Below are 101,798 nucleotides of genomic sequence, written 5' to 3' on the forward strand. Positions count from 1 at the left end.
ACGGATATAAGGAGCTGTTTCAACAACAAGGTGGAGGGAGAGTCCTCTGCTGTCAGACTCAGAGGCTGATAACTACAGCTCAGGTGAGGTAAATTACTCTCTGAGTGTTTAGATAGTTAACTTAGTCTAAGACTCTAAGTTATCTCAGTGGGTCTCAAATGGTTCGGTCACCATTTATGTAAACACATATTTCCATTTGAGGGGGTAGTGATTAGTAAAATATGCATGAATAATACAAATAAAATGTTAACTAGGTGAAAAAAGGTAAGATACAATTGTTGAGAGCTAAAACTAGTATTTCCTGCTACCTCAAAGAGGAGCAGGGGGAGAGGAGGAAGACAGGAGAGGCTGATGCAGGAGCACAGACACACTCACAACTATAAATGAACCAAAAACAAATAAATAAACAAGTTTCAATGTTTTTTCATATTGGATATGGTATGTTATTGGTTATGGCCATGTACTTGTGATTTTATGATTATTTAAATGTAACAGTTATGTTTCATATGGGTGTAGTCTCTTTATTTCCCCCTCAAAATGCACCAGATTGATGCATTTAAGTTCAACATTTAAGAAAAAATCTTACCGGGGGAGCATGCCCCTATAGGATTTGAGGTCCACCCCCACTTAAAATATGTTCACATGGACAGGTTCCTAAATAGATTTGCACATTTTTTAAAATAGTAACCCATCTCCATATGTTTATTTTGGGGTAGTAGATTTAAACTAGAGGGCTATCACTATGGGCAGCAACGCTGTAAATATTGACAAATAAATCCAGCAAAATTGCACAAAAAACTGGTAGTGGCCTGGCTGGGTGTATAATTCCCGGCCTGACTTATTTTCCCAGTCCGGCCCTGATTGACGCATGACAACAAATATGCCCAGCGTACCTATGATGCGCCGCAGCAATAGACTAGAGCAGAAAAGACATCACATAACGTTAGCATTTCGAAAATGTTAGCGTGGCTTAATAATAGTGCGAAAAGACAGCGATTGTCGCCGGACAAGGATTCCCTCTCTCCTTTCCTGGTGAAAGATCGTGAGTGTACTCAGGGACGAGGAGTCATTTAACCAGCCAGTAGTCAGGCTTTACTTTCTTTTATATCCATAAAGAAAAAGTAAATCTGTTTACAGTTGTTTCATAATGGATGTTGAGAGGTATACATATATCTCTTCATTTTGCTCTCAAAGTGCACCAGATTGATGCATCTAACTTCAATATTTAAAAAAAAATCTTCCCTGGGGAGCATGCCCCGGGACCCCCCTAGGGTGTCAGGTCCACTCCCCACTTATAAAAATAGCACTTTACCACTGCACCCCCTCTAATCTCAGATGTACGCTGAGTCATTTTGTTTAAGTACAGTGAGCCTTTCTAAAATATACTGTAAAGAGACGAACCCACCAGCATTATAGGATATATATAGGCCTACTATGACTTTGAGCCAAATACTTGTTTTTGGGCTGTATAAATAAATTGACTTGAAACAGTTGCTGATTTAGAGTACTGGCACCTTTTTTTATTCCAATTCAAGCACTGGTGAAAACTAACCTTGGATGATGGGTTAGTAGACTAAAAGCTTTAGGAATCCAAAGTACAACAGATAATAAGTATCCTGTATCAAGATTGATGCAAAACAAGTGATATTTGACCTTTTTAGACAGATTTAGCAAACCTCTTCTGGGGCCATTTGGGTGGATTTTCCATATCTCTGGCCCCCCTTGTTCGATTTTGACATGTGACATCTCTTCCGGACCGTTAGAGCCAATAGAATCGAAGGGAAATCGTCCCTTAGACTCTCATGTTAAAAAAAGGTTGCTTTTTTTGCTCATGCAAGCTTTCTGCAGAGGTAGGAATATCCCTGCTCTGATATCTTGAAACGGAAAAGCTGTTTTATTGCTTATGGATTATCAGAACATTTCAAAGGGGACACAGACACATTGGATTAACCTATGGATTAACTACACCATCGTTTGTATCGTTGTAATGCCATTGAAGACCAGTTTTGACCAGACAAAGACCATGGTAAGCCATGTTAGCGTTTTTGGCTACCTAGCGCGACATGTTTTGATGAAGGTTTTTGTTATTTTCTCCACGAATTTGTAATCTTTGAGTGTTGAGGTGGGTACCAATAGATTCTGTGTCTCCTTACGATCATAAACGATGTGTTGGATGTGCAGCTAGGATAAGTAATAAGGGTGCTAGGAGTGATTTGCGGTGCAGTAATAGTTTAGCATTTTTCACTCTGGGCTAATTCAGAAGGTCAGTGAAAAAAAATGAAAAAGATCAGTTAAATTACTTTGTTTCCGTTATATGGATATAAAACATTCATAGTTTATTAAATATGAAGGTTCCTTAGACGTTGTTTCCTGCAAATGACGCAATTTCGGCCCCGGATACGGGTCCGTGGGGCTTAAGAGGACATGAGAAAAGCAGTAATTCATTCAATTCTGAATGTGACTTTCTATTATCATAAACCAACAGACTACCATCCACACTGAGGCAAGGCTGCTTAACTGTTACATATCTGACTTACTTGCTAACTTTTTAGACATTCCTAAGTAAATGGTTGTTACGTGCTCCCCTCCTTGTTGTATTTCCTGTCTCCCTGCTGCGCAGGTGCACCTGGTCTGCCCCTGGCTCCGCCTCTGCCCAGGTGTTCCTAAGTCCACTCAGCCAGGTTATAAGGAGAGACTGGAGGAGAAGGATCCATCGCCTATCCTATCCTAATGCCGGAAGACACTCTTCTTTTGAGGATCTCTCTGCTGCTTTTGAGCTATAGACCCCATTGCTACTGATGTTTGATGTGTAGCCTGGAGGACCTGGTAGTCTAGTTTTTTTCCCATAGGGTTTTGTTTGATTTCTGGTTAGGGGAGGCAAGCTCTGGGTCCTACGGCCCGTGGTGTGGCTGGCTTGGGCCCCCTCCTTCTTTTTGTTTCTTTTGGCCAGACCTCGTTCGTTTGCCGGATGGCTTGTGTGAGTAAACTACTGTACATCAAATAAATGATCGCTATCAAGTACTGGTTTTTGGTGTGTTTTCTTTTATGTTGCGGGTCTCCCCACAAGCCACTACCACGTAGGGGGCGTGTCGTAACCATATTTGCCATATTGCTGGTAGCTAGATAACGTCACCATGGCACTGGTTTAATTCAGCATTATATTACTAATGTACACAGTATTTCAAGAATCTAAACGTGTTCCACATTGACAATGACTACAATACTAAAATGTTCTTACATGTATAAAGACAAGATAATATAATATCCACAATAATATAATACCTTGAAAAAGAAATCCATTCATCATGATAAGTACTTTTACTATTGATACTTGAAGAACATGTCTCTGATAATACTTCTGTACGTTATATTATCCTGAAATGGGTCATTGTAAAGCATTAATGCTTTAACTGTTTTTACCTTAAGTATATTTCATTTTTTAAGTAAATAAACTGATCTGATCATGGTCAGGAGTTAGCAGGGTTTTTTTTCACACACGACGTGTTGTAATTTATATTTAAACATGAGAAAAGCAGTAATTCATTCAATTCTGAATGTAACTTTCTATTATCATAAACCAACAGACTACCATCCACACTGAGGCAAGGCTGCTTAACTGTTACATATCTGACTTACTTGCTAACTTTTTAGACCTTTCTAAGTAAATGGTAAAAAATGTATTTTCAGCTGTGAACAAAAATTGAACCTCGAGGATATGTTGCAGAGAAAAAGAAGCCTGCACACTCTACTAGCTGATATATATTCACACATATCTACTGTATGATCTTTGTACTCCAGGAAGATTCATGTGTTGGCTTTACTCCGGCTCTATTGTGTATACAATATGCCCACAGACATACAGTATATAGGCAACATTTAATTAAAATGTGTACACATGCAGTCAGTCCAGCACACATACAAACACACACATACACAGACACAAACACACACACACACACACACAAATACACACACACAAATACACACACACACACACACACACACACACACACACACACATCAACAAGGTTTTCTTCCCCAGGCATCAGGTAGGCAATCTATCCTTTGATAATAATAATAATTCCTTACATTTATTATAGCGCTTTTCCAGATGCTCAAAGCGCATTACAAATACACATTACACATATTTTTTATACATGCAATGGTCATTGATGGGTAATTTTTATTTTTCTTATTAAAAGAACAGGTGGCCATGAGATAGCAGTCTCATTTTTCACCGTTGCTGCACTCCATGAGTCCAAACTAATGATCAAAACATTGAGCTCCTCCAAATAATCTCTCAACCCCAGACTGATAGATATGGGAACTGATGGGAGTGTGTGGGTGCAAATGCATTTTTGTGTGACTGTACTGTCAGTGCCTGAATGTCTTAGTGTGTTTGAATGTATGCTTCCACCTCCATTCCCTGATTTCCAGTGTTTCCACGTCAAAGGCGTTTCAAGTCATCAAAAGTCATTTTAATTAAAAGTCATTTGTATTTTGGGTCATACTGCCAGGACTAAGAATAAACAACATATCAGATAATTACTAGTACATACATTTATTGACATGTTAAACAGTTCATAGGAGAATAAATAAGAGCAATGAATATATCATAGTTCTCTTGACCCTGCTGAGCAAAGCTGATTCAATTCCAATGACCCTTTTGATTATTTGCAGTTAATGTAAAGCAGAGCACTTGTTAAACCTTCAAAGACTTATAAAATAGGATTTAACCTTATGCAGACCTACATTTCAGACAATTAAAACGTTGTAAGGTCCAGTAGAAAACACAGTTCTGTTTGGTTATTTGTTTGTTTAGTTGATGGTTTCTTTGCGTGCAATTGCACATGCTGTTATGCATGGGTGCCTTCATGTGTTTGTGTGGGGGCAAATGTGGGAAATCTAGACCTTCATTCAAGTATTTGAACAAGGTTGCTGGGACAGCAGCTTTGACAGATGGCTCGCTTATTTTTCACACTGCTGCCATTCTGCAAGGACCTTCCTCTCAAACACTCACATTCAAACAAAGAGAGAAACCTAATGTTTTATTTTTTAATCCAGTTGTGGCTCATTTTTGCTGCACCATGCTTATCGCTTTCAAAGGGAAACCAGCGTGCATCTCAAAAAGAAGAGATGAAAGCAGGTTAATTATCTTTTATGCATGGAGGGAATTCATTGGTGCTGTACCAAAGGTTTAGGTGTTGGAGGAGAAAATGTAGACTGTTTTAGGCTACATTTAGATTTTTTAAAACACAAGCTATTCAGTTAGGACAAACTAACTGGAATACAAAATTAAAAAACATTCAGGGTTGTGTGAGGCGTGTAATGTTATTTGCATTTTTTCTTCCCTCCCTGTCACAAAACCTGTGATGAGTAATGACGCCCTGCCACACACATCCACTCAGGAGATTTGGCAGATGATTTCAGTGATTTGTGTCTGATAGCACAGTGATGACACCATTGGAGGCGGCACGATGTAGCACTTTGGTGTGAAATAAAAATATTTTCAGTCCTGCACACTGTCAAACCTCCCATCTCTCCTGCTCTCCCTTAGCTTTTGATCATTTGTGCTTCGTTCTGCCACTTTATTCAGCCCGATGAGATTAGTCCTCGCCTGTCCCATCTGTTGTGTTTACGACTCATTTGTTTACTCGCTGGTTCACATCGGAGCATGTCAAAGCCAGGGGGATTCCTTCAGAGGAGGATTGGGTACGGGCTCTGAGGTCAACTCAGCTCAATGATCCATCACATTTCTCACTAAGTAACTGGGATGTACAACACAGATTATTTTCATTTCAGGTCATAATTAGAGGCAAAGTAATCCAAAAATGTAACCTGACAGTACGAAAAGGAGCAAAAATCAACTTTTGATGGTGCTTTTTTGGACATATCAATTAACTACTTCCCTTCTTGTTCTTCATTGTAAACCATGGCTAACTAATTTACCAGACGTGGTAGACCAGTGGTTGCTGTCTACAGGGAAATGTAGCTGCAAACATGGCCTTGCCAGGACAGGTGGTGATGTGAAAAAAGCTTGCAATAGTTTCACATTATGTTGATGAGTAGTACAAACACAGCTGGAGTAATTTGCGGTAAAATAAACCCTGCCAAGACCCAAAGTTGATCAAGACTCTTGATGCTTTCATGAATGCCATACGGTTAATTGGCTCTTTGTCCAAGCTGTTTATAATGGACTCATCATTTGTCCATCCATCTCTGAATCCATTTGTCATTGCCCACTTGTGTATTGAAATGATTTGGTTAGTATCTAGCTGTCTGTATTTATGTTTCCCATAATGAAGGAATAGCTCAAAAAGGCTAACGAGGAAGCTTCCAGTTTTTGGTTTGCTTAGCTAAAACTTGAAATAGGGAAACAGCTCACTTAACTCTTGGCTCTGTTAAACCCCGAGCCTGTTTTTCAGGTTTCAGGCTCGAAAATGACATTCCCAGAACAAATGACCATATATTCCCTTCTAAAAGGGTTAAATTAATAATATTTTTTCTCAAAGTAATGATAAACCTGTGAGTTGGATGTAGAAAAGTCAGAATAAATATAGATGTTTTTTATTGTAAAGAAAATTCAGATTGAACATGGTGGTAAACTGTAAATTATAGTGTCCGTCCAAAAAATATGTTGTACTTATAGTGAAAACTAACCTTGGATGATGGGTTAGTAGACTAAAAGCTTTATGAATCCAAAGTACAATATATAATAAGTACCGTGTATCAAGATTGATGCAAAACAAGTGATATTTAATCTTTTTAGACAGATTTAGCAAAATAAACCCTCTTCTGGGGTCATTTGGGTGGATTTTCCTTATCTCTGGCCCCCCTTCCTGGATTTTGACATGTGACATATCTTTCTAACCGTCAGAGCCAATGGAATCGAGGGGAACTCCCACCTAGTCCTTATTTGGTAATGTGTTTGGGTTAGACTGCCGCAGCGCCATATAGAGAGAAGAGTTACGACAGCGGAGGACCAAAATGCTTGATCGTCACGTGGTTCAGGGAGACTCAATAGTTCCCCGGAAGTTCGTGGTGGGACATTTGAATGCATGATTACCGGAGATAGAACTACGATTTTTGGTAATAAGTAGTGAATAAAGGTTTTGATTTGCAATATTTATACAACATATCGATGTATATGTAGTTACATCAATATTTGAAAAAGTTAAATTTGCTAATATTTGAGAATTAAGATAAAATAAGAAGTACTTTATTGATACCAATTTGGGACATGTTTGCTTTGCAGCAGCAAAAGACAAGGCATTGTACATAAGACAGTTAAAAGACTAGAATTAAACAATCGAAAATATAAACATCTCAAATAGAAATAAAATAGCAGAAAATATACATAGTGTGAACAGCTATCTTACCTGTTAACATATACATGTTAGGCTAACGTTGACTTGGTTAAAGAGCCTGTTGCTGTTGTTTATTGCTTTGAATTGTTTAAAACAAATATTATCTTCTTAAACTTGAATGGTAGTCAGGAGCATCACTTCCTAATGTTTGATATATTTAGAGGGATGGAAGGAAGGTTTCAAAATTCAGATTAGATTCATTTCTACAATTTCTTTAATTCATGGTGGTTTCAGTAATCCCATGGTAATTGAGGACATAAGTAATCTAAATGAGTAATGTCTTCTTTATGACTTTCAGAAAGGACAGGAGACCGACAGGTGCCATCAATGATTGTCAACTGACAGTAAATAAATGGAATTCAATAAACATTGAATAGCATGTCATGCAGGTTGTCTGTGCCTTTTCCTCCGTGTTGTCCTGACGTATAGTCTCCCCCATGGTTTGCTGTGCTGCCGGGGGATGCTCCAAGCACTCAGAGAAAGGAGTATGACTGTAAAGTTTCTCCACTGACACAGAGAGGAGGAAAGAATGTCTGGCTCAAGTCAGCAGGAGCAATTTAACTATCACAAAAGACAACAACAGCAACAACATATGTGAGGTAATCATATTTTTCACAAAACGAAGACCACACCATTGGGAAGATTAACGTCTGTTTAATAAAAATAAGAAACAGGGAGAGGCGTGCAGAACTCTGGGAGTTGAGACTCAGGTGCAGGGTGAGGGTGAGAAACATCGAGCAACCTATAGGATGGGAAATTGCTGACCTATTTTAAACGTACCTTGTGTTTTCACTCTCACTTAAGTCCCTCTCCCTTTGCCATCAATCCAAAATCAGCTGAGCTGCAACATAATACAGACAGGTAATAATCAACAGAATCACAAAGACATAATATGACTCTGCTAAAAAAACAAAAAAAAACTGTTTAGAAGTCTCAAATATGCACTCTAAATCCATATCAATAGCGATGTATCACACAAATAGCTCTCTTCCTTATTAATGTGTAACTTTAACTATATTATACTAGCTTGAACTCCAAGATGGATATCCTCATTTCACCACCTCCACCCACTACAATCACATGCCCCAATGTTATATTTAACTGAATATGTAACTCCCTCCACCCCGGATAAAAGCACGTTAAGAAGCCCCTTTTCTCTAATTGCCCAACGTTGGATGAAATAACATTAGGAGAACGGATTAATAGGCTGTTCGTGGTTAACGTGTGTTGCTAACTTTATCCGGTATCCTAGCCTAATCTGTTATCTGTAAACGTTAAATATACTGATTGAAGGAATAATCCACTAACATCATTTAATACACATGTGTAGTTAATTTGATTCAGATGTTCTGATAATATCCGCAATATAAATCTTTAAACGTCTTCTTACCTTCAAAAGTCCATCAAGAACGGTCTATTATGCTGCAACCATAGACTGCTAGCCCCAGATCCTCTCAATAGTTCCCCGGAAGTTAGCGGCAAACTAACTTCCGGGGAACTATTGAGAGGCTCCACGATCCGCCATTGCTGTAAAAAATGGGTCCATTGGAGTGAACGGAGATGTCGTAACTCTTCTATTACATGGCTCTGGACTGCCGCATAGCCAAGACCGGAAGCAGCAGCCACTCTGGTGGCTACCATTAGCAGCTAACTTTTGCTCTGCCATTTTTACATAAAAATGGAATTATGGATTATAAATGAAATATTATTTATTTTTTCATTTAAAAACCTATGGATCAACCGATTCAGCCGCGTTTCTCGTTTTAATGGCATTGAACACGTCTTTTGATCAGATTGACAGCTACGGTGAGACGATCTCCCTAGAAGCTCTGTAAAGGTCCGTGTTGTGATGTCTGTGTTTGCTTCCCCTGTCGCGAGTTCAGATCACTCAGTGATGATACTATATACCTAAATAATCTGTGGAACCTCAGCTTTAATCGGATATCTTGTATGTGCAGCTACGATAAGTAATAAGGGTACTTTTATCTTGAGTTCTGTGCCAATGTCCGTTAGCATTTTTCGCTAAGGGGTCATTTAGATGCTTCTTATGAGACTTGTGTTTTGTTTTGGTAAAAATGGTTTATATCGTCAGTTAGCTGAGATTATTTCCGTTAATCTGGTATATAACACATTAATAGGTTCTTAAATATTAAGATCCCCTGAGACCATAGGCGGCGCGTGAGGCTCAGGTTTGGGAAGGCTAAATAACTTTTTTTACCTGACGCTGCCCGCCTCCGGCATCTATAGAAAAGAGATCAACTCAGTGAAAGCACCACCTGCTGACCAATCAGAGCTCAGTGTGCGGAGTTTAAATCTATCGAGTCATATTACAGGATAAAGGAAATACAGTTTAAACTACCGTATGCAGAGAAGACGCCGACGTGTCGCACTTATCATACATATCACATCATCGATCAGATCATCGATCATATAATATCATAATATATCATATATTTCCCAGTGGTAGTGGTATTCAGAGAATACCCAGGAACACTCAGATAAAACAAACAAAAAATTGATTTCATTATATAAATAAGATGTAATAAAATGTATATAAAATGAATAAATGAGAATCGTATCTGTGTTGTTGATCTGTAATATTACAGTGTTACGTTGATTTGTTTGTCCTTCTCGGACCATGCACTACGCATTTCAGTGGTTTTGTGTTAGAAAAGAAAGCAACCAATCAGATCTTGTTCTGGGTATCTGGGTAGAATCTCCTTCAACCAAGGTATTCTACATCCTTGATCGAATGCCCTGGCCGTTGCACTGAATGAGAGCATACGTTTGGACTGACAGTTTGATCAACCAATCATATATTGATTTGAAGCCAATGGGCGTGTTCTTTCAGAGTTTCCCTCGGTTCCAGGGTATTCTAGAAGGCCCGCTAGTTAACTGGCTCGAGACAGAGGATCTAGAACGAATGCAACGAAGCAATTCATGCCGTTTTATTGTTTTTAACGTTGAAATGACAAGTGCAACAGGTGAAGATGAAGTTGTTGCGGAATTGTTGTGAGTACCCTTTTCAAGACGACAATTCAGTGAAAAGACGGATATTATAATGCCGCGGGGGGGGGGGGGGGGGGCTGGGGGTGGGTGTGTCTACAGAAGGTCCAGTTGTGATAGACACGGTTCGCCACTGATATTTCCTTATCTGAGTCAGCTTCTCGAGCCGCATCTGGCCTTGCAACACTTACATTGTCACATAGGCTACTGTATGCTGAAGTATTATTTTAAGCAACACATTAGGTTGACGAAACACTCAACTCAAATGTAATTAAAGTCAGATCCACTCATGTGTGTCTTAGACGGGGTAGTATCATAAACCTGTTGTATGCTTTCAAACACTCTGTAATTTATTTATTTTTTAACCAGTTGTTCTGTATTCACCTTGCAGGTGCAACTACAGTATGTGGCTTGTATCCTGGATTATATGTTTAAGTCATGGACGTTTAAAGTTCATATTTGTCTAATATTAGTTTACTTTTCATTAATGAAGTATCAAATCAAATCAAATCAAGTTTTATTTATATAGCACATTTATAAACGATTTTTGGTCGAGCCAAAGTGCTGTACATATAATAAAAATAGCCTACAGTAGAGACACTTTACAGCAAATACAACAGCACAGATTGTTCAGAATATCCAACCCAGTCTCATAAAAAAACGTGTAATAACTACGTTGGTCCACAACGTAGGACGTAGTATTTCTACAAAAACGCCTCTGCAATTGTAAGATCCCTAAGTTTTTTTTCACCATTCATTCCAATGGCTGGCGTCTATGTCATGTGATCTTCAAATTTCTCCCTGCAGAAAAAAAAAACATGGCCGAACTTCGTTTTATTCTCGGTGTAAAATGCCTATTTTAAAGTTAGTTTGGCCATTAAAATGCGTTTTGATGTCATTTGATGCGAGAAATATGAGTTGTTATTTCAGATTATGTGTGCAGTGGATGTACATGATCTTTAGTTTGCTAGTTATTACGAAGATTACTTCAGGAAATTGTGTCGATACAACGTTTTCATTGTTACCAAGGTGGTTGCTAGGGACGCTGCTATCGATATTATTTCTGTTATGTTGTGTAACAGTTTAATGGTGTAATCTTTATTGCTACCCCCTTCCCCATCAATGTACTGTATAGTGTTGGTCCACAGCGCAAACGTATTAGTTAACAAAATACGCATCTAAAATTGTGGCATATACGTTATTTTCCCCTGTGCAATTCCAGTCTCACATCTCACATCACATCGTCATAAACAAATACCGGAAACAGACCGAAAACACTTTATTCCGAGTGTGCTTGCTTTTCTCTTTGGAGGTCATCACATAAAGGCATTGTAATACACGGTTCGGCTGCATTACATATTACATATCTGCCGTAGTTCTCTATTTATAGAGCCCTGATGAGAAGACTTCTAGACAAACATGAGGAACTGCCGCCAACACTGAAAACGTCTCCTTGCAGTATCAACACTAATTCGGCTGACTTTTATATTTGATCCAATTGGTAGATAGGCTGTATTTACACCATAACGGTGCACAGCTGATATAAAGGGACACCTAGTGGTTAAAGCATGTTATTGAATTTCATTATTTGTATTATTAGATATTAATAGGATCCCTATAGTATATTCATTACTCGTTATTCTCTACTAATAGTTAATTAAAGACTGTATATAATGACTATTTTGCACATCCCTTTCAAGATTTCAAGGTTTTCTAAGGTTTATTGACATATCATATACACAAACGGTGTAGTTATGCAATTAATGAAAAACTTTGTGTATACCTCCAGCAATGTTAACTATGTTAAAGCACTTATTTTAACTGATATTATACATAATGTATTATACTCTTATATAAGATGTATGTAGATAAGCCTGACAAAGTACTTAACGTCTAATATATTGCTTTCCTGCAATGTTAACTATGTTGAAGCACTTATTTTAACTGATATTATACATATGAATTATACTCGTATGTATGTAGATAGTATAATAAATGTGCAGAATACGACAGTTTAATGGTGGAGGTATACACTAATAGATGACTTGTTGAGGAACCTGCGACCAAAGTTTTTCATCTCCGGCCTTGTCAGGTATTGAACAATCAATAAATAAAGAACACAGAATTATTAAATATAAAACACAGAATTTGTGTGATTATACTAAATGATTTACAAATAAACACCACTGCATATTTACAACTGTTACACATGCTGATGTAACGCAAATGTGACCTGCTCCATCGAAATCAGTCGCATTGACCCGAAGACACATTTTGAGTTGTATACACTGTTGGAAAGAGGATATTCCTAGCTTTCTAATGATATCAGGATTGTTTTTGTACTCCAAATATTAAGCGAAATATGTCACATTATATAATGACTGTCACCGAGTCATCATTTTGAGAAAAAGGCCTTTAAAGTTTCCTCTTCTCTGGAATCCATCGATCTGATTGATTATTAGCGGAGCAAATGATCAAAATACTACGGAGGGAAGATATTTTCATTTGGAGAGGAAGCTCGCGAGTGTGTGTGTATACGTGTGTGTGTGTGTTTGTGTAATTTTGCGTTTGTGTGTATTGTGTTTGTTTCCCGGGGAAAACACTCACGAGAAACACCGGCTGTTGTTATGCCTGCTGTGACGTTAAGTTACTCCGTTCTCCGCTTGTAATTATGCCGAAGCTTCAAACTTGTATTTATCACCTGAATTTGCCGAAACAAGTTTAATATTCTGAAAGCCAAGACTTTGTTTAATTGAAATCAGATGAAAACAAACTGTAACGGACCCTGCCGTGTTATCTATGATTACTATACTCTTACATTCATAATTTTAGCCGGAGGGAGGGGGGCGGCGCTGCGGAAGAGCAGATTGCGAGGGAGAGGTGCCTGTCTTCGTCCCTTTACAAGCTTCAAAAATGTATTTATCGTGTGATTTTGGAAATAAAAGTTTCATATTCTGAAAGCCAAGACTTTGTTTGTTTAAAATCAAACAAAACACCCGAACCCCGAAAAAATAGTTTTTTACGTAAATCCACGTTTATTTTGAAATGAGCCGTTGCGACTTCCGACTGATTTCGATAGAGCGGGTCACAAATGTTTCCAACTTGGGATCAATAAAGTATATCTTATCTTAAGATGATCGATGGCTACTGCCATATTCGCAAAATGTGTCTCTGAACCCTGACAAGTGCATGTTTCAGGCTCATCAATTAACAACAGGAGGGGTCACAGACATAAGACCAGCTGTTAAATAAAGCTCTTCTGACCTTAGCTGGTATGTGGGTAATGCTGCCCATTATGGGCACAAGCAATTTTCACCCATTTATTAATTATATGTTTTACATTTGAGTGTTTCCACAGTTTAATACTGGCCACTTCTTATTATGGGAAATACGAAAACGTCTTTTAAAACTACAACTCCCAGTAGAGACGTGCCATAGAACATGTTGCGAAACACAATAGCCAGCATGTGTAGTTCTGGGGACGGGGTGGGGGAGGGGGGGGACGGGGTGGACCCGTTGAAATCCAGTTTTGGACAGTCTGCCGTGGTTCCATCCCATTTCAAGTGCTGTTCGACGCTCGGCGTAACCCTCGGAGCACACTCTCCAATCACAGAGCTTGAGGACTATCACGGGGTTTGTCAAGCGAAGCGGAGAGAATACTTACTTCCGGGTGTAATATTCTGTAAAGCAAATGAGCTGCTCCGACCCTTGGTCCTGACGGACTCCAACGTGTGTTTATTAATCAACCAAATAAATAAACACAAGGATAATTATGTGTTATTGTTGAGTAAATGGAGAATTGCACAGGGGAAAATAACGTATATGCCACAATTTTAGATGCAAATTTTGTTAAACTAATACGTTTGCGCTGTGGACCAACACTATACATTGACGGGGAAGGGGGTAGCAATAAAGATAACACCATTAAATAGTTACACAACATAACATAAATAATATCGATAGCAGCATCCCTAGCAACCACCTTGGTGACAATGAAAACGTTGTATAGACACAATTTCCTGAAGTAATATTCGTAATAACTAGCAAACTAAAGATCATGTGCATCCACTGCACACATAATCTGAAATAACAACTCATATGTCTCGCATCAAATGACATCAAAACGCATTTTAATGGCCAAACTAACTTTAAAATAGGCATTTTACACCGAGAATAAAACGAAGTTCGGCCATGTTTTTTTTTCTGCAGGGAGAAATTTGAAGATCACGTGACATAGACACCAGCAATTGGAATGAATAGTGAAAAAAAAACGTAGGGATCTTACAATTTCAGAGACGTTTTTGTAGAAATACTACGGCCTACGTTGTGGACCAACGTAGTTATTACACGTTTTTTTGTGAGACTGGGTTGGAATATCAGTATGAGAAAAATGACACCCTCTATCCTTAGACCCTCACATCGTACAAGGAAAGACTTCCAGAGAAAACCCACAGTTTAAGGGGAAAAAATGGGAGAAACCTCAGGGAGAGCAACAGAGGAGGGATCCCTCTCCCAGGACGGACAGACGTGCAATAGATGCCGTGTGTAAATCGAAGAGATAATACATTTTTCAAGTATGACAGTACACTTGTCCCAGATACGGCTCTGACTTGTCCCTGTCTGTGATTGGTCAAATGTTGCTAACCCCGCCCCTTTCACGTGAACGCTTTCAGCTGGAGAGAGAAACCCTGGCTTGATTTACCGAGTTGATAACCAGCGTCGTAGGACCGCTTAGCGAGATCTCGTTTGTTAGGGTTAGTTAAGATAACTCAAACATATCCAGGGTCTGTTGAAATGGCTTCGTAGTACAGGGCACAGGTGGCTGCATAGCAGCGCTAATGTCAAAGACACAAACATTATAGGCTACATTATATTTTTATTTTACCAGGATGCAGTGACAAAAATATTTGGGAAGGCTTAGCCTTCCCTAGCCTACAGTACCCGCCGTGAAAAACCATGAAAAAGTCTTCATATTAATTATTAATATGAAGACTTTTTTTGTTTTTTTTTGTTGAATATACAAATATTACCATGAATGTGGACAAATACTGTATTATAACAATACGGTATTCTGTTTTTCACATTTGTTATTTTGTATTTGTTATTTTTTAATCTGTTCGAAATAAAGACTGAAATAAAGAAATAAATAAATTACAGTTGAAAAATATAGGAATGGATAAAGTATATTTTTTGAATTCTTTCATTTATTCAGAGATTATTTGCAGGATATTACATGGCACCAAGTTTCAGTTTTGGTGCTTGGTTTCTCCTTGGTAGCTATTGGATTTTTGTTCTTGAAAAAAATTAACAACCTCCTTTCTCCTGATTTCTCCTTGTTAGACCTTTGTGCCAAGTTAGCCTCGGATGTTGCTATATAATATTGACAACATGTCTTGCAGCATTTTCACTGCTGCCAATATACTGAGTACTGAGCTTGTCATTTTTTACTGGCCATGTAAAAATGATGTTGCGATTATGTTGCAATGTCAGGAAATAGTTTTCTGTTTCTATTGTTGAAGGTCTTTCTGCATTTCACCATCACCTCTTCCTTATTGAAATTCTATATGCAAAGAAGAATGATGAACTAAAGGAGCAGGATACTCCTCGATACAACTGATAACTTAAAAAGCCTGTTGTGGATTAAATGGGTTGGTTACTTTTTTTTAAATCAAAAACAACATTTGAACATTTCATTTCTACACCACCTTACATTTTAGATTTGTCCTCTACCACATCCCAAATAATACATTCAACAGAGTTACAAAATATGAAACGATATACTTCAAAGCCACATTTTAAGTTAGCTCCCTCAGCTAGCTAGTGAATGTGGGGTTTCTGGAAATATTAGCTCACGTTGACTCGCAAATCAATTGTGCTTTTAGCTAAGTTAAGGTTTGACTGGGCAAAGCAGGTTAATTAACATACGATAGGCTCTATTTTCATGCTGTGACTACCATTTAGCTTCTATTTTGCCTGAATCAACACGTTGGTCAAAAATGTGAACATTATGGAATCAACCCATGTTTTTGCTAGGATCTGAAAATAGTAAAATCATCATTGATATGCTATAGGCTGCTTAAGTATAATCACTTATTTGTGTAAACTGTAGGATGATAATTCAATTAGAAAAAGTGGTGTAGCTGCACAATACAGTAAGTTTGCTCTCCCTGATTGTATAAGTGGGTGCATTTGCTCCTCTTGATGCTGATTGTGGTTGAAGCTGTGTCTGAAAAGGCAACAAACAGTAAGTGTGTGAGTATAACTACCATTGCTACAGTTTACACTGATGGACCCTCCCTGATGGTTTGTCCATACTCCAACTAAAGTGTTGTTGAGTGAGAGGATGAAATCACTGGTGGTAATGTTTGGATGGGGTTACCGCAGGGTAAGCATTGTGCTTACAGATAAAACTCCCTTTCCATTTTTACAAGAGATTGATGGTTTTTACATTAGCTTTGCACTAAATATTGCAAAAATGATTTCTAAAGTCTCTCTCAGCACTCCAGGAGTGAACATTTTACCATCATCTAATGTCTAAGGGTATGATTACAGCTCTTGTATTAAATGAGTATAGGCCCAGTGTTTTGTACACTGTGAGCCAGTAATCTCTCAGTTTGCTGTCAGTCGATATAATACACAATACTCCTGGGAGGCTCAAAACCATAGCACTCCTTTCTGTCAATTCATCTTTTGGAAATAAAATGCTGATTAACGTTTGAACTCAGCAGCAAGCAAATACATTCATTGTGCTACAGAAAAGCAATATATTCTCACAGTTCTTGACTGGGAAAAAAATGTATGTTTTCAAATCAGGGCCTATCACAGCATGTTAAGAGGTGCTTTTAAATCAATCAATCAATTATTATTCATATTGCCCAATATTAGAAATATCACTTTTGTCTTATAACCCTCGCTTTTGTCCTTATCCCCTCGCAAGGCAAAACTCCCCAAAGCAACCCTAAAATGATTCTGAAAAATATGGAAGAAACAAAGGAGGGATCCCTCTGCTAGAATGTGTCAAATATGTTGAGTGGAAAGATAAAAAAAAAAGATAATAACATTAAAACATTGAAAGCATCGGAAGCCAAAAGGCAGCCAAACCCTTTCAAGAATGCCAATGCCATCCTTTACATCTCGCATAATAAATTGTCAACATTTAATAAGTAAAGTAAATTAGCTCCAACTGACTCTATTACATCCCTGTTTGCTTTAAAGCAGGGCATTGTGTTGATAAGACCCAAAGAAAATATGCTGAGCTTTCAAGTTCAACTTGGAACTGATGTTGAATCCAGTACAATGTGTCCTTCTTAGTGTTTTTTGCAAATGTAGCTAACCAGGAGAGCACCAGTGCCCTGTTAGATCGAGTTTGTTGGGAAGTGTATACCCAAAGGCATATCTTACATCAAAAGTCGACTTGATTCTTAATTGAACCGATAGAATACAGCGGCAGTGACAGCTCTGTGGCGCTTTGCCTCAGTAAAACTTAACAGCCACTACAGTTTCTTCTGTGTAATGATTAATGAATCCAATTTCTGTGATCTGTATTGAGCGTGGCATCATGGGTAATTAAATGATGGTCTATAGAGCACTGACTGTTCTCATAAAATGACAAGGCCATAATTATCATGAAGCTTGGTTACCCCCTGACTCAAATACTAATTGTGTATCAATAACCAAGTGGACAATGTCACAGAATTAAAACCCAAAACAACCAAGCTGTGCAAATAGCTCACAGCCACTGTAGTCAATAACACCCAGTCCCCCTTTTGACAAAAAATGAAATTTAGATTTGGGTTATTCATTACAGTTCATATTTATTCATTGGGCCATTTCACAGGTTAAATAAAGTGAGACATGTAAAACCAAGAAGAAATATGCTTTAAACATATTCACATTTTGAAAGATAAAAAACTGCAGTGTTAATCCATTGGAGAAGAATAAAAAGCAGCTCCCAAACGTATTGTTCCCAGTATGTTGTGTCATGAAAAAATAACCTGCCAGACTTGCAGGCCTTTGTAATAAAATAATTCTCCCTCACTGAATTCTGAACACTGCATGTAACACCTCAGTAACCAAGAATATGGCTTCCACCAGTAAATACAATAACAAAAGCAGTGAGAAGCGCACTGTGCTCAGAGGATCCGTTTACACTTTGTCATTAATTAATTAAAAAGCATAATTTTCAAATGAGCAATACGAGCTCTAACGCAGCACGCAAATAAGCAGTGCAGAGAAGTCTCCCTGCAGGAACTGCGCGGCTGTCCACGAGTATAAAAAAAATAGTAAAATTGATGTTTCCTTTACTACCATTTAAATCAAGCTTGTTATTTTTATTATTGTTGTCCCCCTTTGAGATGAATAGGGTGATAAAAACAAATGCCCGCCCTTGTCTCGCTGACATTTTAGGGAGTCCTTTTGGAGCAGTAAAGATGCCCACTTGATGGATACCAGAGCTCTTCCGACAACGGGAAAAGACAAAATGAGGAATGCTTATGGGTGCAGGGCAGATAAGGAAAATAAATAGAGAGAACATGGGGTGAAGGTGGGTAACATCAGTGACGAATGGAGAAAAACAACGAGGCTAAGACAAAATAAGAGAGTGACATGCTGAAAAAGTCCATCAGCATGAGACTTTAGGACAGGGTAGAACAGGAGATCCAGGGAGAGCCGGGAGGGAGAGACAGAACAGACAGCCCCAGCAGGAGCCGTCAACTAGAGAAGATGAAAACAAAAGTGCTGGACACATTGACACACTCATTGTCTGTTCTTCTGTGTTTGTATGCCGGTCTGTAGAGAAGCTCCCCGGAGGCTAGTCTTCGTTTCAGCTCCTTCCACAGCAGATCCCGCTCCTTCTGGGCTCCCTTCATGAAGCCCCGGTTCTCCTGGGCTCTCCGAGACAGGTAGGGCATCACCTCGCTCACCGGCCCATAGGGGACGTACTTATAGACGGGGAAGCCTGCCTGGCCTGGGATCAAAGTGGATGTGATGGGAGGGAAACAGAAGACACAAATAGGCTTTGTGACATATGTATAAAGATGACAAAGGTAAAGTAAATATATTTTCAGAGAGATTGTTAGAATGTGATTGACAATTGAGTATTTGGTAACACCGTTTTCACAGGTTCTTTTTGACAGTATCCAGAGAACACATCATGACTGGCCAACTTGTGGCCCCACGCAAAGTTATATGATGAGGCCCTCTGTGTCGCGAGCGTCAACGGGGGGCGGGTGCTAATGGAGCCTCGCAGCGGCGAAACTGTGGCGCGCTTACTGTAGGTGCGCCGCATTTGCGCTTCAGATGAGGCTCCCTCCGCAAAATGAAGCACCATCTGCAAGATGAGGCCCCCTCCGCGAGGTGAGGCCAAGCCCCCAGGAAGTGCGTCGGACTCTGAGGAAAATATTTGTTGTGGCCAAACGGCGGTACTACACTTCCGTATAGGTTGCTGGGCCCGGAAACACTTTTTCCCATTGACTTACATTGGGAAAGAGTGGTCTGTAAATCGTTGGATATATTTTTTTAAACTAAATAAACTACCCTGTATGAACATTTGTATAGCCCTTATTGAAAATATTCGGTCCTCAAGTTGTAAAATGTGCTAATAACGTTATTCTGAGAGTTATTTTCCTCTGCATTATGAACGCGCATCAAACGCACGGGGCCGCGCCGCCCGGCATGTTCATGTTACGTGTTCAGCACTACATGAGTGTTACCTATACCCATGGATGCACAATAACAACGGACCCATATTGCCTTACGGAGCCCACGGAGCTGTAATAATGAATATACAGTATTGCACATGTTTGCTGTAATTCATCATTTGTAAAATATTATACTACATGGGCTGTATGATGTAAATCTTGTACCGTACATTTTGTATTAAATAAAGTTTACGAATTTTTGTTCTCAAAAAACAGTGCATTGTGTGTAATACAACTGTGATTTTTATTAAATTAGTTAATAACTCTTAAGCCCCACGGACCCGGTTCCGGGGCCGACATCGCGTCATTTGCAGGAAACAACGTCGAAGGAACCTTAATATTTAATAAACTATGAATATTTTTATTTTTTATAATTATATCCATATAACGGGGAAAAACTCATTTGACTGATCTTTTTCATTTTTTCAAAAAACAAACACAATGCTAACAGTGAGCCTCTGAATTAGCCCCGAGCGAAAAATGCTAACCTATTACTGCACCGAAAATCACTCCTAGCTCCCTTATTACTTATCCTAGCTGCACATCCAACACAACGTTTATGATCGTAAAGACACAGAATCTAACGGTGCCCACCTCAACACTGAAAGATACAAACTTGCGACGTTATCAACAAAAACGTACATCAAAACAAGTGGCGCTAGGTAGCCCACAACGCTAACATGGCTTACCTTCGTCTTTGTCTGGTCTAAACTGGTCTTCAATGGCATTAAAACGATAACAACGATGATGTAGTTAATCCTTAGGTGTTCTACCCCAAAAAGCCCTGAGTGGGAGGGTAGTTTATTCACCAGTGTTGTGGCTATGTTTGTGAAGAAAATGTTTAAGTAATTGGCCACATCCAGCTTGTCTGTGATGAGCATGTTATCTGTCTTTATGTTTTTGTTTGAAAATCTGGTTTTAAGTTTTTTACTGCAGCCTAGTTGATTATTGAGTAATTTCCAAAGTTCACGGGTTTATTTTTGTTTTCCTCAGTTTTGTTATTGATGAAATTCTTTTTTGCAGTTTTGATCATGGAGTTTACGTCATTTCTTAGTCTGTTTCTTTGCAGTTTGAGTTCAGTCACGTGGGCTTGGTCACTGCTCAAGCTTTTGGTAAGCTTTGACTGACTTTTACGAAACTCAGAGCATTTTTTGTCTCTGATTTTCATAGCGGTCAATATTTCGGAGTGCATCCACGGCTCAGCGCGATTTTTTACCCTGGTGGTTCTTAGGGGGGTCATGTCGTTTAGTAATGTTGAGAATTTGGTTTTGAAACCAAGCCATGTTTCTTCAACCAGTGTACCACTGAGCTCATCTGACCAGTCCAGGCTCTCCAGTTCTAGGTTAAAGGCCTCGCGAGAGTAGGTTTTGAGGTCTCTAGATGTGACTGTTTTGTGACAGCCGGCCTTTTGTTTTAGCTTTTTGCGGGTACAGAATATCATATAATGATCGCTTAACCCGCATGCTAAAACCCCTTTACTGGAGATCCCGGACCTGTCAGAGGTCAGAATGAGATCAATGGTAGTTTGTGTTGTTTCACATACCCGGGTGGGTTGGGTGATTAGCTGGCTGAAGCCGTGCAGATCACAAAACCTACTGAAGGACTTGAAGACGGGTGCATCTTTTCGTTGCATATCCGTGTTCCAGTCTCCAATAAGAATTGTTTCTACATCCCCAACTCCAGCCAAACACCCATCCAGTGTATCATAAAAGCCACTCTGTTCTGGCGGTCTGTAGATTGTGCCGACTAATACTGATTTAGCCCGTTCAAAAATAATTTCAAATCATACAGTTTCAAAGGTCTCGTGATTCAGGTCAGTACGGATAATGAATTTGGTGTCTTTATGTATGTACAGTGGCGTTTTTATATGTACAAAAGTGGTGGGGCACAAAAAACGTAGATGTCTATATATAAGCTTCTGCAGTGAGGTTCATGGCTGGTGAGGCACTGGCTCTTCAGGTTTACAAATATTATATTTTGACCTAAATCAAAATATAATATTATTTTCAAAAGCTTTTTTTGTCTGATGCTTCGATTAATTTGAAACAGACAGTTCAACAAAAGGATACCCAAAAAATGTAATTTTATCATTTAAATATTGAATTGTTCTCTCTTAGTAAGATCTCATTTTCAATAAAATTGCGGTATTACCTTGACTTGAAGATGAAGTCCATTTGCCTATCCTTCTGGACAAAAATCTCTATTACTTTTTTGTAAAAGTCCTCCTTATCTTCTTGTAGTTTCAAAAGTCTATCATAAATCTAATACATAGATTTATGATTAGAAAATGATAAAAGTAGGGTAGACATGTGGATATTATCCGGCTGAACAAAACGAGCATTTATCTAACAGGTACGTTTCCCACAGATCTTATTTTGAGCTATTTTCTAAAATCCCATGGAGAAATATCATTGCTTTTTTGTCGAGGGAAGCCATGCGCAGCTTACTTCCTGGTTTTAGGACGCGTCTCTCTCCTCCTCTTCACACACCACACTTTTCGCGGCACACGTACTTACAGCCAATCAGCTCTGAATTCAACACACTCTCACTCCATAATCGTCCAGGAGCGACGTTTGGTCAGTGTCCGTGGCGTGCAGTTGTGACGCTCCTAGGCTCCTTCAGCGTCATAAAGGGACGCAAATAGCTTTTAACTGATTGCAATGTATTCCCATCTGCGGCGGGATTTGACGCTCATGGAAGCACGGCATTCGTTTGTGTCGGCTGCCCTTAAAGGCAATGTGAGCGTCCATTCTCATTGGATAATGGAGAATTGTACACCCGGAAGTAAGTATTCTCCTTACTGTCGATTGATTTTACAGTGATATCTGCACTACTCATCGACTAAAAAACACCAGATTATCCTTGTTAATTACACAACATTGATTGGTTTAAATTGTGTGCAATGCTTTTGTATTTTTCCCCTTCGATTCGGAGAAACAAATATTTTTTCGGAGTAAAGGATGGCAGAAGACACTACACTACCCAGAATCCCCAGCTATCGTTTGGACTACACCATGTGTAATACACAGTTCAGACGCATTAAATATTACATATCTGCCGTAGTTCTCTATTTATAGAGCCCTGCTGAGAAGACTTCTAGACAAACAGGAGAACTGCCGCCAAAACTGAAAACGTGACTTGGATCATAAATATATAAGCAATTAAACAACATCTTACATTTAGTTTCACACAATACGTCTCCTTGCAGTATCAACACTAAATCGGTTGACTTTCATATTTGATACAATTGGTAGATAGGCTGTATTTACACCATAACGGTGCACAGTTGATAGAAAGGGACACCTGGTGGTTAAAGCACGTTATTTTATTTTATTATTTTATTATTAGATATTAATAGGAGGATGTGCAAAACAGACAAACTAATAAGGCTTAATTTAAACCTTAAAGAAGTTTTTTAATATAACTACGGTTGTAGTTGAAGCGTTTGTAAATTAACATGAACCGAAGCTGTTGCCTGGCAACGCAATCGCACAACGTCACGTCCGTTAATTCCACATCCACACGCATGGATTAACATCGATTTAATACATTAATGGGGCAACAAGAAAATCGGCGTAATCGAGTGTGACTATTAACAAATAAATCATTATTATATTAATATTGACAATAACAACCGACCGTCAGGGTAGCATTTGCTTGGCATTTCCGGGTATTTCCCCACTGGTTAACATGGTTTAACAATACCGTGTAACTGTCACGTTTGAAGGGTGACGAAATCGTGACATCTTCACATCTCCCAGCATGGTAAATCGTCACATGTTCACGTCTTGCCGTGATACCGGGTTGCTCAGTTCATATGTTACGCTATGGGCTGCAGACTGACTCCATGTGCACTGCATGCAGTCCGAGCTCTCGTAGAGACACAGCGGGGAGAGTTACAGAGGAGGGCTGTGGACACACATCCTGCAGAGGCTGAATTTAAAACACTAACATCATCCTAAAAGGCCTTGACACACCAAAAGTCTGTCCGTTTTTGCGAAGGTCCCGCAGTGTCAGCACTTTTCCTCTTGTCTGCAAGATAAATCACTCTGATTGGCTGTTCAGCGTAAGCCAATCAGTGAAAAGGAAGAAAAAACGTGAGGAAAATAAACAAAACAGAAAAGAGTGTCAAGAGGGCACACAAAGTTCACTCTTCATCTTCATTTCATCTAATCATTCAAAATCATCTATAATGAAGCTAAGTGATGAAGCTAATAGATACAAATAAAATGTTGTTGTTTTGTAATGCATGTATAGTAACAACGGCTTGTATATCTACAGTCTTAGGTTTTTCGGATTCTATTTTCGAATGACAAATACAGACTACAGCCCCCTGTTGTCATGGAGAGTTAATTTCTCTCAGGCAGTGGCAGAATGAGGTGATAGTTGGCTGTTTACTGTGGTTTTTGCTGAGTGTTCAAATTTGGTTCAAATGTGACTTTTTGGCCAAGATGGATGCAACGTGAGGTGGCACAACAGTCGGCTCAATCGCAACTAGTTCTTTGATGAATGTTTGGTGTGAAAGAGCTTTAAGTAGAGCAGGAAATACAGGGCCTGGTTATTGTTGGCTTTGTGAGAGAGAGAGTATTCGTGCATGTATTTCTCACCCAGTGGTAAGCACTCTAGTGCCGGCATGGACATTCTTCCGATTGGGATAAAACACTCGTGATCTGATCGCACATGCCCAGGAGTTGACCGAAGTACACCTTGTTCTCTGTCGGTGAGAGACCCAGCTCATTCATTCTGAATGAGGCAGAGACACAGAGAGACTTAAAAATAACTTCTTCGTTCACATGCAACGCTGTATACAAAAATATTTTGAAGTGGATTGTTCAGCCGTACCTCCTCAAGGTGTGTTTTACCGTGTCCTCATTATGGGCAGCTACCATAACGTTGGCATTTCTGTTGAGTGCAATCTACCACCAGCATGTAGTCCAGGCACCTGGACAAATAAAAATGAACACATGAAAGATCATTTATCTTTATATATCTACTTTTGTTTGTAAGAACCTGTTTTCTACAAAAACTAAAATGCTGCAAAATATGAGAAAAGTTAATGATTTGTTGAATATCACAACAACAATAATAATACAAGATGGCTGATGGTGTGTGTCGTGGCTCGGTAGCTCCCGATTCAAACCACCGGCCTCGACTAAAACCTACAATATACAAGACTGTTGACGGCCTAGTTATTGTAGAGGATGAGTTACTCAACTTCCTGGTGGTTAAAATTAAAACTATGACCCAGGACGAGCTAGTCCTTGTAACCTCTAACACCTTTGATTCCGAATGGATCGAGACTTCTAAAAAGACGTTGTTTGAACTCTGTCCTGAAACCAAGCAGCGGTGTGTGGCCTTTAAAGGCAACCAGAAGGATGCAAACAATATCAAAAGCTGCCTAAAAGTGCTAAATGAGTGCGGTGAAAACATCCCCCCTTTTGTCTCCCACTACTGTACCTGGATGAGCTGCCGCCTGTTACCTTTAACAACCTGGATGTGTCCAACCTGCTGAGCAAGATGGAGCGACTGCACAGCGAGGTTTGCGCATTAAGACACGTAGTGGAAGTTCAGGCAGATATCGGTGAGGACCTGCGTGCTGTGGCTGCGACCATGGACAGCAGAGTTGCTGCCGTAGAACGCCAGTTGGAGCCGAGTCATGGTGGAGGACTGGCTGTACCAAGTGACGCTGAAACTGCCTGTGGGAGCGCTCAGGGTGATGGCCAGGATGGTGCGGTATCGGTGAAGGATGCGAGCCCCCCCGGCTCTTCTACTGATGTACATCCCAACTGTGTTGACCCGGTTGCTGCGTCAGGGACCGTGAGTGCCTGTGTGAGCCCTGGAGGAACTGCGGTAAATTCGCAGGTATGGAGTCAAGTTGTGAAACAGGGCCGAGGTCGGAGGAATAGGGCCTAGGGCCAGTCTGCCTGATCTAAACAGCTTGTTGGGAAACCTGAACGGAGGATGCCTAAGCCTATTGTTGGCACTGCTGCACAAGGGAATATAAAAGCGATCCGTACGAAGTTGGTGAGTGTTTTTGCAACCAAATTCTCGCCAGACCTTGATGCTGAGACACTGTCCGAATATCTAATACCTCATTCACACCAACGCAACTCCGGTTCAAGCTCCGTGCTAGAGCTTTTCAGGTTCAGAACCAGTTCTTCGGTTTAGCTCTGGCTCTTTTCACACCGCCCAGAGTCCGACTGGTAATGCGTCGTTGCGTCATCGTTTGCGTCATGACGTAACCGTTTGCGTGCCTGCTTCATAAAGCCAAACCGCGCGGATGAAATCAGTTGCATTAATTTCTTATGGCTCTATCTGCAGCTTTTCCGGAGTAATTTCTGTGGTTTAGTTATATTCTTATAAAAAAGTGTACTCGTGTCAATAAAGGTTTTTTTAAAACACAACTGCTTCCGATGTCTGTCTTATTTCTTAAGGTGGACTGAACCATGAGTGTGGAGTAACGTTGTATCTTTCATTTCAATGAACTGTAACCTTCACCCAGGTATGTAACAGCTGTTCTCAAATGAACACGTGAAGTAAAGTTTAATATGTATAGTTTTATAGATTTATAATGAGTTATAATGAGAGGTGATCAACGTGAATGCTCAGGTTCCACCTTAACACGCAGACACGTTGCTTCACCATGAGCAGAAACCTTTATATATACAGTCTATGGCAGAAACACTGAAACTCTTGTTAAGTTTCTCCATCGTTGTGTACAAACTGGATAAAACGCGGGCTTTTTGTTGTTGTTCAGGAGTTGATCTGTCTCTGCCCCCGCCTCGACGTAAGCGTGACGTATGTGGTGCTTTTGCTCTGGCCGGACCATTTTTTGGTGTTGAAACGAACCGGATTCCGGAGCTAAGAGGCTGCTCCGCTGCGGTGTGAAGAGGAAAACCCGGTGCTTTTCAAGCTCCAGCTCCGAACCGGCCCTGAAACACTGTTGGTGTGAATGAGGTATATCTGAACAACTCGGCCGTGATGTTAACTGTCACCGTATTGACACTGCGAGCAACAGATATAGCTCGTTTAAAGTGTGTGCTGAGTGCAATGAAGTTGCGGAGATGTTTAACCCAGAACTGATTGATTGATTGATTGAAAAGTTTATTAACAGCTTGTATATTGGGTACAGTACAGTACAGCTCAAAACATACAATTGTTAAAGAGCCTGTGACAGCATCCCAACAACTGTTGTGCAATGAAATATTGGGCTACTAGTAATCTCAAACCGTCAGTTTAAAAAAGGAAAAGCGATACCGTTCCGTTAAATATCAATAATTTCGAACATCGCGGGGAAATTCCTTCGACTCATTTTTAAGTTTTGGGGGAAGCCGGAAGTGACGTCAATGCGGGAACGCTTCACTGTGCGGCGAGAGAGCCAAACACGGACAAAGTGTGTTGTCATGCGTAGAAATGGTGAATTACTGAGTTTAGGCACGTTAATAACGTTGTAATGAAGTTGACTACAGTATATTCATATTTGTCAGTGCTTTCATGTCAATTCGGCGAACATAAACATAAATGATCGTGGTGAAGATGATGATTACATTAGGATTACAAATCGGTAGTGAGAGCTGCTGAATTTCCTCCCGTAGGATGTGATATAAAAACAAATCCATTATTTTTGTAGTTGTAAACTCAAGTGGATGAAACTGTATTAGTGCTTTCATGTCAATTCGGCGAACATATGATACATTAAATGATCGTGAGGATGATGATTACAAATCGTTTGTTTGAGCCGGTCTGCATTTCCTGATGAGAAAACAAACCGATGCTTTTTGTAGTTGTAGTACACCAACATGGATTAAACGTGTGGTTTTTTTCACCACAATGTTGGGGAAATTAATGGATAAAATGCACGGATTATTATTATTATTATTCCCACTCCGATCGGGACACTAGGTCCACCGTTTCCCCGCAGCGAGGCTCCCCCCGTTGACAGTTTCCGTGGGCTGGGTGCAGTCGCGGACTGGCCATCGGGACGAATCCCGATGGGCCGGTACCGAAGTGGGCGTGAGGCTCAGGTTTGGGAAGGCTAAATAACTTTTTTTACCTGACGCTGCCCGCCTCCGGCGTCTATAGAAAAGAGATCAACTCAGTGAAAGCACCGCCTGCTGACCGATCAGAGCTCAGTGTGCAGAGTTTAAATCTCTCAAGTCATATTACAGGATAAAGGAAATACAGTTTAAACTGCCGTATGCAGAGAAGACGCCGACGTGTCGCACTTATCATTCATATTACATCATCAATCAGATCATCGATCATATAATATCATAATATATCATATATCTCCTTATCTGCCGTATCTGGCCGTGCAACACTCACAGTGTCACACATACTGTATGCAGAAGTATTATTTTAAGCAACACATTATGTTGACGAAACACTCGAGTCAAATGTAATTAAAGTCAGATCCACTCATGTCTTAGACGGGAACGCGCTCTCAGCTGGAGAGAGAAACCCTGGCTTGATTTACCGAGTTGATAACCAGCGTCGTAGGACCGCTTAGCGAGATCTCGTTTGTTAGTTTGTTATTGTTAGTTAGTTTGTTACTCAAACATATCCAGGGTCTGTTGAACTGGCTTCGTAGTACAGGGCACAGGTGGCTAGCAGCCAGGGTCGGCTCTAGAACAAATCAAATGGGGGGGCAATCATTTACCAAGGGGGGGCACACACTGCCGTCAACAACCAACACACAAACACCAACGCAACTTCAATTAAAAAAAACATGCTGTAAAGCTATTGTCTCTCACACACATTGCAGGGGTGTAGTGCTATTTTATAGCACACCTATGACCTGTGCATGCAGGGTTGTGGCACGATCACCAAAACAGAAACATATGGACATAGGCCACCATATGAAAAGTGTGCAAATGTATTTAGTATCCTATCCATGTGAACATGTTTTAGGTGGGGGGTGGACCTAACCTCCTCTAGGAGGGTCTGGAGGCATGCTCCCCCGGGAAGATTATTTTTAAAATATTGAAGTTAAAAGCATCAATCTGGTGCACTTTGAGAGCAAAATGAAGAGATCTAGGGATACATCTCTCAACATCCATATGAAACAGAACTGTAAACAGATTTACTTTTTCTTTATGGATATTTTACTAATCACTCCCCTTTTAAATGGTATTCTTGTGTTATTGTCCTATAGTATTTCATACCCGTTTTTCATTTATTCTCTTATTCTTTAATAGGCTAACTATAATGATCATAAGATCCTCTCAGTCTGACAGGAGAGGACTCTCCTCCACCTTGGTGTAGAAACAGCTCTTTATATCCGTTAGCATAGCTAGCTAACCAGATGCTAACAACAATATTCCACGTTACTGCTCGCGCACTGACAAAATGCGCTCGTGCCACACACAGAGAGCCGAGCTTGAATGAAACACAGAGACCCATGTACTTGTACTGTACTGTATATCATATTATTTTCGATGGCTTTACTGTATAATCAGTGTAACAGATGGACAGATCGCCACTGGGCTTTCATCTAAACACACAGCCACGTAATGATAACAAAACAAAAGTCGGGGTCATTGGTCAAGCAACACACCAATCAGAGAGCAGCAGTGAGCACACCTCAGGCTGTGTTTCATATAAAGAATAAATAAAGAATACAAATGTGTATTCTTTATTTCTGATGTATTTCACACAAAAAACTTTTGGTGGAAACGTTTTAACTTATATGATTAAAAAAAAAAACGGTAAAGCGGCAATAAGGCTTGCCCACCCTGCGTTGGGGGGGCACAATGACTCATTTGGGGGGGGCATGGCCCGCGAATGACCCCCCATGACGCCGACCCTGCTAGCAGCGCTAATGTCAAAGACACAGACATTGCATTATATTTGTATTTTACCAGGATGCAGTGACACAAATATTTACATATTTACATTTACTATCTACAGCACCCGCCGCCCCTGACATCCCCCACTCCCCCCGTTGACAATTTACTAGCGGTACCGAAGTGGGCCGGTCGAGAGTCCCGGGATGATTTTTAGTCCCATTCCACCGTATTGACGCACCTAATTCCTAAACTTCTAACAGATGCAACATAAACCGATCCTTCAGCCTCATGAGCTCTCAGACACGTTCAAAATTAAACTGTCATCGCTGTCTGAGCTTGCTGCTGTGTGCACCATCGTGCGTTTACATGCAGATGCTGGGATCCTGAACGGTGCAGCTGGAGCGCTGTGCTCGCAATGACGTCACACATAATTTGGCGGGACTTGAAGAATCCCCGAGCAGATCCAGGAAATGGTCAACATTGAAGGGCAGATTAATGGTTATCAAAGTACAAATATCCAAAATCAGTTCAGTAACGGTTTTCAAGGGGACAATATTTACTCAAATTGATGGGTTTGGATGATGGGGGAAACTCGTGTCACAGGCTCTTTAAGGGGATGCAGACCAGAGAAAGACTTTCGTCTTGTTTACATCAGGGTCCCCCATTTCCAATTCATCATGTCATTTAAGACATATAAGACATATTTGACATACAGATGGCTTATTTACAATTTACATACAGCTGGTTTTTTTACATACAGATTGCTTGTTTACAATTTTCATTTTAGATTTCGTTCTAATACATCCTAACCGGACATTTAAGACATACCAAGTCTACAGATATACAGTTAGTAACAGAGTCTAAAATGCGAGTATATACATAGATGGGGGGGGGGGGGGGGGGGGGGAAGCTGTCCATTGAATGACAGGTTGAGATTTGTACCATTACCGGGGCCAGTTTTGCAATGCTCTCCCCCCGAAGGTGCTCTTTAAGAGAGGTTTTGAAGGTAAGTATAGTTTTACTTTCCTTTACAGTTGTGGGAAGAGCGTTCCACCTTGATGTGGCATAATTGCGAAACGTGTATTCCCCCTTTTTTGTGCCAAATCTGGGTTTCACATGATTTGTGGAGCTCCCTCTGGTGTTATGATCATGGTATTCCTTGACCTTTGGGAAGAATTTTGACATGTACATGGGTACCATAGAGGTGTAGTGGATCTTGTAGACCAGGCCCATTGCAAGTATCTGTACTCTGTCGTCTACTCTAAGCCATCCTAGGTTGTCAAAGTGGGCAGAGGTGAGGTGGGTTCTAGATGAAAGGTCAAGCAGTAGTCTGACCAGTTTATTTTGCGATGTTTGAAGTTTTATTCTCTGGCCTGAAGGCTCAGTTGTGAGGCGATACTATGAACCACGTAAAGCGGAGGTGATAGGGGCTAGCAGAGCTAGACCTTTTGCTGGTGCGAGGGTACTGAATGGGGCTACGGCTGAGCTGCTTAGCTAAACGTTATGCGGGTTGGATAATTTACCTGTCGCGGGCTGCGCCTGGGCAACAGCGCTGCTGATAGGATCCGACGTGTAGTGGTGGACAACTTACTACAAAAATGTGACATTTTATGCTTGCAAGAAACTTTCTTACCAAAGCAGGACTTGGGAAAGTTGAACTCTCTTAATGACAATTTTCACGGGGCTGGTGAGTCCACTACGGACCTTTCTCTGGGAATAGTGAGAGGAAGGATAGCAGGGGGCGTGGCTATCATGTGGCACAAAAAGCTGGACGCTGTCATTAATGTCATCAGGCTTGAAGTTGACTGGTGTATTGCTGTACAGATCTAAATGAATAACAAGGAGTTTAGCATTCTCAATGTATACACCATATGAGTCACAGCATAATGAAGATGAATACCTAAACAGACTTGCTTTTATACATTATTTTATTGTTGGTAATCATTCCACCAGTGTTGATGTAGTGGGTGATATGAATGCTGACATATCAGACAAAAGGTCCTTGTTTGCTAAACATATGCTACAGTTTTGTGATGATAACAATCTTATATTATCAAGCCAAATACTTCTGCCTAAAGATAGCTATTCATATATAAGCGAGGCCTGGCATACAACTTCATGGCTTGACCATTGCATAAGCACATAATGCCCATGACACTGTAAGATCAATTGAGATTGTGTATGAGCCATCAATGTCAGATCACATTCCTTTTGTAATGTCACTAGATTGTGATAGTCTCCCTGAGATGTCTCAGGAGGTTAAAAAGGCCTGTACCACTAAAGTGGATTGGTCCAAGCTCACAAATGAGGATAGGCTATTGTACTATGGGAGAACTGATGTCCTATTGAGTGATGTATATCTACCCAAAGTGGCAACTCTGTGTGTTGATGTGGGTTGTAATGAAAGCTCTCACCGTGAAGACCTCTGTAACATGTATGATTGTATTGTGGGAGCTGTATGGAAGGCCAGTAGACCGTGCTATACCTACTCTAGGAAGAGACACAACGTCAAGCCAGGGTGGAATAAACATGTGGCTGATCAATACGCTGAAGCCAAGAATGCTTTTGGGGCCTGGGTCCAGGCAGGAAGGCCCAGAGAGGGGCCTGTCCTGGATCTCAAAAAGCGTACAAATGCTAGATATAAATATGCAGTTCGTTATATCAACAAACATACAGAAACATTGAGAGCGGATTCTATGGGTGAAAAGCTCCTTCATAATGATGTTACTGGCTTCTGGAAGGAGGTGAGAGCTCTGAACAGGGCCAGTACGTCATTACCGTGTACCATAGAGGGAGTATCTGGAGCCGATAACATAGCTGAGTTGTGGAGGCAACATTACTCTACTATACTTAATTGTGTTAAAAGTGACCCCTACAAAGTTGGTAATGTTGGGAAAAGTGACACAGTGGGAATCACAGCTAAAGAGGTTTATCGAGCAATTGCACAGCTATCTGATAACACAGCATGCGGCTCTGACCGAATCACTGCAGAGCACCTTAAACTGGCAAGCCCGAAGGTTGCAGTTCTTCTTGCCATTTGTTTTACCGGCCTCATGACTCATGGTATGTTGCCAGACTCCATGTTGTCTGTTACCTTGGTGCCTGTCATTAAGGACAAAGCGGGCAAGGTAGGGAGCTTGGATAACTATAGACCAATTGCTCTAGCCAGTGTGTTATCCAAAGTCCTGGAAATAATTTTGTTAGATAGACTATGTTCTTATTGATGTACCTCAGATAGTTTGGCTTCAAGGCTAAGCATGGTACTGAGCTATGCATCTATGCTTTGAAGGAAATGGTAGAAACATATAGAAGACAGAATTCCACTGTTCTGATTGGTTTCATTGATGCCTCTAAGGCTTTTGACCGAGTTAACCACCATAAACTGTTTTTAAAATTGAGACAAAGGGGTGTGCCTAACAGTATAATTAGGATCCTGGCTTATTGGTATGCCAACCAGAGCATGCGGATAAAATGGGGGAATGCAGTCTCGGTGCCATTTGGTGTTGGTAATGGAGTCCGCCAGGGGGGGCTCCTCTCACCATGCCTTTTTAATATCTATATGAATGATCAGATGATTTAAGTGTCTGTAAAACAGGGTGTGTGATTGGTAATATGATTGTAAACCATCTTATGTACTGTATGCTGATGATTTGGCAATTGTTTCTCCTAGCAGTGCTGGTTTTCAACAGTTGCTAAATGTTTGTTCTGATTACGGAGTCAAATTTGACGTTAAATACAATGCTAAGAAGAGCGCTGTAATGATCTGCAGAGCAAAAGGGGATAAGAACCTTTGTTTTCCAACATTCTACCTGTCAGGACAGGTGCTGTCATGTCATCATCATCAGCCATTTCATCTGTGATGATGTGTCCCAGATACTTAGTGTTACAGCATAGACAGCGGCGTGTCTTATATATGCAAGCCAACATGTTGGCTAGAAAATTATCTTGGTGTTCAGATAAGGTTAAGGCGAACCTCTTTAGAGCTTATTGCACTCCTCTCTATACTGCCCCCTTGTGGGTCAAGTATAAGGCAAGCCTCCGGAAGCTCCAGGTTGCATATAATGACTGTTTGTGTATACTGCTTAGAAAACCAAGGTGGTGCAGTGCAAGTGAAATGTTCTGTAATGCACGAGTCAACACGTTCCATGCTCTTTTAAGAAATGTACAAATTCATCTGTCGATTGAATGTTTCTCATAATTCTGTCATTATGCTGCTTTCAAATCCGTGTTTCAGTGCTGTACGATACCAGTCACCTCTGTGGAAACATTGGTATAACTGCCTTTTTTTATTTATATTTGAGTGTTGTATGTTTTGTAATAATGGACCAAGAGTCTCTTTAAATAAAGATGATGATGATGATGAATACAAATGCGATAAATAAATATTAAAGTGTACTTATTTTTGCCCTTCTGCTGCTTTTGTTAGACTGCTACAATGAAACAAATTGTGAGTTGAATAAAAAAAACAAAATAATGATTTGTTTTGTGAACAAATTGAACTGAACAAAAAAGGCATGAATAAAAAAAGAATGATAGTTAAAATGTCAAGATTTTTAATGAAACTCAAAAGATTCTCTGATTGCGTAAACAATTGAAAGAACTACAAACTATTATTCAAGATGATACATATAGTATATATATATATATATATATATATTCTTTGAACTTGCTCTCATTTAGGAGTGTCAGAAATTGGTTACAACCCTGCACCCTGGAGCTGGGTGGTATTCAGCAACTTGCACTTGGACAACTCAACAGGATGGATACTTGCTGACACAAGATGTTAAACTCAGAAACTCCACTTGAATTTAAATTAAAGGACCACTTCCCTGAGCTGTCCATAGCAGTGGATTTGTGCCTAGAAAGTGGACGGCTTAAATCTGTGAACCACATGGGAAAATTGGTTTGGCAAAATAAAATAAAAAAGGTTTTTCTAGGACACCTCACAGGAACTGTGTGCTTTCCAATGGTAATGGATGTAGCAGCAGGCAGCAGCTTTAATATTCAGGAATAAGAGATTAGCCTGGCTAAAGCAGATCATTTATTTATGTTATTTATTTATTTTAACAAGGATTCAAAAACATTTGAGGATTACAAATCAAATGTTTGAATAGGTGCTGGCACAGACATCAGGAGCACAATAACAAACAAGTAAACAACTAGAAATTGCAGAATTACAAAATATCAAAAATAATTCTTCATTATACAAAACATCTCAATTCTGATGTGCGTGCTGTAGTTAGACAAAAAACAATCATACTTTGCGGATGCAGATATGGGCAGCTACCAACAATTCCAAAACAAAGAAACAGGATTTTTGCCTGGTACATTATATTGGTAGACTCATAATCAGGGTTAATGGGGTCTTCATAATCGAGGTTTCCAGCCCACTCTCGTTCCTGATACATACTGTATAAGCCCCGCGCACCAGCTTGGCAGCAAAATGCCAGCCCTCACGTCGAGACAATTCTACGTCCATGGTTACGTTGTCATAGGCCTCCTGCAGAGCAAAAGAGGACAATGATTCACTTCATGGCAAAGACGGATATAAATCAAGTTCCAAGATTAGATACAAGATTGTGAAAGCAGTGTAATCTTTGCTGTCAATGTAACTTTTACAGAGCTTTATGATGTTTTGCGGTCCAATACATTTAGACTACATGATTTATGGGTCTACCTGTTCTACCTGACCTATAGGCCCCCATACCATTAACAACCACACAACACGACTGCTACTCCAACAGGGTTATACTCATGTATTTGTATGGCTCCATGTCAATAACTCGTGGAATAAACCAACCAATTTTGAGAACAAGAATGCCTTATCCTGGTTTTAGCAAGTTCAGCAACAAAGCAGTGGTGTAGTATACGCACAGCAACCCATTGTGACAAAATGGGACCCTCAATAATCTATGGTCTTAATTTTATCCAACAGGCAAAATGTGTTATATTTATTTTACAGTATGTGGCAAGCTTATAATAATCACGTAAAAAAAGGATGATAATCATATGAATGTCAACTGTGACTTACACATTTTGTTTTCATTTCAAATGGTGTGTTTAAGAAATACAAAATGAATCACCACATAACTGTTGAGTCGGCATTTTGTGTGTGCAGCGACATCATTAACATTGGTAGGTGTTGAAGATGACAGGTTTCTCTTTGTTGTAGATGCTCTGCATCTCTAATGTCTGTCTGCTGATAGCCGGCTGCAGGTACGTCTGCTCTGCATCCACCATCAAGCGAACCCCATTCTCTATACAGTATGCTGGGATAAAAAAGGATATAATTCATTTTGAATAATTTCATGTATTTATTCTATAACATAATTAAAATATTGAAATACAAAACATCCCATTATCAAATCAAGGTGATCACTGTTCCTTTCAAGAAAGAGGTTTAAAAATGCATGCACATCCAGATGATGAATACTAGGAGATGAGAATATGTAAAATATGAAATAATATAGTCTAAAAAAGGCTCCCATTAACACATTTATGCACCACCGGGTAACATGTATCTTCCTTTCTTACTAATCTGCTGGGTATACCATCATTACATTGTCTTCACTTATGTAATATAACATTTATATGTTTTTATTCATCCCTTATATTGTTGAAATGTCCTTTTTGTGTTGTTGGAGATGCCTGATGCTCTAGTCATGTCATATTCAAGATGTTCTTATTAAGCTCGAGGCACTTCAAGGTCTTTTGACTTGAGAGACAAGTGTATGACTTTGAAGTGCCCCGTGGAGCTTTGCATATATCTTTTTTATATCTGGTGTATTTTTACCATGCATTACATGTTCATATACGCTGTGACACAGTTACAACATTCATTTAGGATGCTTGGACAGGAATTAGATTGTGTGCAATAATGTGTCAATGTGTTATGATTATGGATCTATCCAACATGTATAGCCTACATTTATACAATTTGTTTTATGCATGCGATCCTGGGCAGCTGTTTAAGACAATTTGAACTGTCAGGTGAACTTGCTGGTGTGTATGTATTATTTTCTTTACGTGAAGAAAGGCTTGATGTTTCAAAACATAACCTTGTGGTAAATAAAAACATGGGAGCATTATCAAGTGTGTACATATTTTCTATCACTTTTTTCGCTCTATACATACATTGTTGAATTCCAAGTTTCGCGGCTGGAGAAAAATAAAAGTGTATCTTAACCTTGTATTCGTTATTATTCTCATATTTATGTTAAGCTGTACGGCTTTTACACAATAGCTAGCAACACATTTGTGCACATTGAAAAAGATCTGTACATATAAGTGCACTTTTATTGATAAGCAAGTTAATTGTCAGATGCTACAAAAAAAGATGTCATGGCAACAAAAGCACAGCTTGCTTTAATGATTACATTGTTGGGGCATGTTCAAACAATAAACAAGTTGACTCAATGAACATACCACCATGTGCATCAACACACAGTATTTAGGTAAACTAGCTATTACTCAGTTGATGTATTTTTGATTATTGCTTGTTCTTTGTAGTTTCTGTGAGTTTACCTTGACTAAGGTGTCCATGCGCTGCAACATCCTCTCCATTTGTTTCTCCTCCTCGTTGTTGAACTTCTGTAGCAGAGGCTCCAGCTCACCTAGCTGCACAGACAGGAGTGTGTGCACTGTGAGAGTCAAATATCACACAGCATACCACTGATTACCCTTCAGCTGTCTTATGTCCAGGGTCAGAAAATATGTTGAGGGAAACTTGCACACATTTTGTAAAAATGCTATAAAACCAGGCCGTTAATATGCTATGTGTGGAAGTTGTGTTCACAGATTTTGTGTTTTTAGTATCTTTTAAATGCAATTTTGATGCTTTAAAAAGGCTTATGCTTAGTGTATTTATATGCCCCTGTCACGATCTGTCAGCGTTTTTCTGTGTTTTATTTTGGAGTGTCACGATCTGTCTGTTTTCCTGTTTTATTGTGAAGTCTGTCTTTTGTCTGTGTTGCTTCCTGTCTCTCTGTGTTTTCCCTCCTGTCTGATTACTGATTCTCTTCACCTGGTGCCCTTGTGTTTTTCCTGCCCTGCCCTGAATAGGGTTACGGTTTTCCTGCCCTGTGTCTCGTCCTCTGATTAGTTCTGCATGTATTTAAGTTCTGGTTTTATGTTGGTGGTTGTGGGATTCTTGAGTCTTTCACAAAGGAGAGAGCGCTGGTTGTTGTTTGTGTCCCTGTGAGTTTACAAGGGAGTGAGTACTGGTGCAATGTAATCAGTAGTGATGGCAAAATGAAGCTTTGAATGAAGCATCAAACCACTTGGACAATTGTGTCGGAAATAGGTTCATTTCTCGAAGCTTCAGTTACAGCGACCTCTCCTGGCGAAGTGCAAGGCTGCAGTGGGTTTAACGTATCTTTGCCTTGAAAAATATTCGATGCACACACACACTAAGACTGAATATCATGTTCTATTTGCAATTAAAGATTGATAATTGTGTGTATTGGGTTATTGAGAAGAGACTAGAGAGTGCTGGAAAAAATTTTGGGGCGGAGAGGGCCTTTTATCAGTTATTAAAGTATTAAAGTTGAAAAGCAATGATTAAAAGTTCATCCATTCCGGGCTTTGAACCAGCTGCGCGGAAGACATCTCCGCAATCGGGCCGCCGGCTCTACCCACTGGGCTAATTGTTTTTATATTACTCATAATTGTCTTTTTGTTCACAACTTCTCCACATTTCGAAGTGTTTCACGAGCCAGAACGACCTATTTTTCTTCCTTGCTTGCCCTATAATGATTGTGAGTGAAACTTCTTTGCAACAATGCAGAGCCAAGGCTCAGGAAAGGATGGAAGCTGGAGCGGCTTTAGTCAAACACTGTTATTTATTGAGAGTAGAATACGGCCGGAGAGATCACAAAGTATATCACACTTTCATGTGAGCCACCTAGCAACACTCTAAAGACAAAGGGTAGAAACACAGATAGATATATCCTTAAAGGAGGGTCCTAAAAAGCCCGCCTTTCCTATCTTAATCATTACCAGACATTGGAACAAAGACCCGTTGTGCCAAACTTCTCACCCAGAGGAAGGCAGAGGACCTCTTGACCTGTGTCCTTCTCACATTACAGGCAGGAGCATATGCGACTTAACGAAAAGCATATGTTTGTAAATTAACAGTTTCTCAGAATAGCTGAGAAACTCAAGACACAAAGAGATCGGATTAAAATATTCTCTGACAGTTTCATTCTTTTTATCAATCTATGACAGTGCTTCTCAAAGTGTGATCCGCGGACCACTGGTGGTCCGTGAGCGCCCCCTAGTGGTCCGTGAGTATATTGGTACAATTTCACATTTTAAATAAATTCATAAATTAAAGTTTTACGCACTCACACATGTTGCCACTTGTTTGTACCATTTTCAGGCGATTTGTAATCTGTTCTAGAAAAACGATGTGATTTTGGATATTTGTGGGGTTAGGTGGTCCGCGAGTGTTTTTTTATTGGTTAAGTGGTCCTTGGTATGAAAAAGTTTGAGAAACACTGATCTATGATAACCAATTAAACATTAGTCTAAGAATATTTCAGTCAATACTTAAATCAATAAGCATCTTCAGAGTTGTGTGGGCTCACATACATCAATTACATCAAAAAGTAAAACAAGATTGAAAACACTTCAATCACCATGATTGAACACAGTCAATCATAATAGAAAAATCATCTCTCTTCAGTGTTTGGCATCATTTGTCAAAAGCACAATAATGAACACACATGAAATACAAAAATATAATAGCAAAATATATGTTTCAAAAATAAGATCTTTTATAATTTATCACTCAGTTAATCTCATTCATCAAACACAAATTCAAAATCAGCTTACATCTCAAAGATTTACTTTAAGGCAATGACTTATTAAAACACAATTAGAATTTAGGATTATAAGAAATCCAATTGAGGTATAAAATCAGAATCATGAGAGATCCAGCTAAAATTCCCAGTTAAGGTATAAATTCACAGTGATGAATCGATCAATCTGTAATCTGTAAAGTTACAGTGTCCTCAATCTTTAACATTACTTTACGTTTACTTCATTACGCTTTATTCAAGAGTAAGGCACTTAGTAGTACATATATTTCATTCAAATACATTTGTTCAAAATCTGAAAAGGAAGAATCAGACATTTATTGTATAACAACCTGAAAAGGAAAAATCAAAACATGTGTTCTTTATTCTGAGTGTCAAATCAAAACATCTGTTCTTTATTCTGAGTGTCAACTGTAATCAATTTGTCAATCGCTGAATGGGGGTACCCATCGTGCAGAAACCGCGATGGAGACCCATGGATCTTGAAGCTCTGCGTCATACATCAACATTGTGTCATCTACAGTTGAATACCCCACTAGCCTCTGTGGGGCCTGGAGGGCGGTCTTGGCAACCCTGCGTATGGCTAATTTAACTACAGTGATCAAACAGATCACTAAGATTAACACAACCAAGATAAACACTGAAACAGTAACAACAAATGTAACCAACCCCGCTCCCCAGGATCCAAAGGTTCCACTTAAATCCCCAAATGTAAACCCATGAGTTTCATGCAATTATTTTATTCCCCTGGCAGTATCATGAGCCATGTCCATAACTTCAGGTGTAGCATCAGAGATGAAAAAACAACACTCAGATCCAATCACCTTGCATGTGCCCCCCTGAGCAGCTAGGAGAAGATCCAGTGCCATACGATTCTGTAGTGCTACTGTCCTAACTTCCTGCAATTATTTGTGTTCAGCTAACATCGCTGTGTTAGATACATTTAGGTGGTGTTCCACTACTTTGGACAGTGTCACAATTTCCTGCTGAGTAACATAAATACCGTACCAAGGCAAAAATAGGCTAGCTATCTGTTGTCCTTGTGTAATGGACCTGCTGTTCCTGTGTAGAGAGGGAAGTATCGCTGCAATCTCATTAGCCTCTACTTTACGGATTAAAGGGATTAGGTAGGCTAGATAACAGGTGCCATAAAAAATGTCATAGGGCACACAGCCATACGCTCGGTCCCCACAAACTAAATAAACTCTCTGTGGGAGGGTAATTCTGTCTAATTTTACCCTCACTATGGTATTACAGTCGCTGTGTCCCACATCAGGAGAGGTGTGAGATCCTACTTCATTCTGGAAACAGATGGACACATTCTTCCATTCATGCACCACAATTGGGGGAACATATACTGAACAGTCACGTGTAGGGGGCTTGCCTAAGGGTATTGGCTGCGTACAGTCATGTATTTTAACCTCAACGGAGTCTACTGTTCTAGAGCCAAACCAGGGCACAACTGTTACCAAAGCTTCAACCAACAAAGATGGTGTGTGTGGTTGCAATGTACATGTTGGACTTGTAAAGTTAGCCGAACAATTAGTCTGGGCTAGAGCTAACTGGAATCTGTATTCAAAAGCTAGGTTAACGTATTTCTTCACATATATTAGTTTTAAAAACATCAACCGTTTGAAACCGTCAGGCAGGTAATTTTTATTTACTGTATCAACAATGAGAGAGACTAAGCCCTTGTACTGTAAAGGTTGCTCAGAGTCTATGGGGTAGGAAGGAGTGTAACAATCCTCAGCCTCATCGCTAATTCTGGATGCTATGTCATTCCAGCTCACTAGACCGTAGTCATCTTTCGTGAAAGGAATTGGGCTAAACATGGGAGAATGCATGGATTCTGGCATATTTTGGCACAGCCAACAGTTGCTAACATTGCGTTCATGCGCGTAGTCTAACATTAAACTTACTGCAGAATTAGTTTTAGTTCGTTTAAAAGGAGTGATTAAGGCATTTTTTGAAGAATCTACATCACCTCCTGATTGTTTAAGTGGAGTGGATAGAAAATCAGTTTTGCTATCTGGTCCAGTAAATGTGCATGCAGTGACACCTGAATTGGGAGCCTTGTAATCTGGTTTCCTCGTTGTACATTTTACCTCATTCCTTATCAGTGTCTTTAACTGTTCTATAGTGCTACACCACAGTTCTGGGGGCATTTCTTCAATGGTGTTGAGAGCCATTCTTACCACCTCTGATGAGACCCCAAACCGCTGGTACTGGTTCTTTGGATACGTCACCCACGTCGGGTAACTGTCACCGCTGATTGAAGGCAGTAGCACAGGAAACACAATAACACAGTTGGATGAGTCACTAGGGGTGTAACGGTACACGTACCCGTACCGAAATTATTCGGTACGGGCCCTTCGGTTCGGTACACGTGTGTACCGAAGTGTACCGAACGAATATAACGTTAAACGTAAAAAAATTGAGAACGTGAACAACTTCTTGGAAGTAATCTCAGGTGCTGCGTCGCAGCATTCAGAAAAATTTGCTCACATTGGGTTCAACGCGTCATAGAGCGAGCAAGTCATTTCATTGGACGAGAGGCATACTATGAGAGCTGGTCAGAGGGATGCGTTCAAATTTAGTCAGTAATTTGAGGAACTTTCGAAAATTAATGGCGAACGCAGATAAAGTTGAGCTCGAAAATCCTCCAGCATCATTGAAGTCTCCGGTTTGGGAACATTTTGGTTTCGCAGTTACGTTCAAGGATGACGGACAAAGACAGGTGGACCGAACCAAAGCTGTTTGTCGGCATTGTTCAACTAAAATTGGTTACGTGGCTGGCAATACATCAAACTTGCACTCTTGAAAAGGCATCACCCGAACGTGAATATCACCGGTACCAAAAGAAAAATGACTGAAGTGCAAACCCAACTCCCGCTAGCATTTAAGCCTCCACCAATCGCAAAAAGTTCAGACCTAGCCAAAGCTATTACAAACGCCAAATATCCTTATGTTGCCATGTTAGCAAAGCGCTACCTGGCTGTTTCTGCTACCTCTGTCCCTAGAGAGGGTGTTCTCCACAGCAGGAGACATTGTTAGTGCCAGCAGATCTGCCCTTTCGGCAAGCAATAGGCGCATTCACACCGCGGTACTTTTCCCACAAAGGTTCATGCGATCTTAGTTCATGAGAACCTTTTTACCCCCTCGAAAGTCCCTGCTAGAGAGCAGGGACTTTCGAGTGGCTCTTTTGTGAGAAAAGAGCTATATTTCTGATTGGCTGGGCGGATTACAAACCACGCCCCGTAAAACTCCCAAAAAGTTTTGTGAAGCCGCCATTTTATTATCCTTGCATTAGCATTATTAGCATTAGCATTAGCCCAGCGCAGAAACGCAGAGAGACTAATTTATGGCAACACAAAATAAAACATGGGAGCGGTGGAGATGAGGAGGTGTCGGCGTTCTGGCGATTTACTCGGAAGGCTTCAGAAGCCAGTCCCCAACTCCGGGGACTTCCGGCCGGGGACTTTGGGTGGCAGTATACGCCGTGAACTGGTTTGCGGCCTGCCAGTAAACCCAAAGCAGAAGAAGAAGAAGTGACGTCAGCGCCTTAATTTGCCTAATCCTCCCCCAGGGATTTATTCCGGTGTGAACGCGATCTGTATTTAGTTCATGAGAACTAAAGAGTTCTCATGAACTAAGTTCTCATGAACCTTTGTGGGAAAAGTACTGCGGTGTGAATGCGCCTAAGGTGGACAAGTTCATCTTTCTTTAAAAAAAACATGAAAATACAATGACAAGCAAGTCATAATGTCAAACTGGCTGCTTAGGTAATGTACAGTACAGTTCAAATACAGATGATTTCAGTTAATCGAAATGCTGCACCTTAATGTTTATTTTATTATATTTTGTATTTATTTGAGTGAATACATTATCCACAGTTTAATAATAATAAAAAAAAATATATATATATGTTTTGTTTTGTGAAAAAAAATTCTGCTGTACCGAAAACGTACCGAACCGAACCGTGACCAAAAAACCGAGGTACGTACCGAACCGAAATGTTTGTGAACCGTTACACCCCTATGAGTCACATATTGAAGTTGGGCAGTTAAAAGAAATAGTCTCTGATTCATGATCAGGGAGGGAGACAATCCTCCTTATTTTCCCTCCTTGTGTCTCTCGCACCATACTGAATGTCTGTGTGGTGATCGGATACAACCTGTCCTTGTCGCTAGGCACTGATTTGCCCGTTGGTGTTGTTTTGCCCTCAGGGTCTGGGCCCTGAGTGGTCAAGTCGTCTGCGCTCTTAGGTAAGAGCACCTTATTTTCTCCCTCAGAGGGGCGAGAGCCCTCGCCACCTGTCGTTGGGATTTTCACAGCTTCATCTAGCAGGGCGTCCTTGGCCAGGTATAGTAAACCCAGAATGACGATGATGATGACTGCCTTCACACGCCAGCATCCGGTAGAGGAGAAAGACGACATCTGGAGGCGTGAATCCACTTCTTCTTCTTGTCTGCTGGCATATCATGCATCTATCTACAAGAGTCTGTGTAGCTAGTGTGATGCCTGGAGCAAACCATTGTGACTTTATAATCCCATTCATCCCTCCTTTTCCTACATGTGATTTGCCATGTGCAACATGTGCCAAAACATGGAGGAACGAACGGGGACAAACCATCCGTCCGTCTGGGTGGAGCCACAAGCTGGACTCAGCGTCAAGTGTACAACCTCGTCTTAGCCATACATCTTTCTCCCTAACATCAGCGCGGGCTTGCATGTCCGCGACATCATTAAAGGAAGGCAAACAAATGGGTTCTGCGGGTTGTGTTGAGGGGCATTGGAGCACCATAGAAGAGCAGGAAACTGCTGCTTGTTTAGCCGCGGTGTCGGCTAACGCATTTCCATGTGAAATAGGATCATCAGAATTTGTGTGAGCAGCACATTTAACTACTGCTAGCTGTGCAGGGAGCATGATAGCGTCTAATAGCTCAGTTACTAACGCATGATGTTGAATAGGCTTACCAGCCGATGTTAAGAAACCGCGCATTTTCCACAAGACACCAAAATCATGGCACACACCAAATGCATACCTGTAGTCTGTGAAAATGGTTGCAACTTTACCTTTAGCCAAAATACACGCCCTAAGCAGAGCATACAACTCTGCAGCCTGAGCTGACGTGCCATTTGGCAAGGCCCGGCTTTCTAAGACTTCCCAGTCGTTCACAACAGCATAGCCTGCTAAGTGTACTGTGTCAGACGGCCTGCTCGCAGACCCGTCTGTGTATAGAATCATATCTGAATTAGGGATAGGAGTTTGCAACATATCAGCTCTGGGGGAGGAAGACATGTCAATCGTTGTGACGCAGTCATGTGTTATTTCAAAATCCGGAATTGGCACCAGCGTAGCTGGGTTTAGGGGGGGGGAGCGTTTAAGAGTGATGTGTGGGCTTGAAAGAATTACCGCTTCATAACCAGATCGCCTTGCTGCCGTCATATGCTGAGTAGCAGAGGTGTTCAGAATATGCAAAACTGCATGTGGGACATGTACTACACAGTCACTGGCCAGTACAATGGGAGAGGATTGTTTGACAACTATTGCAACTGCGGCTACTGCACGCAGGCATGAAGGCATACCAAGTACCACAGGGGAGAGTCGAGATGAGTAGTATGCAACAGGCCGGAAATTAGAGCCATGCTTCTGTACCAAGATGCCCGTTGCAAAGCCCCCCTTCTCATGGACGTGTAGATGAAAAGGTTGATGGTAATCAGGGAGCCCCAGGGCAGGAGCCGATGTGAGGGCCTGCTTTAAGTCCTGAAAAGCTCTGTGCATGTCCTCAGACCATTGAACAATGTTAAGGGCGGCCTGCAGAGTGGCAGCACGCAGGACGGAGTCCATGGCAGCGTACTCGTATATCCAATGTCTGCAGTAGTTTGCCATGCCCAAGAAATAAAGCATTTCCTTCTTTGTGTGAGGTGGTGCCACTTTGTTCAAAAGGCAAATCCTTGCTGGCGAGAGGAGGCGGTGTCCATCCCTCAGAATGTGACCCAGATACGTGACCTCAGTCTGGCAGTACTGCAACTTAGCCAGGGATGCTCTGTGCCCGCATTCAGAAAGTCTTTTCATGAGCAGAATGGAGTCGATGTGACAGGCATCCATGTTGGGGGAAGCTAACAACAGGTCATCTGCGTACTGAAGCAAGGTACTACCTCCTGTAAGGACCAAAGTGTCCAGATCTCTCTTAACAGCTGCTGCGTACACAGTAGGCGATTCAACAAACCCCTGTGGGAGGCGCGTGTATGTGATTTGTTTACGTTTAAAAGTAAATGCAAACAGATACTGGCTGTCTGGATGCAGAGGAACAGAGAAAAACGCTGAACATAAGTCAATCACTGTGTAGTACTTAGAGTCTGGGGGCAGAGAAGCAAGGATCGAATTAGTATCAGGCACTATAGGAGCTGTCGGAATGACAATAGCGTTAATAGCTTGCAAATCTTGGAGAAAACGCCACTCATCAGGGCGATTGTGCTTAGGTATGGGTAGAATTGGAGTATTACACGGACTGGTCGTGTAGATTAATATGCCCTGATCGAGCAGAGATTGGATGACTCCTTCAATTCCCAAAATGGCTCTATGGGGTAAATTGTACTGTCTGATAGCTGGCAATCTGGCATTGGCTTTAAGTGTCACTCTGTGTGGAGGGGCTGAACTAACAAATCCCACATGATTCTTGTGCTTGGCCCATAATGTGGCTGGAACCTCAGAGAAGTCCGAAGGGGGTCCATATTCTGTGAGAGGAAGTGGTTGTAAGTGGAGGAATGTGCTTTGGGGGAGAGAAATGGGCTCAGAGAGACGCAGCATCAGTGGCGACTGGTCATTAGGGGCAGGTGGGGCACAGCCCCACCTAGTGTCAGCAGAAAGTATTAAAAGTAAGGATTACAAAAAAATGCAAAGAATAAATTAAAAAATATATAAAATATATTTTAAGATCATGTTTATTCATCTGATTCGTCTGTACATTGCTGTTTTAGTCTGTGTTCTTCTAATTAGTGTCTACAGTGTGTGCCTATTGAGCTGTTTAGAGCCATGTGGGACAAAACCCGATCCTGCCCCTCCCTCTCCCTGTTTAAGTCAATGGTGACTGTAAAAACTACACTGCGCATGCTCAGAGTATTGTCCTATTTAATGTGTGTGGCAAAAAAATAATGACCATAGGGGCATAGTACTGCCATCCCCACCATACGTCATCTCACATAATTCAGAGCTGATTGGCTGTAAGTACGTGTGCCGTGAAAAGTGTGGTGTGTGAAGAGGAGGAGAGAGAGCTGCAGTGAGGCGTCCTAAAACCCGGAAATAAACTGCGCATGGCTTCCCTCCACAAAAAAGCAATGATATTTCTCCATAGGATTTTAGAAAATAGCTCAAAATAAGATCTGTGGGAAACAAACCTGTTAGATAAATGCACGTTTTGTTCAGCCGGATAATATCCACATGTCTACCCTACTTTTATAATTTTCGAATCATAAATCTATTGATTAGATCAGATTTATGATAGACTTTTGAAACTACAAGAACATAAGGAGGACTTTTACAAAAAAGTAATAGAGATTTTTGTTCAGAAGGATAGGCAAATGGACTTCATCTTCATGTCAAGGTAAGACTGCAATTTGATTGAACATGGGATCTTACTAAGAGAGAACAATTCAATATTTAAATGATACAATTACATTTTTTGGGTATCCTTTTGTTGAACTGTCTGTTTAAAATTAATTGAAGCATCAGACAAAAAAAGCTTTTGAAAATAATATGATATTTTGATTTAGGTCAAAATATAATATTTGTAAACCTGAAGAGTCAGAGCCTCACCAGCCATGAACCTCACTGCAGAAGCTTATATATAGACATCTAAGTTTTTTGTGCCCCACCACTTTTGTACATATAAAAACGCCACTGCGCAGCATGTAATGCTCCTCTCCAAGGCTGATTAGATTAGGTGTGTGTGTGTGAGGGAGAGAAGCTGTTGCAGCTCCCAGCCGAGCATGGCAGTGGGCTGCCATAGCCCCCACCTCCTTAGGACTACTGCCTGGAGTGACAGCTAGTGTGACGTGAGGGGTAGTTTTTACAGCTAGAAGAGGCTGCTGTGGGGGTGTGAGCCTAAGAGGCAACGCACATCCTTGTGGTCCTAAAAATAAAAACTGCTCGCATTCCAACTGATCTGAGCTGTTGCAAAAAACTCTTACTGATAGTGCATAGTCATCTGACGGGTTAAAAGCAGCTGTGCAGTGACAATTCAACACAGGCCGCATAAGAGACATGAAGGAAGCACACACAGGGGAAATGCTAGCAATTTTCTGAATCCCTATTGTGGAGAAAACAGAAATCATGTTGAAATCTGACAATGACCAACAATAAAGGTTGTCTTGAGATGATTGAATGAATTGGACAGCTTGATAGACTTTGCTGTCAGGAATAGTCAAAAACAATCCATCTGGAGTGCAATGTATTGTTGCCTGTAACTTACAAAGTAAGTCTCTGCCCATTAGATTAATAGGACTTCCATCTGAAATAATGAAAGAGTGTTGCACATTTGACCCATCGATTGAAACATTAGTACTCTCTGAAATGGGCTCGGATCTAGGAATGCCAGAAACGCCCATTGTTGTAACAAAATCATTAGTTGCTTCACACACTTTCTCCTTAGTACGTACTGCAGACAATGTGGCTCCACTGTCAATCAAAAATATCTACAGCCGTACCACTAAAATCAACGGGCATAATCGGATCTTCACGCGGGTTATTGGAAAGGCGAATTGTTGCTGCTTGAATGGGGAAATGCTGTGAATCTGATCCTATTTCTCCATGGTACCCCTATCTTCTATTAAATCCACTTTGCTGACCGTTTTGCCCATGTTGAGCCTGTCTGTCATAGTGTGGGGGCGGCAATAATGCGGGATGCCGGGGGGACTGGGGGAGAGCAGGCAAGGATTGTGTGTTCTGCTGAGCTCCCCACCTCTTTTCGCACTGCCCCGCCCAGTGGTCCGTTGCACCGCAAACATGACATGGCATCAACTTTTTGGAATTTTTGTTCTGCTGCTGTCTGCTCTTGTCTTGATAACCCTGTGATCTTCCCTGATTTTGATACTGCTGTGTGCGGTTTTGTCCCTGAAACTGCTGGGAGTTATCCGCACCCTGATAAGCCTGTGTAACACATGTCATCATTGTGGTTTCAAAATAAATCATTTTCCACTGTCGTTTCCAGGCTTGAAGCCAAGGGTGCAGTCAATAAAAATGAAAAGGAAAAACAATAAAAACAATAAACAGTCTGTCGTCTGCCCCTCTTTTGAGAGCGGCTACGGCCTCTCTCAAAAGGCGGACAATAGGCGGGATTGTGAAGGCACCACCGCCACGCGCATGCGCAGCGTCGGCCGGGGTTGTCAACCTGGGGTACCATCGTGTTCAGACACTAGAGGGCCCCATAACACAACAAATAGAGACACTGAGGGCAGACGACAGAGCTGTGACATCTCCGCTCGCTTTGAGAAGCGAAAAGTGGAGGATGCTCACAGATTCTGCTTGGGTTTTCAAGACAGTAACACGGGGCTACAGGCTCCAATTCGCTGTCACCCCCCCTCACTTCTCGGGAATTCTGTATTCACAGGCCCGGGGAGAGTCGGCCCATATTCTAGAGCAAGAGATTTTCTCGCTACTAGAAAAGAAGGCTATATCGATAATACCCGCCGAACAGAGTCAGAGCGGCTTTTATTCCAAATATTTCCTCGTTCCCAAACGGGGAGGGAACGGAATTCGGCCTATAATAGATTTGAAAGCTCTGAACAAATATCTCAAAAGATACAAATTCAGAATGCTCACTCACACATCGCTGTTGCGTCTCGTGCGCCAAAACGACTGGTTCACATCAGTCGACCTGAAAGATGCGTATTTCCACATCCCAGTATATTACCCACACAGGAAATATCTGAGGTTCGCCTTTCAGGGTGTCTGTTACGAGTACAGGGTCTGTCTCTCAGCCCGCGAGTGTTTGTACGGTGTACGGAAGCCGCGATAGCCCCATTAAGACAACAGGGTATTCGCCTGGCAACTTATCTGGACGATTGGCTCCTTCTCGCACAGTCGGAGCAAGAGGCTATTACGCAGACGAATGTCCTCGTAAAACACCTGCTCGACCTGGGTTTTGTAATAAACACAGAAAAGAGCGTTGTCTCCAGCCCAGACTGTACTCTTCCTGGGCCTACGCCTGAATTCGGAGCCCTTTACAGCCCGCTTGTGAGCAGAGAGAGTGAAAGCCTTCAGGGCTTGCCTCGCTCATTTTCCAGCCACGCAAATATGTTCTCTTCAGGTCATGTCTGCGGTTGCTGGGGCTCATGGCGTCAGCCATTCTGGTGGTACGACTGGGACGCTTACACATGAGGGAGTTTCAGCGCTGGGTAGCTGCCCTCAGATTGGACCCCGCGCGTCATGGCGCGCGGAGAGTGATGGTCACTATGAAATGCGTAATGGCTCTGCGCCACTGGCTACACCCGACTTTTCTAGTACGGGGCGTGCCTATGGGTGCTGTCCTATCGCGGAAGGTGGTCACCACAGACGCATGTCTGACGGGCTGGGGGGGTATATACGAAGGTCGACCTGTGAGGGGTCTCTGGAGCAGAGACCTCCAACTTGTCACACATAAATTATCTGGAGCTTTTAGCGGTGTTCCTCACCCTGAAACGCTTTCTGCCTTTTCTCAGAGGACATCATGTCCTCGTGAGGACAGACAACACAACCACAATATCGTATATAAACCGCCAAGGGGGTTTGCGTTCTCTCCAGTTACACATGCTGGCACGCAAACTGATCTTATGGAGCTGCGGACGTACCAGGAGTGATGAACCTCGGGGCGGATCTGCTGTCCAGAGGTGCACCACTATATGCAGACTGGACTCTACATCCAATGATTGTGAGTCAGCTGTGGGTGCGTTACGGCCGAGCCACGGTAGATCTGTTCGCATCAAAAGAAAATGCTCAATGTCAGCTGTTCTTTTCAATGCGCGATTTAAACGCACCGTTAGGCGTGGAAGCGCTCGCGCACGTTTGGCCTCCGGTCCTTCTGTACGCGTTCCCACCCCTGGCTCTGATATCCCCAACTCTAGCCAGAGTGAGAGAACAACGCCACACACTTATCCTGATAGCTCCGCACTGGCCTGCAATGTACTGGCTGGCGGAGATATATCAGCTGCTGTGCGGGCAGACGTGGCAGCTCCCACTACGCAGGGACATACTGTCTCAGGCGGGGGGGGGGGGGGGGGGCGATCATTCACCCACACCCAGAGCGCTTGGCACTATGGGCCTGGCCCGTGAGTGGTACAATCTGAATACAGTGGGGCTCCCTCAGAAGGTGATAAACACTATTCAGAGTGCAAGAGCTTCCTCCACCAGGTCTCTCTATGACTGCAAGTGGAGGGTGTTTGAGGAGTGGTGCCTTCAAAAAGGACACATCTCTTTTCAATGTCCTGTCGGGGTGATTTTATCATTTCTACAGGACTTAATTGATAAACACAGAGCTTTCTCTACGATTAAAGTGTACCTGGCTGCTATTGCTGCATGCCATGTGGGCTTTGAGGGAAAGACGGCTAGCCAACACCCTTTGGTCTGCCGTTTTATGAAAGGGGCTCGCAGGCTCCTCCCTGTTTCCAGGTCACTGGTGCCATTATGGGACTTGGCAGTGGTTTTAGATGGGCTCACTCGACCTCCATTTGAACCCCTGGAAGAAGCTGACATGAAACACCTGTCACTGAAGACAGTGCTTTTACTGGCTCTGGCATCTGCCAAGCGAGTCAGTGACATTCATGCGCTCTCTGTACATCCTTCATGCACTCAGTTTGCCCCGGGGCAAACAAGAGTGTTTCTGAAGCCCAACCCTGCCTTTATACCTAAGGTGGTTGGCTCATGTACCCCCATTGACATTGTGGCATTTCCTCCGCCGCTGTGTTCCTCTGAGGAACAGCGGCCGAATTTTCTGTGTCCAGTTCGTGCTTTACGCATCTATATGGACAGGTCAAAAGAGTTTCGTTGTAATGACCAACTCTTTGTATCCTGGGCTAACCCTCAGAAGGGCAAGCCCGTTACCAGGCAACGGCTCTCCCACTGGATTGTGGAAGCGATTGCTCTGGCTTATACGAGTCAGGGTTTGCAGGCACCAATGGGCCTGCGTGGTCATTCTACTCGTGGACTGGCTACATCCTGGGCTTTGTTCAAGGGTGTTTCCATCCAAGACATTTGTGCAGCAGCGAGCTGGTCCTCGCCACTCACTTTTGTCCGCTTTTACAGGCTAGATGTCTCTGCTCCAAGTGTGGCCCGTGCAGTGCTGGGTCCAAGCGGCAAACTGTGGGGTAGAGCCGGGAAGCCAATACGGAAGTGCCACACACTGCAGTTCATATATTGGCCGATAGGCGATGGCTGCAGAAAGGAGCAATTTCCATAGACCCCCATGTTAAAATGTCCAACTTTACAGCAGAAAAAAACATGTTTCTACCCATGGCTCCATACATTTTTATTATCGATATAGTTAGATTCCACCTTCATGATTATGGATCTGTGAGTGAATTGTTTTCTAACGCGACCCTTTTACTTATATTAGGTCTTAAAGTTTGTGCATAAATTAGGGCGTGGTCACATTGAGTGACGGCTCTGTCAAGTCCCTGCCGCTGTTAGCTTCTTGTCTCTCTGCTAGCTGCTCCGTAAAGCTAGCTACAGGGACTCTGCCTGCTCAGCTCATCCAGGAAACACAACTTGTAGCCGGCCGTGGTTGTTTGTTCTTCATGCTTATATATCGGACTATTGTGACTCGCTCTGCTATTAAAACAGACGGTGCATGAATGCGGTAAGTGAAATTCGAGTGCTTTATTTATGTGTTAATGATTTTAATCAGCTACGTAATGAATGGTAAGGCTTGGGTTAGCATGTAAGCTAGTGGTAGCTACATCGGTGCTAACGATTGTAATCGTAGCCTCCAAGTTAAAATCATAGACTGTACATATAAAGGTATACAGTGTTAAGTGGGATAATACTGTTGAACAAACGGCTTCTGTTTGAGGTTGATAAAATAAGGTTACATCCTTGTAACTTAGAGATATTTTATTATGTAGGTAGAACTGTATGCATCTAAGGTTAATTTAAATTGGCTATGCTCAAGTATGTAGACAAGCTAATGTCGAAATAGTGTATGTGAAATCAACCTCACAATAAGATGTGTGTATATTACAATTATTAATGTCATATTTCAAGATGATTACTTAGATATTACAATATGGTTGGTTGAGCTGGAGTTCATTATTGAGCTTACACGTTAACGTCACAGTCATCTGAAGAACGAACCCAAACCTTGTTGTTTTTATTAATTGCATTACCAAATGGGTATCAAATAAACAGTAAGCATTGGTAACACAACTTCCAAAGTTACAGTAAAATAAAAAGGCCCCTGACTCGGACAATACACAATCCAACATGTTCAACAGAAGAGAATCAGTTATATTGTTTGTACACATGGTACTTTACATATATATCTGTTTGTTTAAGGTGTCCAGGTGATGCAGACAGGCTGGACCAGAGAGTGAGAGACAGAACTGGACTCCTCACAGCAGTGAACTTCAGCACAGGTACAAAGACTCTTTTTTCATACTGTACAAAGAATCAAGAAAGATATTGGTTTAAATGAATGAAGTATTGACTTGAATACACTGATATACATTCCATTAAACAATACTAAATACTAGATCACCTACACATCAGTTAAGTTGAGGGTTTTTTCCATCCAAAAAGTTACATTTAGATGATAACAAGCAATATGACTGTCAGCTTTCTAATTTAATGTATTGAAGGCAAAGATATTTAACTCATAGTGAGAACTGCTACTATTTATCTCTCAATATTGTCTGTAAAAAACGTGGTAAAAGTGATTCTTTCAGTGAGACAACAGAGCAAGCTTCTACAGTTGCACTACGTTTTGATAACAGTTAAATATTATTTTGATAATAACATATATTTCAATGTTGATGAACTTCATACTTTTCATTCATAATCTGATTGTCTTTGTAGCTCATTGTTGAAATAAAAAAAAAACATTACAATTACAAAATCATTATATCTACAGCCCCTAAACACACAAACACACCGCTTTCATAAATAACACACTTGTTCTGCAATAATATGTTTTATGTTTCCTGTCATTTTTGTTAGGAAAGGACATGCCTGAAAGACACGACATTTTCTCCTTCTCTGAGGGTCAAGAAGAACATCCAAGAGGAACATTAAAAGCTGATGTTATGAGATTTTAAGACCAGTACAGGACATTCACTAAGAAACTACTTTTATTGTGAAAACACAGTCAGCTGATCGAATGCAGCTATTTTCACATCTACACTCCATCAGCTGATTATTTCTATTTGCCTCACTTTATGAGCTTCACAACATGTACCTTGTTTTGCAAAGTCACAAATAAATGGGGCCAATCTTCAGTCAGATGTGAATGTGTAATCTAACATTTTCAGTAAGAATAATGGACAAAAGGAGAGCAAATACAATTTATTGAAATGTGAACCAAAAGTTAATCAAATGTTTTAAATAAAAAGCACATATGGACAGAAGGTGTAAACCTATTAAATGTATTAAACACATTTAGTCAAATAAAGTGACCAACTAGGCCTGTGCAGTTGGTATCAGCTTTGCCCAGCATGGGCTCCTCCATCAGGCCTGGTCCTCCTCGCAGAGGAAAGACCCTCAGTCCTCTCCAAACCAACAGACAGGACGTCCATCACACGGAGGTTTCTCCCTGAAGTCTCTGCTGCTCTCTGGACACCATGCTGTCTCAATCCGTCCACACTGAATATGAGAGGGAGAAAATGAAAATAATAAATGCTTTAGACAATAAGAAACATAAAGTTGACTGTTGAGTTGCTCAGTTTTTTTAGATTGTCAATACTATTACTGTATAACTAATATCTCAGGTTAAGAGGCACATTCAAATAAAGATTGGTCTTTAAATACATTTTGTCTTTTGAATTGTTTGTCTAAAGTCAAGGATCTATAACTGGTACTTAGTTTTAATGATACAGTCTGGTTATTATGCTGTTTGGAGGAGGCCTCACAGGTAAGAGCACTAACTAGCTACCATCACATGTACCTTAGCTTGACTTAAATGTATAGTTAAGTGATATCAAAATATAAATAACTAATGTCATGCAAAATGACTATATTTACTATCCATTTAGAATTTGCTTGATTCCAGTGTTGAATTTAGCACAATTGCATACAAACGTTAAGGGGTTTTAAGATTCTGAAGTATTATGTTAAAACTCAATAACTTAGATTATTATTTATAGTTTTGCTGAATAGTTCCATGTCCGCTTACCTTAGAAACGTAAAATGCGACGGCAGCGTGCAGATGGGGAGCATGTTAGCTTAGTTTGGTAGCTTCAGCTAGCTCTGGAACTTCCAGCTCGGTGGCAGCAGGTCCCGCCTCGGCTCCGCCTCTTTGCCCTTATTTGGAGAAGGCGGGAGTTGAACTCTGACGTCACTGTCGAGCCGTTAGTGGCCGACTCCGCCTACTAAGGGCTTCACGGCAACTCTGCAGAATCTTATGGACCCTACGTCCATTTATATATACAGTCTATGGCTGGGTCCCGTGTTGAGACAGGGTTCTACCTGTTAAGTTCGGGTTGTTTTTGGTGATTTTCGAGATAAGCACGTCTAGCAATACGGGAGTTTCAATATCCCATAGTGAGACATCGAACGGAGTGTTATAAATGAGAACTATAGGTTACTTGCGTAACCCCAGTTCTCAGAGTAACATGAAGTGAGATGTCTCACCAGACGGCCCTTCTTGCTAAGGCGAAGCGAGAAGAGGTGCTTATTTTTGAATGACGCTGCGTCGTAGCGCAAGCTACTTAAAGGGTGGGTGGATTCCCTGACGTTGACGTTAAGATCACCAGCCAATCAGGATTGGCGTAATGAGATTGATGCTTCTGTTTGCATACGCGTTGAGGCACATCCCATAGTGAGACATCTCACTTCATGTTACTCTGAGAACTGGGGTTACGTAAGTAACCTATAGTTTGTTTATATCACGTAGTCTGTTCTTCTTCTCTGTTTTCCGGTTGTTGCCTGTTTTGAATGACGAATACACACTACCGCCGCCTGCTGGTAAGGAGAGTTATTGCCACTGACGCATGCGCAGTTCGTACGTGCTCGGCTGAAGTCTTTGCGGTGTGCTCCAGTCTGGTTCCAGTGCAACACATGGCCGAAACGCAGGAGAACACGCAGACGGAACAGCGTGAGCAGAGATAGACTGCGCAAAATATACAGATAGCAGGAGACAGAGGACAGCCATGGTCAGATAGGAAAACATTCAGGATCTGGATCAGTCTTATGCGACTTAGGAAACTGAACTAAAGAGAACATTGAAACTTTAGCAGTCTGCGTGATCTGCCTGCAGGGAGGGGCGGCCCGGCCCTGTGAGTAAAGTAACGAGTAGAGTATACAAGTTACTTTATGTAGAGAGTAACGAAGTAGTGTAATATATTACTTTTTTTTAAAAAGTAATATGTAATATGTAATATATTACTTTTTTTTAGTAACGACCCCATCTCTGATGACGACTTATATATTTACTTTCACTCTCATAATAACGTAACACAATCAGAGACTGGATATATCCCCCCCCCCCCTCTCTCTGGTTGAAATGGGGAATTGAAATTACGGGCCAAAAGTTGTATTTACAAGTACTATTAAAAGTAAGCAGAGGACACCAAACCAACTGAGACCCGTCTGTCCGTCGCATCTACGCACTGTACAACACACACACCTGCACACACTGTACAACACGCACCTACACACTGTACCACGCACACACCTACACACTGTACCACACACACCTACAGCTCCTAAAGCATAATCAGGCTACAACCGTTGTGTATTTTATTATGTGAAGCACTAAATGGTCTTAGAAAAATATCGACTCTTTGTTTGTAGTTATCTTCTACTAAACTAAAGCAAATAAAGAGAGTAGGCCTGTTATAGTTTGTGCTCGGGCGGCAGACACCCTATCCGTTTTTAAGAGTGCGCTTAAGACCTTCCTTTTTGATAAAGCTTATAGTTAGGGCTGATTAGATTCAGCCCCTAGTTTTGCTGATATAGGCTTAGTTTGTCGGGGGACATCTTACTTCTTCCTTCTCTCTGTCTATACCTGTGTACTCTCATGTTCCGATTAACCCAGCTTCCCCAAATGTATTTCTTTTTGGTGTCTATATACGCCGGGATCCGGAGTCATGGATGATCCTGCGCTCCTGTGTCCTGCATCGCGAGCCCTGGATCTTGAATCGTGGCTGTGGTCCTGGATCATAGGTCCTGGATGTATATACTCGTGGATTCATCTTCCTATTATACACACATGCATTTCCAAACATTTGGACTACCTATGTTGCAAATGTATTATCTTTTCAATTTACACACGGCATCTATTGCACGTCTGTCCGTCCTGGGAGAGGGATCCCTCCTCTGTTGCTCTCCCTGAGGTTTCTCCCATGTTTCCCTTTAAACTGTGGGTTTTCTTCCGAAGTTTTTCCTTGTACGATGTGAGGGTCTAAGGACAGAGGGTGTCGTATTGTCATACTGATATTTTGTACAAATTGTAAAGTCCACTGAGACAAATGTAACATTTGTGATATTGGGCTATATAAATAAACATTGATTGATTGATTGATTGATTGTTATACTCAGTGATATATATTATACACACTGCTCTGCTTTCTGCACGGACCTCACAGCTGTTCTCTCTGGAAACATCGCAACGCGATGAAAGCAGTTTCTAAAATAATATCCAGGGGATGCATGCAGAGCTGTCATTGGCTGAGATAAGTCCGGCCGTGCGTCACGCCTCCACCGTTCCCGGAAATGCATCGGCGGAGGAGCCGTGGAGGAACCATCAGTGTATCCTCGGTTATAGCTCCTCCAGAGAGCCTCCTCGACGCTCGATCCTCGGTGTGCATTTAGAGAAATGAGATGTCCTTCACAATGGCGTTCTGAAATTCATTTCCGGGTCACTACCGGAGGACCGAGGAGTCGAGGAGGGGAAATTTGAGTATTGAGAAGCCTCTACTGCTTCTATGGAATAGGAAGTCCAGGGTTGAAGCTCCGTTAGAAGCTTCAGTGTCAAACTGCCATCACTAGTAATCAGTTCTAACCATCAAAAAGGTTCCTATCTGCTCTGCTGAACCCTGACACCTGTAAAGCACTTTAAAGCCAATCCGGGGACTGTCATTTAATACAGAATTACAGAACTAAAACAGTAATAATGTAAAATGATAATGAATGTGCATAGAGCTAATTGATATGTCACTTATATTTATACATTTTATTTTAATAGCTATAAAACAACATTCTTCTTCTTCTTTTTTAAGTTGGTGACTTGATAACGGAATTTAATCCATCTGTTATGTCATTGTATATTCACTTATTACTTTAAAAAATACAATTTGTAAAAAAAAAAAACACACATTTAATACAATACCATGCAATTCATACATTAAGACACATATTATTACGATTTACCACCAACATTAAATCACAAATCAATCAATACTATTACAAAATATTGCCACTGCAAAAATCTATTTGGGTGCAATTTGATCTTTCCACTTGTTTAGCATAACATTACTTTTATTCTAAATTGCCTTTAACCTCTTAAGCTCGAAGGTCCCCCCAGTGGACCCCTCCCACAGTTTTTTTTCGAGACTATAGGCTTGTTTGAGACAAGCGAGACCTGCGCAGACCTGCGCAATTTCGATCAACGTCTTGCTCGTGCGTTGCTTGATGGTTAGTCATTTTGTCCTACTTGCTCTGGAGGCTCGCCTACATGAGACGTTGAAATCTCGCGGGACAAAGACGCCCGCAGCCTTGAGAGCGAGGCGCGGCGAGGCGGCGCAGTTCCTCTCCACGGAGAAGGGTCTAGCTGCGGCCGCGGACAGTACACGACGGTACACGATGGTACACGACACGCCCACCTGACACGACACTACGGTGGCTGAGAAGGGTCTAGCTGCGGCCGTGAAAGTTGTACTTCCAAATATGGTCAGAAGAGAGCACGCCCAACACGTGAGACGCTGACGCAAGGATATTTAAGGAGACATGGAGGTTTACAGACAACAAACAATATGGCGCACCGAGTACAGGTAATTAACGTATTGTGGTTCTAGATATAATTACATACTATTTAGGTTCTCATTTGTTTGTCGATGTGGCTGTTTAGCGCAGTGTAATTGTGTTTATTTTGCTATATATATATATATATATATAGGCGCTATATATATCTTATTATTAATACATCATTGGAACGGTACCTCCAGCATGCCTACATGACAAGCATTTTTATAATATACAGTAAACTACTGCAACTCCCTCCTGGCTGGTCTACCTGCATGTGCCATCCGACCTCTGCAACTCACCCAGAATGCAGCGGCTCGTCTGGTCTTCAACCTTCCTACATTTTCCCACACCACTCCGCTCCTCCGCTCCCTTCACTGGCTTCCGGTAACTGCTAGAATCCACTTCAAGACACTGGTACTTGCTTACCATGCTGCGAATGGATCTGGCCCTTCGTACATCCAGGACATGGTTAAACCGTACACCCCAGCGCGTGCACTACGCTCTGCATCAGTCAAACGACTCGCTGCACCCTCGCTGCGAGGGGGACCCAAGTTCCCATCAGCAAAAACACGTGGGTTTGCTATCCTGGCTCCAAGATGGTGGAATGAGCTGCCCATTGACATCAGGACAGCAGATAGCTTGCACATCTTCCGGCGCAAACTGAAAACTCATCTCTTTCGACTCCACTTCGAGCGATAGATTTATTAACAAAGCACTTATATACTAATAAAGGACTGGCTTATCTAAAGCCAGTTGAGTAGCACTTGAATTGTTTGGCTCTATGAAACCTGATGTACTTATATGATTCTATTTTCTTCAAGGTTGTGTCTTCCTGGTCGAATGTACTTATTGTAAGTCGCTTTGGATAAAAGCGTCAGCTAAATGCAATGTAATGTAATGTAATGTAAACATATCTTTGACTTATTGCAAAATTATAAAATGAAATTCACCCCTGCTGTCATTCTGGCTTTCACTGTTCAAATGAGATGTCAACCATCAAAATGGGATAAGGGGTTCCAAGGGGTTCTCATACGGATAGGTTATTAATTTATTTGCCTAATAGTTGCTTAAAATGCTACAATAACATGCCATGTAGGCGGCGTAGTAGGGGGCGTGTCGTGTAGTGTCGTCAATTCGCTTTTCATCTGCAATGCCTCTGCCATGCCTCTCAGCCACCGTAGTGTCGTGTCAGGTGGGCGTGTCGTGTACCGTCGTGTACCGTCGTGTACTGTCCGCGGCCGCAGCTAGACCATCATGGGCTGCTTCTCAGGTCGACTATTTTCATTTCCTCACTCCTCGGTCCTCGGTCTCACCGGAAGTTGATTTGCCTGCGCCATCTTGAGTACCGTCCCATGGCTCTTATTTCTGCCGGAGGACCGAGGATCGAGGAGCGAGGAGCGAGGAGCGATCATGGAGGAGCGATAACCGAGGAACCACCAGACCATCCTCCGATGAAATCCTCAGATACTCACCCCGCCCCCTTACTGTGTATCGCTCACTGATTGGACGAGGCAGTGCATGCACTAATCTGATGCTTCTTGACATGAGAGCAATACCCCAGCAGAGTGAAGAAAATACATGAACCTCACGGGACTCACTCCTCAGTTTATACCGTGTTTTGTTTCAATTAATGTATCATTTAGTTACAAATATGTGATCTGAACAAAAGTGGTCAAAAATCATTATTGGAAACATTTTCATGATTGCTTTTTTCGTTTTACAGTTTCATTTATTGTCATTTCCATTCAATCACAGCTGAGGCATGAATCCTTGATTTCACTCGGTTTAAAAGCCCTGCCTCCAGCATGCAGCTGGCACATTTGAAAGACATGGCGGCAGAAAAACTACACAAGTGTAAGTACCTATTACTTCATGTTATTTGTATTCCTACAACGATACCGTTACGATAATGCAACATCTGTTCACATGTATTTAACCCACAACTCATATATTTCTGTTATTGAACGCTTTATATTTTCTCAACAATGTTCATGTGAAATGCCCAACTAAAGGCAAGATTTGCAATAGGCTACATAACGTGCATATACACACGCAGCATTCGTTATTTATCGGACATATTTCAGTTGGAAACCACTTGTTTCTTCATTTAACTAGGCTACCTGCCACATACAGAACTAAGGTACCATCATTCATTTGGCTGGCAGTCACAATGTATTTGTAATAAATAATTCAATACATTCAAATCGGCTCAATTCAATAATTAAGCTGTCATTTATATGCAGCATTATGTGAGTGAAATGTTAATGGCTTAAGGTTTCCTTTTGCTGATGTATGTATAACATAATTCTCCTTAAACAGGGACGGAGGCCCAAACCAGAGCCCTCATTCAACAGAGGACTGACAATGAGCACCTGTTTACAGGAAAGAGCTTCATAGCCAAGAAGGCCTGGGGGTGAGCTACAGTTCTACATGAGTTGTTTGACAATGTTGTTTTGGTGCATGGTATGATAATCAATGTAACCGCTACTGTGAATGAACCACAGTGAACCTGAGTGAGAGAGAAATGGTTTACTCCACAGAGAGGTTCTGCAGAAGATGGAGTTGGAGGAGTTGCTCACTCCCACCCAACTGGCAAAAAAGTGGGACAACCTGAAAAGAAAATATAAGGTGAGATATTGTATTTCTAGATGCATACAATGCAGCTATTTCTATTGTGTCTTCATCTGACTCATACATTCCTTGTTCTCCCTCAGGAGCTGAAAACCCCCCCTACAGGGACTGGGACAGATGCGGGGGAGGCCACGGCAGCCACATGGTCGTGGTTTTCCCTGATGCATGAAGCCATTGGGAGTCGACCCTCCATGGAGCCTCCAGTCCTGATGGACTCGGCTGACGTGGCCCCCAGTGGGATTGGCTCTTCATCCAGTGGAGCTGGGGCTGCTCCTTGTGGCCAGGCAATGGAGGAAGAGGAGGATCCTGGGCAGCCTGGCACAAGTAGCAGCACCACTACACCGGATGAAGAGCCATCCACTTCTCTCAGTTCCCCGCCTGCCAAGAAGAAGAGGGCAAGTAGGGGGGCCCTATTAGAGTTTCTGAAAGAGGAGGCCCAACGAGAGCAGGAACGCTTTGAGGCCAATCAGGCTAACACAAAAAGATTTTTGGATTTATTTGAGAAATTGGTAAATAAATGATTTTGTTTCTAAGTTTTTGCAACGTTGTTATTGTTCCATTGAGATACACTTTGTTTGTCAAAATATTGTTCCTTTATTTGTTAAATTATAAACATCACAACGCAATAAACCGCAAATGAAGGCACACAGCTTTTCACACAGTGTGGTGTCCAAGGCCTTCGTGTCCCCAAGTCCTACAAATAATCATGTTCTTGTAGTTCAACTGGTTGCACACATGGAGCAGAGAGCAGCCCTGCCAGTCGGTCTCGCTGGCCATGTCCGCCTCGATCCCCCCTCACCAGACGTGGTGGAACCACACCAATGTCCCCAACATCCTCTTCAGGCTCCAGGATGTCCCCCGCTGTGAGGCAGATGTTATGGAGCACTGCACAGGCGGTGATGACTGAGGGGACAAAGGTGTGGTGGACCTCCAGAGCCTTGAAGAACAGCAATCTCCACCTGCTTTTCATCCTGCCAAAGGCCCGCTCTATGATGGAGCGAGCCCTGGCATGATGCTGGTTGAAGCGGCTCTGCACCCTCCCTTGCAGTGGTTCTCTATATGGGGTGATGAGGGCCACAGGTCCTTCTATGCAGAGGTAGCCACCATCACCCAAAAGGAAGAATCCTAAAAAGAGAGAGAACATATTTAGTATACTAAAAGTCATTGATGGATTTTGATGTATTAACAAGAATATTTGGTGTCACCTGAGGGAGGATACAGAGCCTGTTTGTAAATTGCGCTGTTCTTCAGGTCTCTGGTGTCATGGACTGAGCCAGGATACCCAACAAAGGTGTTGAGAAAGAAGCCCTTCCCATCACACACTGCCTGCAATTGTATGGATGGGAAGAGCTTTCTGTTGAGGTAATCCTGGCCCAGAGGTCCTGGGGGGGTCTTTATGCGGACATGGCAGCCATCAATGGCCCCCACACACCTGGAGAATACCTGTTGGCCAGCCTTGCAAACTCTTGGCCAACCTCCTCCAGTTCTCCAGGGGGGGGCAGTTTGATGACCTCCTGGCGAAGGGCTGCAATTTTTTTTTTGTATTTGGATCTACAACAGATGATACTAATGTTTATGTCAGTAAATGTGCACTAACAGAGGCGGGGGTGTTTGTGGAAATAACGGGTACAGAGCTGGCTGCTGCCAGACGAACAGCTGTGCAGCGTCATCACAAATGGACGTCACTTCACGTGACGCTCCGGAGGAAAGGACGTCCCATTGCTCTTAAAACTAATTTCCCTGCTTCTCGTGGTTTCCTTGCGTCCCTCCATGCTTCCCTGGTGGGAGGGACTAAACGCAGGGAAACGACGTAAGTGAGGGAAGCAAGGATTTCATTTAATCGACCTGAGAAGCAGCCCCGATTGTCTCCACGGGCTGCGGAAGCGAAATGCTTGATGGGAAACGACTCGCTGGTATCTCGAGCTGAACGCTCATTGGTGGTTTTTTCCACGTGCTGGTGATGAAACTCTCCAAATGGCTCGGCAAAAGTTTGTTGTTGTTTTGTGTCAGTTTTACGTCGCCACTTCCATTCACATTTTTCATCATTGTTCCACAATATTTATCATCATTAAATTAATATCCATATATTTTATACTATACTTGCACTGCTTACCGTTTTCATACTTTATATATCTTAGCATATTCATACACACTGTTCATACTGCTCTCAGGCTGCTGTGTATATCTAGTGTATTCATACCCCTCACTGTTTATTCATCATTCAATTAATTATATATGTTATTCTGTAGATTGTGTGTTACTTTTCACTTTACTGCTTGTTGCACCTGGTTAGAAGCTAAACTGCATTTCGTTGTCTCAGTACCTGTAATATGTGCAATAACAATAAAGTTGAATCTAATCTTGAGCAGGAACAAATGTATTTACTTAGTACATATCTGACATTAACGATTAAACACATGTGTGCATTCTTTATAAATGCAAACCGAGTCAAGCCGACTCCGGAGGTGGCGGTATGCACCTTCAAGCTGTTTGCAATCCGCCAAAAAACCGAGAGAAGAAGAAGAAGAAGACGAAGCCGACTCCGAGCTGTCCGACTTCAGTCAAGCTTTTTGAGACCTCCCCCGGCTGCGATCGGCTATTCTCGTCTACTTTCGAGGCGAGCCGCAACCATAGACTGTATATATAAATGGACGTAGGGTCCGTGACGTCACCCATAGGATTCTGCAGAGTTGCCGTGAAGCCCTTAGTAGGCGGAGTCGGCTACTAACGGCTCGACAGTGACGTCAGAGTCTAACTCCCGCCTTCTCCCGCCTGCTCCAAATAAGGGCAAAGAGGCGGTGCTGAGGCGGGACAGGGCGGGACCTGCTGCCAACGAGCGTGTCGTTCCAGACCTAGTTCAGGCTAAGAAGCTAAGCTAACATGCTCTCAGTATTAAGCTAACAACCTATGCTAACAACACAGTCTATGCTAACAACCCAGCTTGCGGTCACTGCTCCTCGTTCCCGGCATATTCTGAAGGTAAGATACCCTGTAACTTTACAAAACTTGTCCTTTTGATTTAAATGTTCTTGAACCTATACTATACAATTGTTTTCTAAGTGCTTCACCGTTTTTCAAATATAAATGTCATTTGTAACTAAACTTTGTAAACTAGCAGAGATATGGCCAGTGTTGCGTGAATTACATTTAATGAATGAAATATGACTGTAGAAAAAGAAAGGTGCTTTTATATTGATTAAACCATTTTTATTTCTTTCAGCATTAAGAAAAAAGAAGATGGCAACCTCCTCCACGCCAAACTGCACAACCTGTAAGTTGATGGTCCTGGCTTACTTTACATGACTTCAGATGGTTGACATTACACACACACATACTATACATATATGTATATTAGGGCCGGGACTCGATTAAAAAAATTAATCTAATTAATTAGAGGCTTTGTAATTAATTAATCGAAATTAATCGCATTTGTAATCACATATAAATATTTGACCTGAGAACAGTGAGAAGCAATTTTTTTTCACATGGATTTTAGTATACCATTAGGCGCAGTCACACCGCAGTACTTTTCCCACAAAGGTTCATAAGAACTCTTTGAACCTGGGGGTGGATTAGGCAAATGAAGCCGCTGACGTCACTTCTTCTTCTTCTGCTTTGGGTTTACTGGCAGGCCGCAAACCACTTCACGGCGTATACTGCCGCCCAAAGTCCCCGGAGTTGGGGACTGGCTTCAGTAGAAGCTGCTGGGACTCCCAGCAGCTTCTACTGAAGCTTTCCGAGTAAATCGCCAGAACGCCGACACCTCCTCATCTCCACCGCTCCCATGTTTTATTTTGTGTTGCCATAAGTTAGTCTCTCTGCGTTTCTGCGCTGGGCTAATGCTAATAATGCTAATGCGAGGATAATAAAATGGCGGCTTCACAAAACTTTTTGGGAGTTTTACGGGGCGTGGTTTGCAATCCGCCCAGCCAATCAGAAATATAGCTCTTTTCTCACAAGAGAGCCGTACGAAAGTCCCTGCTCTCTAGCAGCTCTCTGCTCTCTAGCAGGGACTTTCGTGGGGGTAAAAAGGTTCTCATGAACTAATTTTAGTACCGGCTCTTTTTGGTGTGAACGCGATAAAAGAGGCTAACGTCCACGCTAGCTGCTATATGTTTTGCATTGAGATGATACTTGAGGCTTGATGTGCTGCGGTGATATGCGAATTCCTTTTTGCATAATTTGCACACAAACGTGCTCTTATCGACGCTTCCATCCGTCCGTTTTTTAAAACAACATTTCCCACTGTTGTTCACTGTGGTTTGTTGTTGTCTGAAGTCATGAACGTTAGTTGGTGCTCCAGTATAATCGGTACGCCTGAAACTCATCCAGTGAGAAACGTTCCGCGGTGCAAAAATAAGTGCGATTAAAATGCGTTAATTTTTTTAACGCGTTAATTTTTGTGTAATTAATTAATCTTAATTAACGCGTTAAAGTCCCGGCCCTAATGTATATATATATATATATACATGTGTGCACAATTGTAGATAAACAGCACACAGTATATCAATATATATATATATATATATATAAACTGTGCTGTTAATCTGTTTTTTGAGGTTTTCTTGTTACTTTTAACCATACAGGTGTGATTTCATAGTTATTTTGTATGTTATTGTCAAAGGAACAAAATGAGCAACCCTTTATACTTAATTTGATATTCCTCATTATCTGAAGCATTTGTTACTCTCATTTATTTTCCTCCCATAGTGACTGTATGGATAATCGGAGACAGCTATGTCCGGCGTGGAGCCCAGAGAGCAACAGAGACCATCGGCAGCAACCTTGGCCTTGACCTGAGGGTGTGCTGGTTCGGTTGGGGTGGACTGCGCTGGAGAGGTGTCCTCCCTTTCTTTTCCTACTCCCTGCGAGGAAGAGCAGTCCCGGATGTCCTCCTCATCCACTGTGGCGGCAATGACTTGGGGGATGTGCCCAGTGTTCAGTTGCTGAACCAGATGAAGGAGGACCTGCACCAGCTTCACCATCGGCACCCTGGCATGAAGATCATGCTCTCCCAGATCAACCAGAGGCGCCGGTGGAGGGCTGGTGCAAATCCTGTCAAAATTGACAAGGCCCGGAAGTTTGTTAACAGTGTTATGGCTACTTTTGTTCATAGCCTAAATGGTGTCATTGTTGACCACTCCAACATTAGACATGACAGTCCTGGGCTTTTTTTGCGAGATAGAGTTCATTTCACCCCTTGGGGAAATTATATTTTTTAAGTCACTAGCCAATTGCCTGAAAGACCACCTCCAAAGACTGTGAACTGCTAAAATGTCAGTATCACTGTTTTTGGATTTGGCCTTTAGAGTATGTTTTGTACGGCCCTTGCTAAGCCCAGACTGTCATGGCTAATGTTGAGTTAGATATTACATCTGTAGCCATAACACTGTTAACATGGCTGCTCTTCCTCTTCCCCACATCCCACCCCCTCCTCCTCTTCCCCACATCCCACCCCCCCCCTCTTCCCCCAATGGACTCTGTAGCTCTCCAGGCCCATGCTGGGCATGGCTGTCTGTCAAACCTTTTATTTTGTATTTGTTATGATGTTTTTTGTTATTTTATTTGTTAAAATAATTCTGTATGTAAATATTGAAAATAAATTACATTCATATTTTCACTTCTTTTGTCTACTGCTTACTGAAAATGTTAGCTATCACATCCAAATGGGACTATCAAATGAAAGGATAAGCTTACCATACAATACAGAAAACATTACACATTAAGGCTCAAATCTTTTCCCAAGCCGTAGCAGTCTGAAAAGGGTCCCAAGTTTAAAAACAAAGTCTTGACAATGAATACTACGCTGTCATTTATCAGTGACAATGCAAACAACAAGAAGGTCTAATGCTGCGAATGGATATGAAAGCTTTAGCGCAAGTTCAATAAGGAAGACCTAACTCGAGTCACTCACACGTCACTCTATGGCTCCCTTCCCCCCTCATTAAATATGAGGGCGTCACGCCTCAGCAGCCAATCGCTGCACATGCTAAATGCCTTAAATACCTGCTCTTCCTCCCTGTCAGTTGTCATTGCAGATGATCACACGCAATGGTAGTTGCAATACAATACTGCTTCTCGTGAGAAAAACCGTAAGAAACAACTAGCTCAAGATGTCCAACTCGGACAATTCGGAACACGAACCTTCTCTGGAAGTCTCCGATCCCGGTTCGGCTCCCCACAGCGGCTTATCAACAGAGGAAGACTTCCTCATCGCCCGGCTCCTGCAGCAGGGCTTTCCCACAGCCCCAGGCCTCACTCTCTCTCAGCGGCGATAGCTCTCGGACCAGGTCTCCAGCGTAGCTCCCCTGTCCGGGGCAGCAGCTCCAGCCAGCTTCCCAGAGAGCAGGACGAGGCCGCAGCCGCGGAGGTAAAAAAAGGGCAGGAAGTCGAGCCCTCCAGGATCCCGTCCCCCTCCAAAAAATCCACCCCTTCTCAGGCTCGCCAGTCCGGGAGCGTCACACACCCCTATGGAGAGTAGCGCGGCCGGCTCCCTGCAATCCCTGGCTAGCTCCATGATAGCTATCGATGCTCGCCTCCAGGCTCTGGAAGACTCCGCCACAGGAGCTTCAACTTCCGTTGCACTCAGGTACTAGTTTTAACGAAAACGTTTGCACTCGACCCTTACACAGGGTTGGGTCGTAACGGAATATATGTAACGGTGTTACGTAATCGGAAGAAAAAGAAAGAAAAAAAAAATCAGTACATTCAGCTGGCGTTACATTTGAAAAAACGAGTAAACTGAGTGCAGTTACTTTCGTAAACCTGAAGTGAATACTTATTGGAATTATTGGTGGAAAGTTTCCTCACAATGTAATATTCATTAGCGGCAGAACCGTGTGCACAGCGCTGCAGCGTATCTGCGAGCGAGAGATGCAGCGTGTCCGTGAGGCCCCGCCCCGCACGCAGATGAGAGAGAGAGAGAGAGAGAGTTCTCTTTCAAAACATATTGGAAGGTAGAAACGGAGATGTTTAGATAAAACGTGGAAGATAACGTTTATGTAGCATTTATTTATTGTCGAAATGATGACATTCATAACGGGATCAAATCTAACTGAATGGCCTGCTGCTGCCGAATGCATGGGGCAAGTAACTGGGAAAAGTTTTAAAAGTGATTACATCGTGTCAGATAATAAATAATAATGATAATGTATTCTATTTAGGGGTGCCTTTCAAAGCACCCAAGAACACCTTACAATGCATAAACTTTTCCAAGGAAAGGTTTTAAGACAGTACAAAGAATGCAGTCTGGGTGAGTTTTTCTTTTTTATGTGCGGTGCAGATGAGAGCTGTCAAGAATGACACTAAAATGTTGTGTTCGTGCTCTTCATAAGCCATTAAAACAGTAAAATACGTGTCTCCCGTTCACCAAAACATACCCATCTGTTATGGAAAAGAAAGTATTCTAAAGAAGAAAGAAGAGGAAAAGATAGAAAGAAGAGGAAAAGGAGAAAAGAAAAGATAAAAAGAAGAGGAGGGAGGAAGAAAAAGAAGAGGAAAGGAAGTATTCTAAAAGTAATCTGCCACCGGTACCGGCGGGATCGTGGGTAGTTTCCGATGCGCAGAAGAAAAATCTGGCCCACCCTATATTTTTACAGGCCCACCCTAAAGTAAATTTCTGCCTACGCTACTGGTCCGCACAGCAGCAACAACCAATCACATGAATCTCTTGCCCCCGACACACAAAGCAATAGCAATGTTAAAACTAAGTAAACTGGAAAAAAAAAAAAAAAAAAATCCCCAACAGGCGAAAACCTACCAGTTTCACCCACTGTCTCTGCCTCCTCCCTCCATGCCTCGCTCCTCTGGTTTGTATCCCGGTAGATGAACAGAGACTGATCATACAGCACCGGGTGATTCACTACCGCATAATGAATTTTCCCTCACATTTTTGGAATATGAGGAATTACCTGCGTAGTCTCTCCCAACATACACGCGGTCTGATTGGCTAGCGCTTGTACCGGCAGATTTGCATAAACGGGATTTCATCGGCTGACGCTTCTGCCGAGGCGCCAAAAGTTGAACATTGCTCAACTTTTTGAAGCGAGCAACGCCAGCAAACGCTCCACGTCGCTTCCCAAAATACAGTTCTACTAAAAGCGACGTCACCCCATTCAAAGTGAATGGGCAGAAGCGTTTGGAAGCTGTAACGCACGCCACCGTGTGGACGGGCCGTCACAGTGGCTCTGCGCCAGAAACATCAACAAATAAATAAATAACTAAAAAAATAAATAAAAATAAAAACATTCTGGAATATCACCCCTCCACTCCCATTAACATCCCTCAGCTAGCAGCTGCGCTATCTACAGATTCCGTGTTTGTTGACTATCTCCCGTCATGGCTCTCCCAAGGCTTCAGGGTAGGGGTCCTCCCATCTCCCACAGTGACTTTCGTAGCAAGAAACTTACAGTCAGCCGCTAAAGAACCCAACATAGTTTCCCAGCTCATCGACAAAGAACTTCTCAAAGGATATATAATCGGTCCTTTTAGCTCCTCCCCCTTCTCAGTGTTCCGTTCAAATCCCATCGGAATAGCCACACGTAAATAAAAGGCTGATTTTCGATCTGTCCGCTCCCTGCTCCGGCCCATTCTGCAGCGTCAATAGCATCATCCCTCCAGATCAGTTCTCCCTTCACCATGCCTCAGTGGATAATGCAATAAAGATGATCAAGTTCACAGGGCATGGAGCTCGGCTCTCCAAAGCGGACATTACCGATGCCTTCAAATCATCCCCATTCATCCGTCTCAGTGGAACTTGTTCGGTATTAAGTGGGAGTCCAAACTCTATCTTCGCGTTCGCCTGACCTTCGGGTGCAGAAGCAGCCCCTGCATCTTCAATTCCTTCTCGGAAGCGCTCTATTGGATCCTGCTGAACATCGTCAGAATCCCCTCCGTCCTTCACCTACCGGACGACTTCCTCCCCATAAACCCGCACAGGACAGCTCAGGGATCTCACTGGCCAAGCTTAAACACTGCTTCAGGAGTGAGGTGTCCCTCTCTCCAAAGAGAAAACGTTAGGTCCCGTCACACGCTTAGAGTTCTTAGGCATCATCCTCGACTCCATAGACATGAAGGCGTCTCTCCCCTCAGACAAATCGCAGCGCATCCAGGACATCACCAAGTCATACTGCGAGCAACAAGTTATCACAAAACAACTGTCGCTCTCCCTTCTCGTACACCTCAACTTCGCCATGCACATCATCCCCCAGGGGCGCTCGTTCATCTCCCGCCTCCTGGACGCAGCATCAGCGGTCGACAACCTCCATGACTGCGTTTTCTTAGACGAAGGCTGCCGCTCAGACCTTCGGTTCTGGTCCCTCCTGCTCGCTCACTGGAACGGAATTACTTTATTCTACGATGGCCTCGTGCGTTCCTCTGACTCAATGAGGTCTTCACGGATGCCGCCCATCCATGGGTTTTGGGGGGTTTCTTCCAGGGAGAGTGGTTCGCAGGGTCATGGCCCCGTCAATTTCTACCTCAAGACGGTGGTCCTCCTCCGCCTTCACAACCTTCATTCGTCCGGACATCAGCGCCGTACGGGCTTCCCAAAGATCTCTCAGACCCTAACTATGGTAGTTATACATATAACTGGTGGTGGCTCAAACACATTCACAAGTATACATGTCTCACTAAGGTTCCCGATATTCAAAACTGCATTCCTGTCCTAATTCCGCGGGCCCCGCCCACAGGGAATAATGTCTCGTCTCACGCCGCAACTACAGGTAACGGGCTTCATCTCCGGCACACAGGTATTTCATTCCCAGGCCTTGCTCAAACGCATCAGTGTAAAATGTATTTCCTGCAGTCCGCGCGGACTCGGGCCACCGTACACTCCGGTGTCAGTTACAAAACAAAGGAAATAAAGAAAGAGTAAAGATATATATATATATATATATATATATATATATATATATATAGCCTGCGAAGTCAGGCGTGGCGGAAGGCCACCGTACACTTCGGTGCCAGTTACAAAACAAAGGAAAAGAAATGAAGAGTAAAGAAAAATATATATATATATATAGCCTGCGAAGTCAGGCGTGGCGGAAGGCCACCGTACACTTCGGTGTCGTAGCGGAAGGCTACCGTACACTTCGGTGTCAGTTACAAAACAAAGAGTAAAGAAAAAAGATACATATATATAACCTGCGAAGTCAGGCGTGGCGGAAGGCCACCGTACACTTCGGTGTCAGTTACAAAACAAAGGAAAAAGAAATAAAGAAAAAAAAATATATATATATATATATATAGCCTGCGAAGTCAGGCGTGGCGGAAGGCCACCGTACACTTCGGTGTCGTAGCGGAAGGCTACCGTACACTTCGGTGTCAGTTACAAAACAAAGGAAAGAGTAAAGAAAAGATATATATATATATATATATATAACCTGCGAAGTCAGGCGTGGCGGAAGGCCACCGTACACTTCGGTGTCAGTTACAAAACAAAGGAAAAAGAATAAAGAGAAATATATATATATATATATATATATATATAGCCTGCGAAGTCAGGCGTGGCGGAAGGCCACCGTACACTTCGGTGTCGTAGCGGAAGGCTACCGTACACTTCGGTGTCGTGGACGTTGGGCCACCGTTACAAAACGAAACCGCTCGCTCCTCGGCGTAGTCAAGCCCTGCTGGCCAGGCATGCGACCCGCAGGTCGTTTTCAGATAAGACCGGCACTGATTTCGGCAGTCAGAGTCTCAGCATGACCAGTAAGCTCCGGCAGTGATTCCGGCACAGTGTCGCTCATATACGTGTTAATCTATTATCTCTCCTCCCCAGATCACCAGTCACCCCACAAGGTAAGCAACTCAGTTCATCTCAGTATTCATACTTCACTGGTTTTGGGGATTTCATCGGAGCGGTGCTTTCCCTCCTGAATGATTATCCTGCAAACCGGGGGCCTAATCGCCAAACACCATTACATTCTCCTGTTGTACTATCATGGCAATCATTTAATTCATATGACGTGTAAACAATAAATATGTAATTCTTACATCACGTCTCTCCGGGTTGAAATGAAAGCTTTAGCGCAAGTTCAATAAGGAAGACCTAACTCGAGTCACTCACACGTCACTCTATGGCTCCCTTCCCCCCTCATTAAATATGAGGGCGTCACGCCTCAGCAGCCAATCGCTGCACATGCTAAATGCCTTAAATACCTGCTCTTCCTCCCTGTCAGTTGTCATTGCAGATGATCACACGCAACCCGCCTCCACCCCTCTCGCCTCCCGTCTCCTTCAGGACAAAGCTAAACCTTCCTCCTTCAGACTGGTCTCACCTACTCATCACCACCACCAGTGTCTAGACCCCGGGGATTTCATCGGAGCGGTGCTTTCCCTCCTGAATGATTATCCTGCAAACCGGGGGCCTAATCGCCAAACACCATTACATTCTCCTGTTGTACTATCATGGCAATCATTTCATTCATATGACGTGTAAACAATAAATATGTAATTCTTACATCACGTCTCTCCGGGTTGAACTGGCCCTTCCTACATCCAGGACATGGTTAAACCGTACACCCCAGCGCGTGCACTACGCTCTGCATCAGCCAAACGACTCGCTGCGCCCTCGCTGCGAGGGGGGACCCAAGTTCCCATCGGCAAAAACACGTGCGTTTGCTGTCCTGGCTCCAAGATGGTGGAATGAGCTCCCCATTGACATCAGGACGGCAGATAGCTTGCACATCTTCCGGCGAAAACTGAAAACTCATCTCTTTCGACTCCACTTCGAGCGTTAGAACTATTAACGAAGCACTTTTATACTAATAAAGGACTGGCTTACCTAAAGCCAGTTGAGTAGCACTTGAAATGTTTGGCTCTATGAAACCTGATGTACTTATATGATTCTGTGTTCTTCAAGGTTGTGTCTTCCTGGTCGAATGTACTTATTGTAAGTCGCTTTGGACAAAAGCGTCAGCTAAATGCAATGTAATGTAATGTAATGTCTCCCCTAATCCCATGTATTTTGGCATCAAATATGTCATAAGCATGTAATTATGAAGTGCAATACCCACAATCCCTACAGGGTCGTAACATCACAGAAGATAATACCTTTTAGAGAGTTTCGAAATTGTTCAGTATGCAGATAAATATTTGTTTTACAATAGAAACATTTTTCTCCATAAATGTTCCCACATGTTGTGAGCATCAACTTTAAATCTTTTGTCAACAAATAAAAAACATCTTAATTTCCTTTACGACAACATTTTGTTTATAACACCACTACATTAACAATAAGCATAGGAAAATGATAAATGTCAACATTTAAGATTGTGCTTTTACTCTTTATTTAATCAAATCTATTTCACATTGAAAATGTGATAAATACACAAGGCACATTGAAAGTTACATCTTGCATTTTATGAAAAATAAAGGTTTCGAATCATTTTATGACTTAAGTACACTAGAAAATAAATTAAAGATGTGCAACAACTGTATCAGTAATTAACATGATATAACTTATGTACAGGGTTGGGAGGGCTACTTGCCAAAAACACAACCAGTAACTTCATGTGAGTATCAAGATATAAAAGTAATGTAACGTGATAACTTTCTTTTTCTTTTGGATTACCTCAATATCAAATGCAATGCAAATAAACACAGGAGAGAAGAAATATTAATATGATTTTTTTACTTAAATGTATAATATAATACCATAAAGCAGATTCAGGCAGTAGGTGTATATAGATTCACAATTAAAGTATTAGCCTACAGAACAGTACTGCTTCCAGAGAAGAGATACAATTTGATCATTTTACAACAAACACTATATGCTCTTTTTAGGTTTTGAATAAGATTGTAATCCTGAGTTTCCCTATTATTAAAAAAAGTCAAACTAATCCGATTACATCTTTTCCTATGTAACTAAGGATTACACTTTCCTTTTTTTCTATACGATCTTGATTCGTGTTAGATGTAATCCATTACTACCTAAGTAAAAGTCATAACTTTTGGAAAATTGTCTCAAGTTATAAATTATGCCTTCAATCTCTTTCACGTGGAGAAGACATCACATTGGCCGAGGCGTTGCAACTTCCCTCAAGCGTCCTACATGAAAGAAAGATCACATGTTAAAAATGTGTGCACAAACTATTCAGTATGACCCGTCTTAGTTTAAAGCCCAAGTGTAAGAGTGAACAGAGGCGGAGTCTGCCTGTTTTTCAATTTGTTTTGTTTGTTGGCTGCTGCTACCCAAACCAACATCCTCACAAGCATTGACTGTTGGAATGTCATTATGCTCCACATGTGGAACAACAAAGGCTTCTTCAGGTGTGCCTTGTATCATAATGATATTGCTCTGATCAGCAGCAAGACTGTTTTCACCACTACCATGGTCTACATCTGCAACCTCCTCATTGCTATTAACAATCGAACTAGGACTGTCACTTACCTCCTCATTGCTCCTCACCCTGCTTTTCCTTCTAGGCTGTTGTTCTTTGCCATTGGTGAAATAGAAAATGGTGGGCACTGCAGTGTTTTTCAGGCATCTCCTTCCCTAATAAAAATAATAAACAAAAACACATAAAATAATTTTTGAGGTCTGTAGATATTCAACTTTCTTTTGAATAATGTTGTTTTAAATTTAAGAGTGCATTATAAAAGACAATAGAGGGCCAACATGTTCATTATGCAGTTAATCCATTCAACAATTACGTGTTTCTAAGATTCGGATTCAAAGGATTTATGTCATATGCACATAGGCTACAGTGTAGGAATGGCAATGAAAATCATCTGTCCCGAGCTCCTCCAACAATGCAAAATTAAATTAAGAATAATAAATTAGTGCAGGCAGAAATCTATATACACGTAAATATAATAAGACATATGCAAGAACAGAATGTAAAGATAAATATTGTATAGTAAAATGAAATTAAATCCTTTTTTTTTTTTACAGTGATAGCTGTTAAGATCAATAAGTTATAAGATGACAACAGATGAATGAATGTTGCTATTAAAATAATGTAAAAAAAGGTAATATAATTCATCTGTTTTTAACATAGAGTATGTGGGGGGAAATGGCAATTCTCTATCTATGATAAAGAGTCTTTGCATAAATTGAAGAGAAATGTGATGGTTTGCAAAAAAAAAAATCGATTTCTATGTTTCTATACTTAACTGGCAAAATCTTAATTTGGCCTTTAATCAAAAGAACATTACTCATCACTGATGTGCAAGCTGTGCCATAACAATTATTTAGCATTGTATGATGTATAACATGTATTTAATTAGTAACAACAATTTACACTCACAAATGGAACCAAGTTATTAAAAAAAAAAAAAAAGGATCTACCCATGAGTCCGTGCTGAAGTGATGACTCTCAAAGGGTTCACTGCACAGGCGAGATGAAACGTTGGGTGAAACTGGTCCAGCCTGTCTGGATCACCTAAAGGAAACCTTTATTCAAAAATACATGAAAACCGACCCAAAGACAACAGGAGGGTTAATGCCATATTCACTTAATAACGCATGAACAACTTTTACAAATATTTCTATATAGTCTGTGTTGGTAAATGTAATCTAGGTTGCCTACCAAGTTACTGCGTGGCACTTTGGTTTTGATAAAACAGTGTAGTTCCACTATATAAACGTTACATTCATAATCAAACGAGACAATATGCAAGATAAATAGCTATTTGTTGTTATTCTTAATGCTTGTCATCGTACGTTAAGAAAAGAAAATAAGTACCGATACATAGCAGAACAATTGTGGCGATGTTCAGCTTAATAAGACTTGTTCAACATCATTTCTTTAGCTAATACTATAGAAGGCTGCAGACGAACCAATTCCGCGTTTCGCTGCATTCCTTGATCTCCAGTTATAACGCCGGGCTCCGCCGCTGGCCGAAGCTAACGGAGCCGCAAAGGGCTAGCTACGGCTCCGGTTAGCTACGGCTCCGGTTAGCTTCGGCGGCGGACTCCGGCGGCCTCCACTGGGATAATTGGGTCCCCTTTTAACATTTGCTCCCATTTAGCATTATGGGCGTCATAGCCATAGACTATAAAAGTCTTACCCAAGGCTGAATCATAAACTAAACTGTATATATATATATATATACAACATGTATAAAGGGTTACGTCCTCAGCTGGCTAATAAGCTACATAGCAAGCTAAGCTAACAAGCACACAAACACCTGCTAACGGGGTTAACATGTATAATATTATCATTTTACTCACCGAAAAAAGCTGAGAGTAGACTTCTTGGAAGTTCTGTTAGTACATTCAAGCGCACAGCACGACATTTTAATTGTCTGGTATTTGTAACAATATTCCCTAAAAGGCACAATCACCACAAACGCGGCTAAAGCTAAAGGGTCAAGTACAGTACTATGACTAACTAACGTTGTAGCCTCTATGGTTGTAGCCTAGCAGAGTGGACAAGTTGCTGTTAGCTGACAGTGAGGCATGTACGTGTCCATCAAAGTGACCACGCCCTAATTTATGCAAAAAACTTTAAGACCTAATATAAATAAAAGGGTCGTGTTAGAAAACAATTCACTCACAGATCCATAATCATGAAGGTCGAATCTAACTATATCGATAATAAAAATGTATGGAGCCTGGGGTAGAAACATGTTTTTTTATGCTGTAAAATTGGGCATTTTAACATGGGGGTCTATGGAAATTGCTCCTTTCTGCAGCCATCGCCTATCTGCCAATATATGAACTGCAGTGTGTGGCACTTCCGTATTGGCGTCCCGGCTCTTCCCCAGAGTTTGCCGCTTGGCCGCAACGCGTCTCAAACAAGCCTAGCGTCTCAGGGCTTCTTAACATTTATGAAACTATTAATGTTTCATACCCTTTTAAAGGTAAGAAACTCTGCTAACTGACAATAAGAACAATTTTTAGCTAAAAAAAACACAAGAGTAATACCAAGCCTTTGAATTAGCATTGAGCGAAAAAATGCTAACGCTTTTTTACACAGAACTCACGGTAGAAATGCCCTTATTACTATCTTAACTGCACAAACAAGATATACGATTTAAAGCTGAGACTCCACAGATTCCACACATGTAATGTCATCACTGTCCGACCTCGAATTCCTGGAGCTATCAGCCAGAAAAGAGAAAGTAAACAACATCCGGTTTCAAAAATATTACAATAATTACGTCTTATAATAACGTCGGAATAAAAACGCCGCTCAAGGTTAATCCAATGTCTTTGTGTCACGTAGAAATGTTTACTGATAATCCATCATCATATTTATGGCAATATACTGGGTATAAAGTTTTGCCGTCCAGGCTTGCACTTTCAGATATGCTTCGTTTGCTTCTCTATTACGTCCGCTATGGTAATGTTTATGTGGATTTGGGAACTGCCCATCGATTCTATTGGTTCTGATGGTTAAGAAAAAGGTGTAAATCACACGAATCGACCAATGGGTTCCAGAGATATGGTCCTGCGTAAAGTATAAAGAATGCCAGCCAGCGTAACAACATTACGCAGCCGACTTCATTTATTGTTTACAACGTAACGAAGCAGGAATTGCTGCAGGACCCAGAGCGCACGGAGCACAGAGCGGATAGCAGATACCAGAGCAGATTACAATATTTGCGTTGAGGACTTTTTCTGTACTTTGACTTTTGTCAAATAATGGCTCACAGGAAAGAGATGCTTACTACTTTACAGGCAATGGAAATTGTGACTAATGTTGACAGCGATGCAGATATGTTACCTGTTGATTCTGAGTCAGACGACGAGGATCTCCTGCAGCCAGAATGGAACCCGGACCGTTGTGACTCTGATGACGAAATTCCACCACGGCAAAGGTATATAATCTCTCTGTTTTTATCTATTACTTATTTATTTGGTGTACGATTATTCATATAGAAAATAAAAGCGTCTGCTAAATGAAATGCAATGTAATGTAAATTCACACGCAAAATGGCATGTTTGGCAGGAATTAGAGGGATTATTTACAAAAATACCAAATAGTGTTTATTGTCCGTTACATTTACTAAATGTATAGGTCAGTGTTCGTCTATAGTCACTAAATGTATTGCATTCACACACTCAAAATGCCATGTTTACTGCCAAGGAAACAGGAATTACAGGAATTCATCTAATCTCTTTGTTATTCCACATTTGTTTTCATAGTGATGGAGATTAGGATGAAATGACTTCTGGACCCCCACCAATGTCTACTTTCACCCAGCCCACACCTGCCTCACCCTCACATTCCTCAACTTCTGCCTCACCTTTCACTAGAAAGAGATCTGCACCAGTATTGGCCACTCAGCCTGCATCCAAAAAGCACTCACTTCCAAAGCTACCATCGTCTGCTTTCTACCAGCTTTCTGCAGCGTCAGACACATCTGTAAAACCCAGGAAGCGTGGCCGAGGTGGGGCTCCCACTCCTCAGCCAGGAAAAGGAAAAGCATCAGATAAATGTGTAAAACCCAGGAAGCGTGGCCGAGGTCTCTTCCAGAACGACAGAAGAAGAACTCGGGTGGCACAACAGAGAGGAGAATGACCAAACACCAGAGCCACTGAATTTCACGCCAGCCAGAAAAAAGGCTGAAAGGGGAGATCTGCGTTGGATAAGGGAAGGCAAACTCCTGTTCATAAAGTGGATGGACAGCCGTGAAGTGACCATGTGCTCCACAGTGCATGCAGCCTTCAGTAGAAAGACTGTCAGGAGGAAAGTGAAACAGGCTGGTGTTTGGCAGACTAAGACTGTTCCCGTTCCTGACGCTGTGTTGGACTACAACCGAAGCATGGGTGGCGTGGATGTGTCTGACGCTTTGATCGGGTACTACAGCGTTCTCCACAAAACAATGAAATGGAACAAGACTTTTTTTTTCCATTTTATGGACTTTGCCGTGGTGAACAGCTTCCTTCTCCACAAGGAGCTGTTCAAGATGAGGAGTGACCCCAGCAGGACAAAGCCACACACACAGAAGACTTTCAGGGAGCAGCTGGCGGCAGAGATGTTGGAATATGCTGAAGGCTCTGCACCAAGGGTGGTTTTCACTATAAGTAAAGGTTTATTTTTAGGCAGACATTAGAATTTACATGTTTTTACTATGTTCCATCTGAATTTACTTTAAAAATAAAAACATCTATATTGATTCTGACACTTCTACATCCAACTCACAGATGTAACCTAGCTTTGAGAAAAAATAATTATTAATTTACCCCTTTTAGAAGTGAAGATATATCATTTATTGTGTTAGTGGCATTTTCGAGCCTGAAACCTGAAAAACAGGCTCAGAGCTTAAGAGGTTAATATAATCAAATATATAACCCCTGTGTGCACCACTGAATTTATTTTACCGATATGTTGGGTGATCTGTGTTCATGCTTAGCCTGAAGTTTCCTCATTCTTTCCAGCAAACCAGCCATGCAGGTCACCTTTTGCTCCCAGTTTGGTCAGGATTTCCTAGTTTGACACACATATCTAAAGCAGTGCAATACCAATATATCTAATATCATATTGTGAATTAAATGAAACATTAACCAGGAAGAAAGAGGTGTTTTGACAATTGGACTTAATGCTGTGGCATGTATAACCTCAAAGTAATGGACCAAAAACCAATGTGCACCACAGAGGACACAAATGAATGGGTGGGTCTCTGGAGGATAAATAGCGCCTGCAGTTGTTGCAGCTCCAGCCTCTGCTCTAAAGCCTGCATGCCCTCGCCCCCCTGCTGTGATGCCAAGAAGGCGAAGAATTGTCGCCATTTCGCCATGAGTTCTGAGAACTGGAGCTTTAAAAAAAGTGTGATGTCAGTCCAATACCACTAGCGTATCAGCTAAACGAGTGCATTGACCATAATGTCCCCTCACTACTTACCAGAAACTGAGGTCGTCCTAGAGCAGTCATTTTAATAGCAGTAAAACCGTCCATTGAACTCCCACCAGGAGGTCAAATACACTTAGCTGTAACATAAATCAAATGAAGTAAAGAGCAAAATATGAACCTGATGGCAAATGCATGCTAAAAGACTGCACTATGTGTAATACATTGATTGGTTATAGACTTGGACCACATGTATATTGGTTTAAGGAGGACTTTTTTGGTAAGAATTGTCAAAGCATATTAGCTAGAGTAAAGTTGTATCACTGATATAGTCTAATTTCCAATTACTAACCAGATGCTTTGATACATTTTGTGACGAAGGTAACTTCGTCACTGTGAACTGACGGCTTCGGGCCTCGTAACTCAGCACTTTAGTGAACAGTTTTGCACTTTATTAGCGTGATTGCACAGTACCGTTTGGCATGGCATATTTGCACATTTTATGTAATTTATACTAATTATTGAGATAGTATTTATTAAAGGATTAAACCGTATTGATTGAAATGTCGTCTGGCAGGTGCTGGTCGGGTCCTCGGCTCCGCCTGACAAGATAGGGGAGTTAGCGAGAGCGCCGAAAGTGCTTATGCTGGGGTAGAATGATAGCGGTTAAGAATAATCCGGGTGCAAATAATATGTGGGGGTGTATACATCATAGCGTTAAGTGGCAGTAATTGTTCAAGTGCTGACTGCGTTTAGTTAGGTTTGTATGTGTGTACTTCTGTTCAGTTATAAGTTTGTGTTTGAAAAGTGTTCCCCCTCCCGTTATGTCTGTTGCTGATTGTGTGCACCTGGTGCCCTATGCTGTCTCCTCCCCCCTCACCTGTGTCTTGTTGTGCTGATTAGAGTGTGTGTATTTAGGCTCTGTTTCTCTGTCTGTTGAGGAGGCAGGGACTGTGGTTGAGATCCTGGTGGCTGCAGGCTGGGCTCACGTGAACAGCAGCAGCAGGATTGAGGCTGTGTGTAATGTGTTCATGTTTTAATAAATGCCCACACCGGGTTGTATTTTTGGACGTTCTGCCTCCTTGCTTGGTTGGGCCGCTCAATTGTCAGCTTCACACATTTGATGAAGGTCTCCATATGCTTCTCACATGTAGCCTCATCTGCATAGAAATACGTGTGGGCTCCAGTCACGCCCCCGCGCCGGTCCTCGAACAGTGTTTTCTCTCTATGGTCCTCACCGGGGGGGAAAACAAGCATATTACGTCGAATTTAATCATAAATTAAGTCTACAAATGAGAACAAAACAAAGCATCTTACCTATTTATTTCTCTGCAGCAGACACATGTGAACTAAATCAGAAGATATACAAAAGGATAAAATGTGTTAATCTGTGCAGTATTTGGGCAACATGAGTTATGGAGGTTTCATCAGAATTACAGCAAAATATCTGATATTGTTTAAGCTTGGGGCCTCACACTCCTTATTTGAACAATTTGGCTTTGCAGCTTGTCACAGACAGACATAGTGTGACCATTTATATGCTACAATGTCCTGCTGTCAGCCTTCAGATGCTCCAGAGAGGGCAGTTGTAGCATCACGCCACACTTGACCTATTCCCCCCTCATCACAGGGAACTTGGGAGCTCATGTAACGAAATGGATGACTAAACACTAAGCAAGCTCGACATCAGGGACGTCAACAGGACTCAAAGCCACGAAACAGAAGGGAGTTATCTTTTTTTAACATGACACGCACAAATCTAGTTTTGACTGCAATGGAAACTATTCGACTTTCACTTTGCATTGTTGTTTTGTTCAGTCCTGTTTTCTTTAGAAGAACATAATTGGGAGGGATGAAACCCTCTCTTAATGGTCACACATGCAGAGCACACAACACACAGTGAAATGTGTTCTCTGCATTTAACTCATCCTAGTGCCAGGAGTCTAGTACTAGGAGCAGTGGGCAGCTATTGTACAGCGCCCAGGGAGTAATGGGAGTGAGGGGGTTGTCCGGTGCCTTGCTCAAGGGCACCACGGCAGGGCAGGAGCTGAACTGGGACCTCTCCAAGTAGCAGTCCACACTCAATATTTTAGGTTTGGTCGGGGACTTGAACCGCCGACCCTATAGCTCCCAGTCCAAGCCCCTACTTTTTTTTTTCTTTTTTTTTTATCTTTTATTATCAAAAATAGACATTTAACATCTCATCACATACATACAGCATTTCTCATAATACACACATTCAATTTTTCATATCACTAGCTTAAAGGTAGTGTGCCTTTAGTTTTCTGTTCAAAGTTGAAGCACAATGCTCCCTCCTCATTCAGCTCAACTAGCCTGCTGCCATCCACAAAATCCTCGCAAAATATGTCCTTTTCCACATGTATTAGCACAAGGTTAATGTCCCTTTTTACTGTCCTCTTCATTATATGCCACACCTCTGACATTTTACCCTCGAAATGGGCAATGTTCCTCCTTATTTGGACCGCACGCCTTGCATGGCTCAGAACATAATTTAAAAGATTCACATTGCATTCATCCTTCTTCTCAATCACACAAAACAGCCACAGCTCCTTCCATTCCATTCCTCTCACATACCATTCATTCCAACATCTACCAATTAACTCTTTCATCCTTCCAAAAAAAACAACAAACTCTTTACATTCAACAAACTCATGCAAACACGTTTCAACCTGATCCTTACACACATCACACTCTCTCTCAACAGTTGCATCAAAATGACTAATGATCAGGTTGTTAAACACCCTATTATGCCTCAACACAAAATCAAAGTTATCACATTCAATACTGTTCCACTTAATTTTCACATTCTCCCACCAGTCATACCGTTCACAACACTCATCCACACTTTTTCTGATGCAGGTCTTCTAATCACATCCCCTTTTAACCATTTATATATATTTTTTGTTTTCACATTTTCTATTTTTACATTGACATCCTCTTTCCCCACATATAAATCCACCACACTCTCCTTTCCTTTAACACTCTCATTCTCAATCATTGTTAACCATTCACTCGGCATTCCTTCTTTGATTTCTTCCATCATTCGTTCAGCTGTCCCTAAATACATTACTCCATCTATTTCCCTAACCTCATCCACTATCACCTGTGCCCTCATAAATCCTGGTACATACTCTAAAACTACATCCTTAACCCTCCTAATCCCCGCTCTCCACATTGGCAGATTGAACAAGGAACACTGCTCATGAGTGATCCTAGGGTTTAGGAAGATCGGCTGCTCCCACACCTGCTGCACATTCACACAATCATACCTAACATACTTCAAAAACTCGCCCCATGCACTCATTACCTCCCTTTGATAAGCACTCATACCATTCAACATCCCCTTTTTCAGCACCATAAAAATAGCACCATCACCACATCCTCCACATTTATTTATTTTTTCTTTTAAGAACATTTTCCATATCTGGTCCTCCTTATTTCCAAGGTAGCGAACCATCATTTTAATTCTAATTGCTTTTATTTTTCTTCTTAAATTGATCAGCTTTAACCCTCCATCCCTACACTCATTTTCTAACACTTCTCTAGCTATCTTTACCCCCCTCCCACCCCATATAAACTCACTAACTATCTTATCTATTTCATTCACTACACTATCCGGCACATCTAAAACTGTTATTATATAAAGTGCCCTACTCATAATTAACCCATTCACTACAACTATCTTCCCCCTCAACTTAAGCCCCCTCATCTTCCAAAACCTCAACGTCTTCACTAAACCATTCACTAACTCTACATACTGTCTGTCCCTACCCTCCACATCTTTAATTCCCAAATTGATCCCCAACACCCTAAAATAATCCTTATTTTCCTTCAACCCTATATCACAATTCCTATCCCTCACCTGTCCTATATACATAATCTCTGACTTTTCTATATTCACCCTAGCTCCTGATGCCCTACCATACAAACTAACTGTCTTCAACACTTCCCTAACACTTTCCCTATCTTTAACTGTAATGGTGGTGTCATCCGCATACTGATAAACTAAACTAACCCCCCCCTCCTGGCACCTCCACTCCTTTGATATACCTGTTTTGCCTCAGCAGCGTCGCTAGGGGCTCGGCTGACAGCGCATATAGCATTGCTGATAGAGGGCATCCTTGCCGGACAGACCTCCCTAACTTAAACACATTGGTTACCACCCCATTAATCTTAACGCAACTGACTGCACTACTATAAATCCTCCTTACCCACCCTATTAATCTTTTCCCAAACCCTGCCTTTTCTAACACTCTATACAAGAAACCATGACTAACCCTATCAAAAGCTTTATTTAAATCTAAACTAACTACTATCCCACCCTTACCCTCCTTCATGTGACTAATTGTGTCCCTAATACTACTAATAGTGTCACAAATATCTCTCCCTGGAATACTATACGCCTGTGTGTTCCCCACTACTGATTTTATAACCCTCTTAATTCTATTTGCTAACACCCGTGCTAGCACCTTATAATCCGTGTTTAACATACTAAGTGGCCTATAGTTTTCTAACTTCTCCCTATTTCCTTTCTTAAACAATATACTAATTATCCCTGTAGATATGCCTGCCGGCAATTCGTCCCTCTCCTCCAAGCTCTTGTACAGTTTAAGGAGTATTGGTGCCAACCCCTCCCTAAATTCTACATAGAATTCAGACGTCAGACCATCTATCCCTGGACTCTTATTCCTACCCAGACCTGCTATAGCTAATTCTATCTCCCCTAATCCTATCTCCCCCTCACATATGTCCCTACCTTCATCACTCAATCTCGCTTCCATACTATCTATCACCTGTTCTAAGCTCTCCCTATCAATCTCCTCCGCCTCAAATAACTCCCTATAAAATTCCTCAACTCTCTCAGCAATCCCTACAAAATCTGATATTATTTCTCCTCCCTTTCCTTCAACCCTCTCTATATTATTCTTTCTCTGCTTTACCTTCTCTAGCGCCAAAAAAAAACCTGTACTTTTCTCTCCCTCAACTGCATACCTAGCCCTACTTCTTATTATAGCACCTCGACACTTTCTCTTCTCTATCTCCCCCAACTCATCCTTCAACCGACTATACTCATCTATATCTCTCCCTATTTCTATATCTACCTTTTTAGCTTCCACCTTTAACTCTTCCCTAACCCTTTTCTCTTTCTCCCTTTCTATTTTATTCCTATTTTTACAAAAACCTATACTTATCCCTTTTATTTCATTTTTAAACCCCTCCCAACACACTCCCACATCCTCACCATTCAAACCTCCCCTTTTTTCTATACATTCTCTCACTTTAACCTTATATCCATCATCCTTCAGCAGACAGGCATTTAAGCACCACACTCCCCCCCCCCTCCCTTTTCTCACTGTTCCAATGCAGAAACTCAATATGTTGTGATCACTCATGGCAGTATTCCTATATTCAATTCCGCCAATTTTCTCCCCTAAATTACTCCACACTAAATCTATTCTACTCTGTTTTAATATCCCTCCCACCACTTGATTCCTAGAAAACACCCTCTCCCTACTATTCCTTTCCCTCCACACATCCAACAGCCCATTTGTCCCCATTATTGTTTTGAGCGCACCACGTGATGAATCACTATTAAAACCCATATTCACAGACACATCCAGCTTCGAACACCACACATTGAAATCACCAACAATCATACATTTTCCCCCACATTTATCCTTCAACCCTTCAAAAAACTCCCTCCTCCTCCTTGTCTCATTCGGTGCATACACGTTTATTAAATTAAATGTTTCCCCCATACATTCAAACATTATCCCAACCATTCTCCCAACACCATCATCCTCAACTTTCCTTATATTCGTTACCACCCCTGTTTTAATTAATATTGCCACCCCTCTAGCACCCATACTCCCGTTATTTACATACATTTCTCCCATCCATTCTTTCCTTACATCCTCCACACACCTTTCATCCCAATGTGTCTCTTGCAAGCAAATGATGTCTGAGTCGCATATTATTAAGGCCTGCTCTCTCCTGTCCTTGGACCTCAGCCCATTCCCATTAAAAGAGGAAATTGTCACCATTACAAGTGTTATTAATGTTATTATTTTTTCCATTCTATTTATTTTTTGTCCGGACCCTTTGCAGCTCCTCCTTTCGCTTTCACCCGTCTTCTCTCCACCACTTTCTCCTTATCGTCTTTCCTCTTTGCATTTAGCCTGCTGGATTCTCTCCTCATCCCTCTGCTCTTTGTCCCAGCATTCGCCCCACCAACGATCTTCTCCTTTATGGGCCTTGTTATCTCCACCTCCTCGTCCTCAGACTCGTTCTCCTCGTCGTCTCCTCCCTCCTCCTCCATGTCCGACACAACCGAGCTGACCTCCATTCCCTCAGCCATCTGTCCTCCACCTCCTTCTCCTTCTCCTTCTCTCCTCCCACCGACAGCTCCTCCTCCATCCTCAGGATCACCTTCAACGTCCGCTTCAGCCTCGGTATCAGTTTCTGCCCCCAGAATAACATCCACCACAGCCTCTGCTTCAGTCTCAGTCAAACCTTCACCACTCCTCGCAGTCTGTCCATCGTCCACAGCAGCCGGAACAGCAGCAGTATTGGCTCTGCTACTACACATGTTCCCTTCGTCTGCTTTCCCCTTCTTCCTCGCTCCATCTCCTCCACCTCCCATGGCAGCCTCATCAGCTGCCCTCTTTGCATCAGCCGCCACAAACACCGCCGCGACAGCAGCCACAGCTTCCTCGTTCATCCTGCTCCCAGCCTTATCATGTATATCCTCTTCTTCACTTTCTTCCTGACTTCCACCTTCCTCTTCCTCCATTCCATTCTCCACTTTATTTTCCACCTGTGCACTTTCTCTCCCCCTGGCTCCGCTCGCCCCCTCCTCCCGAGTCACACAGTCCCGGGCATAGTGTCCCTGTTTCGCACATTTATGGCATTTAAACTCAGGGCATTCTCTGTATAAATGCCCTGGCCTTATGCACATCCTGCAGACCGGTACTTGCTTGTCGTGAATCACCCTAAAGTATTCCGGCCCCTCTAGAGTCTCGAACCTTGTGGAGTAAGGAAGTGACCGCACTTCCTTGTTGAACTCCACTCTCAAAAACCTCGTCCCATCAACCACATCAGTGCCGGGCCACATCCTTCTCTTTATTGCCGAGACAGGCAGAACCCCCCCACATTGCCAATCTGCCTTTAATTGAACTGTCCAATATATACGAAGGTATATTTAAGAATGACACCGTGAGCTCTTTTGTCATGCAGTCTCTGCCCCGCACCAAAGCCCCATTTATTCGTATTCCATCCAACAGTTTATTTTTTCCTTTTTCTTCAGCCATTGTCACTTCATATAGCCCATTTCCTTTCACCCGACACCCCATCACAATTCCGCATTCTTTTTTAACTCCTTTTAGCAAATCCATAACAGTTACTGCTTTTCCACTCTCCACCGTCACCACAACTGTAAGCTCCTTTTTATATTTGTCCTCCTCCACATTCAACTCAAACAGCTCTCTCACCTCCTTTTGTTTTCCCACTCCTGTTTTTTCATTTTGTCCATTCGCATTTCCGTTGTCATTTTCCATTCCTTTTTCATTCACTAATGTCCCGTCTTTCTCCGTACTCTGCTGTAATTTGTCAATGTCCGTGATCTGTGACGCAGTTGATAATTCCATTCCCGTTTTCTTTGCCAGTTTATCCGTCCGATCGGAAAAAAAAAACACACAGGTCAGGGGAAACCCCCAGCCAGCAAGGCTGTTTGGGGGTGACTCAGAACAACAACAAAAAATACAACTATAAGTTTGACGAAACAGAAGATATCCACAAAACAATCAATTCACTTATTTCCTCCTCAGACCAAAGTCACGCACGTCCGCTCACAGTCCAAGCCCCTACTGACTGAGCCACTGCCGGAGCCACTGCCAGACAGTTAATTCTTGAAAGTAAATGTACCATCAGTGATTTGGATAATTGAATGATCATTTTATTCAAAGGACAAATTGCTATCAAAATGTGTTTTCCTCCGTTATACATGATTGTAAATGTAATATGCAGTGTTTGGACCATTAGTCAGATACATCAAACTATAAAATGTAAACTTGGGCTATGGGATCTTATGATTTCCATTTGCCAATGGTATATACAGTATAGTTCTAAACAATGGATCAATAGAGATTGTAAATATAATAGATGAATTAATCTATGATGAAAATAATCATTCAATGCAGATTTAACAGATTCAAATAATTTCCAGAATTGTATGTAGTGTTAAATAGGTGGTGAATGTCACTCTGCGATATACATTCTGTTACATTTGATTTCCGTGTTACAGCGCCATTGATTTAATTGTTTGTTGGTAATGTAATGGCGTAAAAAGGGTGCTTTCAACATAATGTAAGAACTGGCACAATTTATTTGTGGCTGCTACATTACAAGTACAGTACTGGCCTGCATGCACTAATGAAATCCTAGTGTATTTGAACTTAAATGGCCTTTTCATAATACATATAATGCCTTCAACATCAACCCAGGCCTCAGTTCTTTATATCTTCTTTCTGTTTCCAGGAGCTAATGTTTTTTTTTGCTATCTTATCGGATTGTTGGAATGCCTGTCAAACCCTGCTGTCTGAGATCAAGCCAGCTTAAAGTATCTTGTCCTCCTACTTTATGGTTTGAAGGTGTATGTTCACCAAACAAAAGCTTTATAGGCTGAGGTTTGAAACTTCTTTTGATGTTTCCAAGCAGACATCCCTAAGACAGAGTATATCAAAGCTGTACAGTCATATCTTGTTGCTAAAACACAATCAAACACTGAGTCGAGATACAGGGAGGGTGAAAAAAGTAATATCAAAGCCCTTGTCTGAGAGCTTTATCACTATACTGAATGTGATAGAGAGACACAAATAGAGGAGAATCTGTCTGGCACACTGTCAGATTTATACGCTGGGTGCTTAAACATACAGGCTAACAGCGGTTGTTTATTCGCCACGTTTTGTCATGGTTTTGGATTTATGTTTTCATTTTCCACCTTTTATTTTGAAATGTTTTCCTCCTTGTGTCTTGTCTGATCCTACTTCCTGTGTTTGCCTTCCTGTCTTTAGTTTCCCTGGTGTGTCTGATTGTGTTCACCTGTTGCCCTTGTGTTTCTGCCTCACCTGCCCAGCTGTGTCTTGTCCTGTGATTACCCTTCTGTGTATTTAGTCTTGTCTTCCCCTGTGCTCCATGTCTGTTCGTCGTCGTTTCATGTCCCTGCTACCTGTCGTCTCTTCGTGTCCATGTTCCCTGCCTCTCCTATGCTCATCTATGCTTGTCCATGTCTCCTGCCTGTTCCCGTCTGTAAGTTTGTTACTGTCTGTCGTGCTCCCCGGTTTTCTTTTTGTTAATTAGTTTCTTGTTTTTCATGTCTTTGGCTTTTTTATAATAAAGCTCGCTTTTTGTTAACAAACCTTTTTGTATTTTTTAAATTGCACTTGGATCCTATTTTCCCCACCCTGACACGTTTGACCTTTTATGAACCAACAATTGTTGTGCGAGATAAAAAAGGTTAGTCTTTAAAAAGGTCAGTCCTTTTGGGCTGAGTATCATTCTCAGGCTAAGTAAATGTGACAAGTGCATTTGTCTTTTACACTTCAATGAAACAGGCTTCAAATGATACTCACATCACTTATTTTATTCACTGATTTTGACGTTGAACTAATTCCAAGAAGGGCCTGAGAGTCTATTATATTTTAAACACGAGATGTCCTAATTACTCATTATGCATTAATGCCCTGAGCTACAATTTAAGTCACATCGCTGCTGCCTCTGCCTAGAGACTTCTTGCATAAGTTCTGGATACTGTCATCTAAGTTAACAGCTCACAGATCAAATAGCAGCCCACAGCCCGTGCTTCCCATGTGACAGGATTCCTAACGAGTGAGAAATTCTCTCCAGCCAGCCAATCCGGAACGAGGGGCCATGACTGATCCGCAGAACCAGTTGTAAAGAGTATTTACTTTCTGTTTGTTTTGAAGGTTTTGACATCAAACAAGTGGAGAGTACTCCATAAGATAATGTAGATGCATATGGAGGACGGAATACAAACACATTAAACTCACATTAAACTTTTATTTAATAAAAGAGCACATGTTCAATGTGAAAAGTGACCGTAGATAGATGACTTCAGTTGCAATTTGGTGCTATATATATATATATATATTTAAAAAAAAGTAAAACACCTTGAATTTCAGGGGGGGCGCGGGGCTCTGTTGGCGGCAATGGTAGGGGAAACAAATGTTGAAAATAAATGTAGATAGAATAATTTAGTAAGACACACTATATATGCTTCCGCAAGGCAATATTATAAGGAATCATTCTGTAAATTTCCACTGTTATGCGGATGATACTCAACTATATTTATCCATCAAGCCTGACTTAGCTATCTCAATATATTGACTTAGATATCTCAATATATATTGAGTTATATATTTGTTTTTATGGAAACAATTATGTCAAATACAGAATAAGGCACATAGACATCAATGTTCATCATATAAGCGGTACAACTTCATATTAAGGTACACAAATTCACCATCAACTAGTTGTTAATTAATATGCATATTAGCAGTATATTGGCCCTTTATTAGTCATTATAAAACACTTATTAATGCCTTATTCTACATGACCATATTCTACAAGTAATATGTGTATGTTACACTTGCATGTATGAGATCATTAAGTGCCCTGTAACTTATTTTTTATAATTTCACTCCGTTTGAATGTCAGTGGACTGCAAATAAGTCAATAAAGGAGCATGGCTGCTCATTCCCTGGCCCTCAAAAGAGTTTGGCTGGCTGTTTAATCTATGTTCACACTGAGACAGTACAACAAATGGAGAGAACAGTACACCTATTGTGTGTACAAGCAGGTCACATAGTATGATCACAAATACATAAACTCTGTTAAAAATAAGTTTTATTAAAAAGTACAGGCTGCATAATGTGTTCTCAGCCTTGGAGAAACTTGACATGGTATGTGTCTGAACCTCTCTAAAGTGGTTCATTAATAAAACAGATATTTCAACGTGTGCCTACTTTGTTCATGTACTGTTGAGGTTAATTTCAGTAGTTGTTTTCTATAATGTATTTACAAAGTGTGAAGAGGAGGCAACTTTAGAATAGGGAACCTGTTCAGGACAATTAGAGTCAAATTACTAGCTTATTGGTTATGAACAAGACTTCACTTTAAAATAGAGAACATATTCTTAGATAGAAATACCTAATTTTGAGTTATTTAGACATATTGAGCAGAGCATATTAAGACCAAAGCTCATGTACAACAACTTCCTTACTTGCAATAAATAAGCACTAATTAGAGGGTTATTGAGGAAAAACTCTCAGCTAATGGCTTATTACTTGTAGAATATGGTCATGTAGAATAAGGCATTAATAAGTGTTTTATAATTACTAATAAAGACCCAATATACTGATAATATGCATGTTAATTAACAACTAGTTGATGGTCAATTTGTGTACCTTAATATAAAGTTGTACCGCTTATATGATGAACATTGATGTCTATGTGCCTTATTCTGTATTTAACATTGTTTCAATAAAAAAAAAAAATTGAGATAGTAAGTCAATATATTGAGATAGCTAAGTCAATATATTGAGATAGTAAGTCAATATATTGAGATAGCTAAGTCAATATATTGAGATAGCTAAGTCAATATATTGACTTACAGGATTTTTTTTTCATTTTTCCTGTGGCGCAAACAGGCTTCCATATAAGCTAACTACATGTGCAGGCGTACAACTCTCTTTTAGTCACATACTAACTGTGCAACATTATGACAGCTATTATCATGCAGCTTCCAAACCACACAGTGATGCAGCTGCTGAGGATGATCTGGATGGCGCCTTGTTAGAAGGTTTACATCAGCGGTGCCAGATTCATTTCAGAAGTGGGGGGGCCAAAAGGTGATTGTGTATGTGATGGTCAAAGAAATGCTAAATCTACAGGCACTAGCGGAGTGGTAATCACTCCGCCTCTGGCTACAGGCATGGCCGTATCCACCATTGAGGTCACCGAGGTCCGGACCTCAATAATTTGTTCAAATCAAATCAAGTTTTTTCACATTCATAAACGATTTTTGGTCGAGCCAAAGTGCTGTACATATAATAAAATAAAATATATATATTTTTTAAAATATATATATTTTTTAATTTTTTAATGACAATCAAACATGTGGGAAGAGGGTGGGCGGCGCCCCTAGCGCCCCTATGGGCCGGCCGCCACTGGTTGTGGGTTCACCTAAAGTCGACAATAATCTCCCTTTTTTTCCACATTAAGGAAGAGATTGTCATCATTGCACCATGTGGCCAGCTGGTTCACCTCCTTCCTGCAGTGGCGGGTATTTTCGTTGTTGCTAGTGAGACCCACATTGGTTGTGTCATCCGCAAACTTGACGACATGGTTGGAGCTGTAGGTGGGTGTGCAGTCGTGGGTCAGCAGGGTGAAGAGCAGGGGTCTGAGCACAGGTCCTTGGGGGGCCCCCGTACTCAGTGTGATTGTGTCTGATGTGGTGTTGCCGACCCGTACAGATTGAGATGTGGCAGTGAGGAAGTCTAGCAGCCAGTTGCAGAGAAAGAATCAGAATCAGAATACCTGCGGGGCTGAGGCCCAGGTTTGTTAGTTTACAAACCAGCTTCTGGTGGATGATGGTGTTGAATGCTGAGCTAAAGTTTATGAACAGCATATTACATATGGGGTGAGGGCTGGGTGGAGAGCAGAGGAGATCTAGAAGTAAAACAAATGAAAATTATCATCTAGAATGATACATCAACAAAAAACCAGCAGCGAACTTCTGTGCATGGTTAGGATGTGATGGAAAATTGCTGTCACAGGAGTGAATGTACATAAATCACAAAAATAAATGAGATAAGGCATCATAATACATTCACTAAAATTAGAGACTGGACTGAACACTGGACTGGAGGCTACAGTATAACACACTGTACATTATGTATGTTCCATATGCTGTATGAGGAATGTGCTACCTGTGTAAAGTATAGGCTGAATATACTTTTTACTTTTGTAAAACTTTGATATTTTACATGTACTCGTGTTATTTTCATTGTGACATTGCTACTAGAAACTCAAAGAAACAAAACACATCTGATTATTTTTGACACATTTCAGAAGCCTTTCTTAAAGGAATGCTCCACTCATAATTAATCAAAACTTCAGTATTTAGTGAAACATTATGTTTAAACCATACCCTGAAGAAATCAGCGATATTCCCCGGTAAATAATGATTTTATAGCTCTTTTTTATCAAAACCTGTATATTCCGTCAGGCCGCTGCCATTTTGGCCATTTTCAGTAGTCACGTGATGGTCGTGACGTCATCCATACGTTCACTTTGTAAACACACGAAAACATGGCGGAGTATTTGAGTTCGGACTCGTCAGCCGAGGAAGAAGTTTTGAGCAATATGAAGAGATTGGATGGGGGAATTCAGCCATACAGGTTCGAGCCAAGTAGTCAGAACCGTCAGGAATCCAGGGACAGTGACGATGAGGATGAACAGGAGACGCTGGAGACGATCCCTTTACTCGTGCAATTTATTTCGCGAGGCGAGTAGGAAGACCTGTACATGAATGGTGTACTTGCGATCGGTGTGTAGCCATGGACAATCCTCTTATGAACATATGTTGTCATGAGCTTGAAGAGCTTGAAAATAAACTGTTCACAGACGACTTGGATTGCATATGTTTACACAGGGAATTCGACACTGTGGTGTTAGAAAAAGCTGTGATTCGCTCTCTAGTTTAGCATACTCAGCCTCGTTGTCCCTGGCCCTAGAACCACGATTTTATGGGGCCGGAAAAACTGGGGGAAAATACCCACTAGCCGGTACTACGCTATATGGAAAGGCCACCAAAAACTGGCCTGGCCTGGACGATAAAGGACGTTTAAACGGGGCTACCCGCTGCAATGGAAATGCGCTATAACATACCTTATTCTTACTCCGAGCATTACTTCTGGTCCTCCGTCGCTTCACACTTGCAGAGGGCGATTTCTCAACTGGCCGAACTGGTGTCCTGGTCGGTGATGACACCAGAAAGACCGATGGTACTGCATCTCCATTAAGTAATGGTTGTTCAATAAATCCCATGTTATGTTTTATCATACTCTCAGAGTAGTCGTCCGGAAACTTGAAATGTTCGCTGCATACATGCGCCTGTGGATCTTTCGGTTCGGGCCGGCCACATTTCGCTAGCCACTGCCTCCGAACGTACTTCCTACGCTTACCTTTTGGCAACAGATGGAACCGAGCATTCCGTGGATTGTTCCTATCAGAATTGTGGCAATGTTTCGCGATACAATGAGGCATATTTGAAGAGAGTAACTACAGTAAATAACATGAACATCAATGTGTCCTCGAAACCAAACGCATGGTTTACGTCACGTCCGGTAAAATGGCGCCGCCCACAGTGTTGATGTTATTTCGGTAATTCATCAGTTTAAAATCACTGATAATGTCATCGGATTAAAAAAAAAAAAAAAAGACTGGCAGAGACTGGTCTGTTTTATCGGATGATAATTATTTAAAAATGAGTGTCATGAGCATACCATTCCTTTAAAGATGTCCAACACAATACTTCACCAGATCGGCTTATACAATATTCATAAATGTCAAAATCACATAAATTGACCTTACATGGTGTCCACAGAATCAAACAATACATGAGTAGTTTACCTAGCACGTGAATATCAAGGTAAATAATAATTATCTCAAGATATTTAAGTTATTGTGTCAACCAACATTTTAGTCATGCATTACAATGCACATCAACTCGGCCTACTTAAAACCCTTTCACGCATAGAGGCTAGTGGACAGCTTTTCAAAAGGTGTTTTATTGTATATGCATGGGTTTTGATGGCATGTTTGCACCATCAGCCACTACATAGGACCCTATTGCATCATCCCATACACTGCCACTCAGTGGAAAGTCAGTGCAAGTGCATGATAAATGTCTCTAAACCAAGATGAACGACAGAAAGCCAGATGGACAGAATCACTCGTCGATATCTGGCCAATCCTTTTATGGAAAGCGCTCCCTGCAGGTATAACAATGTTGTTGACATCAAGTAACAACTAAGGAATCATATAATTCATAAATTGTCAAAGTATTGATTTTATGTTTGCAGGAAATTATGATTAATCACCTGTCCACTAAAGTGGATGTCATGCATCACTACAATTCATACTGTTACGGCCCCTACACACGGCGGCGTGCGTTGACGCTTGCCGGCGGGCATGTCTGAAGCTAGACCAGGGGTCTGCAACCTTTTTGACCAAAAGAGCCATTTTGCTCCTTTTTCCGCACATTTTTTTTGTCTGGAGCCGCAAAACATATTTCATAGCTTGATAGCTTATAAAGTTCTATTTATTGTTATATCAGACAAAAACTACATTTTTTTGCATATTTAAGGCTATTTATTACATTATATAAAACTGTTAACCTCTAATAACAAATAACTCCTATAAGGAGAATTACAAATAATACACAGGCCTACTTTAAAATAAATTAAACACAGCACTTGGGGAGTCCTCTGCACATTTGAAGGAAAAAATATATAATTGAAATGGGCCCACTTTGAAATAAATAAAACATATAGCTGCACCCTAAAAAGAGTTAAAGGTAGGGTAGGTAAGAATGGAGAAACCAGCTCGAGTGCGCTAGAATTTGAAAATACACACCGGGAAAAAATCTGCCTCTTCCTTCAGCAGTGGCGGTTCTAGGCCAATTTGACTGGGGGGGCCAGGCTAGGGCCAGTTATTTTCTGAGGGGGGCACAATAAATGCAGGACGAAAAAGACAAAGACCGTATGAAGTAATTGCGCATACACCTAAGAAAACAATGCAATACAGTTATTGGTATTTTTTTAATTACACATTATTATATGCTTACCTTTGTGTGCTGTTTGGGTCTGTGGGACCCATTTTTCAGTGTTTACTAAAAGAAAATGTATGCAATTTAATTATTTGAACCTGCTTTATTTGGGGGTGGACCTAACCTTCTCTAGGGGGGTCCGGGGGCATGCAGCCCCGGGAAGATTTTTTTGAAATGTTGAAGTTAAATGCATCAATCTGGTGCACTTTGAGCACAAAATGAATTTATGGATACAGCTTTCAACACTCAGATGAAAGAGAGCTGTATACTTTTCAATAATCAAAACATCTTTAGAATATGATCGCAACCAATAACAAATAATTTAAACTAGTTTATTCTTATCTTATGTTACCTATAGTTAGTATTCTTTCTTTTTATTTATGCATATTTTACTAATCACTCCCCTTTCAAACTGTTTTTTTTTTGTTACTGTCCTATAGTACACATTGGAATGACTTCTCGATTGTTTACAACACATTAAGGCGAGACACCCCAGGTGAATAGGGTAATTGTTTTAACTTAAAGGTATCAGCTAGAAATGTCTCCAGTTAATTACTTACAATAAGGCAATTGTCTTTTGTATTACAAGTTTTCTGAAATAGCATGTTTAAATATGCAAATTATCCATTATCTCATTAAATATGCACATTTTTTAACACATTTCAGGAATCGAAATCTGAATTTTGGATATAGCCAGATTAAAAATTATTGTTTCATTTTGTAGTCATATTAGTATCTAAGGCTTTTACAGAAGGGATATTGGATATCTCTTTTTATCACTCCATAAATCAGAAAATACTGTCAACAGCCCTAAAATATCAATTTTTGCCATGTTTTTAGGTATACAATATTGTATAATTCAGGCTATGAATTATATATGAACAAACCCTTCTCTAAAAGCCTTCATAATATTGATAGGAATATAACTGGAAGGTTTGGTGTATGTACGTACTACTGAAGTTGACATTTCGAACTCAGAATAGGAGAAAGAACTCATTTTGAGAAAACGACCTTTAAAGATTGCAGTGAGGCGCTAGCTAAACCCTCCTGTTCTTTGGATGACAGCTTGCGCATCGACGCACTCCGTGAAGGTATTTCATGTTCAGGGTCATTTTTTTTGTATAACCTTGCTTCGTGCAAGTGACAATTGTTGTCGTCTTCTCTGTGAACGTTTTTTTCGCCGTTCTTTTGGCATTTTGAGATTTCAATTTCTAGCTGAAAGCTAACCAGGAAGTGTTTTAGCACACCACGTGACACATCTGAACGAATCACGTTGTCAGAAATTGACACCAGCCAATGAGATTTTGTTTCTTGGTTTAAGACCCCTTTGTGCTTTCCCGATTGGTTGCTGATACAAAGGAAATGACCATATTTGGATCCGATGAGATTGTGCAGGAGAGACACAGCTTTCCAGCGATACCTCTGTTGACATGGTGCACACAGCGGTCGCGGTACTTTATGTTACGTTAGAATGCTAACTTTTGGTGAATTTAGGAGAAATCTACAGACGCAAATAGACAAACTATAGTAAAATAAACACTTAAATGTGTATTTTGTACGTTTTCCTTCCAAAAGCCTGAAAGAAAACATGTTATGGAATCAAAATAGCACAAAATCTCAAAATTGACCAGTACTTGAAAAACGATGTTTTTGCCTGCCGTGTCTCGCCTTAAGTAGATAAAGGTGTGCTCTCTCTAGCTCTCTCTCTCTGTCTCACTCGCTCACAGAGGTTGTGTGCTCCTCCGTGGCGATGACGGCTTAGGTTACATTTAAAAAAAATAAAACATATTTGTAAAGTGGGGGCTATTGAGGGCTTGCGAGATACCGGTAGCTCGTGATCGACGTGTTGGAGACCCCTGCTCTAATGGGCCCGACTAGAATGACAAATATTGTTACTTCCGCCTATATTTTTTTTCATTTTTAGGGGGGCCACAGGGGGGTCCAAAGTCAGTGTTAGGGGGGAACTGCCCCCCCCCCCCCCCCCCCTAGAACCGCGCCTGTCCTTCAGACTTCCTTACAGAGCCCCTCCTCCAACACACACGAACGCGCACATGACAAATGAGGACACGAGATAAGTTTGTGCACAGATGGAAGGCTGACAGGCAGGTAGGCCATCCAGTTACTTTAGCCGGGCCGGCTAAAATGATTGGTCGTGCTTTTTACAGCGCTACGGCTTCCAGAAATACATTTGTTTATGTATTTATTGTCAAAGCATTTAATATATTCATTGCTATCGGGACGTTACGAGCATTCCATGGAATATGACAAAAAGTGTTTTCTGAAATAAATTACATACCCCATTGAATTATGACTGAAGATCGTCAGCTGTCTTCCTCTCCCCTGTTGTTCCCTGGTTGTTCCTCGATACGTAAAGGCTGCAGCACCTTTGACAACTTCTCTCTACATATCAACCATACCGGTAAACCAGCATCGTTTGCTGTGAAAGCAGATAGCTCTGTCCACGCAGAATTAAATCCTGTGTTCCTCCGATACTTTTCTTTTCTTTGATTTATCCATAGTTCGCTCATCGAGCCGGGGGTCAGGTTATTCGCCTGCAAGAAAAGGCGCTATAGCACAGGACCGTAGCAGGATGTGACGCATATTTTAGTTGACCTAATTAAAACCGTTTTGGTTTTTTATTTATGTGTCACAGTATCACCTAAAAATACAAGATACTAAACATTTTCAACCATGCAAGAAAATATAAATAGTCCTACAAATACTTTTATTTAATTTCCTTCTTATTTTTGTCTAAGCTCAAGGGAGCCAGAGCAGAGGGCTTATAGGGCCGCATGCGGCTCGAGGGCCGCGGGTTGCCGACCCCTGAGCTAGACCAACAACCAATCACCTGAATCTCCCGCCCCGGACACACAAGCAGCGGTTTGATTGGCTAGAGCCAAGTACTGGCATATACGCCTCGAAGCTTCAAAAGTATAACATTGCTCTACTTTTGAAGCGAGCAAAGCTATGCTTTGCTCCCATAATGCAGTTCGGTGAAGCGTGACGTCACCCCATTCAAAGTGAATGGGCAGAAGCGTGTGTAGGGGCCGTTACTATACTGTTCTTCTTGAAAATACATAATTTGCAATATCTTTTTGGGCCGTAAATCAATATACTTATGTTATTATTGGGAGGCGTGTGGCACAGTGGATAGCGTTGGTGTTTGGATCAAGGGAGCACAGGTTCAAACCCCACTGCAGTCAGCATGTCGTTTCGTCCCTGGGCAAGACACTTCACCCCAAATTGCTCCTGTGAGGATTGCCCACAGTAACAGTATTGAGTATGTAAGTCGCTTTGGATAAAAGCGTCTAACAAGTAACATATAATGTAATGTAATTTTAAGTTTGCACATCTTTATTTACAATTTTTTTCAAATGTACATGTCTTAATTTCAAACCTTAAAGGTCCCATGTCCTGGCCATTTCTACTGATCATAATTCCATTGTTGAGGTCTACTAAAATAGATTCATATTGTGCAATTTTCCAAACTCACATTGGTTTCTCATACAGCATCTCTGTATAGTATGTGTATTCACTCTCTGTCCTAAACGGCTTGTTGGAGCTCCTGCCCCCCCCCCCTCCCTGTGAGCCCAGTGTGCTCTGATTGGTCGCGACGTTGAGGTTCATTGCTGCTCGCAGCTGCTGCTCGCTGCTGCAAGAAGCAGACAGGCTTCCGTGTCGGCGATACACAGAGAACAAGCGAAACTCATCCTGAGCACACACAAACATCCATCCATCCATCCATCTTCTCCCGCTTATCTGTGGTCGCGTCGCGGGGGTAGCAGTTCCAGCAGAGAGCCCCAAACTTTCTTTTCCCTGGCGACATCAACCAGCTCTGACTGGGGGATCCCAAGGCGCTCCCAGGCCAGCGAAGAGATATAATCCCTCCACCTGGTCCATGGTCTACATCTTGGTCTCTTCCCAGTTGGACGTGCCTGGAACACCTCCCTAGGGAGGCGCCCAGGTGGCATCCTAACTAGGTGCCCGAACCACCTCAACTGGCTCCTTTCGACGCGAAGGAGGAGCGGCTCAACTCCGAGTCCCTCCCTGATGACCGAACTTCTCACCTTATCCCTAAGGGAGACACCAGCCACCATGCGGAGAAAACCCATCTCGGCCGCTTGTATCCGCGATCTCGTTCTTTCGGTCATGACCCATCCTTCATGACCATAGGTGAGGGTAGGAACGAAAATGGCCCGGTAGACGGAGAGCTTTGCCTTCTGGCTCAGCTTCCTTTTCGTCACAACGGTGCGGTAAAGCGACTGCAGTACCGCTCCCGCTGCTCTGATTCTCCGGCCCATCTCACGCTCCATTGTTCCCTCACTCGAGAACAAGACCCCGAGATACTTGAACTCCTTCACTTGGGGTAAGGACTCATTCCCTACTTGGAGTGGACAGTCCATCGGTTTCCTGCTGAGAACCATGGCCTCAGATTTGGAGGTGCTGATCCTCATCCCAGCCGCTTCACACTCGGTTGCGAACCGATCCAGTGAGTGCTGAAGGTCGCAGACCGATGAAGCCATTAGAACCACATCATCTGCAAAAAGCAGTGGTGCAATCCTTAGTCCACCGAACTGCAGACCCCCTCCCCCATGACTACGCCTCGAAATCCGATCCATGTATATTACAAACAGGATTGGTGACAAAGCGCAGCCCTGGCGGAGGCCAACCCTAACCGGAAATGGGTCCGACTTACTGCCGAGGACCCGGACACAGCTCTCGCTTTGGGAGTACAGAGATTGGATGGCCTTGAGTAGAGACCCCCTCACCCCATACTCCCGCAGCACCTCCCACAGTAACTCCCTGGGAACTCGGTCATACGCCTTCTCCAAGTCTACAAAACACATGTAGACCGGATAAGCGTACTCCCAGGCCCCCTCCAGGATCCTTGCGAGAGTAAAAAGCTGATCCGTCGTTCCACGACCAGGACGGAATCCGCATTGTTCCTCCTCAATCTGAGGTTCGACAATCGGCCTGACCCTCCTTTCGAGTACCTTAGAGTAAACTTTCCCGGGGAGGCTGAGTAGTGTGATGCCTCTGTAATTGGCACACACCCTCTGATCCCCCTTTTTAAAAAGGGGAACCACCACCCCGGTCTGCCACTCCTTCGGTACCGTTTCCGACTTCCACGCAACATTGATGAGACGTGTCAACCATGACAGTCCCTCAACACCCAGAGCCTTCAGCATTTCCGGGCGGATCTCATCCACCCCCGGTGCTTTGCCACTGTGGAGTTGTTTGACGACCTCAGTGACCTCCCCCCGGGAGATTGGTGTTGATCCCCCGTCATACTCCAGCTCTGCCTCTAACATAAAGGGCGGAGTTGTCGGGTTCAGGAGTTCCTCAAAGTGTTCCTTCCAACGCCCTAACACTCCATCAGTTGAGGTCAACAACGTCCCATCCTTACTGTACACAGCTTGGATGGTTCCCTGCTTCCCCCTCCTGAGGTGTCGGACAGTTTTCCAGAACAACTTTGGTGCCGCCCGAAAGTCCTTCTCCATGTCTTCTCCGAACTTCTCCCACACCCGCTGCTTTGCCTCGGCCACGGATGAGGCTGCTGCCCTTCGGGCCTGTCGGTACCTTGCAACTGCCTCGGGAGTCCCCCGGGATAAGAAATCCCTGAAGGCCTCCTTCTTCAGTCGGACGGCTTCCCTGACCACCGGTGTCCA

The 101,798-nt window shown here is 41.9% G+C and overlaps 2 protein-coding genes and 1 long non-coding RNA gene across 4 annotated transcripts; 1 reads left to right on the top strand and 2 right to left on the bottom strand.

Moving 5' to 3' along the window:
- Window positions 1-19,081: 19,081 nt before the first annotated feature.
- Window positions 19,082-81,455, bottom strand: prodhb (proline dehydrogenase (oxidase) 1b). The gene is given in 15 exon segments (XM_034225233.1): window positions 19,082-19,338; window positions 24,735-24,814; window positions 24,914-24,987; window positions 29,000-29,025; window positions 34,294-34,306; window positions 35,193-35,267; window positions 35,270-35,366; window positions 35,987-36,127; window positions 37,385-37,499; window positions 48,701-48,725; window positions 52,104-52,133; window positions 79,761-79,838; window positions 80,050-80,166; window positions 80,253-80,317; window positions 81,302-81,455. Coding segments are annotated over 15 exon segments (1,347 nt in total).
- Window positions 60,465-61,991, top strand: LOC117552008. Of its 2 annotated transcripts, XM_034225180.1 has the most exons (5): window positions 60,465-60,498; window positions 60,583-60,681; window positions 61,147-61,240; window positions 61,368-61,455; window positions 61,542-61,991. In XM_034225180.1, exons 2-5 carry the CDS (start codon window positions 60,633-60,635, stop codon window positions 61,977-61,979), a joined length of 669 nt encoding a protein of 222 aa, XP_034081071.1. In that variant the 5' UTR covers window positions 60,465-60,498; window positions 60,583-60,632; the 3' UTR covers window positions 61,980-61,991. The 2 variants fall into 2 exon arrangements, with proteins under 2 accessions (XP_034081071.1, XP_034081070.1); XM_034225179.1 differs by lacking the exon at window positions 60,465-60,498 and having other exon boundaries at window positions 60,539-60,681.
- Window positions 74,071-75,846, bottom strand: LOC117552010. The gene is made up of 3 exons (XR_004569888.1): window positions 75,749-75,846; window positions 74,849-74,953; window positions 74,071-74,505 (listed from the first exon to the last, which is right to left on the bottom strand). It is a non-coding gene; the product is annotated as an uncharacterized LOC117552010 (long non-coding RNA).
- Window positions 81,456-101,798: the final 20,343 nt, after the last annotated feature.

The sequence above is a fragment of the Gymnodraco acuticeps genome, unplaced genomic scaffold (assembly GCF_902827175.1).
Source record: "Gymnodraco acuticeps unplaced genomic scaffold, fGymAcu1.1, whole genome shotgun sequence".
Classification (NCBI taxonomy): Eukaryota; Metazoa; Chordata; class Actinopteri; order Perciformes; family Bathydraconidae; genus Gymnodraco; species Gymnodraco acuticeps.

Excerpts from the sequence above, each read along its gene's own strand:
- LOC117552008 (XM_034225180.1), top strand. The coding sequence starts at position 60,633 with ATGCAGCTGGCACATTTGAAAGACATGGCGGCAGAAAAACTACACAAG. Across the intron at positions 60,682-61,146 it reads GGCAGAAAAACTACACAAGT|GGACGGAGGCCCAAACCAGA; the intron begins GTAAGTACCTAT and ends CTCCTTAAACAG. Across the intron at positions 61,456-61,541 it reads ACCTGAAAAGAAAATATAAG|GAGCTGAAAACCCCCCCTAC; the intron begins GTGAGATATTGT and ends GTTCTCCCTCAG.